This window comes from Jaculus jaculus, chromosome 7 (assembly GCF_020740685.1).
Source record: "Jaculus jaculus isolate mJacJac1 chromosome 7, mJacJac1.mat.Y.cur, whole genome shotgun sequence".
NCBI classification, from domain to species: Eukaryota; Metazoa; Chordata; class Mammalia; order Rodentia; family Dipodidae; genus Jaculus; species Jaculus jaculus.
In genome coordinates, this window is record NC_059108.1 from 85,629,823 (window position 1) to 85,774,001 (window position 144,179).

A 144,179-nucleotide genomic window follows, 5' to 3' on the forward strand; every position below is an offset into this window, starting at 1 on the left:
TCACAGGAGCAAGATGTTAGATGGCTCCCTTTGTACAAGGATGATTTGAGAAGTTGTAATAAGATCTTAGCTGTTACCTAGGAAGCCTGTTCAAGAATCTCTCCATATCAACCAGGCAGTCGGTAAAGTGTGACTCGAGAGACAGAGTGAACGTGCATCAGGTAAAGACCCAGCCACCAGCAGTTGGCACAGATCATTCCTCAATTCCTAGTGACTCTAAGTTAGAAGTCCCTGTGCTCAAAGACCTTGGCTGTGAAAGCAGATACCAAGACACCATATCAGGCTACAGGGGCAAAACCGTCTACTACTGACACCAGACTACGCTTTACAAAAGCATTGGACTGACTTTAAAGCCAACTAAAGAGTATTTCAAATTCCTTAAAGTGAACAAAGCTTAAAAAATTACGCTAGGTCAATATTAACCTTCTTATGTCACTAAGTAAATTTTGAATGGGCTACCACCAGTGGTAAACAGAATACTAGGTACTTGCTATGGAAAATAATAAATCAGGCTCCCCCCACCGACAGTACAATGTTTGTGTGTAAAGTGCTTGTTTTATTTACAAACTAGGTAGGTAAACGTTGAAGCCTGATTTGAGACTGTAAGGCTAGCATTTCAACTGCCCGTGGAAGTGACCACTCAGGGTAAAGCCCAGCCTTCCAGTGAATGCCAGGATGAAGTCAGGGGCAGCCAGAAGGCTTGCAAAAGACAACAAGGATACAGTCTTCTCCAAGAATCCGAGTAGCTTTTGTTTTAAATATGCCTTTTCTTTCCAGGTGACACCACCAGCATTAGTGAACAGGATTGGTTGAGGTAGCTACACGGTTTTACAGATGCCGTTAATCAACTTTAATGACAATGCATAGTGTAGTTGGATTAACTGATTGTTCATAACAAGGGGAGATGTCAGGAAAAAATACAGAGCCCATCTCCAGTCAGTTCACTTAGAAATCAGCATCCAAGGTATAATACTTCTTTGTTGGGCTTGACATCACTCCTGACCTCTCATACTCACCTGCTCTCTTCTCAAAGAAGTTAGTCTTGCTTTTCAAAGTCAAATCGGTTTTCTACTCTGAAAATTATTAAACCCAGCTCCAATATAAGCCCGTCTACCGCGTTTTCAATGTACTGCTTCATTAACGTGCAATTCACCCCTGTGAGCTTCACAGGCAGGCTTCTGTGAGGAAGTCCTGTTCCCTCCTGACAGCATTGATAATTATTTCCTTAACTCGGTGCTCTGATGGTCTGTGTACCAGGTGCTCGAACCCCAGATGGGCAAAATCACAGTGTTGACCTTCATCTCCTCTAATAAGCTCCTTGGAAAATGTGAGGCCAGCAACAGTCCCTGTTACTTGAGGCCACAAAAGATTCCTTCCACAGTAGTAAGAGCTGTAACACGTTCTGCAAAAGTAGCGCTTTTGTCCCCAATCCAATGAAAGGTCCTCGGACTTCTTCAAACAGGCATTGAAAAAGAATTCCATTTATGGGCTGGAGAGATGGCTTAGTGGTTAAGCGCTTGCCTGTGAAGCCTAAGGACCCCGGTTCGAGGCTCGGTTCCCCAGGTCCCACGTTAGCCAGATGCACAAGGGGGTGCACGTGTCTGGAGTTCGTTTGCAGAGGCTGGAAGCCCTGGCGCGCCCATTCTCTCTCTCTCCCTCTATCTGTCTTTCTCTCTGTGTCTGTCGCTCTCTCAAATAAATAAAAATTAAAAAAAAAAAAGAATTCCATTTCTTTGGAATCTTCAATATAAGTGTCAACAAGGAGCCTGTATATCTCAGAATGTATGTTTTCCATAGCAATGTGGAACCCAGAGAAAGAGCGGGCTTCTGTAATTTGAACTCCTTGGCTAAATCGGTCTACCAAGTTTCCTTTTACATGCCGTCATTGGCCGCAAAGAAAGCCAGATGATGAGATATAAAATATCTGTCCTCAGGAATGAGGGCTTCCACTGCTGAATATCCTTGGAAAGATGCACCGGCTCAGTGGTCCAGAGGTAGGCCTCAGCTTTCTAGCACATCTTCCTCATAACCTGGCACTGGAGACCCTGGAGGGGAGCAGAGCAGAGGGATGCAGGGGACCAGGGCGGGAGGGCGGGACCAGATCTTCCCATTGGACGAGCCTGGCCCCGCCCCCCGGCACTGCCCGGCGTTCGCGCGTGGGTGGGGACTTCCGGAAGCTCCAGAAGCCGCGGCCCTCCGCTGCGAGGTCTCAGGCTCACGGGGCAGGATAGCCAGGCCCTCTCCGCGGACACGACTCCGGACCCGTCCGCCGCCCCGGCCACCGAGGGGGTGAAGCCCGAGGAACGCTGCGGGCGGCGTCGCTGTCCCCGGTACGCGGGAGAGCAGTGTTCGCGACCTCCGCGACAGTGACCTCTGGAGACCGAGCCCCGCAGCGCCCTGTGGCTTGGCCGGTGACCTGGTCTCCTCAAGGTTCCGCGTTCACGGATAACATGAATCTTGTAACCACACTTCCCCAGCATCTTCTTTGGGCGCCAGGTTTGCCTTGGGGTCCGACACCTCGCTAACCCCTCAGACCATTGACGAAAGCCAAGCCTACAAGTTGGGGCTCTCTGGAGGCAGGCCTATCATTTCTTTCATACCTTTGATAGTTTGCAGTGTATGCTTCCACAGCTTAGCCTCATTCTATTGTCAACGGTTTTAAAGGTTTTGATGCTATTGTAAATCATATGGTATTCCTGATTTCATATTCAGTCATAAGTATTGTTTTTGCATGTTCATAAGGTATCCTACAAACTTTATTATTTCAATGTTTCTGCCATTCCTGTGTAATGAACACACTGAATTGTGGTTAATTTTAAATGTCACTAACACTGATCATTTTGCAGAGCCTAGGATCATAAGTTTCTAAGAATATACATACCAAATTACAATGAACTAATAACAAATTAGAGTAACTACAACAAAGCCATAAATAACAAATGTCAGGGAAAATGGAGGCTATGAATCCTCATCAATACCAGTTAAAACTTTAAAACACTGAGCCATCTTATAAATGATTTAGAGATTCCTATGCCTGTTACTCATAGACTCACAGTGGGTCCAAAAGTTTATGTCAGTATGCTAAGTGGTAGACAACACTGGGTGCCCAGAGCATCAAGAGGGCACTCATAAACATTCCCTTGGAGAGCAGATGGTCCTGAGCTCTCCTGCTACAGGCAGTTGGCCTCAAGCCCAGGTTGCAAGAGAAGCCAGCTCATCAAGCTAGCAGTAGCCCAGGAAGCATTCACTTGGAGAGCTGAAAGCCCTGAGCCTCACTGTGCAGGAGGGCTGCTCCCTCTATCCATCCCCCACCCCAAGGTGCAGAGGAACTCCACATCTGGAGCTACCACAGTGGGCTCCAGCACTGGGCATGACTCTGCATCCTTCCAGCCCACGTTTAGTCTGACCAATGGAAAGCCCAGATCTGAGATCTGTAAGAAAAAAGGATTTTCTTTTTCTGTTTTTGTCTCCTAAATAGGAGGGTCTCAGTATACCTCGGGCTATCCTGGAACATAGTCTGCAGTCAAGGTGAGTTTTGAGCTTAGCCAACCACCTACTCCTGCCTCCAGAATGCTGCGTTAGTAGCAATGTGTCATGTATCACCACGTCCAGTCAAGTCCATCACAGAACTTGCTCTTTCCTCAAACACAAAAAGAGAATCAAACTGGCTGACATGGGGTGCCACTATTACAAACTGAAACCTAAGTGGAGAATGAAAGGATATATATATATATATATATAATCTGGTACCCCAGCCTTTTTCCTTTTCTGTAGATAAGAAGGCCTTTATTGTATTTTAAATTTGTGTTGTAGAAAATTCTTCTCATACTACTTCTCCTCTACCCCTTTCCTCTGAGGCCTTCCTCTGTAGGGTTATTGGTATTTGAGGGGGAAACCCCCTGATTCTGGGAGTTATGTGGGCAAGAAACTTAGAAACTGTATGGCTAATATATTTAGATAAAAAACAATTTATTTATTTATTTGAGAGAGAAAAAGAGTAAGCCAGAGAGAGGAAGAGACAGATATATAGAGAGAATGGGTGCCCCTGGGCCACTAGCCACTGCAAACAAACTCCAGATACAGGTGTCATCTTGTGCTTCTGGTGTAGGTGGGTATTAGGGAATTGAAAATGGGTCCTTAGGCTACACAGGCACGTGCCTTAATTGCTACGCCATCTCTCCATCCCTATATGGCTGCCTTTAAATGGATACAGTTGATTGAGAATGAGTGAGGAGGTTCTGACACTCCAGGACTCTAGGAGATCCACCAAAATGTTGGGGTCACCTAGGGCAGTTAACCACTGCTTGTGAGATAAACCCACCCTACTTTTTCTTCTATCTTCAACAACAAAGATTATATTATGAATTATTCAGTTTATTTAGGGAAAAATCTTGAGGTACATTTTAGAGATTTACAATCCTTGAGAAGTCTGGGCAGAGGTTTGGCAGTGCATTAATAATCATAATTACACCTGATTATGGCTTCTTCCCAGGGATCAATGATTGTGCCAGAAATATCAGTAGAGAAAGAGGCAGGGGTCAAGGGAGTCATCACTTCCTCAATATTGGTGCCTCATGCTGAAGATGGCAGGTCCAATTCATGGGCTTGAGATCCCATTGATGCTCAAAGCCCACAAAAGCTCTTATTATCTCTCTCACTTTCAGTCCTTTATAGACATATCTGTCAGATCATTGAAGTTATATTATGCTTTCCTAGAATACAGGCTTTTACTAGAGAATAAGATAAAATGGGTAAACTGAGTCTTAAAATATTTATTCAGGTTTCAAACTCCTTAGAGAACATAGGCATGCATTAGAGAGATTGCTTAGTGGTTAAGGCACTTGACAGGGATGCCTAAAGACCCATGTTCAACTCTGCTGATCCCACGTATACCAAATAACCAATAGGGAGGCAAGTGCAATCTCCCACATGGCCACTAGGTGGCAAAAGCGTCTAGAGATCAATGGTAGTGGATGAGGCCCTGTGTGGCAATTATGTCTTTCCCTCTCCTCCTCTCTAAAACAATATGGAGAAAAAAAAAAAAAAACTTAAAAGGAAAATAGGCTTCAGGGGTTATATCAAATAGTAAGGGGTTACATTAAATTGTTACAGAATGTGGACGCAGTCCGATTGATTCATCCCGGCCTGGCGGTGGGTGTGGGTGGTGGTGGGAGGGGGATTGTGGGGGAATGAGGGATGGTGTCCTCAAGAGAATTGACCCAGAATCCCCGGAAGAAGATCTGGTTGCCCTACAGCAACAGCCAGCCGGCTCTGCACGCCTGCCAACCAACATGGTGTTTGCATGACCAACTGCCCGACACTCATCTCCATGGTGGGCCTGCCTGCCATGGTCAATACCTACATTTATGAGATGCTGACCCACTACCTGAACTGGATTGGTGTGCACACTCGGGAATTCAACGTTGGCCAGTATCACCGGGACATGGTCAAGACGTATAAATCTTTTGAGTTTTTCCTCCCAGACGATGAAGAGAGCCTGAAAATCCAGAAGCAGTGTGCTCCAGCAGCTCTCTGTGACATCCGGGGTTTTCTCAGTGAGGATGGGGGACATGTGTCGGTTTTTGATGCAACTAATACCACCAGAGAACGGAGAGCAACCATCTTTAATTTTGGGGAGCAGAATGGCTACAAGACCTTCTTCATTGAGTCTATCTGTGTGGATCCTGAGGTCATAGCTGCCAACATCGTGTAAGTGAACCTGGCCAGCTCTGATTATGTTAGCCACAGAGGATTACATGAGGCACATGGAGTGCTATGAGAACTCCTATGAGCCACTGGATGAGGACCTGGACAGGGATCTGTCCTATATCAAGATCATGGACGTAGGGCAGAGCTACATGGTGAACTGTGTAGCTGACCACATCCAGAGCCGAATCGTATATTACCTCATGAACATCCATGTGACTCCCCGCTCCATCTACCTGTGCCGGCATGGGGAGAGCGAGCTCAACCTCAAGGGCCAGATTGGCGGGGACCAAGGACTATCTCCCTGGGGCAGGGAGTTTGCCAAGAGTCTGGCTCAGTTCATCAGCCACCAGAACATCAAGGATCTGAAGGTCTGGACCAGCCAGATGAAAAGAACCATCCAGACCACAGAGGTATTGGGTGTGCCCTATGGGCATTGGCAGGTCCTCAACGAGATAGATGCGGGTGTCTGTGAGGAAATGACCTACGAGGAAATTCAGGCCCATTATCCACTGGAGTTCGCCCTACACGACCAGGAGAAGTACCGTTACCGGTATCCGAAGGGTGAGTCCTATGAGGACCTGGTCCAGCGACTGGAGCCTGTCATCTTGGAATTGGAGAGACAGGAGAACATGCTGGTCATCTGCCACCAGGCTGTGATGCGAGGCCACCTGGCACACTTCAAAGACAAGGCAGCAGAACAGCTGGCCTACCTCAAGTGTCCCCTTCACACGGTCCTGAAGCTGACCCTTGTGGCTTACGGTTGTAAAGTGAAGTCCATATTCTTGAATGTGGCAGCTGTGAATACACACTGAGACAGGCTGCAGAATGTAGACATCTCCAGGCCTCCAGAGGAAGCCCTTGTCACAGTCTCTGCTCACCAGTGACCACATGCCATCCACTGAGGCCCCTGTGCAGGAGTTGGTTGAGTCTCCACACGAGGTCATTCCAGGTTCCTCTCGTGTTTACATTACGGGCATTGTCACCATGCAGGAGCACCGTCGAAGCTGTGCCTGGCTGGCAGTGCCCAGAGCCCTCAGCCTAGCCCAGGGTCTCCTTGTTGACAGCCAGCGACAGGGTTGGATGTGGCTGCTGATATGCTCAGAATCCCCAGGCTATTTGCTGTGCAGCTGGTTGAGCTCCTCCTTTGCCCCACTTTCTGGCCCCTTTGCTGTTGCAGCCATAAATGTGAAAGGGAACATCTCACGGAGAAGTCCTCACTGTGGCTCAGCTGCCTGGGTGCACAAGGCAACCCCTGGCCGGGCTCTTCCCGTCCTCTTCATAGCCAGGTCTTCCTGGGGTGCTGAGTATCTCCTACTCAAGACGAGGCCAACTCTCCCCATCCCTCCCTTCCAGGAATGGAAGCGCTGCAGCCGCTGGCCAGGCCTATTGGGCAGTCGCCCACATTCGGCATTCCTCGAACAGCATGCTTGTTTTGGCACATTGTGACACTGAAGGGAAAGGGAACATTGGAGGTGCCCTTTCCTGACTTCTACCAAGGCCTATGCCGAAATATGCCCAGCTGTTCTCAAGAACTTAACTGGGCGACCATGGAAAGATGGGCCAGCTGTCCTAGTTACCTTCACAGTGCACACACCAAAGTGCTCAAGGAGCCTGGGCTCTCCTTGCCTGGTCATTGTCACCTCTGTCCACACAGGAGTATGCATTGCTGGCAAGGATGTTCTTTGCTGTGAGTGGCTCAGAGCTACCCTTTGTCCTGTTAGCTCCTCCCTGGTGTTTGTTACTGTCCACATGTTGTACTGAGGAAGGAGGAAAACAGGCCTTGGAGGCAGCCACTGGCCCAAGGAGAAGTCCTCAGCCCGTCAGCTTTGTCTCATGTCATGGGAGTCTGATAAAAACAACCTTGTGGAGCCTCTGAGTTCTTGTAGGTTTATGCAGCCAATTATGGCTCAGTTTCTCAGCTAGCCAACAGACTGACATGCAGGGCTGGAACCCATACCAGTGGCTGGTGCTCTGCTGCCCACAAACGGGACCTTGGTAAGCCAGTTCCCTGCATCCAAGAGCCTTTCCAAGTCTGGGCCTTTTCAGCCTTGCCACTCCCATTGTCTGTCTGTAGCCTGCAGAGTCCACCAGGCCCTAAGAGAAGTCAGTGTCCCTGGTCCTGACAAGTGGCCTCCCTCTCCCTCCGTCCTTCCCTCCCTCCCTTTTCTCCCTCTCTCTCTCTCTCTCAATCTCTCTCTCTCTCTCTCTCTTCAAAGCTGTAGACAAACAGGAATAAATGTCTGGAATGAGCCTGACCCTCTTTGGCTCGATTCCTGTCAGAGCCCTAAGCCCCATCTTTGGTCCAGAAGACCATACTGTTGCCTTTGGGACATGGGGAGTGTAACCTTTGCTTTTGTGTCTCTCCAAGTTTGGGTGACTTTTGTCATCTGGACATACTTGTTAGCCATAGAGAATCCCTTTGGTCGGCAGCTGTGAATCTACCTGATGTCACCTGCAAAAAGACCACCGAGGCCTTTTATCTCTGCACGGAGGGGGAGGCGGGAGCCACGTTACAAGAGGGACTGCATGGGGCAGAGGTGTGTCTGGGAGTTAGGGCATGCATGGGAACAGCCCCTCCCTCAGCTGCCTTGGAGTGGCTACAAGGTGCATGGGCCGCAGGCATCATCCTGCTCTCCCTAGAATGGATGGCGTTGGATTTCAACCATGCATTGCACTGTGTCCAGCATTCTTTGCAATAAATACTTTTTAAAACATGAAAAAAAAAATTGTTACAGAATGTTGTGGAATCCCAGTCGATGGAGTTTAGCTAGCAGGTGATGTGGGAGGGAAAGGGACAGCATGTATTGTGAATCTAAGAGTGGCTTGTTTAATTTGAGGAAGCACCTTTCCATGTAACCCAAGCTCCCCGGGATTTCATGATCCTTCTAGGGTCACAATTTGAAATTTTAGAGGTGTACAGGAGATTCCCAGGACCCTCAAGTTTCACATTACTTTAAATGAGTTTCACTCAAAGACTGCTTTCCGCAGGGCCTAAACAGAGTTTGACTAGAACCCTTGTCCAAGTCTTGTCTATGTTTGACATCTCATGGGAATTCTAGTCAACCATCATTGGAGAGGATAGGCTGGAGGATGTGGCTCAGTAGTCACTGGTCCTGAGGCATGCTGGCACCTGCCCACTTTGTCACAATGGATTCACAATGTTGCTAGGCAACCAGATGCTGCTGCCCCTTCTTGTCTGAGTGTTCCACAGATGGTAAGGCAGAGCATCTTTCAGTGGCGTGTTCTGATGGTGCTTGAGACTAGCATAGCTTAGTGTGAGCACTAACACTGGGGGCTTGGGTTACTAATATTCTTATTGGAAGGGCTGCGGGGGGACTATAGACAGACAGTGGGGTGGGGAGGGAGGGTGAATACAAGCTGAACTGGGATAAAGGAGGGGGATAGAGTCTTGCACGAAAGAAGCGGCCAGCAAGGCCATAAACTCTGCCATGAAGCGATTCCTGTCCTTTGGGTACTGGGCCTCCAAACCAGAGCAGGCTGGTTTCCTGCCAGGGTTCAAGTCCTTGGGAAAGATCCCCAAAGATGCTTGCCTGGTGGATGTTGACAAGATACGCAATCTCGTCATGCTTAGGATGTATCACGTTTCCCAAACGACAAGAAAACAAGGTAAGAGAGACCACAGGTGTGACAGCCAGGAAGGGTGATTGGCAGCAGGGCCTGAGGTGGAGAAGTGACACCCTTCTGGGCTTGGCCCATGGGAGAAGAGAGAAGGGAGCCCCAAGAACTGCTGTCATGGAGGATGCTGGGTCTTATTCCCATCACAGGCTCCTCAGCATCTTGTCTTGTACACCGAGGATGAGTCTAGGTACCAGAGCTTCATTTAGGAGAGCAAAACCCAACTCTTAGCTGGTTCCCAAATCCCCTATTAGTACCTCCCCGCTTAGTAGCAGTCTATTGGCAACTAAATAGTGAGTTGTCTACCAAAATAGAGAATGAATATATCGAGTATATAATGGGGTTTCTGTACTTATTTTTTTCACTCTGACATTCCTTTAGCTGAATGTTTCTTGTATATCAAAGGAAGGATTACTTTGTTTGGAGTGGGTTTTTTGGAGCCACTTTGTTATTCAAACGCTTTAAAGAACCTATACTTCTTTAGAAAAATAAAACGTACTGAAATGCTGCTAGTGAGTTGACTAAAACTGCCACAGACATGGTGAATATTGTGGAAGGTTACTTGGATGCTGTCTTTATGTTGTGTATTAAGAGAAAAGTTTAAATCATGCCAATTACAGATGAAAACATCCAGAATTATAAGTGTCATTTCCATGAGAGAGGGGGTGAAGTGTGTGATCAACAGCAGTTTAGCCAAGCATGGAGGTGCTGCCCACAAGCATACCTAGTGGGATGTTGGGCTGGAAATATAGCAAAATTAAGGTCACCACAGCTTTTTGAGATTAATGTTGAAAAACACACCTTAGACTCATTGTAATACATAACCTTTACATCATATCTCAAAATCGAGTATCATTTTATTATTTTACTTAAATGTTTGTTAATAGCAGTAAGAGCACTGATTATAATATCTGATGAAGATTGAGCTGGTATGTGTTTTAAACAGCTCTCAGGATGTCTATCTATTCCTACTGAAGCATCACAATGGTTTTCTGTAATGTCACTAGGATTTTCAACCCCCATTTCATGGATGAGAGGACTGAGTTATCAAGTACACAAGACCTGCATAATAGGAGGAAAGATGACATCAAAATAATGAAGAGACCAATTCAGAGAATACATGATGGAGAGTGGAGTTGGGAAAAGGAAATAGAGGGGTTAGGAAATTATGGCTTGCCTATAATTATACAGTTTATCAGTGGAGCACTATGTTAAGGTATGGAGAGTTGGCTTAGTAATTAAGGTCCTTGCCTGTAAAGCCTATGACCCATCTCCAACTCTTCAGATCCAATCTTAGCAAGACACATGGAGGAGAGGCAAGCACAAGGTCACACATGCCTACTAGTTGGCACAAGCCTCTGGAGTTTGATTACAGTGGCTGAGGTCCTGGCATGCCATTTTTCTCACTCTCTCTTGCTCTTCCTAATGTAAAATAAAAAAGTATATTCAAAAAGAGAAATGCTGCTTGGCATTGTGGCACACTCCTTTAATCCCAGCACTTGGAAGGCAGATCTAGGACGATCATGATGATCAAGATTTCAAAAGAATGATTGTAAATATGTTCAAAGAGGTCAAAGAACAAATCAAAAGAATCAAAGAAGAAATCAAAGAGGAAATCAAAAGAATCAAAGAGGAAATCAAAGAAGACGCAGGACACCAATTTAATGAAATAAAGAAGGCAATACAAGACATAAATAAGGAAATAGAAATAATAAAGAAAAACCAGTCAGAATTACTAGCAATGAAGAACACAGTTAATGAAATTAAAACATTCTGTAGAAAATGCATATACTATGCTTATCAAACTGCCCAGTAAGCTCTTCTCTTCATGTTCATACCCTTATATTAATGCTACTCTCACTTGTGGTAGAGAATCTTCTCTTTTCAGATGGCAGTGACTTTGGGATGACTCTGAAAGCATCATTGTGCTGGAAAGATTGACGAGTGTGTTCAGTACTGCAATATCTCTATCACACCTTCCAGGGCTCAGAATTTATTGTGGAAGAGGTGGCAGAAAGAATGTAAAAGACAATGAAGGGTAGAACTACTTACAACATGCTCCCCACCAGAAACAAAATGGCTTGGATATCCATGACCTCACAGTGCCTGACACTACCAACACAAGACCATCAAAGTTAGGCGGAGAAGATTGGGACATCAAAATAAATGAGAGACTGATTGAGATGGGGTGTATGGAGTTTCAAAGTGGAAAGTGGGGGGAGGGAGGGTATTTACATGGGATAATCTTATAATGATGGAAGTTGTTAACTTAAAAATTGAAAAAGAAAAAGAATGGCTAGGACTTCCAGTTAAGATGGTGGCTTAGGAACCAAACCAAAGCAGCCGAGTGGAGGAAAAGGCAAAGAATACCCAGCAAAATACACACTTTTACTAAAAAGTGAGGTGTATAAGAAATTAAAAAGGCAGCAGACATGTTAGGTGTCATGGTCGAAGGCTGATGAGCAGCTCTGTCCCCTGTCCGTGGTCTTCACTGCAAGGAGACCAGGTGAGCCTCCCACTGTGGAACGTGAACGGCTGGCAGTGTGGTTTCCTTTGGCATCTGGAGCTTTCCAAAGAAGAAAGCGTACAATCTTCTGTTTGGAGTACGGAAGACCCCTGGCCCAAGACCTCCATATTTATATATATACACACATACATATATATACACACAAACACACATATATATATATGTATACATACATACATATGTCTCTAAAACAAACAACACACACAAACACACACACACACACACACACACACACACATATATACATATACATATATATGTTTTTATTTGCTTGTTTTGTTCAAGATAGAGTCTTGCTATAGCTCAGGCTTACCTAGAATTCACTATGTAGTCTCAGGGTGGCCTGAAAGTCACAGTGATCCTTCCTACCTCTCCCTCACGAGTGCTGGAATTAAAAGTAGGCCACCACTCCTGGCATAAAAGAATTTTTTTAAAGGCTGGAGAGATTTCTTAGTGGTTAGAGCACTTGTCTGCAAAGCCAAAGGACCCTGGTTCAATTCCCCAGGACCCACGTGAGCCAGATGCACAAGGTGGTGCATGTGTCTGGAGTTCGTTTGCAGTGGCTGGAGGCCCTGGCGTGCCCATTCTCCCTCTGCACTCTCTCCTTCATCTGCCTCTTTCTCTCTCTCAAATAAATAAAATATGCTTTTTTATTTTTTTAAATATATTTTTTTAATTTATTTATTTGAGAGTGACAGACAGAGAGAAAGACAGATAGAGGGAGAGAGAGAGAATGGCCGCGCCAGGGCTTCCAGCCTCTGCAAACGAACTCCAGATGCGTGCGCCCCCTTGTGCATCTGGCTAACGTGGGACCTGGGGAACCGAGCCTCGAACCGGGGTTCTTAGGCTTCACAGGCAAGCGCTTAACCACTAAGCCATTTCTCCAGCCCAAAATATGCTTTTTTCATTGAAAAAAAAAATCAGCAGAGAAGTAGGAGAGATGCAGGGCATCTAGAGCCCACATAGGCAGACCTAAGAGGCTCTGGAAGCAGTGGCTCCAGCAGCGGCAGCCCCGACTCCATCTCCAGTACTGGCATCACCACCTCTGGCATTGGCATCACCGGCTCCAGCAGCAGCAGCGGCAGATCCAGCAGTGGCAGTGCCAGGTCTGTGGGGCCACAGCTGCCAAGCTTGGCTTGCCCCACAAGAAAAGCCAGTGCCCAGCTCCAGAAAACAGAACAGTGGTCCAGCGATCCAGCCAGCCTACTTGAACCCACAGGGAACCAAAGAGGGACGCATAACTGAGACCAAATTCATCCAAAAAGGTAACTAGGATTGTACCAGGGAAGGATGTTACTTGGTCACAAGCTGACTTGGAACCCTCAGCAGATCAGAAATCTTAACCTCTTTGTTGATAGATGATCTGATTGTTATAATGTCTACTCTTGCATAAATACTCGGTGCTGTCTTTCATCGAATGTGTACATTGTTTACTTATATTTTAGAATCTATCTGTATTTTGTTCCACTCAGCCTACTTGAATACTCCCATAGCAAGCAAACCCAACCCCTAGGAACACCTTTGTAGATACTCTGAGAGTCTTAAGAGCCACACCTAACACCTTAAGCTCCTACCCTGAAGATATATAACATCAAATCAATTAATACAACTAAGAATACCCAGCTAGCTAGTAAACCCGAGCATTAACATAATCAAAGATGCAAAAATATATAGATTATAACACAAGAAACATTAAAAATCAAGACAATATAAATCCACCAAAAAGTATTAATGCATCATAAATGACCTCCACTGAGAATGAGTTAGAGGAAATCCCTGAGAAAGATTTCAAAAGAATGATTGTAAAGATGTTCGAAGAAGTCAAAGAACAAATCAAAGGAATCAAAGAGGAAATAAAAGGAATCAAAGAAGATGCAGGACACCAGGAAAAAATAAACAGAGAGGCATCTGGACTAAATGAGGTCATAGAAAGAATAGACTTAACAGATATGTACAGGACATTCCATCCAAAGGCTGCAGAATACACATTCTTTTCAGCAGCACATGGAACATTCTCTAAAATAGACCATATATTAGGACACAAAGTAAATCTTAACAAATTCAGGAAAATTGAAATAAGTCCTTGTATTCTATCTGACCACAATGGAATTAACTACAAATCAGTAGCAAGAAAGGCTATACAGCATACACAAAATCATGGAAACTAAACAATACACTACTAAATGATGAATGGGTCAATGAAGAAATCAAAAAGGAAATCAAAACAGTTATAGACTCAAGTGATAATGAGAACACAACATACCAAAATCTCTGGGACACAATGAAGGCAGTTCTAAGAGGTAAATTTATAGCCTTAAGTGCCTATATTAAGAAATTAGAAAGGTCGCAAGTAAACGACCTAATGCTTCGCCTTAAAGCCTTGGAAAAAGAAGAACAAGGCAAACCAAAAATCAGTAGACGGGAAGAAATAATAAAGATTAGGGCAGAAATTAATGAAATAGAAACAAAAAGAACAATCCAAAGAATTAATGAAACCAAGAGTTGGTTCTTTGAAAGGATAAACAAGATTGATAAACCCTTAGCAAATCTGGCCAAAAGAAAGAGAGAAGAGACACAAATTAATAAAATCAGAGATGAACAAGGTAACATCACAACAGATTCCAGAGAAATTCAAAAAATCATAGGGACATACTATAAAAGCATATACTCCACAAAGTATGAAAATCTGAAAGAAATGGATGATTTCCTTGATCTATATGACCTACCTAAATTAAATCAAAATGAGATTAATCACTTAAATAGACCTATAACAAACATGGAGATCCAAACAGTTATCAATAATCTCCCAACTAAAGAAAGCCCAGGCCTGGATGGATTCATTGCTGAATTTTACCAGACTTTTAAGGAAGAGCTAACACCATTGCTTCTTAAGCATTTCCAGGAATTAGAAAAAGAAGGAATTCTACCAAACTCCTTCTATGAGGCCAGCATCACCTTGATACCAAAAGCAGCCAAACATAGAACAAAAAAAGAAAATTACAGACCAATCTCTCCTCATGAACATAGATGGAAAAATTCTCAACAAAATATTGGCAAACAGAATACAAGAGTATATCAAAAAGATCATTCACCCTGACCAAGTAGGCTTTATCCCAGAGATGCAGGGATGGTTCAATATACGCAAATCTATAAATGTAATACATTACATAAACGGGTTGAAGGACAAAAATCACATGATCATCTCATTAGACGCAGAGAAAGCATTTGACAAAATCCAACATCCTTCATGATAAAAGTCCTACAGAGACTGGGAATAGAAGGAACATATCTCAATATAATAATGGCTATTTATGACAAGCCTACAGCCAACATATTACTAAATGGGGAAAAACTGGAAGCTTTTCCACTAAAATCAGGAACAAGACAAGGGTGTCCACTGTCCCCACTTTTATTTAATACAGTTTTGGAAGTCTTAGCCATAGCAATAAGGCAAGAGACACACATAAAAGGGATACAAATTGGAAAGGAAGAGATCAAGTTATCATTATTTGCAGATGACATGATTCTATACATAAAGGACCCTAAAGACTACTAGCAAACTGTTAGAGCTGATCAAAACCTACAGCCATGTAGCAGGATACAAAATAAATACACAGAAATCAGTAGCCTTCATATATGCTAACAACAAACACACAGAGGATGAAATCAGAGAATCGCTCCCATTCACAATTTCATCAAAAAAAAAATAAAGTACCTTAGAATAAACCTAACCAAGGAAGTAAAGAATCTCTACAATGAGAACTTTAAAACACTCAAGCGAGAAATTGAAGAAGACACTAGAAAGTGGAGAAACATCCCTTGTTCCTGGATTGGAAGAATCAATATTGTGAAAATGGCAATCTTACCAAAAGCAATCTACACATTTAATGCAATCCCTATCAAAATTCCAAAGGCATTCTTCATGGAAATAGAAAAAACATAAATAGAAAATTCATTTGGAATCACAAAAATCCTCAGATATCTAAAATAATACTGAGCAACAAAAATGAGGCTGCTGGTATCACCATACCCGATTTTAACCTATACTACAGAGCCATCGTAACAAAAACAGCATGGTACTGGCACAAAAACAGACATGTGGATCAGTTGAACAGAATAGAGGACCCAGATGTAAGCCCAAGTAGCTATAGCCACCTGATATTCGATAAAAATGCCAAAAATACTCATTGGAGAAGAGACAGCCTCTTCAGCAAATGGTGTTTTGAAAATTGGATATATATCTGCAGAAGGATGAAAATAGATTCTTCTCTCTCACCATGCACAAGAATTATGTCCAAATGGATTAAAGACCTTAACATCAGACCTGAAACTCTGAAACTGCTAGAGGAAAAAGTAGGGGAAACCCTTCAACATATCAGCCTTGGCAAAGACTTTCTGAATACAACCCCAATTGCTCAGGCATTAAACCCACAGATTAATCACTGGGACCTCATGAAATTACAAAGATTTTGCACTGCAAAGGACACAGTGAAAAAAGCAAAGAGGCAACCTACAGAAAGGGAAAAAATCTTCGCCAGCTATATATCTGATAGAGGATTAATATCTAGGGTATACAAAGAAGTCAAAAAGTTAAATAATAAGGAATCAAACAAGCCAATCAAAAAATGGGCTATGGAGCTAAATAGAGAGTTCTCAAAGGAAGAAATACGAATGGCATATAAGCATCTAAAAAAATGTTCTACGTCACTAGTCATCAGGGAAATGCAGATTAAAACTACATTGAGATTCCATCTCACTCCTGTCAGATTGGCCACCATCATGAAAACAAATGATCATAAATGTTGGCGGGGATTTGGAAAAAAAGGAACTCTTCTGCAATGCTGGTGGGAATGCAATCTGGCCAGCCATTGTGGAAAACAGTGTGGAGGTTCCTAAATCAGCTAAAGATTGATCTACCATATGACCCAGCTGTAGCACTCCTAGGCATATATCCAAAGGACTCATCTCATTTCCTTAGAAGTACGTGCTCAACCATGTTTATTGCTGCTCAATTTATAATAGCTGGGAAATGGAACCAGCCTAGATGTCCCTCAACAGATGAGTGGATAATGAAGATGTGGCACATTTATACAATGGAGTTCTACTCAGCGGTAAAGAAAAATGAAGTTATGAAATTTGCAGAAAAATGGGTGGACCTGGAAAGTATTATCCTAAGCGAGGTAACCCAGGCCCAGATGTTCTCCCTCATATGTGGATCCTAGCTACAGATGATTGGGCTTCTGCGTGAGAAGGAAAATACTTAGTAGCAGAGGCCAGTAAGTTAAAAAGGAGACATAATGGGTAGAGAAAGGAAGGGAGGAGGATACTTAGTAGGTTGATATTGTATATATGTAATTACAATGATTGTAACAGGGAGGTAATATGATGGAGAATGGAATTTCAAATGGGAAAGTGTATGGGGGGGCGGGAGGGAATTACCATGTTATATATTTTATAATCATGGAAAATGTTAAAAATTTAAAAAAAGATGAAAAAAAAATTTAAAGAATATTACCAATTTAGAGACAATATGATATTATTTTTCCAAAAATATGAAATTGGGCTGGAGAGGTGGCTCAGCTGCCAAAGGGACATGCTTTCAAAACCTACTGGCTGGGGTTTTATACCCCAGTTCCCACATGGAAGGCAGATGCACAACATGATGCATGAATCTGGAGTTTGTTTGCCACAGCAACAGGCTCTCTCACACCCATTTATCCCACACACAAACGATCAATAAATCAACGAATAAATAAAATATTTGGGGCTGGAGAGATGGCTTAGCAGTTAAGCACTTGCCTGTGGAGCCTAAGGACTCCAGTTTGAGGCTCGATTCCCCAGGACCCACGTTAGCCAGATGCACAATGGGTGTGCATGCATCTGGAGTTCGTTTGCAGTGGCTGAAGGCTCTGGGGTATCCGTTCTCTCTTTCTCTATCTGCCTTTCTCTCTGTCTGTCGCTCTCAAATAAATAAATAAAAATAAAAATAAATAAAATATATGGGCTGGAGAAAATGCTTTGCAGTTTAAGCACTTGCCTGCAAAGCCAAAGGACCCAGGTTTGATTTCCCAGTACACAGGTAAAGCCAGACGCACCAGGTGGCAGAAGCGTCTGGAGTTTGTTTGCAGTGGCTGGAGGCCCTGGCACACCTATTTCTCTCTCTTTGGTCCCAACACTTGAGAGGCAGAATTAGGAAGATCACAGTGAATTCAAGGCCACCTTGAGAATGCACAGTCAATTCCTGGTAAGCCTGGGCTAGAGTGAGACCCTACCTCAAGAAACCAAAAAAAGCAGAGTGTGGAGGCACACGCCTTTAATCCCAGCACTCTGGAGGCAGAGGTAGGAGGATCACTGTGAGTTCAAGGCTACCCTGAGACTACATAGTGAATTCCAGGTCAGCCTGGACTAGAGTGTAACATTATCTTGAAAAACCAAAAACAAAAAAAACCTAAAGGTGTGCAGGGGAAACAACTGCTAGGGGAGGACTCTCTGATGGAGCTGCCTACACATGGTGGTGCAATGTGCTCGAGACTCTCCATCGAGCTGCCTGCTAGTGACGTCACGTGCTCCAGAGACACAGCTTCACTTTTGTAATCTAAATTTTTGTAAGTGAATTTGATGATTTTCAGAACTTTAGGGAAATACAAAAGCTTTGCAGGGCACAGTGGCACATGCTTTTAATCGCAGCACTCGGGAGGCTGAGGTAGGATCTTTGTGAGGTTGAGGCCACTGTGAGACTACATAGTGAATCCCAGGTCAGCGTAGGCTAGAGCAAGACCCTACTTTGAAAACCCAGAGCTGGATAGATGGCTCACCATTTAAGGAGCTTCCCTGCAAAGCCTAACAACCTGGGTTCAATTCCACTAAGCCATATCTCCAATCCAACATTTCTCTTTTTTTTTTATTATTTGAGAGAGAAAAAGAGGAAGTATGGGTGCCCCCAGAGCCTCCAGCTGCTGCAAACAAACTCCAGTTGCATGTGTTACCCTATGCTTTTACATGGGTCCTGGGGAATCAAACCTTGGTAATTTGACTTTGCAGGCAAGCACCTTACATGCATTGCTAAGCTATCTCTTCAGCCTCCAACAGTACTTTTTATTCTGTGTTTCTTTTGCTTTGTTTAGTATTTTATTTATTTATTTGAAAGAGACAAAGAGACAGGGATGGAGGGAAGGAGGAAGAGAGAGAGAGAATGGGCACTCCAGGGCATCCAGCCACTTCCAAGGAACTCCAGATGTATATGCCCCCTTGTGCATCTGGCTTGTCAGTCCCGGAAAATCGACCGTGAGTGTGAGGGGGTCGGGCAGCGTGGTGAGCGTGCATTGGGGCTGGACGACTCATACTTACCTGGCAGGGGAGATACCATGATCACGCAGGTGGTTTTCCAGGGCGAGGCTTCTCCATTGCACTCCGGATGTGCTGACCCCTGCGATTTCCCTGAATGCCGGAAACTCGACTGCATAATTTGTGGTAGTGGGGGACTACGTTCGCGCTCTTCCCTGGTCTTGGAGTTCAAAGTCAGAAGTCACTGACATACTTGTTATGACAAGAAGGGGCTTTTTTAGTATGTGAAAATAGGATTTGTCGTAGTATAGTCACATGATGATTGGGAATTAATTGCTAATGAATGAAGTCATTTTTTCTAGCTCCTCGAATACTGATCTATTATTGTTGTATTTATTTTTAGGGGTCTCTGTCATGTAGTTCTCTGTTACCATTTAAATGTTTTTGTTCTGCAGAGAATCAGTTCAGTGTTTGTTTTTTTTCTTTTCAAGGTAGGTCCTCACTCTAGCCCAGGCTGACCTGGAATTCATTATGTATTCTCAGGGTGGCCTCATCTCATGGAGATCTTCCAACCTTTGCCGCCAGAGTGCTGGGATTAAATGCATAGGCCAACACACCTGGCTCCTTACTTTTTTTTTAAACCCTATGCCTCAAAGTATTTCTGGTAGTTCAGTGGCTTTTTTTTTTTTTTTTTAACTGATTCATGAACTGGTAAAGCAGCAATGCTACAAAGTGCAGCTGAATGGGAGATAAATTCATCCTTCATCCTCTGACTAGTTTGATCAATTATGCCAGATATTTCATAGCATAACTGTAGTTTCCAATCTGGATTGGGGCTTTTCAAATCCAATTTGAGAGAAACTGTAATAGCCAACTTATTTATTTGAGTTACTTAATATTTATATTATTTGAGAAAGAGGTAGAGAGACTGGACATGCTAGGGCCTCTAGCCCCTACAAATGAACTCCATATGCATTCACCCCTTATCTGGTTTACATCGGTCCTGGGGGAACAAACCAGGGTCCTTTGGCTTTGCAGGCAAGTGTCGTAACCGCTAAGCCATCTTCTCCAGTCCAAGGAACTTGTTTTTAGCTCCAAACACTTGAGCCACATTCTGAACACAGGAACAGTTGCTTTCTCTTCTTCCCTCATTCCCTACATCCCATCCACTACTACTGTATTCTAGCTATGCACATCTGCATTTTAGAAGAGCCTTGTCCATTTGTGTTTCTGCTTAATAATAAAGAATTGCTGACATACTGTGAATAGAATGTAAAATTTGAAACAATGCAGATTTTAAAGGAATAATAGGTGTCTTGTGCTTTAATACTCTCTTGTAAGACTATTCTTTAAGCAGATGAATCAAACAACTATGTAAATTACTAACACTGAAAATGAACCAAACTGAAAAGGAAAACTTCCAGTCAAAATCTTTCTACTGTATCCTGTCATTGAAGAGGATAAACAGTGTCGCTGACTGGCAAAGCCAGGACCACCAGTCTGAGGGAAAACAGGGCCTTGGGAGGTGGGCAAGTGCCGCGGACTGACTCTCGGGGAGATCAGGACCGAGGGAGAACAAGGGCGAAGGCTCAAGGAGAACTCGGGATTCAGCGAGGAAATGACAGACAGACACACTCTAAGTTGAATATGCTGCTGTAATTTACTGAAGGTTTCATGAAGATTTTTTTTTTAATTTAATTTATTAGTTTTCTTTTCAGTAAATACAGGCAGTTTGGTACCATTATTTAGGCTCATCTGTGATCTACCCCCTCCCATTGGACCCTCCTTGTTATTGAAAATGGGTCGTGCATTGTGGAGTTAGCCCCCAGTTATTAGTATGATAAATGTCTCTGAAAATCATGACCCAACATGTAACTCTGACATTCTTTCCGCCCCCTCTTCCGCAAGATTTCCCTGAGCCATGTTGGGTTCATTTTTGGTCTGCTTCAGTGCTGAGGTGTTGGGGGCCTCTGAGGCTCTGGCTCTCTGATTTGGTAGGAGTTGATTTTTCTCTGCATTGATCTCCTTCCCCTTTGTGCTGGTATCCAGTTCACAGGAAAACATCACCCTTGCTTATTTCGCCAGTTGTCCTTAGTTTCAGTTGGGCCCCTTCTGAGGTATGTTGGGGCAGCTCTCTTCTTAGGATCTGCATCTATCTGGAAAAGAGAAGCAGATTCTCCAATGGAGAGTAAGTTAGCACCCAGAAAATTGAGATAACACTTACTTTTTTGATAGACAGTTTGATAGGTGTAGGCCCTCTTATACCCCGTGATTGATGGTAGCTTGATATTGGAGAGTGGGCTTGTGTTTGGGTTGGAAATGACAGACAGACACACTCTAAGTTGAATATGCTGCTGTAATTTACTGAAGGTTTCATGAAGATTTTATACAGATTGAACAGGGAAACTTAGCAAGCCAACAAGTGATCCCAGAAATCATTAATCTAAACAATCTTAAGTATTGTAAGCATACATGTAATATTTATCAGGCAGGAATGTACCCATTTTCTGAGAAGGACGCCTTGTATCATTGACCATAGCTTTACATGAATAGAAGCTTGGGGTAAGGGATGTAAGGTGAACAATAGGTTATTTATTTTTTATAACCGAGCAAAGAGCCATCTCTTTTCACTTATTAGATTATTTATATAATCCTCATATTCATTATAAAAGTGTTTCTATCCAAAAGACCACCAATCTTTTAAGGCTGGTTTAATGTTTTCCAGGAATTCTTTTCTTATTTGTCTAGAGTATAAGCACCAAGGCTTACATGTCTTTGCTAAGCATTTCATAAATGGAAGAGAATGCCATAGCCTCCTTTTTCCTTTATAATTTATTTATCTATTACCGAATTTATCATATCCTCCCTCATAGGGGAGTGGATCTAGGTAGATTCCAGCTCTAGGAGTCCACCATCTGTCCTTGATCAAGTACTGAACATACCCCCCAGGAAGTTTCCTAGTGGGAATGCCTAAGTTTTACAACTCCTTATCTGTAGAACTGTCATACTTCTAATGAACATTACCGATTAACATTTCTACTTTCACTTTCTCAGGATCAGTATTGTTCTAAAACATCATAAGCTGTTTCTACTCTACACCATCTAAAAACTGTTTTAGAGTTAATTTTTTATTCCTAGTAGAGTTATACATTTTGTCCATTGCCCTAATCATAGGAGGGGCACATTCAATACTCAAATTGTTACTTTGATTGTGTGTATGATTAATAGTAAGCGTAGCGTAGAAACTAGCTGTTCTTTGACAAACAACTAGAAGGGAGCAGGAAAGAAACAGAGCGCAGAACACAGCTCATTGGCACCACAATTAGGTCGTCGTGACTTCATGGGCAGCAGGAACCTTTACAGTAACCGACTGCCAAGGGGTCACCGGGGGCATCCCTCCGAGGAGTGCTGGCCCTCTGTCCTCAGCTCTCATCCAGTACAGAAGCATCTCTGCTTGCTACACAGGCAAGGTCGCCGTGGACGTAGCAGGCAAGGAGTCAGCGAAGTGACAGACACACACACAAGGTTAATGTATCTGAGTGTGTTTTACTGAAGTAGAGCATCAGGTTATATACAATTCCAGCTGCATAAGCTTAGCCTTTGTTTATTCATGCGGTACAATTTTTATGAACAGCCTGCTTCAAGCATCAAGTTTTTTTTTTTCTGTTTTGTTTTGTTTTTTCGAGGTAGGGTCTCACTCTGGTCCAGGCTGACCTGGAATTAACTCTGTCATCTCAGGGTGGCCTTGAACTCATGGTGATCCTCCTACCTCTGCCTCCTGAGTGCATCAAGTATTTTTAACAAAAGTTCTAACAGGGCGACTTCATAAATCTAGTATGTTTTCTTTCTTGAACCATGCCATAAAAATGGAGGTGTATCAAATCCTGCCTTTTCATAATTGGATCCCAGTTGTTTCCTAATGCTTTCTCTTTGTGCTTTCATAAGCAAGCATCAAGGTGGCCTCGACCTAGCAAGTCTGTCCACAAAAGTTAAAGATTATCAAGAAACAAGCTTCCCACCATTGTTTACTAGCATATCCCCATTACCATACACTCCTGTATAAGGTAATGGTTCATCGATTGGTTCTGGTCCTGGGATTTCTCACTGTGGCTTGGAAGAACAGCGGGGTAACCGGAGGAAGCATCACACCATCAGGTGACTCAATTTTGGAAACTGTTCCATATCTAATTTTTACTAAATTGTGAAAGAACATCATGCTGCTGTCATGTGTCAGGAACAGAACAGTAGTAATGAAGAAAACAGCTATTAGACAGCAGCAAAAGGCACTACAAACCTGGAAAATGCACATCCTTCCAGGAGGCTTTCTTCCTTGAAGCTTTTGCCTCAGCCTGGTGAACAGGTCACGCAGACTCCACTGTAGTTGACGTGGAAAAACAGGGCACAAAATTCAAACAAAAACCAACCAAACAATAACCACAACAGAAAAAAATACATATACATATATACACATACACACACACACACACACACACACACACACACACACACACATCAATTTATTTTCTGATCCCCAAAGTAGACTCTAAAGCCTGGTCCTCTTCAGTCCACCTCCCAAGTGTCACATGCTAGGTCTGTACCCCCGTACCTGGCATGACCCAGCTTTCTACAGCACAGACACAACCCCCTTACTAATACTGGGGCCTAAACCAGTCGTCGTTACTACTGTTAATTGTTTGCACTGTTAGAAATTATTCCGGTTTTATTTATAGGCTTCATCCTCCTTGCATTAAATCTTTTTTTTAATGTGTAGAATCCCAGCAATGGGGAGGCAGAGGTAGGTGGATCTCTGTGAGTTCCAGACCACCCCCTAGACTACATGGTGAATTTCAGGAGAGCCTGGGCTAGTCAGGGAGACCCTACCTTGAAGTCCCCTCCCCCCCCAAATTCAGACTACTCTGACCAAACCACAACTTGCCAAGTCAACTGCTAAAGCGTTTACTACACAAGGAAAACAGGAGTGTGGGAGTGGCTTGATCCAAGGACAGATGAGATGCCGCTACACATTTCCGTGGGGACACTAAAATGACATGAGCACACAGCCATTAAAACAAGTAGGTGCCCTGTTCTTTCTTTCTGTCTGTATTTCTTCATATTGACAACATCCATTATTGTAAACAATCCTATGGTGTTGGGAGCTGTAGCTGCTCTTTGACCATGTGAACTGCAGCTGGTCTTGGATCTCCGGGCACAGAGGCCTTATGCTACGGCCTTGGTGAACAGACTTCAGACACAGAGGCATTTGTGGAGCAGACTTTAGGCATGTAGGCATTGTTGAGAAAGTTTTGTTTTCTGTATATAAGCTTGTGCTTGCCTGAATAAATTTGAGACCTTGATCAGACTCTAGACTTGGTCTCGTTCTTTGTGTCTCTTGTCTCTCATCCAGGTTAATTTCCCCTCAGGCTCTTTTTAAACTCCCCGCTGGCCGAGTGGATGGCCATCCCCAACATTGGACCGCCACCTCACTGGTGAGTGAAGATCTGCCTGCAGATCACCACAGGAGTGCCAGCCTGTCATATGGATCTGGAAAGGTAAGAAAAGCGACGCGATTATGGGATAAGCATTAAGTAAGCATAAATTGTTGAAGGGCTTAAAACTTCTCTCAAGACACAAGAAACACAGGTTCAGAAAAAAGATTGAGGAAAGAGTAAAAAGGAGCTAATTGCCATAGTAAAAGATATTTTAAAAGCACAAGGAATTGAGATTGCTTCAAGTTCTTTAAGCAAATTTTTTTTTATTTTATCAGGAGGATTTGTTCTTTTTATATGTGGGTGTGTTGCAGTCCAGTTCGCATTTCTGGTAGAAATCACCCAACCAAGATCAGCTTCTGGGAAAGAGTTTTCTTTTGGCTTACAGGCTCGAGGGGAAGCTCCACGATGGCAGGGGAAAACAATGGCATGAGCAGAGGGTGGACATCAATCCTGGCCAAGATAAGGTGGACCACAGCAACAGGAGGGTGTGCCAAACACTGGCAAGGGGAAACTGGCTTTAATACCCATAAGCCCGCTCCCGACAATACACTCCCTCCAGGAGGCATTAGTTCCCAAATATCCATCAGCTGGGGAGCTAGCATTCACAACACCTAAGTTTATGGGGGACACCTGAATCAAACCACCATTCCAACCCTGGTCCCCATAAACTGATAATCATACATGATGTAAAATGCAATGCATTCATCTCATTTTAAAAGTCCCCATAGTTTTTTTTTATCAATCCCAATGATGTTTATACATCCCCATAGCCCAAGATATTTTAACTGAGCCATAATACCAAAAAAAAAAAAAAACAAAAACCATAATGGCACAGAATAAATATTCACACTGCAAAAGATGGCATTGGGCATAGCAAAGAAACATTCAACCAATACAACATTTAAAATAGCGAGGGCAAATATCAAACTGTAGCTTCAAGTCCAGCAACTCTAGCCAGTGACAAATCTCCAAGTCCAATAATTCTGACCAGCAACAAGTCTCTGGCATTCCAATTCCGCCCCTCCTGCTAGGCTACTCACAGTCCTGGAAAACTTCATCAGGGCCGGAAGCTCTCCTTGGCAGCCATCTCATGGTCCTGGCATCTCCATTGGGTCTCCACTGCAATCCAGGGTTCATCCTCATGGCCCCATGGGGTCTCTATGCAGGCAACTAGCAAACCAGCTTCACACTGCCCATGGACATTTCCGAAACACAAGACCGTGTTGCAAACTCAATGACCCTCTTTCCTGCATTTCTTATACTCCACGATACTAGGTAGGGTGCCAATTTGTTAATCCAGGGGGGAATAAAGCAGACTTTGAAGAACAGGACACTCCTTGAGCACTCAGGCCCCTTCAAAAGAGTCTACATTCTTCCTTTTACCCCAGCGCAGGTCAGCTAGCCCAGTCTCAAAGGTTGTAATCTTTCAGTTGCAGCTGAACAGGCAACAGTTCACCTAAAGGTTTTTCTTTCTGTGCCATATCCCTCTGCTCATACCAGTTCATGTCTATGCAAAGCAACCCTGCACAACTTCTCAGAACATGGGCACAAGAGCAAGATTCTCACACCAACTGCTAGCCCAGTCCAAGCAAAGCTTTCTCACCCTCATAAGCCAAACCTCACAGTCCATAGTTTTTATTGCATTCAGGTCTTGCAGCTCAGACCAGAATAGTCCATCAAGCTGTAGTTACAGCACTGCAAGGCATCTCTTAGGCCAAGGTTTCAAATCCTCCCACAGTTCTCTTGAAAATCAGCTCCAAAAGGCCAAAGCCACACAGTCAGGTGTCTAGCAGCAACCCCACACCTTGGTACCACTTTACTGTTGCAGTCCAGTTCGCATTGCTGGTAGAAATCACCCAACCAATATCACCTTCTGGGAAAAAGAGACTTATTTTGGCTTACAGGCTCAAGGGGAAGCTCCACGATGGCAGGGGAAAACAATGGCATGAGCAGAGGGTGGACATCACCCCCTGGCCAAGATAAGGTGGACCACAGCAACAGGAGGGTGTGTCAAACACTGGCAAGGGGAAACTGGCATTAATACCCATAAGCCCGCCCCCAACAATACACTCCCTCCAGGAGGCATTAATTCCCAAATATCCATCAGCTGGGGAGCTAGCATTCACAACACCTAAGTTTATGGGGGACACCAGAATCAAACTACCACAGGGTGTATGTGTCTATGTGTGCTCATTGTGCCTGCTAGTAGTCATGTTTGTGACTGTTAACTAAAGAGATGAGATGGATGCAGGTGACATCCCTTTCTCTTCTAGAGAACCATTTCAAGGAAATCAAAGACCTAAGCATAGAAATTAAAAAGGAAAAGTTAAATGTCTTTTGCAGGAGTGTATTTGCCATATTTGTTCTAGATCAACTTCACCGTATATAGAGGATTGATAAAAACAACACAGGGCTGGAGAGATGGCTTAGCAGTAAAGCACTTGCCTGTGAAGCCTAAAGACCCCAGTTCAAGGCTCGATTCTCCGGGACCCATGTTAGCCAGATGCACAAGGTACAAGGTGGCGCACACGTCTGGAGTTCGTTTGCAGTGGCTGGAAGCCCTGGTGTGCCCATTCTCCCTCTCCCTCTCTCTCTCTCTCTCTCTCTCTCTCTCTCCATATATATATATATATATATATATATATATATATATATATATATATATATATATATGCCTCTTTCTGTCTCTGTCACTCTCAAATAAATAAATAAAAGTGAACACAAAAATTTAAATAAGTAAATAAAAACAACACAACTCCCTCTGAAGAGGTAACTTATAACTTGTCAGATATTTTTAAAACGACTGTAATGTCCTGTTACCTAGAAGGAGGAGGCAACTGATCTGAATTCTAAGCCAGCCTGCTTCAAGATAACAATACAATTTGCCTTAGTTACTCCTAATAAAATCATTTCCAAGTGTGTTATTGGTGTTAATGACATAAAATTGTATTAAGACTACTTTCTTTTTAGTAATAGGATTAGTCAATTTGCTGTAATTTTTTAATAGCCTTATAAGAATGATGGTTAATGATGGGGTGAGATTAATTAATTGAAGGAACTCAGAAGGAATTTTTCAATGCTGGGACATAGAATGCTTGTTAAAAATGCCTTTTGAGTGGTACTTAGATCAGAATGTTAAAGTATGTAAATAAAGGTGTGCAGATGTAAAAAGAAAAAAAAAAGAAATTTTCAGGCTAAAATATATTGGGATAGCTTGCTTAATCTTTATCAAATTTAAGTCATGAGTAAAACACAAAATTGTTTTATGTTAATAAAAATTTCGGTGATACATGAAATAAATAGCTATCAAGTTTAAGATAAAATCATTGGTTGTCAAACAATGTTTTTTCTTTCAAAAAGATTTATCAGGGGCTGGAGAGATGGCTTAGCAGTTAAGCGCTTGCCTGTGAAGCCTAAGGACCCCGGTTCGAGGCTCGGTTCCCCAGGTCCCACGTTAGCCAGATGCACAAGGGGGCGCACGCATCTGGGGTTCGTTTGCAGAGGCTGGAAGCCCTGGCACGCCCATTCTCTCTCTCTCCCTCTATCTGTCATTCTCTCTGTGTCTGTCGCTCTCAAAATAAATAAATAAATAAATAATTAACAAAAAATAAAGTCACTTGCTGCTTCTAATGGAACAATTCCAACCAATTCCCTAAATTGGTTGCATTTAAAAAAAAAAAAAGATTTATCAGGGTTATATTAATATTTAGCTAGCTGTTTTGGCTCAGAAAAGACCAGATTCTACTCTATTGTATGTAAAGTAACTGTCTCAATTTTTAGCATGTTAACTCCAGTGCTTATAAGAAAATCAACCCTTAAGACATATTCCCTACTTTAGGGTACAGCCTCATGCTCAAACAATGGTCCTCATCTAAAAAAAAAAAAAAAAAAAAAAAAAATTCAAGCTCCATGGTTCTGTTTCCAATGTTCTCTGGTAATTTGTACCCACACAGGTATCTGAACTAATCAAAGATATTTTCACACAGGTGCTAAAACTTTATACTGTCTTACTTGTCCTTTTCTGATAGTTTCTCGATCAAATTAGTTAAGTGTATAAATCAACTGGTACTGTTTTCAAGACTGGTAACGGGTTCTGCCTATATTTATAAATGTTAGATATTTTAAATGTGAGATGCGCCTACTCTCTATACCTCAGATATGTGGCTTATGCTGCCACAGTACAACAAAAATTTTAAAGATAGGACAGAATGATTTTAGAAGCCCTTATGCCATTCTTTAACTATGTCTATTTCAGTAATTAAATGTGCTGTATATGTACATACATCCAGGCTGGTGTAACTTCCATTCTAAGTGTGTTAATCACCTATGTAGAAGCCAAAGCCAATTGGAATCGTCAGAGTAAAAAGTGTCAATGTTTTGGCCTGTGATCACATGTCATGAGGCCACTGGAGATGATGGGACACTTCTACACTGGCCCCCTGGTAAGTCACCTGTCTTCCTGAGCAGGGAGGATATGGAGACCCAAACAAAACTGGTGTACAATGTGAAACAGGAGAGTCACAATTGAGAAGCAGTCAGTCCTCCTGACTTCCCAAAGAAGGGAAAACTACTTGGCCAGCATGGCCCTGACTCATCCTAACAGGCAAAAGACACCAATAAGCTATGGGGCTACTCCTGTGTCCCTAAAGTCTGTTTGGAGAGCCATTAATGACCTCCAAAATTAACCCTTAATTAACTTTTGGCTATCTGCATGGTCTTAAACATTCAGAGAGAAATGTATAACCAAAGATAAAAAATACCTTAAATATATGAATGGCCTACTAAGTAACACAAGAGCTTTTCAAGAGGGGAAACAAACAAACATTAAGACATCTTTTCCCCATAGTTCTAATTCTATAATAAAGAAAAACAACTATAGATATTCAAAGGGTTATTTTCAAATCTAAAATATATAAATAAGTTCTGAGACCAAAAAATATATTTGTATAGCCTTTAATAACACCCAATAACTCTTTATTATCAAGATTAAATGTTGTGTATATGTTTCTGATAATGCTGCTAACATCTCATCTGTTTTACAAGCCATGTTAAATACTACTGTGCCATTTAATGAACAGTTCTGAAAGAAAATCTCAGCCAGCTCATCCTCAGCTGGTCCTGAGATGATCCAAGCCTGTCTACCTGGATTCCCTTGACCTCCAAAAAGACCAGTTTGCTGTGTGCTCACTTCTCATTAACTCCTTACTTTCATACTTTCTTTCCACTGTTCTCTTACAAGACTATCTGCCTACACTCTGCGGTCCATTAAAGTAGTTCCCCTCTCTGAGAGAGACTCTCTAACTGCAACAAGTCCTCACTTTGTGTCCCGTTCAGCAGGAAATAGTAAATGATCTATCTGATGTCTTCGACCCAGTCCCCTAAAGCAGTTAGAGTGTCTTCTCATGAGAGGGAGAAATACAGGGGGAATAGACTGTCTACACCATGTGTTCTGTAGTCATAAAGTTTGCTTAAAATAAATTTGTTTAAAGTTCCTCAAATAAAATTACAGAGCTTGATTGGAATGCCATACAGATTACCAATGGATCTGCATCACCTCTAAAACTTACAATGCTAGTTATGAAAATTGGGTAAAGGTCAAAATGCACTTGGAAGAAATTTGTCATCATGATAACATTTCGTTAGATTTGGTTAGTTTACATTCAGAAATTCTAGCTATACAGAACAGTCATCTTGATTTTGATGCCACCAAGGCTGCTAATGATTTACTTGCTGGAATTAAGTCTGTGTTGCCTGGTTGGAACTCTTTTAGTTCATAGATAGGCAGCTTTGCAGCTGTGGGAGTTTGTCTTCTGCTTCTCTTATGCCTATTGCCTATTTTCTTCAAATGTCTAATGAAGTCTATTGTGAATGTTCGCCTAGAGGTCAGAGGTATGCAATATAGAGCACGTCGCCGGGCGTGGTGGCGCACACCTTTAATCCCAGCACTCGGGAGGCAGAGGTAGGAGTATCTCTGAGAGTTCGAGGCGACCCTGAGACTACATAGTGAATTCCATTCAGCCTGAGCCAAAATGAGACCCTACCTCGAAAAACCAAAAAAAAAAAAAAAAAATATATATATATATATATATATATGGAGAGAGAGAGAGAGAGAGAGAGAGAGAGAGAGAGAGGGAATGAGCACGTCCTTGGCACCCTCAGACTTCATCCTATTTCTCCCTGAATTTTGTCTGGCTGGTAGCCAGAAATCGGTAAGATGGGGGGAGGAGGTATCCAACCTCAGAGCACATATTGAAGGATAATATGTTTGTCCAATGAAAGGTAAGGATGTTCTTCTGCCTTTGACAACCTAAGACAGGCACAGTCGCTTCTTTTAATAAATAAAGATGGGGGAGATGTCGGGAGCTGTAGCTGCTCTTTGACCGTGTGAACTGCAGCTGGTCTTGGATCTCCGGGCACAGACGCCTTATCATACGGCCTTGGTGAACAGACTTCAGATACAGAGGCATTTGTGGAGCAGACTTTAGGCACATAGGCATTGTTGAGAAAGTTTTGTTTCCTGTATATAAGCTTGTGCTTGCCTGAATAAATTTGAGACTTGGATCAGACTCTAGACTTGGTCTCCTTCTTTGTGTCTCTTGTCTCTCATCCAGGTTAATTTCCCCTCGGGTCCTTGTTTAACTCCCTGCTGGCTGGGGCACTATGGTAAGCCCCTCCCTCCCCCCACTTTCCCCCTTCAAACTCCACTCTCCATCATATCCCTTCCCCCTCTCAGTCTCTTTTATTTTGATGTCATGATCTTTTCTTCCTGTTATGATAGTCTTGTGCAAGTAGTGTCAGGCACTGTGAGGTCATGGATATCTAGGCCATTTTGTGTCTGGAGGAGCACGCTGTAAGGAGTCCTGCCCTTCCTTTGGCTCTTACATTCTTTCCGACACCTCTTCCACAATGGACCCTGAACCATGGAAGGTGTGATTGAGATATTTCAGTGCTGAGCACTCCCCTGTCACTTCTCTGCGTCATGGTGTCTCCTGAGTCATCCCAAGGTCACTACCATCTAAACTCAACTGCATAATTTGTGGTAGTGGAGGATTGCGTTTTCACCCTGCCCTGGTCTGCTAATGAACAGAAGTATTTAGCTACTGGTAGTTGTATTATCTTAAGGCTCTATTTCCTTGTTTCCTTCCTGTTGAGTTACATTTTGTTACCTTTGGGGTCCAGCCTTAGCAGCAGTGGGAAGATTTTCTAACAAGATCCACGTTGAAACCAACAGCTCTGCAGGTATTCGGCTGTGTCGGTTTACCTCTGGGGAGACTTTCCTTAGTCGGAGATTCAATCATAGTTTCAGATGGACGTGGTGCGCACCCCTTTAATCCCAAATTCTGGGAATAAAGGCATGTACAACCATGCCAGGCCTTAGTTTTATTTTATTTATTTTTGATTTTTCGAGGGAAGGTCTCACTGTAGCCAAGGCTGACCTGCAATTCACAATGTAGTCTCAGGGTGGCCTTGAACTCACTGCGATCCTTCTACCTCTGCCTCCCAAGTGCTGGGATTGAAGGTGTGCACCACCACACCTGGCCCACAGTCACTTCTTTTCAGGACTTTACCGTGTTTTGAGTCTCCCCACTAATTGTTGCCAACTACAAAAAGAAACTGACCAGAGCTGGAAGCAGCACTAATATGTGATATATAATAAAAAATGAATATTTAGAAAGCAGTTTGGGGCTGAAGAGATGGCTTAGCAGTTAAAAGTGCTTGCCTGCAAAGCCTAAGGACCGAGGTTCAATTCCCATGCACAAGGCGGTTTATGTGTCTGGAGTTTGCTTGCAGTGGCTAAGAGGCCCTGGCATGCCCATTAATTCTCTGTCTCTGTCAATCTCTCTGAAATGAATGAATAAATAAATAAAACACTAGAGAAAGCAGTTTGATAGGCATACCGTATCCATTCAGCCAAACATCCATTATAGCTTCTTTTCTAGAGTCTATGGCTTCCCAGCCACACAAAGGCTTTTTTTTTTTTTTTTTTTTGTCTTGAGGTAGGATCTCACTCCAGCCCAGCCTGGTCTGGAACTCACTCTGTAGCCCAGGGTGGTCCTGAACTCACTGTACGCCTTGTTAGATCTGAGTTGATCAGAACCAACTAGGGTGACATGAATGAGACATGAAACCACACTGCAAATGGCTACAGACTGCTTTATTGGGGTCAAGCAGTGAAGAGATTGCAAGGCCCTTTCAGGCTTGAGACTGAAGTGGTGAATTTGCCCCTCAGCATACTTTTATGCAAAATGAGGGACAAGGCCAGGTATGGTGGTGCATGCCTTTAATCCCAGTAGTTGGGAGGCAGAGGTAGAAGGATTGCCATAAATTCGAAAACATCCTTAGCCTACATAGTGAATTCCAGGTCAGCCTGGGCTAGAGTGAGACCTTATCTCGAAATAACAAAACAAACAATAAAAAAAATAATAATAAGGGACAAGAAGAGTGCAAGCAACGAAAAGATTAAACAAACAAAGTAATGCTTGAAGCCTGGTGGGGTAGCACAGGCCTTTAGTCTGTGTCATCACTCTGGAGGCAGGGGTGCTTTCGAGTTCAGCCTGAGACTACATACTGAATTTCAGGTCAGCCTAGGGTAGAGTGAGACCCTACATCAGGGAAAAAGAAAAAAAAAAAAAAGAGGTCTGGAGAAATGGCTCAGGTATTAAAGGCCAATGTCTGCCTGCGTTCAATTTTCCACTGCTCACTTAAAAGCCTGATACAGAAAGTGGCTTTGTCATGCCCGTTCTCTCTTTATCTGTGTTTGGTTATGTATACATAGGTTATAAATTGAGATCTTAATAAAATAAAAATAAAAATAGGCGACTTACTACCCCGACCACAGCACAACTGTTAAAAGTGTTCATTAGTACACAAGGGTAACTGATGAACACGGGGAACACAGAGAAGAAAACGGAGAAATTCCTGCAACCCACTAACCCTAACCCTTTGAGTTACTACATAATCGTCCTAACCTAAAATAGACTTTGTCTTCAAACAGCTAAACCAGGAAAGAGCGCAAACCTGACCTGAAATTCACTGTTTTGTTTTTGTCGAGGTGGGAACTCACTCTAACCCAGGCTGACCTGAAGCTCATTATGTCATCTCAGGGGTCCTCCAACTCAAGGTGACTCCGTCTCTGCCTCAGGAGTGTTGGGACTAAAGCGTGCGCCACTTTAACATTTATATATTTTATTTATTTATTTATTTATTTATTTATTTATTTATTTATTTATTTATTTGAGATGGAATGGGCGTGCTAGGGCCTGTAGACAATGCAAACTCCAAATGAATGCACTACCTTGGGCATCTGGTTTACATGGGTCGTGGGGAACTGAACCTGGGTCCTTACGTTTTACGGCCTTAACTGATCTCTCCAACACATTATAACAATTTAAAATAAAACAATGAGCTGGAGTGATGACCTATAGAGGTTCAGCATGAGTTCTTTTGCACTAGGTAGGAGCCATACTTTTCAGTTTTTCCCAAGTAACAATAACAACAACGGCCATCACAAGGCATAGCACATCTGCTTTTCTCCAGCCTCAACCCTGTGCAGCTCCTCATATGTAAGACCAACCTGCCTATGCACATGACCTGAGCACGAAAACAGTACCCCAGTGGCATAAATTATACAGCCCAGTTTCCTGTATCCAGGGAAATCGCAAGGGTCAGCATAACCTGAATGCAACGCATAAGCCTCACATTGGGAAGACGATCTTCGAGGTCATGAAATCTCCCCTGCCTAGTAAGCGTGGCTTGCTCTTCCCGCACGCACGCTCACCACGCCAGCCGCGGCCCTCCAAATTCACGGTCCACCCGTCCGGTCGTCCGCACGCCACTTCTCACCGCACACTCCCGAGCTCTGGTCTCACTCTACACCCACCAAAGCCCTCGTTCCGCCTCATCTCGTCCAGGCAGGACGCGGAGGCCCGCGACCACGGAGACCTGCATCCTCCGCGCCCTTCCTAATCTGCATACACCACGCCCCTCCAAGAAAACCCGCCCACCCGACAAGGCTCTGGCGGGCTTTTGTGGATCCACAGACAAGGATCTGATTTGTTTTCAGAAAAAAAAAAAAATGCAGGGCGTGGTGGCGCCCCACAACGATGACCCTTCCGATTAGCCAAGTATCTCATGCTGTTCTTAGGACTTTCTCTTTTCTTTTGAGCAGTAGAGTCTCACTGTCACCCAGGCTGATCTGGAATTCAATCTGTCGTCTCAGGCTGGCCTCCAACTCATGGTGACCTCCTACCTCTGCCTCCTCCGATTCCTTAACTCCTTACCATGGCTTCCTGCTTGCTAAAACCATGCTGTACCAGCTGTACCCCAAGACATTTGGCATTCGGTTTGAAAAAAGAATTTCTTTTGTCTCCATATACGATCAACATGCAGTTACACTTTCTTTCGAGGTAGGATCTCGCTCTAGCCCAGGCTGACCTGGAGTTCACCATGTAGTCTAAGGCTGGCCTTGAACTCACAGCGATCCTCCTATCTCTTGCCTGGGATTAAAGCGCCACCACGCATGCTAGGGGCTCTTGTCAGTGCAAATGAACTTGACACGTATGCACAGCTTGGTGCATCTGGCTTGGGTACTGGAGAATTGAACTGGGGCCGACTTTGCAAGCAAGTGCCTTTAAGCACTAAGCCATCTCTCCAGCTTTGCTTTAAAATTGGTGTTTGTCGTTCCACACTACCTATGGGGAAGTGAGTGGAAAACTTTGGAATGTTGTAACTCTGAGATAGACAGGGTCTCTTGTTTAAAGCTATGAAGGCCAGACTAGCTGGCCCACAAGCTTTGAGGTTCTCCTGACTCTCCCTCCCATTGTTGTAGGTACATTGGGATTTTGAATGACTGTGTCCGGCTTTACAGGAGTGCCAGGGGCCTGAACTCCGCGAGCAAGCTTGTGGTGTGCCTTTCACCACTGAGCCATCTCTCCAAGCCCAGAGCATTTTTTTTTTTTTTTTTTTTTTTTAGGTAGGATCTCACTCTAGCCCAGGCTGACCTGGAATTTAGTATGTAGTCTCACCATGGCCTTGAACTCAAGTGATCCTACTTCTACCTCCCAAGTAGTGGGATTAAAGGCATATGGCACCATGCCTGGTTTACAGCAGCTATTTCTATCAGGGACTATTCAATAGCAGTGAGCTAGAGGCAGACCGTGCTTGACAGAGCAGCACATTATCTGCTGTCTTTGTTAGGGTTAAGGCCATGTGTAGTGAGTGCACTTAGTAATGTATACATCAGGCCAGGTGTAGCAGCACACGCCTTTAATCCCAGCATATGGGAGGCAGAGGTAGGAACATCACTATGAGTTTGAGGCCACCCTGAGAAAACATAATAAATTCTAGGTCAGCCTGGGCTAGAGTGAGACCCTACCTCGGGGGGGGGAAAAAAAAAAGTATACATGAAGCACCTGCCAGTCTCTGATGTGCTGCCTCCAAAAGTTTCTCATGAAATTTATGATACATCCCACCTCCTTCCCGAGAAGATGGTATCTTGTAAAAACACGACAGTGGAGAAATCCAGCTTTTGGCTCTGGACTTGCTGTTTCTTAGCACTTACACAGACCTTCACATTTCCAAAGCACAGTACCAACATTTATTAATCCTCACAACACCCCTGTGAGGTAGGTCAACATGTCCTTTAGAGTAGAGAACTGAGGCAGAAGTCCAGAAAGTCTGCCCAAACCTGCTTGAGGCCACAAGGGCAGCTGGTGAGGGCTGGACCTGAATCTGGAAGCAAGGGCTCTTGGTCCTGCACTCACCCACTGGTGGACGCTGCATGGGCGCACTTGTAATGATGAAGGTTACACACACAAAGGACAAACACACAGATGTCAGCCAACAACAGAAAAATGAACATTTAGGCAGCATGAGGAGCATGTCAGTTTGAGAGACAGAACGCTGACCAAGCCCATTAGGCAGGAAGAGAACATGCAGCTGAGAAAGGCTGGAGTCATGATGAATGGAAACTAGACAGAGCAGGCAATCTGCAGAATGGTTTGGAAAAATGTGAACAAACCAGGAACCCATCCAAGGGGTGACCAGCCCATGTCCCTGTGATTTCTAAACACAGCAGAGTTAGAAAAAGACACCGGAGGAGCGCAACCATTCAATCTCACTTTAAACTAGGAATGACGATGACGCTCATTCACATTAGAAAGACCAGTCATATCTGTAACAGAACTCCTGGCAGTCAGTCTACTATTTGCATATCAACTTTCATCTCAAATATTCTACTTTTGTCCTACAGACAAGAGCTGTCCTTCTAGCAGACCTCTTTCACTCCACACACACTGCCGTGGCTTCCAAGAGGCTCAGGGACACGCATCTCCCAGTTAACTGGCTGAGCCAGGGACGGAATCCAGAAGCAATGCCGCTCCTTTATTTCACAAATACCTGTCACTGGTCTCTGCCCAACTGCACTTTCTATGAAGTGCACAGTGGCCCAGCTCATTCTGTTTTGAAGGGATTGGTGAACTTGGTTCAACAGGCCATTTTTTTTAAAGGAATAAAAAAAAAATATAAACCTAAGACCTATGCTGTAAAGCATAATGTTGGAGTAGATTTCTTAAAACTACTCCAAATTTTAGTGTGATACAATGACCACAGAGTTAAAAACTACCACTGTTATCACTGGTTATTTTACAATAATTGGTTTAGTCTACAAGTTTAAGGCAAACATACTAATGCATTTTTCCCCCCAAAATCAAACTTACAAAGATGACATAAATTCTGACCCAAAACGTCTTGGTTAATTAGTTAACAATAAGTCTAAGATGCTTTACAAGGCTACATGACAGAACAAAAGGTATACAAGGCTTTTAAAAAAAAAATTTAAAAATCAAGGCAATCTTTATCATGTTTGAACAATGTATTCTGAAAGGTTAAATTTCAGAAGTAACTTAAAGGTAAATAAGAGTGGCAGCCAGAATTACTATTTATAAAATGAACACAGAGAGACTACTTTAACAAAAAGTTTGACTTTGGGCTTCTTGGTAGGACCCGTGCTCGATGACAGCCCGCTGCCCAGTGAACAGTCCAGCGTTTCACCCTACGGTCTGGCTGGCCCTGCCTGCGCACAGCACGGCCCACTGTTTTCGGAGGAGAGGAGACGCACTGTCAGCTGCTTGGTTATTGATTCCAGTGAGCAGAAATGCTTAACATCAGTAAGAAAACAGAAAGAAGATTTGAAGGAAGGCAGCCCTTTGTAACAGTAACGTGGAGCATGGCTTATGTGTCTCCATTTAAAACCGCAAGGCAGTTCTGCAGCAACTGAAGGTTACCCTAAAGAAGAAAAAACATTTATGAATTTATCTTAAACAGTTTGAGTTTTACCTCAAATATACAGTATTACTTGGACCCAAAAGTACAGGCCTATAACCCCAGCTACTTGGGAGGCTGGGGCCAGAGATTGTAAAGATAGAGGTCTGCTAGGCTACAGAGCAAGTACAAGGTCAACCTTGGAAGCTCAGTGAGACCCTGTTTAAAAATAAAAAGCAAAATATTAAAATAAAAAAAAAAAGTTTTAAGTTTGTAGGTTAGTCAATATTTTTTTTCTTTTCTTTCTTTAATTTTGGCTTTTCAAGGTAGGGTCTCACTCTTGCCCAGGCTGGCCCGGGATTCACTATGTTGTCTCAGGCTGGCCTTGAACTTACAGCGATCCTCCTACCTATGTGCTGGGATTAAAAGCATGCACCATAGGGCTGGAGAGATGGTTTAGTGGTTAAGGCATTTGCCTGAAAAGTCAGAGAATCCTGGTTCAATTCTGCAGGACCCATGTAAGCCAGATGCACATGGGGGCACATACATCTAGAGTTCGTTTACAGTGGCTGGAGGCCCTGGCATGCCCATTCTCTCTCTCTCTCTCCCCCTCTCTGCATTTATATTTGTTAGTGTGTATGTGACAGAGAGACACATAGGGTCTTACTCTGTAGCCCAGGCTGGCCTCAATCTCAGGCAGTCGTCTTGCCTTAGCTTCCTATTCTAGGCATGGGCCACTCACTTCACACCATCATTAGTCAGTGCCAAAGTGTTTCTTTTCCTAGCTCTTGGCCAAAGCACTTTCAAATGATCATCTTCTTTACCTTTCTTGAAAAATTTATGTGAATTCTAAATTTCCAGGTCATGGGCTGGAGAGATGGCTTCACTATTAAGGTACTTGCCTGCAAAGCATAAGGACCCAGGTTTGATTCTCCAGGTCCCACGTAAGCCAGATGCACAAGGTGGTACATGCCTCTGGAGTTCGTTTGCAGGGCCTAGAAGCCCTGGTGCACCCATTCTCTCTCTCTAGCTCTCTCTCGCTCCCTTTCTCCCTGTCTCAAATAAAAATAAATAAATAAAAGTTAAAATTCCAGTTCAGCCTGGGCTAGAGTGAGACCCTACCTTGAAAAATCAAAAATAAAATAAAAATGGGACCTTTCAACTGGGAAGAACAAGAGAGAAGGGGACAGAAAGTTCAACAAACAGCGTTGGATGTGTGAATTCACATCTGTAATTCCAGCACGTGGGAGGAAGCCTGATGAAAGGGTCTCTAGTTCTAGATCAGTCTGGCTGCTACACAGTGAGATCCTGTCCCAAAGCAAAACACTATCTTCCAAACACAAAATGGGCTGGATATCTATGACCTCACAGTGTCTGGCACTACATACACAAGACCTCCATATAGGAAGAAATGATGATGACATCAAAATAAAAAAGAGCTTGATTGAGAGGGGGAAGGAATAACATGGGGAGTGGAGTTGCAAAGAGGAAAGTGTGTGTGGTGAATCACCATGGTTTATTGTCTATAATTATGGACATTGTCAATAAAAAATAACAATAGAAACAACAAAAACCCACTAGGGCTGGAAAGATGGCTCAAGTTTAAGGCACTTGCTTGCAATGGATAATGACCTGGGTTTGATTCCCCAGTACCGACATAAAGCCAGATGCACAAAGTGGTGCATGCATCTGGAGTTCATTTGCAGTGGCTTGAGGTCCTGGAGTGCCCATTCTCCCCTCTCTCTCCTTGGAATAACTTAAATGCATACAATTTTTTTTTAAATTAAAAATGGCTGGAGAGAGGACTTAGTTAAGATGCTCCAGGTCCCATACAGCCAAATGCACAGTGATGCAAGCATGCAATATCGCACATGTACACAGGGGGGCACACACATCAGGTGTTCACAGCTGCTAAAAGGTGAAAGAAAGGCCAGGTGTGCCCATTCTCTCTCTCTCTCAAAAAACAAAAACAAAAATCTAGGTGTGGTTACATACACCCTTTAATCCCAGGAGTAGAGAGGCACAGGTGGCAGGCTTGCCTTGAATTCAAAGCAACCCTGGGACCACATAGTGATTTTCAGGTCAGCCTGAACTAGAGTGAAACCCTAACTCAAAAAAACCAATACCACTCTGACCACCCAGGAACGGATTCCAGCTGTGGGTGAGTTTTTCCCTCAGCTGGGCCCAGGCCCAGTTAACTCTCCACATGGACTCCTTTATTCTCTTCAGCTTCCCACAAGGCAGGAGCTCCTTGAACTTTCCTTTTCCTTTCCACACTATTTTCCCCCAGGCCCTCCACACGTAAGGTCTTTAGCCATGTGGGTGCCTTTCCTTGGCTCTGTTCTTCCCTCAATAAATACAGTAATTAAGAAAAAAAAAAAAGGGGCTGGAGAGATGGTTTAGCGGTTAAGCGCTTGCCTGTGAAGCCTAAGGACCCCGGTTCAAGGCTCGGTTCCCCAGGTCCCATGTTGGCCAGATGCACAAGGGGGCGCACGCGTCTGGAGTTCGTTTATAGTGGCTGGAAGCCCTGGCTCACCCATTCTCTCTCTCCCTCTATCTGTCTTTCTCTCTGTGTCTGTCACTCTCAAATAAATAAATAAAAAATGAACAAAAAAAAGAAAAAAAAATATCAGCCGGGTGATGTGGTGCATGCCTTTAATTCCAGAAGAGAGGTAGAGGTAGGAGGATCTGTTTAAGGCCAGCCTGGGACTACACAGTGAGTTCCAGGTTAGCCTGGGCTAGAGAGAGACCCTATCTCAAAACAGAAACAGGGCTGGAGAGATGGCTTAGCAGTTAAGGTGCTTGCCGGTGAAGCCAAAGGACCCAGGTTCGATTCCCCAGTACCCACATAAAGCCAGATGCACAAAGTGGTGCATGCAGTTCATTTGTAGCAGTTAAAGGCCCTCCTGTGCCCATTCTCTATCTATCTGCCTTTCTCTCTCAAATAAATAAATAAATAAAACAAAAGACAAAAACAGGGCTGGCAAAAAAAAAATATATATATAGAAGCCTGGTGTGGCCACACGTCTTTAATCCCAGCCTTGGGAGGCAGGGGTAGGAGGATTGGCTTGAGTTTGAGGCCACCCTGAGGCTACATAGTGAATTCCGGGTCAGCCTGGACTAGAGTGAAACCCTACCTTGAAAAATCAAAATATAAAAAATAAAGAAAGTAAACATACAGGGCTGGAGAGATGGCTTAGTAGATAAGGCACTTGCCTGCAAACCCTTGTTCAACTCTCTAGGTCCCACATAAACCAGATGTACAACATAACACAAGTGCAAGGTCACATATGTGCACAAGGTGGCACATGTGTCTGAAGTTCAATTCCCATGGCTGGAGGCCCTAGTGCGCCAATTCTCTCTCTCTCTCTCTCTCTCCCTTTCATTAAAAAAAGGGGCAGTCTGTTGGGCTTGCCTCAAAAAAGAAAGCAAACAACAACAACAAGAAAAACAGTTTTGCCAATATCCTTGTCATTAAAAAATAATTTTATATATGACTCAATTTAATGTCACTTGTTATAAAGCTTTTTTCCCTTTTATTTATTTTTGTTTTGTTTTTCCAAGGTAGGGTCTCACACTACCCCAGGCTGATGTGGAATTCGCTATTCAGTCTCAGGGTGGCCTCAAACTCATGGCGCTCCTCCTACCTCTGGGATTAAAGGCGTGAATTACCATGCCCTACTTTCTTTCGTTTTTTTCCCAAGGTAAGGTCTCACTGTAGTCCAGGCTGACCAGGAGCTCACTCTGCAGTCCCAGGCTGGCCTTGAGCTCACAGGGATTCTCCACCTCTGCCTCGGCTGGGATTAAAGGCATGCACCACCACGCCTGGCTTTGTTATTAAATCTTTAGTACAATACTACCTTTGCATGCTTCAGTTCTAATTCTGCGAGTTCCACTAAATTTTTTCTGAATGCAGCAACTCTTCTTGTCTTAAAATCTATAAGTTCTGTGAACAAAAAGAAGAAAAAAAAAGTTAGAATTAATTCCTAATAATTACAAAGAATCTCTTGTAAAGGCAGCTGTGATGTTAGCATGAAGGGGAAGGAGAGAGCTAGCTTCTTTTAGGCAGTTTAGTTAAGGACAGAAGCCCAAAGAAAAACAGATGTCACTTCACCTGTTTTAGGAAAACTGGAACTCATGTCTGTCTGACATGAGTCTCATCCACAATAGCCGCAGCACCCCCTGCTGTCTCCATAGTCTAGGAATCTGCAAACCAATCAAATCTTCACTCTACGTACCTGAGTCTAACAACAAAATCCATTTTTTTAAAAAAAAAATTTTATTTACCTATTTGACAGAGAAAGGGGGGGCGGAGAGGTTGAGAGAGAGAATGGGCACACGAGGGCCTCCAGCCACTGCAAATGAACTCTAGACATGTGCACCCCTTGTGCATCTGGCTAATGTGGGTCCTGGGGAATAGGTCCTTTGGCTTTACGGCAAGTGTCTTAACTGTTATGCCATCCTTCAGCCCAACAAAATTCTTTCTTTATTTTTTTATTTTTTTTGTCTTTTGAGGTAGGGTCTTGCTCTAGCCTAGGCTGACCTGGAATTTACTATGTAGTCTCAGGGTACCCTTGAACTCATGGTGATCTTCCTACTTCTGCCTCCCAGGTGCTGGGATTAAAGGAATGTGCTCCCATACCTGGAGAAATCCATATTTAATTGCCTATAAAGGCTTGTCCCTGCTGATCTCTGCCAGCTCATCTCATTTGTCTGGACACATGTAAATCTGCCTCTATACCTGGGTATTTTTCTAAGATAGTTTAAATTTAATATTTTCTTTATTTATTTGAGAGACTGAGGAAAAGAGAGAGAAAGAGACAGATACAGAGAAAGAATGGGTGCTCTAGTGCCTCCAGTCACTGCAAACGAACTCCAGATGCATGTGCCACCTTGTTCATCTGGCTTATGTGGGTACTGGGGAATCAAACCTGAGTCTTTAGGTTTCACAGGCAAGCGTTTTAACCACTAAGCCACCTCTCCAGCCCTCAACCTGGGTAATTTTTATTATTTATTTATTTGAGAGAAAGAGGGAGGAGAGAGGGAGAGAGAGAGAGAGTGAGAGAATGGGCATGCCACGGCCTGCAGCCCATTGTAAATGAACTCCAGATGCATGTGCCATCTTGTGCAGATATCTGGCTTACATGGGTCCTGGAGAATCAAACCTGAGCCCTTTGGCTTTGCAGGCAAATGCGTTAACTGCTAAGCCATCTCTCCAGCCCCAACCTGGGTATTTTTCTGCCTGCCTTCTATCTGTGTCATGCTTTGGGGGGTACCTTCTCACTTTTGACATTTTTCTTTGATCTCTGAGTCTACCACATGGGTATTTCCTCTAAACTCTGGGTCTACCATGTATATAACTCTCTAGGCTTTATAACTCAATTCTTTGGCATCTGAATCTTCCTATCTCTGCTCTGGTACTTTCTCTGTTATTTTTCTTCAAGCCACACCACTTAATCTTCTAACTTTTTCTCACGTGAAGGTACAGGGCTGATGCTTTTCATATATACATGTGTGTGAATGTTTTTTCTAATATTTTCTTTCCTTTTGTTTTTTTCTGAGGTAGGGTCTCACTGTAGTCCAGGCTAACCAGGAATTCACTATGCTTAGTCTCAGGCTGGCCTTGAACTCATGACGATCCTCTTACCTCTACCTCCCAAGTGCTGTGACTAAAGGCATGCCCCACCACACCTGGTCATTTTCTAAATCTTTTTTTTTTTTTTTTTTGGTTTTACAAGGTAGGGTCTCACTCTAGCCCACACTGACCTGGAATTCACTATGCAGTCTCAGGGTGGCCTCGAACTCATGGGGATCCTCCCATCCCACCTGAGTGCTGGGATTAAAGGTGTGCGCCACCATGCCTGGCTTCTAAATCTTTTTGTATGGGTTTCTAGGTCCTGTCTTTCATATGTGTGGAACGGCTCCAGCCTCTTCCTGGATACCGATTTCCTCTAAATAAACTTTACAAATTATGACTCTCCCTAAATAAACTCAGTAATTCATAATTTCTCCTTCTATCATTATGTAATCTCAAGGTGGCCTCAAACTCACAGCACTCTTCTTACCTCTGCCTCCTGGTGTGCACCACCACACCTAATTTGAGTCTGTTTTTATCAGTTCTTTGTTAAAGTAAGATAAGGACCCAAAGACTAAGATTCACAAGTTAGGGAGACCCCTCCCAAACTCCAAAATCCTGCATCAACAGTACCTTGTTTTGCAGATTCAGATATTTTTTCAAACTTCTGACAGCACAGTTGTTGGGATGTTTCCGCCTGCAGAACATCTTTGTTTTTTGCTCTTGCCTTATCCAACGCTTTATTAGCATTTTCATAATCCACTAGGGACCTCGATCGTCTGTAGAGGAGATCCTAGAAAACAGAATGCTTCCAAGTACACAATACGTCTCTCCAGTAGTTACATTCAACTACCACTACCTTTAGATACAGTGATCTCACATGCCAGTGACCTTCAGAAATGTTGATCCCTCTGCAGGTTCTGGGAGCTGAATCCAGAGCATCACAGTTTATGCCTCAGTCTCTTGATGTTTTTATTTATTCATTTATTTATTTTTGATTTTCAAGGTCTCAGTCTAGCCCAGGCTGACCTGGAATTCACTATGTAGTCTCAGTCTGGCCTTGAACTCATAGTAATTCTACCTCTGCTGGGATTAAAGATGTACGCCACCACGCCCAATTTTGCTTTATTTTCTTTTAACCTATATACGTAACCACGCCTGGCATAAATGTATAGTCCCGGATGGCCTCGAACTTCTGATCCTTCTGCCTCCACCTTTTCAGAAATTTCCTACTGGTGTGCATCATCACAACCAGCTACATTTTTGTTTTAGACAAGGTATCAATGTGTTGAATAAGCTGGCTTTGAACACCTGATCCCCCTGCCTCAGCTATCTAGGGAGCAAGATCAAGGTGTATGTGCTACCATGCCTGGCTCTATTCCTGAGTATGTTTCGAGTGGATTCCTGATTCATTTGTAATGCTGAGGTTGAAGCCAGTGCATTGCGCATGCTAGTGTTCAGCGCCTGTCCCACACTCCTACTCTAATTTCAGATCCATCTTGTTGCTTTGTGTATCTATAGCTCATTCCTTGCTATTGAGTTGTATTCTGTTGTTTCCTGTTGGTGGACATTTGGGTTATTGGCAATCTTCAGCCATTACAAATAAAGCTGCTGTGACACCTATGTAGATACATGATACAGGCAGTCATTTCCCTTGGGTAAATACCTGAGAGTAACATGACTAGACCACTGGGCAGATGTGTGCTTCACTTTTGAAAGAGCTGTGAAACTGGGCTGAAGGGATGGCTTTGTGGTTAAGGCAAAGCTGAAGGACCCAGGTTCAATTTCCCAGGACCCACGTTAGCCAGGTGCACAAGAGGGTGGGCATACACGTCTGGAGTTCGTTTAGTGGCTGGAGGCCCTGGCATGCCCATTCTCTCTCTCTCTCTCTTTTTCTGTCAAATAAATAAATATTTTAAAAACCTTTTATAAAAAGAAAAAGCTGTGAAACTTTGCCTTCTAAGGAACTATGCTTGTGCCCATAGATCACTGCTGCTGTCAGCTTTCGCTATATACACACATACATATGTGTGTGTGTGTGTGTCTGTGTGTGTATGTATGCATGTATGTAGAGGGCAGGGGAGAGAGGGAAATATCCTGAAGAGGTGATGGAAACAATGAAGAGCTATAGGAAGGTGACTTGTGGGCAGGAGACGGCTGTCGCGCTCTTGAGCTCCCAGCAGCTGTGTTGCCCATACGAGATCTGCACAAGACTGCGCCCGGCAACATACTGTCATAGAGGGAAGAAGGGCTCACGAGGCTCTACACTGATTTTAGAGGATTTCTTTTTAATTTAATTTTTTATTTATTTATTTGGCAGGGAGAATGGGTATGCCAAGGGCCTCCGGCTGCCGCAAATAAACTCCAGATACATGTGCCACCTTGTGCATTCACCTTACATGGGTACTGGGGAACCAAACCTGGGTCCTTTGGCTTTGCTGACAAGCATCTTAACTGCTAAGCCATCTCTCCAGCCCAGGAATTTCTTAAAAATTTATTTTTCACTGACAACTTCCATGATTGTAAACAATATCCCATGGTAATGCCCTTCCTCCCCCACTTTCCCGTTTGAAATTTCACTCTCCATCATATCCCCTCCCCCTCTCAATCTCTCTGTTTTATTTTGATGTCATGATCTTTTCCACCTATTATGAGGGTCTTGTGTAGGTAGTGGCAGGTACTGTGAGGTCATGGATATCCAGGCCATTTTGTGTCTGGAGGATCACGTTGTAAGCAGTCCTACCCTTCCTTCGGCTCTTACATGCTTTCTCCCACCTCTTCCGCAATGGACCCTGAGTGTTGGAAGGTGTGATAGAGATACTGCAGTGCTGAACACTCCTTTGTCACTTCTTCTCAGCACCATGGTGCCTTCTGAGTCACCTCAAGGTCCAGGACTTTTTTTTTTTTTAATATTTTTTATTGAGCCATGTGTGGTGGCACATGCCTTTAATCCCAAAACTTGGGAGGCAGCGGTAGGTGGACTGCCATGAGTTCAAGGCCACCCTGAGACTACAGAGTAAATTTCAGGTCAGCCTCGGCTAGAGCAAGGCCTTACCTCGAAAAAACAAAAAACAAAAACAAAATCTAAGAAGAGAAAGAAAGGGAGGGGAGACAGAAAAATAAAGGGAGGAGAGATTATAGAAAATGGCGCTTCTTACCAGTGCACACAAACTGCAGACATACACCACTTTGTGCATCTGGCTTTTGGCTTTATGTGGGTACTGGGGAGTGGAACCTGGATCAACAGGCTTTGCAAGCAAGTGCCTTTAACTGCTGTGCCATTTCTCCAGCCCCTTTCTGAGGATTTACATGCAATAAATTGGCTGATGGGAAAGGAGCCATTTGATTTTCTTCAGTGGTGTAGCTGCTGGTAAAGTGCCCATGCTCCTGTATACAAAGCTCACCTAAGCTCTGATAAGTAACAGTCTTAAATGCGGTGATTGCTAAAGGAATGAACAAGGAGTTACCTTGGCGGCTTGAGATTCTCTTAAGTAATATTTTAACAGGTCCGAGAGTTTAAGGTCCTCATCAGCAGATACCCGTGCTTCTATCTTCTATAAAAAGGGAAGAGCTTGGTTCTTAAATCAGCATTACATTCTGCTCTGAGCAGTTTTCTCAACATATACAAACATTAGTTACAGCTACAGTGTCTTGGTGTCTTACACTCCATGCCTGTTTTATCAAAGTTTCTTTCACTTTTTCCTACTAGCATTTTACTTTCCCTTAAAACTCTAGCAAAAAAACCCACAAAAAAACAATGTAGATAAATGACTTTAGTGAATTTATGGCATGTCTTTTAGTTATGTTATTAATACTATTCACTTTTTTAAAAAAATTTATTTATTTATTTGAGAGCAACAGACACAGAGAGAAAGACAGATAGAGGGAGAGAGAATGGGCGCGCCAGGGCTTCCAGCCTCTGCAAACGAACTCCAGACGTGTGCGCCCCCTTGTGCATCTGGCTAACGTGGGACCTGGGGAACCGAGCCTCGAACTGAGGTCCTTAGGCTTCACAGGCAAGCGCTTAACCACTAAGCCATCTCTCCAGCCCACTATTCACTTTTTTGGGGGTGGTTTCTGGTGGTGCTGAGATCAAATCCACTGTGCTTGGCCACTGAGCTATATATACCTTTAAAGCTGATGATATTAATTTTTTTGGTTTATGTGTATTGAGACAGTATTTCTCTCCACCCCCCCCCCCTTCCTTTTTTTTTGAGTTAGGGTCTTGCTCTAGCCCAGGCCAACCTGGATTTCACAATGCAGTTTCAGACTGGCCTCAAACTCACAGCAATGCCCCACCACACTTTTTTTTTTTTTTTTTCAAGACATTATCATGTCTTTTTTTTTTTTTGGTTTTTCAAGGTAGGATCTCACTAGCCCAGCTGATCTGGAATTCACTATTTATTCTCAGGGTGGTCTGGAACTCACAGTGATCTTCTGCCTCCCACAAAATGACTATGATTAAAGTTGTGCACCACCATGCCCATATTTTTTTGTTGTTTTCCTTTTTTTAGGTAGGGTCTCACTCGAGCCCAGGCTGACCTGTTCAGACAGGCCTCAAACTCACAATGGCCCTTCCACCTCTGTCTCCACAGAGTGCTGAGATTAAAGGCATGAGCCTCCATGATCAGCCTGCCTGGCTTTAAGAACGAACTTTTTTTTTTTTTGAGGTAGGGTCTCACTCTAGCCCAGGCTCACCTGGAATTCACTATGGAGTCTCAGAGTGGCCTCGAACTCATGGCAATCTTCCTACCTCTGCCTCCTGAATGCTGAGATTAAAGGTGTGTGCCACCATGCCCGGCTCAAGAATGAACTTTTGGGGCTGGAGAGATGGCTTAGTGGTTAAGCACTTGCCTGTCAGGCCTAAGGCCCCTGGTTAGAGGCTCGATTCCCCAGGACCCACGTTAGCCAGATGCACAAGGGGTGCACACGTCTGGAGTTCTTTTGCACTGGCCAGAGGCCCTGGCGTGCCCATTCTTTATCGGTCTATCTGCCTCTTTCTCTCTCTGTCTGTCACTCTCAAATAAATAAATAAAAAACAGGGCTGCAGAGATGGCTTAGCGGTGAAGCGCTTGCCTGCCAAGCCTAAGGACCCTGGTTCGAGGCTCGGTTCCCCAGGTCCCACGTTAGCCAGATGCACAAGGAGGCGCACGTGTCTGGAGTTCGTTTGCAGAGGCTGGAAGCCCTGGCGCGCCCATTCTCTCTCTCTCCCTCTATCTGTCTTTCTCTCTATGTCTGTCGCTCTCAAATAAATTAAAAAAAAAAAAATTTTAATGAAAAAAATAAATAAATAAAAAACAAAATGTAACCCTGGAGCTGGGAAGATCTCAACGGAGTGCTTGTAACACAAACCTCAGGAGCGTGGGCAGAGCCTTCCTATACAACAGTTTAGTCTACAGTCTAGCCTTGAACTCTCTGGGTAGCTCAAGCTGGCCTCAAGTTCATATTCTCCTGCCTCAGCCTACTGAGTGCTGACACTACAGGTATGTACCACACCTGGCATTTTAAACAGATTCTCAAGTGTCTGTACAGGACTGTTAGTATAACCCTACCCAGTAGGTCTCAAGAATTGAGTACTTAAGCCGAGCGTGGTGGCGTGCGCCTTTAATCCCAGCACTCGGGAGGCAGAGGTAGGAGGACTGCCATGAGTTCGAGGCCACCCTGAGACTCCATAGTGAATTCCAGGTCAGCCTGGGCTAGAGTGAGATCCTACCTCAAAAAACCAAAAAAAAAAAAAAAAAAAAAAAAAAAGAATTTAGTACTTACTCTTGTTTTATCAAACAGTTCTGAAACTTTGAGGAAAAACCTAGAAGGGAAAAAATATTTTCATCAGAAACATTTGAAATGATTTTCTGCTTTAACTATTTAGAGAACATGTCCCCAAACTGTATCACTAATGAGAATTCTTGCTTCATTATGTGAAACATTCAACAGTCATAACTAAGACTTCTCTTAGTTAATAAAAACTTCCTGATTGTTCCACTGTTGCAGAAAATCCTCTTATTTCAATGACTTCATGATAGTCTTCAGTCATAAATTAAACTTAGAAAGGTAAGAGAATTGCTGTGAGTTCAAGGCTACCCCGAGACTACATGTTGAGTTCCAGGCCAGCCTGGGATAGAGCAAAAACCTACTTTGGAAAACCAAAACCAACCAACCAAACAAAAGCAAAAAAAAAAAAAAAAGGAGGGCATGGTGGCACATGCCTTTAATCCCAGCACCTGGGAGGCTAAGAGAGGATCCTGTGAGTTAAAGCCCAGGTTGAGAATAATTCCAGGTCAGCCTGGATTACAGCAAGAACTTACCTTGAAAACCCAAATAAATAAAGTATAATAAATAAAAAAATTCATTGGCATGGGGACTAGTGTTTCAGTTCAGTTGCAGGGGCTGAGTGCTCAGGACTACTGTAAGATACTGCATTAACTCCTTAGCACTACCAAAAGCCAAAGACAAAACACAATACCAGGGCTGGAGGGATGGCCCAGTGGTTAACCCAGTGGTTAAAGATGGTTGCTTGCAATACATGACAGCCAGGGGTTTGATACCCCAGTGCCCACATAAACTCAGATGCACAAAGTGGCACATGCATCTGGGGTTCACTTGCAATGGCAAAAGACTCTGGATGTGTCTATTCTCTTTCCCTCCCTTCATCCTTCCTTCTTCTACTTGCAAAAACAAAACAAAACAAAACAAAACAACAAGAAAAACCTGGGTTGGGCTGGGACAGGCATGGTGGCACACACCTTTGATCCTAGCACTTGGGAGGCAGAGGTAGAAGGATCACTGTGAGTCTGAGGCTACCCTGAGATTACATCGTGAATCCCAGGTCAGCCTGGGCTAGAATGAGACCCTATAACAAGACCCCCCCCAACCGCAAAAAAAAAAAATCACTGGGCTGGGGCTGGAAACATGGCTTAATGGTTAAGTTGCTTGCCTGTTCTGTGTTTAGAACACGAGGGCTTGCTAGCTACTTAAGTGCAGCCAAACTGCTGAGCTCCAGGTTAATGTGCTGTTTCAAAAAACAAGGTGACAGGGCTAGAAAGATGGCTCAGCACCTTAAAGGCACTTCCTTCCAAGCCTGCTTGCTGAATTCCATCTTTCTTGGCACCCATATAAAGCCATTTGCAAAGAAGGTCAAGTGCTTGTGCACTTACACACACAAATAAATGTTTTGACAAAAATATTTTAAAATGCCTATCTAGAGCCGGGCAGGGCACATGCCTTTAATCCCAGAACTGGCAGGGGGGAAGGGGGTAGAAGAGGCAAAGGTAGCAGGATCATTGTAAGTTTAAGGGCAACTTGAGACTACACAGTGAATTCCAGGTCAGCCTGGGCTAGAGTGAGATCCTACCTCAAAAAAAAAAGGGGGGGAAAGAAAACGCCTATCTAGATTACAAGTATTGTGTTTCCAAGAATGCTAACAATGCTGTTTCTTTATTTCATGTTCTTAATTAAAATCCTTACTTGCATATATCTGTAGAATCCTGAGTTCCTAAAGCATATAATGAAGAACCAATTCTATTGTAATCATCTGCAGCACCTATGGAGAAAAGAGTTAAGAATTAAAAAGTAGTTCATGTAATAGAAGATACTGAAAGTCTAGAAAAGGAAAGGATATATACAACAATATGACAGACATTGTTAAACTTATGTTGAAGGACTCAGGAAGCCATAATAAGCCTCAGAATCATCAGTAGGCCTAGGTTTCTGCTTCCCAGCAAGGTCAGTTTCCTGATAAGGGGGAACAGACTGCCTGCACCATGCGTTCCTGTGGTCATAGATAAAGTTTGCTTAAAGTTCCTCAAATACACATAGCCAGTCACAATAAAGGTTACCTAATCTGCTTTGAATCCCCTTAGCACCCTGACCACCAGTATCCTAAGCCTATCAGAAAAATACAAGTGCAGTTACTGCTTAAATCAACCAGTCATGTAACCATTCTCCCTACTTCTTTGTTCAAATCCCTATAAAAACCCTGCCCCAGCTGGCGTGGTGGTGCACGCCTTTAATCCCAGCACTCGGGAGGCAGAGGTGGGAGGATTGCCATGAATTCAAGGCCACCCTGAGATGACAGAGCTAATTCCAGGTCAGCCTGGACCACAGTGAGACCCTACCTCAAAAAACAAAAAACAAAACAAAACAAAAAAAACCTGCCCCCCTGCTGCTCAGGGTTCTTGTATGGATCCACTACCTTGGTGAAGTCAAGGGTCTCAGCTTAACCCCGAAATAAAGCTCTTTGCTGCTGCATAGGTGTCTGACTCTCTTGGTGGTCTTTGGGGACTTTGCAATCTGGGCATAACAATGTCAAAACTGCTTTTGGAGCAGAAGAAATACAGGAATCTACCTAAGTTAGAGAATTTATGGAACCTACTGAATGAGTTGATTTTTGTAGCATGAGCAGATTTTTAGATGAAGGGAACAACAAAGGGCAGAGGGCATAGAAAATGATGACATATTCAGAAGTTCTGTGGGAGTTAGCACTACTAGAAACAGAGGGGAATGGATGGAGTTGAAGATAGAAAACCTAGAAGTATTTTCAGGGAAAAGGTCATGAAAATCATGACAGCTTGAATTGAATCTTGTGAAGATAGGTGTTCTGAATCAATTCTAAGTCATATGGTAATAAAATCAATCTGAGGGGTCTGGAGGCCCCTCCCCAACTGCTGGCTAAAGTTAGAGAGAGAAAGAAAAGTGGAGACAGAAGCCAGCTGTGGTGGCACATGCCTTTAATCCCAGCACTCGGGAGGCAGAGGTAGGAGGATCCCTGTGAGTTCAAGGCCAGCCTGGAACTACAGAATAAGTTCCAGTTCAGCCTGGGCTGAGGGGAAGGCAGAGATGTGAATCTATTCATAGGTCACAGTGTGAAAACCACTGCTCTATATCCAGATGTAGGATCTCACTCTGGCCCAGGCTGACGTGGAATTCACTATGTAGTCTCAGGGTGGCCTTGGAACTCACAGCGATCCTCCTACCTCTGCCTCCCGAGTGCTGGGATTAAAGGCGTGCACCACCACTCCCGGTTCTGTATCCAGATGTTTACAAACTATAATATGTCAACTTTATAATTATTTCATTAAAAAGCTTAATCTGGGCAGTAGATAGCTTAGCAGTTAAGGTGCTTGCCTGCAAATCCTAGGGACCTAGGTTCGATTCCCCAGGACCCACGTAAGCCAGATTTACAAGGTAGCACATCCATCTGGAGTTCCTTTGCAGAGGCTGGAGGTCCTGGCATGCCCATTCTGCCTCTTTCTCCCTCTCTCTCCAATAAATAAATAAAATACTTTAAAAAAAGAAAAAGCAGGCTGGGAGTGGTGGCTCACGCCTTTAATCCCAGCACTGGGGAGGCAGAGGTAGGAGGATCACCATGAGTTCCAAGGCCACCCTGAGTCTACATAGTGAATTCCTGGTCAGCATCAGCTAGAGTGAGAGCCTACCTAGAAAAACAAACAAACAAACAAACAGAAATACAAACTTAAACCACTTAACAGTCTTACTTTTGTGAGATCTTGTCATCCTATCAGATTTAGCAGATGCATCCTTAACTCGGTTATGATATTCCAAAAGGAATGTCCGCTCGTGCTCAAAGAAGTCATCTACATCCTGGAGAATCAAAAGGAAAAAAGATCATTTTTCATTTATTTGTATAATCATTCTGTCATAATTATAAATATAAAATTATCATGAGGAAAATAATACAACTACCCTATAAAAATCAAGTATTCTACTCATTTTATTAACACGTTAAGACTTTAAAGCAGAGCATGGTGGCTCATTCCACCATACCAGCAGCACTTAGGAGGTAGAGGTAAGAGGACTTCCATGAGTTCAAGGCCAGCCTGAGACTACACAGTGAATTCCAGGTCAGCCTGGAGAAAAAAAAAAAACAAAAACCCACAGATTCCCCCCATAGGGTCTTGCTCTAGCCCAGATTGACCTATGCAGTCACAGGATGGCATTGAACTCACAGGGATCCTATTTCTGCCTCCGGAGTGCTAGAATTGAAGGCATGAGCCTCCATGCCCAGCCTCACCCCTCAAAGAGAAAGTATTCTTTTTTTTTTTTTTTTTAATTTTTATTAACATTTTCCATGATTATAAAATATATCCCATGGTAATTCCCTCCCTCCCCACCCCCACACTCTTTTTTTTTTAATAGTTATAATACTAATAATTTTTATTGTTGTTATTGGTTTTTCAAGGTAGTTCTAGCCCAGGCTGTCCTACAATTCACTACATAATCTCAAGGTAGCCTGGAACTCGGCAATTCTCCTACCTCTGCTTCCCAAGTACTGGAATTAAAGGCATGCACTACCACGCCCGGCAAATGGTGACAAATCTAACTTGCTGGGTTATAGTGGAGATTAAGTAAACAAGGGCTAAAAATCAATACAAGCTTAAAATTTTCTCAGATTACCAAAATCATCATCAATAAACACACTCAAATTTCATTTCCTTCCCTCTTAAAAGTATATTCTCAACAAATAATGCTACTTATCAAATATAAATCTTACCTTTACTCCTGAAACAATTACTCCATCTGCTGATTTAACCATGTTTTTAAAGAAATCTTCAAGTTTTTCCTTTTTATTTTTTCCTCTCACACTCAACTGAAAGAAAGTAACTTAGGTTAGCATTTTTTTTTTGAAAGTTACAAATAGTAGCGTCTACTTACTTACTTACTTACTTTCTTTCTTTCTTTCTTTCTTTTTTTTTTTTTTTTTTTTTTGAGGCAAGCTCAACAGACTGGGTATGCCAGAGCCTCTAGTCACTGCAATCAAACTCCAGATGCATGTACCACCCTGTGCATCTGGCTTACGTGGACCCTGGAGAATTGAACCTGGGGTCCTTTGGCTACGCAGGCAAGTGCCTTAACCACCAAGCCATGTCTTTAGCCATAAAATCTTGTGTCTTCTAATATTATTAATACTAAAACCAAACCAGAAAAGTAAGCTTAAGTATACAAAATTCTTTGGTGTTAATATTAACTTGGAAGCAAGTAAGTAGGACTTTTGCTAATTTGTTTTCCACTGAAATTATTAATTAACCTTGTTATCCAAATATAGGTACTAAGAGCTATATCATTAATTCATTAAAAACTTTTTTTGGATTGTAATGGGGAGGTAATATGATGGAGAATGGAATTTCAAATGGGAAAGTGTGGGGGTGGGGAGGGAGGGAATTACCATGGGATATATTTTATAATCATGGAAAATGTTAATAGAAATTAAAAAAAATAAATAAATAAAATATTTTTTTAAAAAAAACTTTTTTGGCGGGTTAGGGTCTCACTCTAGACCAGGTTGGCCTTGAACTCACAGCAATCCTCCTACATCTGCCTCCTGAGTGCTGGGACTAAAGGTGTGCACCACCACACTTGGCTAAAAAACTTTATTCATTTATTTATTTACTTTTTGTCAACACTATGAAGAATTCCTTAAAGCTGACCCATTTCATTCTTTCTTTGTTTTTTCTTTTTTTTTTCAGCAGGGAGTGAGGAGGGGGAAGAAGGAAATCAGAGCAGTCAGAACTAAAGAGGTAAGTTCTGCAGATCAAGAGTCAATGATTTACCCTAAGATTCTGGAATTCCTGTGCTCAAGCACCTCCCTGTAATAAATCTTTACTAGGCTTCAGAAAATATCAAATTCAAATTCAAATGCCAAGGTAGGCATTGAGATTCCAGGTACTCCCCACTTAGGACAGGAAAGGAAGGTCAAATCAAGTACTTTCCTGGAATAACTCTTGGTAGGCTTCAGATACCTTCAAATTCCATTAAAAAAAAAAAAACATTAATCAAGCCAGGCATGGTGGTGCACACCTTTAATCCCAGCAGTTGGAAGGCCAAGGTAGGAGGATTGCTATGAGTTCTAGGCCACCTGAAACTACACAGTGAATTCCAGGTCAGCCTGGGCTACAGTGAGACTATCCGTTGAAAAAAAAAAAAAAAACAACAAAAAAGCCACATTAATCAAGCTGTGTTGATGCACTGATGCATACATGTAATCCCAGCTACTTGGGAAGCTAGGATGGGAAAATCATGAGTTCAAGGCAAGCCTGACCTACAGGGTAAAATCAGTCTCAATAAATAAATAAATAAGTAAATAAATAAATAAATAAATAAAATAAACATTTAGCTCACCTCTTCCTCCCCCCAAACAATCAGGATAAGTGTTGGTGCATGCCTATAATCCCAGCTGTCTGGGTAACCAGGACAGTAAAATCATGAGTTTGAGGCCATCTTGGGTTACAAAGCAGTATCCTATCTCAGGAAAAAAACAAAACAAAACAAAACAAAAAAAAAAAAAAAAAAATGGAAGACAAACTGACTAATCTGATAATTTTATTCCTTAGGTTCAGTATTGAAACATTGAAAAATCAATGTGCCATGCAAAACAAGGTTGGATTCCCATATTCAAAATGCTTGGTCTTCCTTTCTCTCCCTAATGAGTAAAATATTTAAAAAAGATATTAAAATGGGGAGGGGCTGGAGAGATGGCTTAGTAGCAAAGGCACTTGCCTATGAAGGCTAAGAACCCAAGTTTGATCCCCAGTACCCATGTAATTCAGATGTACAAGGTGATGCATGTGTCTGGAGTTTGTCTGCAGTGGCTAGAGGCCCTGGCGTGCCCATTCTTTCTATCTGCCCCTCTCTCTAATAAACAAATAAAATAAAATATTTAAAATAAATATTTAGGGCTGTAGAGATGACTTAGTGGTTAAGGTGCTTGCCTGCAAATCCAAAGGACTCAGTTTAGGTTCCCCAGGATCCACGTAAACCAAATACATAATAAGGTGGTGCATGTATCTGGAGTTCATCTGCAGAGGCTGAAGGCCCTGACATGCCCAATCTTTCTATCTATCTGTTTCTTTCTCAAATAAACAAGTGTTTCTAAAAAAATATTTTTAAATGTATTTTTTAAAAAATGCTTGGGACTGAGCAACTTGAATCCAAATCATCTAAAAATCTGAAACTTCCAGCAACTGAAATCTTACTCCAGATGCATGTGCCACTTTGTTTGCATGTACAACCTTGCATGGTTGTATCACCTTTTGTGATAGGCTTATGTGGGATCTGAAGAGTCAAACACAGGTCCTTAGGCTTTGCAGGCTGTGCTTTAATGAGTAAGTCATCTCTCCAGCCTTGAACCTTTAAAACTGCTACAAATTCTAGATTCATGCACTTCTCTGTGCATCTGGCTTTATTTGGGAACTGGGGAATCAAGCCTTAGGCTTTCCAGGCAAGTGCCTTATCTATGAGGCTATCTCTCTAGCCCTGAAACTTTTAATCTATTTTTATTTATTTATTTATTTATGTTTTTTCAAGGTAGTGTCTTGCTCTAGCCCAGGCTCACCTGGAATTCACTATACAGTCTCAGTGTGGCCTCAAACTCACAGCAATCTTACCTCTGCCTCCTGAGTGCTAGGATCAAAGGCGTGCTGCCACCACACCTGGCTGAAAATATGCTTTTAACTGCCTTGAAATATCAAAACATTCTAGAGCAAACCTGTTGTTTTTCTATTTCCTGACTTTTACTACCCACAACCTTGAATATACTAGACTACTGTTTTACTACTGTGTTGCATCCCCAACCCCTCCAATGGCTCTTAGAACAATAATAAACTAATAAATAAATAATCGATCGGTGCTTTCATCAATTTCGTACTTACATCTTGATTATATTCCAAGAAGACATGGAAATTTAAATCTTTTCTCAAAATGGGATGTGCTGCTACACGACACAGGAACACCTCGTGCATCGCCACTGTCTTCTTGAATATGGCTAGATATTCCCTGGAAACAACCACGAAACTGAGAGTGAAAAAATGATCAACAAAGAAGTCATTGCATTTTTTCTGTTTTTAGCAAACACTGGGATATTTTAAGTCCAAAATTAGGAGCACACAGATATAATTCATGTAAAGCTGAGCACAGTGGTGCACGCTTTTAATCCCAGCACTCAGGAGGCAGAGGTAGGAGGATCACAGTGAATTCGAGTCCACCCTGAGACTACCTAGTGAATTCCAGGTCAGCCTGGTCTAGAGTGAAACCAAAACCAAAAAAATAAATAAAGATATAATTAATGTAAACAAGGGTTTTAGCTGAAATTTTAAGTAAATATATAAAATTCACTTCCTAAGAAGACTTCATGCTAGTTTACTATCTATTCTATCTAAATGTTAACATCTTTAAGTCTTACAGATTTTTCTTACTATACAAGCTGATGTTAAACATCATTCTTGGGATGTGTCTTTCAGCTTGAGAAAGAATTTGATACTTTTAAATAATTTTATTTATTTGAGACAGTGGGCGGGGGGAGGAGAGAATGGGTGCATCAGGGCCTCTAGCCACTACAAACTATAAACACATGCACCACCTTGTGCATCTGTCTTACATGGGAACCTGAAGAATCAAAGCTAGGTTCTTAGGTTTCACAGGCAAGCACTGTAACCACTAAGACATCTCTCCAGCTCAATACAACCTTAATAAATGTTTCTGTTGGGACTGGAGAGATGGCTCAGTGATTAAGGTGCTTGCCTGCAAAGCCTAATGACCCAGGTTCAATTCCTCAGTACCTGATCAAGCCAGATGCACAAAGTAGCCCATGCATCTGGACTTTGCAACTAGAGGCCTTGGCGCACCCATTCTGTTTGTCTCTCTTCTCTATATCTCTCTCTACTTGCAAATGAATAAATATCTTAAAATTTTTTGTATAGTTAGTTGTTGTATACCTTACTACAAAAAATACTGAACCTCAAAACTCATTAAACATATTTTTAGTTAATTATTTTCATATAATAACCTAAATATGCAAGAAGGGACACCAGAGAGAGACTGTTTATGGCATTATACTGAATAAATGTGTTTAAGATATACGTATTTTGCTATTGTTTTGTTTGTTGGTGATTTATTTTTTTGAAGTATGGTCTCCCATATGGGAGTATGGCTGACCTAGAACTCACTCTGTAGCTCCAGGCTGGCCTTCAACTCACAGTGATCCTCTTACCTCTGCCTCCCTAATGCTAGAATTAAAGGTGTGCGCCACCACACCTAGCACTTTAAGATATTTTATTTTTTGGTTTTTCAAGGTAGGCTCTCACTCTAGCCCAGGCTGACCTGAAATTCACTCTGTAGTCTCAGGGTAACCTTGAACTCATGGCAATCCTCCTACTTCTGCCTCCCAAGCACTGGGACTACAGGTATGCACCACCATGCCCAGCAGTTTAAGATATTTTTAATCATCAATGAATCCTAGCAACCACATAGTAATATTTCTATTTGGGGGGAAGAGCCAGTCAAGGAAAAAACTTGATAGTCTTGCTTCAACTCCATGTAAGAACGGTAAATTCTACATACCAGCATACCAAGCAGGACCAATGTTGGGAGAAGCTTCATCTCTGTGAGGTAGTCATTCAGTGAAGACAAGAATGATGGATGAAGAGGATGGAGGGAGCAGTAGAATTAAACCTAGGCTCTCTTACCTAACCCTAACCAGACCACAAAAAAAAACCACAGTCAGGCTTTCCGTCTCTGGCCGCCATTGCTCAGCGAGGAGCCGCCACCATGTCTGCATCTGCAATGGATGGGGCTGTGGAAGTGCTCCCGTTTCCTGATCACGCGGAACAAGCAGACCTACAGCACCGAGCCCAATACTCTGAAGGCCGCAACTCCTTCTGCTACAATGGGCCGATTCACGGCAAGATGGCCGGAGTGAGCCTGCCAATGGCCAAGGGGAGCGGTGAGCCACCCTCAGCAGTGGGCGAAACACGATCTATGGCAAGAACAAGTACTGCTCTAACCTGTGCCTGGCAGCCACCCAAAGAGCCAGTGTCATCCTGCGCAGCCAGAAGCCCGTGGTGGTGAAGAGGAAGCAGACCGTCCCACTAAAGCTCCCGAGCCCCATGCCCCAAGAAGCAACAGAGGCCACTGACTTTCTCAGGAAAACAAACAACACCATGGTCAGGGCCACTGGAAAGGCAGACTCTTCAATAGTAATGTGTTCTGTGAGTTTCCAGTTTTCAGTTGTTTTTTTTTTTCTCTTTTTTGAGGTAGGGTCTCACTCTAGCCCAGGCTGACCTGGAATTCACTATGGTGGCTCAGGGTGGCCTCGAACTCACGGCGATCCTCCTACCTCTGCCTCCCAAGTGCTGGGATTAAAGGCGTGCGCCACCAAGCCCGGCCAGTTTTCAGTCTTTTTTTTTATTTTATTTTTTATCCATTATTTATTTATTTATTTGACAGTGACAGACACAGAGAGAAAGACAGATAGAGGGAGAGAGAGAGAATGGGCGCGCCAGGGCTTCCAGCCACTGCAAACGAACTCCAGACGCGTGCGCCCCCTTGTGCATCTGGCTAACGTGGGACCTGAGGAACCGAGCCTCGAACCGGGGTCCTTAGGCTTCAAAGGCAAGTGCTTAACCGCTAAGCCATCTCTCCAGCCCCAGTTTTCAGTCTTATAGACTCTTAAGGGTGTATCTGATGGCTATTAGACAATTTCTTGTACACTGATGGAATTCTTACAACATCTGTCACTAGACACTTTGACAAAAAAGACCTGTTTTCTCAGAGTATACTTAGCATTCTAAAGAGAGGTAGAGGAGCAGTGTGAGTATATACTTGAAAACCACTTAAGTGCAAGAGTAAGGAAATGCAAGCCTTATATTTGGCCAGCCAAGCCAAATGAGCCAATGGGTGCAACAGTGGTACGTCTGTCATGGTAGAAACCAACCGCCCTCTAATTGGACTGGAGGCCCGCTCCATGGTAGGGAATACATCACTGATACTGGAAACCCACAACAGGGGTAGTCATGAGCCCTAGGGGTGTAACATCTGCTGCTGTCTGCTTAAATGCAGATACTATGCTCACCAAACTGCCCAGTAAGCACTTCTCTTAATGTTCATACCCACATAGTAATGCTACTCTCACTTTTGGTTACAGAACCTTCTCTTATCAGGTGGCAGGGATCTTGTGATGACTAGGAAACCACCATGGTGCTGAGAAGTGACAGAGGAGTGCTCAGCACTGCAATATCTCTATGACACCTTCCAAGGCTCAGGGTCCATTGCAGAAGAGGTGGCAGAAACAATGTAAGAGCCACAGGAAGGGTAGGGCTCCTTACAGCATGCTCCTCCAGACACAAAATGGCCTGGATATCCATGACCTCACAGTGTCTGACACTATCTACATAAGACCATCATAACAGGAGGAAAAGATCATGACAGCAAAATAAAAGAGATTGATTGAGAGGGGGAGGGGATATGATGGAGAGTGGAGTTTCAAAGGGGAAAGTGGGGGGGGGGGGAGGGAATTACCATGCGATATTGTTTACAAATATTGAAGTTGTCAATAAAAAAAATTTAAAAGCATAAGAAAATACATGAAAGAGAGAAATGATAAGAGATGGAGGTGGCAATAATGCAACGAAAATTGTTTCCTTGTAAAACTCTCAAAACTTGTAAAAAATATCTTGAAAATAGAAAGTTCAAATGTTATTAAAAAAGGGGAAGTGGGCTGGAGAGATGGCTTAGCGGTTAAGTGCTTGCCTGTGAAGCCGAAGGACCCCGGTTCGAGGCTCAGTTCCCCAGGTCTCACGTCAGCCAGATGCACAAGGGGGCACACGCATCTGGAGTTCATTTGCAGAGGCTGGAAGCCCTAGTGCGCCCATTCTCTCTCTCCCTCTATCTGTCTTTCTCTCTGTGTCTGTCACTCTCAAATAAATAAATTAAAAAAATTATTAAAAAGGGGAAGATTATTTTCAGCAACATGTTAAAAATGGACTATAGCCAGGCACGGTGGTGCACGCCTTCAATCCCAGCACTTGGGAGGCAGATGTAGGAGGGTCGCTGAGAGTTTGAGGCCACCCTGAGACTGCATAATAAATTTCAGGTCAGTCTGAGCTATAGTGAGATACTGCCTAAAAGTACCAAAAAAAAAAAAAAAAAGACTATAGGGAGCCGGGCATGGTGGCGCCCACCTTTAATCCCAGCATTCGGGAGGCCGAGGTAGGAGTACTGCTGTGAGTTAGAGGCCACCCTAGGAGTACATAGTGAGCTCCATGAGTTCCTGGTCAGTCTGGGCCAGAGTGAGACCCTACAATGAAAAACCAAAAAAAAAAAAAAAAAAAAAAAGAAAGAAAAGAAAAAAATTATTTGCACATGTATGTGTGTGCTAGGGCCTCTCTCCATTGTTGGATGTCTGTCGGGCTTTATGTGAGTAGTTGAGAAATTAAATCAGGATGGAAGGCTTTGCAAAAAAGTGCCTTTAACCACTGAGCAGTCTCACCAGGACCACACTTATGTTTTGTTGTTTTGCCCTTCCTCCTTCCCTTCTTCCCTCCCTCCCTCTCTTTCTTCTCCTTCTTCTTTTTTAATTTTTTTATTTTTTGAGGCAGGGTCTTCCTTCTAGCCCAGTCTGACCTGGAATTCACTATGCAGTCTCAGGGTGGCCTCAAATTCACAGTGATCCTCCTACCTCCCTGTGCCCAGCTAAATATTTTATTTGTTAGTTTTATTTAGGAAGTTTGAGGCCAGCCTGGGACTACAGAATTCCAGGTCAGTCTGAACTACAGTAAGACCCTACACTTTTTAGAAAAAGAAACAGAACGCCAGGTGTGGTGGCGCACGCCTTTAATCACAGCACTCAGGAGGCAGAGGTAGGAGGATCGCCATGAGTTCAAGACCACCATGAGACTACATAGTGAATTTCAGCTCAGCTTGGGCCAGAATGAGACCCTACCTCAAAAAATAAAATAAAATAAAAAAGAGAGAGAGAGAGAGAAGAAAGAGGTAGACACAGAAAGTGAGTATCTACCTCCCAAGTGCTGTGATTACAGGTGGGTACCATCATACTGGACTCTGCAGTGGTAGGAGGAGCACTGTGAGTTTGAGGTCAGCCTGAGGTATAGAATTTCACATCAGCCTTGGGCTACAGTGAGACCCTACACCTCAAGACAAGAAAATTAAAAAAAAAAAAAAAAAGCTAGGCTAATAACAACTGAGGCCTAACAAATAATAAAAATAAAACCTCGGGCTGCAGAATGGCTTAGAGGTTAAGGCACTTGCCTGCAAACCTAAAGCACCCAGGTTCAATTCTCCATACCCATGTAAGCCAGATGCACAAGATTGCACATGCATCTGGAATTTGTTTGCAGCAGCTAAAAGTCTGGAGCACTCATTCTTTTTGTCTCTCTCTCTCAAATAAATAAAAATAAATTAAAAAGCAACAAGGGCTGGAGAGATGGCTAAGCAGTAAGGCGCTTGCCTATGAAGCCTAAGAACCCTTATTCAACTTTCCAGATCCCATGTAAGCCAGATGCACAGAGGTGAGGCAAGCACAAGGTCACATGTGCCCACTAGGTGGCATAAGTGTCTGACATTCCAATGCAGTGGCTGAGGCTCTGGTGCACAAGTTCTCTCTGTCTCTCTCTTGAAAAAAACAAAAAGGGTTGGAGAGATGGCTTAGCGGTTAAGTGCTTGCCTGTGAATTCTAACGACCCCGGTTTGAGGCTCAATTCCCCAGGACCCACATTAGCCAGATGCACAAGAGGGTACACACATCTGGAATTTGTTTGCAGTGGCTGGAGGTGCTGGCGCGCCCATTCTCTCTCTCTCTCTGTCTGCCTCTTTCTCTGTCTGTCGCTCTCAAATAAATAAATAAAAATAAATATTAAAAAAAAAAAAAAGGTCTGGAGTGATGGCTCAGTGATTAAGGCACTTGTCTGCAAAGCCAAAGGACCCAGGTTTGATTTTCTAGGACCCATGTAAGCCAGATACACAAGATGAACAAAGGAGTTCATTTGTAGTGGCTGGAGGCCCTAGCACACCCAATATCTATCTATCTATCTCTCTCTCCCTCTCTCTCTCTCTCTCAAATTAATAAAAATATTTTAAAAAAACAACAACAAAACAAAACCTTTACATCTAGCTTAGGTTGATCTGGAATTTACTATGTAGTCTTAGGTACATCTTTTCCTTGTTGTTGTACAAGTGCCTTCCCAACTGGGCATGGTGATGCACACTTTTAATCCCAGCAGTAGAAAGGCAGAAGGAGGAGGATCACAATGAGTCCAAGGCCACCCTGAGACTACATAGTGAATTCCAGGTCAGCCTGAGCTAGAGTGAAACCCTACCTCAAAAGAAAAAAAAAAAAAAAGTCCTTTCCCTTCCTACTTTTTTTTTCTTTTTTGGAATCTCAATTTTTAGTCTATTTAAATGGTTTAAGAACGTGACATTGGAGACAATTCTATAATTTCCCTGTAGGCTCTGATCATGACCTTTAACACTAGCTGTGATGACTTAAGCCTATATCTTTCAGGGAGAGTCACTATGATAAAATGGTTAAAAGAGTGGGATATCAGAGAGCATACAAAGGCATTAAAACAAGAACAATTAACAAAAGCAACCACAAGAGCCATCACATACGCTTCCAGTTCCTGCTTCATCTTTGTGAATTCCTCCTTTGTCATCGACCCTTCTCCTTCTCCAAGCTTCTGTAGTTTTTCCCGTGAAGCATCAAAATCAGGTCTTGGTGGTGCGGGAGGGATCTATAACAAAACCAAGCACCAAATTTTTATGAACCCCAGATGCATGTGCAACTTTGTTCCTCTGACTTTACACGGGCCCTGTGGAATTATCTTGGGTCATTAAGCTTTGCAGGCAAATGCCTTAACTGCTGAGCTATCTCTCCAGTCCCTAAGTCACCAATTTTAAGGACTACTTCATTTCATTCTTTTAAGTAGATTAAAAAAGAACTACTTATTTGAGAAAAAGAGAAGAAAATATAGGCACATCAAGGCACTGCAAATGAACTCTAGCTGCATGTACTTTTTTACATGTGGCTTTCTGTGGGTACTGGAAAATTGGACCCTGGCCATCAGGCTTTGTAGGCAAGCACCTTTAGCTACTGAGTTGATCTTTCTCATCCCTTTTTAGTAGGCTAAAAAAAATTTTATTTTCTTTTTGGTTTTTCAAGATAGGGTCTCACTCTACCCAGATTGACCTGGAATTCACTACGTAGTCTCAGGCTGGCCTTGAACTCACGACAATCCTCCTATCTCTCCTGAGTGCTGGGATTAAAGGCATGCAACACTATACTTGCCTTAAATTTATTTATTTATTTGAGAGAGAAATCAACATGGTGAGGGGAGGGATATATTGAGAGAATGGGTACATCAGGGCCTCTAGCTACTGCAAACAAACTCCAGACACATGTACCACCTTGTGCATCTTGCTTATGTAGGTCCTGGGGAATTGAACCTAGGTCGTTTGGCTTTCAGGCAAGCACCTTAACTGCCAGGCCATCCCTCCAGCCCACCCACCCCCCTTTTTTTTTCCAAGGTAGTGTTTCACTCTAGCCCAGGCTGACCTGGAATTCACTATGTAGTCTCAGGATGGCCTTGAACTCATGGAGATCCTCCTACCTCTGCCTCCCGATTGCTGGGATTAAAGGCATGCACCACCATGCCTGGCCCAATTTTTTTTTTTATTTCATTTTTCATTTCAGAGTCAGAAAGTGTATGTATGGGCACACCAGGGCTACAAACAAAATCCAGACACATGTGCCACTTTGTGTGTAATCTGGCTTTACCTGGGTACTGGGGAGTCAAACCTACGGCCGTCAAGCTTTCCAAGCAAGTGTCTTTAACCGCTGAGCCTTCTCTGCAGCCCCAATTATTTCATTTCTCTCAATGTTTGCAATATAGTCTACCAGAAAGACTATATGCGCCAGTGTGGTGATACATTTCTTTAACCCTAGCACTGAAGATGCTGAGGAACACCAGGTTTTTGAGACCAACCTAGGCTACAGAGTGAGTTCCAGATCAGTCTGTGTTAGCAAGACTCCATTTCAAAATAAAATAGCAAGATATGGTAGTGCACATTTTTAATCCCAGCACTCAGGAGGGCTATGTAGGAGAATCACTGTAAGTTCAAGGCCAGCCTGAAACTACATGGTAAATTAATGTGGGCTACCGTGAGACTCTACCTTGAAAAACAAACAAACAAAACAAAACAAAAACTGTCTGAGAGGGCTGGAGAGATGGCTTAGCGGTTAAGCGCTTGCCTGTGAAGCCTAAGGACTGTGGTTCGAGGCTCGGTTCCCCAGGTCCCACGTTAGCCAGATGCACAAGGGGGCGCACGCGTCTGGAGTTCATTTGCAGAGGCTGGAGGCCCTGGCGCACCCATTCTCTCTCTCTCCCTCTATCTATCTTTCTCTCTGTGTCTGTCGCTCTCAAATAAATAAATAAATAATTAAAAAAAAAACTGTCTGAGAAAGCTAAATAAATGAACTGAGGATCACAAACTCACAAACTGAGATAGAAAATTTTACTAGTTCTAGGAATTAAGGCCCTTAATTTGTACCAAGGAAGAAACACTGCATAGCACTTTTTTCTTTTTGGTATAGGGTTTGGCTAACCAGAGTTTTCAAAAACTTGGGGCAAGCATCCTGCCTCAGCCTACAGAACTGTCCACCCTTACAATGGTTTTTTGGGGGCACTAAGGTAGTTCTCATGGCCTTAGAAGATAACTCAATTGGAGAAGTCTTGCTTTATAAGTATGATGATCTAATTTTGAACTCTAATTTCCACATCAATGCCAGGTGTGGTGGTGTGCACCTGTATCCCAGCACTGGGGAAGGTGGAGAAAGGCAGACCCCTGGAGCTGAATGAGCAGTTCAGCTTACTGAATGAGTGAATGGGCAATGAGAGATCTTTTCTCCAAGCATGGTGGATGGCATATCAGAGGATGACGCCAGAGATTGTCCTCTGGCCTCCACCATACATGCCGCACACACACACATGCATATAAAAGATAGTAGCTATTTAGGAGACTGAGGCAAGAGGATCCAATGTTGGAGGCAAGCCTGGGCAACTTAGCAAGACCCTGTCTCAAAATAAAAAATAGACTGAAGTATTCAGGAGGCTTAGATAGAGGGATTGGTGTTAGTTTGAGGCCACCTGGAGCTACTGAGTGAGTTTCAGGTCAGCCTGAGTAAGACACTACCAGTAAGACACTACCTCAGGAAAAAAAAAAAAAAAAAAAAAAAGCCTAGATGAAGTAGGAGCTGGAGAGAGGGCTGAATGGCTAAAGATGCTTGCTTGCAAAGCCTTGTGTAATGCAGCCTTTCCCCCAGTACCCATGTAAAGCCAAATGCACAAATGGCACATACACCTAGAGTTCATTTGCAGAGACAAGAGGCCCTAGTGAGCCCAAGGTCCCAAACTCTGGTGTCACAGGCAGAAAGATTTTATTTAAAAATTACTTAAGGGGGGGGGGGATGGGACTGGAGAGATGGCTTAGTGGTTAAGCACTTGCCTGTGAAGCCTAAGGACCCTGGTTTGAGGCTCTATTTCCCAGGACCCATGTAAGCCAGATGCACAAGGGGGCGCACGCATCTGCAGTTTGTTTGCAGTGGCTGGAGGTCCTAATGCACCCATTCTCTGTCTACCACTCTCAAATAAATATAAAAATAAAATAAATGAAAATATATTTTAAGAAATTAGTTAAGGAGGCTGGAGAGATGGTTCTATGGTTAAGACACTGGCCTGCAAAGCCTAACAACCCAGGTTCCATTCCCCAGTACCCATGTGAAGCCAGATGCACAAAGTGGTACATGTACTAAGTTCATTTGCAATGGCTAGAGGCCCTAGCATGCCCATTTTCTCTGTCTGTCTGTCTCTCTTCTCTCTCTTCCTCTCTCAGCTTGCAAATAAATAAATGAATAAAGAGAGTATTTTTAAAAACTGGGGTTGAAGCTAGAAAGGAGATATAAAGGGAATAGAAAGGGAGGGAGGGGGGACTTAATAGGATGGTATTTATTGTATATATGTAAGTTGAAGAACAGATTAATGGGGGTGAAAAGGCCTAAGTGAGGTCAGGGGAAGAGATTGAGTAAAGGAAAGGTGGGGAGAGGGCTAATCAAAATCTAAGAGGGTATGAATAAGTCATATGTAAACCTACATTTTTGGACAATGGAACACACAGGAGCCACAGATTGTTACTAGGAAATTTTCAGTGCCAGGGAGGTCCCTGATGCCCCAAAACATTACAGGCCATGGCCGAGGCCCCTTGATTTCCCACCAGGAATAGATGGTAAAACCCTATTGCTGAAGACACCACATACTTGGGCTGCAAGGCCACTGAGAAATCCTGCTGGAGCTGAGCTGAAAACCTCCTCCATGTGGAGCAGCTGACCGAAAGCTGGAAGAAGCCATTTTGCATGCAGTTCAATGGAAGAGAGAGAAATCACCACTGAAGATGCTCAACGGTGGACACTGCAAGCTTTATATTTGGCCAGCCAGGCCAAATGAGCCAACAGGTGCAATAGTGGCACATCTGTCATGGCAGAAACCAGCTGCCCTCTAACTGGACTGGAGGCCTGCTCCATGGGAGGGAATACATCCCTGATACTGAAAACCTGTAACAGGGGCAGTCATGAGCCCTAGGAGTGTAACATCTGCTGCTGTCTAGCTAAATGTATATACTATGCTCATCGAACTGCCCAGTAAGCACTTCTCTTAATGTTCATACCCATATATTAATGCTACTTTTACTTTTGGTAGAGCATTTTCTCTTTCTAGATGGCAGTAACCTTGAGATGACTCAGAAGGCATCATGGTGCTGGGAAGAAGTGACTGCAGTGCTTAGCACTACTTATCTCTATCACACCTTCTAAGGCTCAGGGTCTAATGTGGAAGAGGTGGCAGAAGCAATGTAAAAGCCAAAGGAAGGGTAGGACTCCTTACAACATGCTCCCCCTAGACACAAAATGGCCTGGATATCCTTGACCTCACATGCTTGCCACTACGTACACAAGACCGTCATAATAGGAGGAAAAGATCATGATATCAAAATAAAAGAGAGGGCTGGGGATATGGCTTAGTGGTTAAGGCGGCATGCCTGTGAAACCTATGGACCCAGGTTCAATTCTCCAGGTCCCACATAAGCCAGATGCACATGGTGGCACATGCATCTGGAGTTTGTTTGCAATGGCTAGAGGCCCTGGTGTGCCCATGCTCTCTTTCTCCTCCCCTCTGTCTCAAATAAATAAATAAAAATGCAATCTATTTAAAAAATAAATAAACAAATAAATAAAATAAAAGAGAGACTGGTTGAGAGAGGGAGGAGATATGATGGAGAATGGAGTTTCAAAGGGAAAGTAGGGGAAGGGATAGCATTACCATAAAATATTGTTTACAATTATGGAAGTTGTTAATAAAAATAAACTGGGGTTGGAGGCTGGAGGGATGGCTTAGCGGTTAAGGAGCTTGCCTGCAAAATTAAAGGAACCAGGTTTAACTCCCCAGGACCCATGTAAGCCAGATGCACAGGTGATTCATGTTTCTGGAGTCCGTTTGCAGCAGTTGGAGGCCCTGGTGCACCTATTCCCAACTGCTCCCCCTCTGCCTGCCTCTTTCTGTCAAATAAATAAGATTATTTATTTATTTATTTATTTGAGAGAGGGAGAGGCAGAGAGAATGGGTGTGCCAGGGCCTCCAGCCACTGCAAACCAACTCCAGATCAAGTGCACCCTTGTGTATCTGGCTTACATGGGTCCTGGGGAATCAAACTGGGGTTCTTAGGATTCAAAGACAAATGTCTTAACCACTAAGCCATTTCCCCAGCCCAAATAAATAAGATTTTTTTTTTTTTATCAGGCTGGGAAGCTGAGCATGGTGACACACACCTTTAATCCCAGCACTCAGAAGGCAGAAGTAGGAGGATTGCCATGAGTTCAAGGCCACCCTGAGACTACAGAGTATTTTTCCAGGTCAGCCTGGGCTAAAATGAGACCATACCTCAAAAAAAAAAAAAAAAAAGAAAAAAAAGCCAGGCGTGGTGGCGCACGCCTTTAATCCCAGCATTCTGGGAGTCAGAGGTAGGAGGATCGCCATGAGTTCAAGGCCACCCTGAGACTACAGAGTGAATTCCAGGTCAACCTGAGCTAGAGTGAGACCCTAGCTCAAAAGAAGAAGAAGAAGAAAAAACTAGTTAACAAGTTGGGTGAGCTGGTGAACAGCACTAAGGAGGCAGAGGTAGGAGGCTCACGATGAGATTGAGGCCACTGGGACTGCACAGTGAATCCTGGTCTGCCTGGGCTAGAGAAACACTACCTTGAAAAACCAAAAAGAGCCGGGTGTGGTGGCGCACGCCTTTAATCCCAATACTCGGGAGGCAGAGGTAGGAGGATCACTGTGAGTTTGAGGCCACCCTGAGACTATATAGTGAATTTCAGGTCAGGCTGGGCTACAGTGAAACCCTACCTCAAAAAAAGAAAAAGAAAAAAGAAAAACCAAAAATAAAATAAAATAAAAATTAAATTAAATTTCACAAATCAGATTGCAGCTAACAGCTGTGGAACAGTATCTATTTTTGATTACATCAACTTAAGGAGGCTTCTGTTCTCTAAGGCTACATTTTGTAACACTTCCTTCAACTCCATTAGTACCCTGGAAAAACACGTTGCAGCCCGTGTGGTGGCGCACACCTTTAATCCCAGCACTAGGGAGGCAGAGATAGGAGGATCATTGTGATTTCAAGGCCACCCTGAGACTACATTGTGAATTCCAGGCCAGCCTGGGCTAGAATGAGACTCTACCTCAAAAAAAATGGAGTTCTACTCAGCGGTAAAGAAAAATGAAGTTATGAAATTTTCAGAAAAATGGATGGATCTGGAAATGATTATTCTAAGTGAGGTAACCCAGGCCCAGAAAGCCAAGCGCCACATGTTCTCTCTCATATGTGGATCCTAGCTACAGATGATTGGGCTTCTGTGTGAGAATGAAAATACTTAGTAGCAGAGGCCAGTAAGTTAAAAAGGAGACATAAAGGGTAGAGAAAGGAAGGGAGGAGGATACTTAATAGGTTGATATTGTACATATGTAATTACAATGAAGGTAATGGGGAGGTAATATGATGGAGAATGGAATTTCAAATGGGAAAATGTGGGGGTGGGGAGGGAGGGAATTACCATGGGATATATTTTATAATCATGGAAAATGTTAATAAAAATAAAAATAAAATTTAAAAAAAAAAACCCAACAAAAAAGTCAATCCAAAAAAAAAACAACCACATTGCAGGGGCCGGAGAAATGGCTTAGCGGTTAAGTGCTTGCCTCTGAAGCCTAAGGATCCCAGTTCAAGGCTCGATTCCCCAGTACCCATGTAAGCCAGATGCACAAGGTGGCACATGCATCTGGAGTTCCTTTGCAGTGGCTGGAGGCCCTGATGTGCCCATTCTCTCTCTCTGCCTCTTTCTCAATCTGTGGCTTCACATAGATAAAAACAAACAAACAAACAAAAAAAGCAAGGCACTGGAGAGGCAGAAATAGAAGGATCACTGAGAGTTCAAGGCCACTCTGAGACTAGACTACAGAGTGAATTCCAGGTCAGCCTGAGCTAGAGTGAGACCCTACCTTGAAAGACGAAAAATAAATAAATAAATAAATAAATAAATAAAATAATAATAATAATAATGAAAAATTTTAAATGTTTCCATTTATTTTTTATTGATTTATCTGAAAGAGAGAGAGGCAGACAAACAGGGAGAAAGAGAGAATGAATGCATCAGGGCCTCCAGCCACTGCAAAAGAACTCCAGACACATGCGTCACCTTGTGTATCTGGCTTACATGGGTCCTAGGGAATTGAACCGAGGTCCTTTGGCTTAGCAGGCAAAAGCCTTAACTACTAAACCATCTCTCCAGCGACCCCCTCCCCACAAATTTAATTAAAAACAAAAACAAAAACAAAAAAACTGCAATCCTGACAGTAAGTAAGAATGCAGGCTTAGCTGGGAATGGTGGCTGGTGCCTATAATCTCAGTACTCTGAGACACAGACAGGAAGACTGTGTAGTCTACACCCAGAGTTCCAAGCCAGCCAAGGGCTAGGCTGTATACATAGTGAGACCCTAAAAAGAATAAAAACAGCTAGGCATGGTGGCACATGCCTTTAATCTCAGCACTCGGAAGCAGAGGTAGGAGGACTGCCATGAGTTTGAGGCCACCCTGAGACTACATAGTGAATTCCGGGTCAGCCTGGACTAAAGTGAGACCCTACTTTGAAAAAGCAAAAAAAGGAAAGAACAAAAACAGAGGCCGGGCATACTAGCACATAGCACATGCCTTTAATCCCAGCATTCATGAGGCAGAAATAGGAAGATCGCTGTGAAATCAATCCCAGCCTGAGACTACATAGTGAATTCTAGGTCTGCCTGGGTTAGAGTAAGACCAAATTAGAACGGTCCCCCCAAAAAACAACAACAAAGAATTCAAGCTTAAGTGAGAAAGCATAACATTCTCCAAGCTACAAACAAGTTAGCTCAGGATAAAAGGCCAATATCTTACAAATTACATCAGTTAAGAAAAGGCTAAACAAGGGCTGGCGAGATGACTTAGCGGTTAAGGTGCATGCTTGTGCAGCAAAGGACTCAAGTTCAATTCTCCAGATCCCACGTTAGCCAGATGCACACGGGAGCATATGCGTCTAGAGTTCGTTTGCAGTGCCTAGAGGCCCTGGCATGCCCATTCTCACTCACTCTGTCTCTAATAAATAAGTTTTTAAAAATCTTGCCGGGCGTGGTGGCGCACGCCTTTAATCCCAGCACTAGGGAGGCAGAGGTAGGAGGATCGCGGTGAGTTCAAGGCCACCCTGAGACTACATAGTGAATTCTAGGTCAGCCTGAGCCAGAGTGAGACCCTACCTCAAAAAACCAAAATAAATAAATAAATAAATAAAATAAAAATCTTTAAAAGGCTAAACAAGACTGTAACTTCTATCTATAATACTCTCAGAAAATGAAACCTCAGTACTTACAATATAACCCGCATAGTCTTCATTTTCAACAAAGGAATCATGAAGCCAAATGAATTCCTCATGTTGTCGGACAACAGAAAACTCATTCTGTTTAAAGTTTGGCAATGAACTCTGCAAAGACAACAATTCTCTTGAATCAAAGTAAAAGTTACCATGAAGCTCTTAATAAACATTTTACATATTAGTCTTTAAAAATTAAGCCCTGGGATGGCAAGATGACTTAGTGGTTAAGGTGCTTGCCTGTGAAGGCTAAAGATCCAGGTTTGATTACCCAATACCCATGTAAGCCAGATGCACAGTGGTGCATGTGTCTGGTGTTTGTTTTCAGTGGCTGGAAGTCTTGGTGTGCCCATTCTCTCTCTCTATATATATATATCTGCTTCCCCTTTCTAATAAATAAAATATTAAAAAATTAAGTCTTAGGGAATGGGAAGATGATTCAGTAATTAAAGGCACAAACCACCCATATAAGCTGGATACAAAAAGTGGTATAAAGGGCTGGAGAGATGGCTTAGCGGTTAAGCGCTTGCCTGTGAAGCCTAAGGACCCCGGTTCGAGGCTCGCTTTCCCCAGGTCCCACGTTAGCCAGATGCACAAGGGGGTGCACGCGTCTGGAGTTCGTTTGCAGAGGCTGGAAGCCCTGGCGCGCCCATTCTCTCTCTCTCCCTCTATCTGTCTTTCTCTCTGTGTCTGTTGCTCTCAAATAAATAAATAAGTTAATTAAAAACATATATATATATTTATAAAAAATAAAAAAAAAAAGTGGTATAAAGCCGGGCATGGAGGTGCATGCCTTTAATCCCAGCACTTGGGAGGCAGAGGTAGGAAAACCACCAAGTTTGAAGCCACTAAGACTACATAGTGAATTCCAGGTCAGCCTGGACCAAAGACCCTACCTTGAAAAACCAAATTAAAAAAAAATAAAGTTGGGGGGGCTGGAGAAATGGCTTAGAGGTTAAGTACTTGCCTGTAAAACCTAAGGACCCCGGTTCGAGGCTCAATTCCCCAGTACCCATGTAAGCCAGACACACAAGGTGGCGCATGTGTCTGGAGTTCATTTGCAATGGCTGGAGACCCTGGCACATTCTTACATTCATTCTTTCTCTCTCTCTCTCTCTCTCTCTCTCTCTCTCTCTCTCTCTCTCTCTCTCTCTCTCTCTCCCCCCCTCTTTCTCTCTTTGTCTGTGGCTCTCAAATAAATAAATAAAAATAAACAAAAAAATTAAAATAAATAAAGTGGTACAAGTGGGTGCTGTTCATTCACAGCACAGCAAGAGGCCCTTGTGCATGCGTACAAGACACACATGCACACACACAGAAATTAATTTTAAAAATTAGTCCTAAACTGGGCATGGTGGCTCATGCCTTTAATCCCAGCACATTGAAGGCAGAGGTAGGAGGATCACTGAGACCCTACCTCAAAATAAATTAGTCCTATGTGAAAAACAGTGACTTTAAACTTTGGTATGAAAACTGTAAGATCATCAGACAAAATTATCCTTGGACCTGGTATGGTGGCACAGCCTTTAATCACAGCACTCAGGAGCAGAGGCAGAAGGATCACTGTTAGTTCAAGGCAATCCTGGGGCTACATAGTGAATTCTAGGTCAGCTTGGGCCAAAGGGAGACCCCACTTTGAAAGTACAAAACAAATTAAAAAAACCTTGGATCTTTGGAAAACAAGTTGACAGGCACTTACAAAATTGAGAATAGGGTTGGAGAGATAGCTCAGCAGTTAAGGTGCTTGCCTGCAAAGTCTAACAATCTGGATTCAATTCCCCAGTAACCACATAAAGCCAGTTGCACAAGGTGGCACATGTGTTTGGAGTTTATATGCAGTGACTAGAGGCCCTAGAGCACCCATTCTCACTCCATCTGCCACTTTCTCTTCTCACTTTCTCATAATTTTTTTTTTTTTAAAAAGAGTGGGGCTGGGCATGGTGGTGCACACTTTTAATCCCAGCACTTGGGAGGCAGAGGTAGAAGGATTGCTATGAGTTTGAGGCCACCTTGAAAATACAGAGTGAATTCCAGGCCAGCTTGTGCTAGAGTGAGACCCTACCATGAAAAAAAAAAAAAAAAAATGTGAGGGATGGAGAGATGACTGTGCTTGCCTGGGAAGGCAAAAGACCCATGTTTGATTTCCAGTACCCATGTAAGCCAGATGCGCAAGGTGGCGCATCATCTTGAGTTCATTTGCAGTGGCTATAAACCCTGGTGTGTCCATTCTTTATCTGCCTCTTCCTCTCCCTCTCTCTCCCCCTCCCTCTTTCAAATAAATAAAAATTTAAAAAGCAAATAAAAGGCTGGAGAGATGGCTTAGTGGTTAAGGTGCTTGCCTGTGAAGCCTAAGGACCAGGTTTGATTCTCCAGGTCTCACGTAAACCAGATGCACATGGTGGCACATGTGTCGAGTTCGTTTGCAATGGCTAGAGGCCCTGGCATGCCCATTTTCACTCTCTTTTTCTCTCTAATAAAAATAAATCTTTAAAATAGTTATCTTTCTGGGCTGGAGACATGGCTTAGCAGTTAAGCGCTTGCCTGTGAAGCCTAAGGACCCCGGTTCGAGGCTCGGTTCCCCAGGTCCCACGTTAGCCAGATGCACAAGGGGGCGCACGCGTCTGGAGTTCATTTGCAGAGGCTGGAAGCCCTGGCGCGCCCATTCTCTCTCTCCCCCTCTATCTGTCTTTTTCTCTGCGTCTGTCGCTCTCAAATAAATAAATAAATAATTTAAAAAAAAAGTTATCTTTCTTTCCAATTTATGTTCAAAACCCAAGTTCTGGTAATGTATAATACATGCACATGTAAAGTCACACAAAACATGAAACCCACTTACCTTTGTATGAACAGTGAACTTCACTTTGTCTCTCTCACTGAGTGCATCAGAAATGTCCACTTGCAGAGCAGCATCATTGTGAAGATCTACAGTTATTGCTTTAAGCTAAAGAACAAAACAAATCATAGCTTACAGAACATTCTCTATTATTTTTATTTTATGAGAGAAAGAATTGGTGTACCAGGGCCTCTATCCACTGCATTTCAATTCCAGGTGCATGTACCACCTTGTGCACACGTGTGGCTTTGAGTTGGCAGTCATGGGACCTAGAGAGTCAAATATGGGTCCTTAGGCTTTGCAGGCAAGTGCCTTAACCGCTAAGCCATCTTTCCAACCCAGGAAATTCTTTTAAAAAGGCTGACTGGGCGTCTTTAATCCCAGCACTCGGGAGGCAGTGGTAGGAGGATCGTCATGAGTTCCAGGCCAGCCTTAGACCACATAGTGGATTCCAGGTCACCCTGGGCTAGAGTAAGACCCTACCTCAAAAATAAATAAATAAATAAATAAATAAATAAATAAAATGTAGGATGTATATATACACACACACACATCACACACATACACACGTATGTGTATGTGTATATATATAATGAGTTTACACATACATGTATGCATATCAAACCAAACTGACATAGGGAAAGTTTCTACTTCCCTCAGTGAATTCCTTTATGCCCCTTTAGCCCTTTACTTTTTGTTGTTGTTTTGTTTTTTGGTTTTTCAAGGTCGGGTCTCACTCTAGTCCAGGATTACCTGGAATTCACTATGTAGTCTCAGGGTGGCCTTGAACTCATGGTGATCCTCCTACTTCTGCCTCCCTAGTGCTGATATTAAAGGCATGGCCCAGCTACCCTTTATTTATTTTTTTTTAAAAAATTATTTTTACACTACTTATTTTTAGAGAGATAAAGAGAGAATGAGTATACCAGGGCCGCTAGCCAATGCAAATAAACTCCAGACACATGTGTCACCATGTACATCTGGCTTACATGGGCATTGGGGAATCAAACCTGGGTCCTTAGGCTTCACAGGCAAGTGCCTTAACTCTTTTTAATTATTTTAAAATTATTGACAACTTCCATAATTACAGACAATAAACCATAATTCCCTTCACCCACTTTCCCCTTCACAACTCCACTCTCCATCATATACCCTCCCCCTCTCAATCAGACTCTTATTTTGATGTCATCATTTTTTCCTATTGTACTGGTCTTGTGTAGGTAGTGCCAGGCACTGGAGGTCATGCACATCCTAGCATAATTCTTTTTTTAAATATTTTATCTATTTATTTGCAAGGTGGGGCAGGGAATGGGCATGCCAGGGCTTCTAGCAGCTGCAAACGAACTCCAGACACATGTGCCCCTTTGTGCATCTGGCTTTATACAGGTACTGAGGAATTGAACCCGGGTTGTTAGGCTTTGCAGACAAGTCAGGCATAACTCTTAAGCCATCTCTCCAGCCCTACTTTTTTTTTTTTCAAGGTAGGGTCTCACTCTAACTCAGGCTGACCTGGAATTCACTCTGTAGTCTCAGGTTGGCCTCAAACTCACCGTGTTCCTCCTTCCTCTGCCTCCCGAGTGCTGGGATTAAAGGTGTGCATCACCACATCTGGCACTTTTCTAAAAATATTTTTATTTTTATTTATTTATTGGGGGGGGGAGATACAGAAATAGGCAGGTAGAGAGAGAGAGACAAAGAAAGGGCGTGCCAGGGCCTCCAGCCACTGCAAACAAACTCCAGATGCATGTGCCCCCTTGTGCATCTGGCTTACATGGGTCCTGAGGAGTCAAACCTAGGTCCTTTGGCTTTGTAGGCAAATGCCTTAACCACTAAGCCATCTCTCCAGCCCACTTTATTTTTTTTTAATTTTTATTAACATTTTCCATGATTATAAAAAAATATCCCACGGTAATTCCCTCCCACTTTATTTTTAAAAACACTTTATTTATTTGAAAGAGAGAAGGAGATAAAGAGCGAATGGGTGCACCAGAGCCTTTAGCCACTACTGCAAATGAACTCCAGATGCATGTGCCCACCACTCTGTACATCTGGCTTTGTGTGGGTGCTGGGGCAAAGAACCACTGAGCCATCTCTCCAGCTCTTTATTAAAGCGTATTATACATTCACATATTGCCTTAATAGCTATTAATTCATCCATTTGTCTTTTTTGTTCTTTTAAAAACTGAGTTCTAGAGTTATCTCAGAAAAGTATACACGAATCACAAATACAGAAAGTTCTTCTGAATTCTGCATGATGCAAGGTGATGGCAAGTGAAACTGACTTGTTTATATTTCACAATAGAAAATAGCAGCCAAAGTACTCACTCTGATGCTCCATCTTCCTTTAGTCAGCTACTGTATACACTTTACACTCTAATGATTCTTTTCTAGTCCTTAGCACACAGACAAGTTGACATACAGGGACATTTTGTTTGATGGACAGATCTGTTTCACATACATAAGACTTCTATTTTCTCAATGTCTTTTTTTGTTAAATTTTGTTGTTTTTTAAGACAGGTTTTTTTTTTTCAAAAAATATTTATTTATTTGAGAGAGAGCAAGAGCTGCTACAAATGAATTCCAGATACATGTGCCATTTTGTGCATCTGGTTTACGTGGGCCCTGGGGAACTGAACCTGGATTCTTCAGCTTTGCAGGCAAGCGCCTTAATGGTTAAGCCATCTCTCTAGCCTCCCTGCCCGCACCCCCATTTTTTCTTTTTCTTTTCTTTTTTTTTTTTTTTTGAGGTAAGGTTTCACTCTAGCCCAGGCTGACCTGGAATTCACTATGTAGTCTCAGGGTGGCCTCGTACTCGTGACAATCCCCCTACCTCTGACTCCAGGGTGCTGGGATTAAAAGCATGCACCGCCATGTCCAGCTAGGGCTTTTTTTGCTTGTTTGTTTTTAATGCATTTTATTTATTTGAAGGGGGGGCCAATATAGAGATAGACAGAATGGGTGCATTATGGCCTGAAGCCACTGCAAATGAACTCCAGCTACATGCGCCACCTTGAATATTTGGCTTACATGGGTCCTGGGGAATTGAATCTGGGTCTTTAGGCTTTGCAGGACAGCACTCAAATTCTGTTTCTAATAACCAAGATGTTTAATGGAAAAAATCAGCCCCTGCAATGGAATCAACCTGCTTCATCAGCTTCGTAGGCAGCCCAGCAATCTTGTAAACTGAAAATTCCTCCCACATCCCTCAAATCTTACTGAAAATTAATTTGCTATATGGCTTCAATACTACATATGTTTTTAGAGTTTAAACATATTTGAGCCAGGCATGGTGCCACCATACCCAGCTAACTTTTTTCTTTTTTTTAGTTTTTCGAGGTAGGGTCTTACGCTAGACCAGGCTGTTCTGGAATTCACTATGCAGTCTCAGATTTGTCTCAAACTCACAGCAATCCTCCTACCTCTGCTTCCTCCCGAGTGATGGGATCAAAGGTGTGTGCCACCACACCTGGCCTAATTTTTGTTTCTAAATATGAAACACAGGCTGAAGGGATGGCTTAATGGTTAAGTCATTTGCCTGTAAAGCCACAGGACCCAGGTTCGATTCCCCAGGACCCACATTAGCCAGATGCACAAGGGGGCACATTTGTCTGGAGTTTGTTTGCAGTGGCTGGAGGCCCTGGCGTGCCCATTCATTCTCTCTCCCTCCCTCTTTCTCTGTCAAATAAATAAATAAAATGAAATATTAAATATGCAATGCGTCATGACTTGGCATGTACAGGGCCATGCTCATCTTCTCTACTGTTCCAACAGTGTATGTAAACTGTAATGCTAATGGCATAAAATGTACATATTTTCCAGGAAGGCTTTCTTCTATTTAGAGAAAAATTAATTAATTTTAGAGGGCTTTATTAAGGAAAAGACTCAATACAAAGAACGTGTGATTTACCAACATTTAATTAACTTTCTGAAACTAATGAGTTCAACTTGAGAAAATTTCTAATTAGAGTATATTTAGTCTAACTTGATTTTTATGTGTGTCAATACACTTTGTACTTTTGTTAGAGAATAAGTTAAACATTTGTTGCACTGATCAAAAGAAAAACCAAAGGAGACAAGAGGTAGACTAAACAACAAAATCCATTATCATTAGAAGAATAACTTAGCTGGGTGCAGTGGTGACACCTTTAATCCCAGAACCTGGGAGGCTGAGGTAGGAGGACAGCCATGAGTTCAAGGCCATCATGAGACTACATAGTGAATTCCAAGTCAGCCTGGACTAGAGTAAGACCTTACCTGGGGGTGAGGGAGGCAGGAGAGCAGAGCATGGTGACACCCATCTTTAATCCCAGCACCTGACAGCCTGGGTTTGATTCCCTGTACCCATGTAAAGTCTATACTCACTCTCTGTTTACCTTCCTGCCTCCTTCTCTCAAATAACTAAATATATATTTTAAAAATCTAGTAACCATAGAACTATGAAATCATTAAACTAGAAACTATTCTGGTACTCAAAATACAAGGGGTTGCCACATGATAAAAAGGTCAAAATCCTTAAAGTGGTCTACTAGACACTATAACATCTCCATGTAACAACTAGTCCTCTGACTAATCTACTTAAGCCTCCAGCTCACTGAAGTCCTGCATATGGTCTCATTATTCATGAACACACATGCATGCTGCCAACTCAGGATCCTTTTTAAAAAATATGTGTTTGTTTATTTGAAACAGAAAGAGAATGGGCATGCCAAGGCATACCACTGCAAATGAACTACAGATGCATGTGACACTTTGTGCATCTGGTTTCTCACGGGTACTAGGGAGTTGAACCCAGGCCATAAGGCTTTGCAAACAAGTACCTGTAACTGTTGAGCCATCTCTCCAGATCCCATTTCAGGATTCCTTGCACTTAACCCGGTGTGGTGGCACACACCTTTAATCCCAGCATTTGGGAGGAGAGGTAGGAGGATCATCATGAGTTCAAGGCCACCCTGAGACTACACAGTGAATTCCAGGTCAGTCTGGGCTAGAGTGAGACTATACCTTGAAAAAACAAAAAGATTTCTTTGCACTTACTGTTGCTCTGGTGGAATATCCAGCCTGCAGATAGTTGCCTACATGGCTCACTTCCTTCAAGTCTTAAAGACTTTCTCAGGAAGGACTTTCCTTGCCACTCTATTTAAACCTATAGCCCATTGTACCTCCAACCCACTCAACAATCCCTAGCCTTCCTTCTCTTTTCCCATAGCACTTGTCCACTACCTAACACCGCCCCCCCAAAAAAACAAGAAAGTCACGTAATATTTCATATCCATTACTAATGTGCCACCTGCACAACTAGAAGTCAAATCAATGGTTGATTACACATATATTTTCTGGAAACTGATATTTGCAACCAGATTTCCTCTCACATACCATACCAGAAACAAATGAACAAAACATTACTAGTAATGCTATTGACCTATTCATTTCATAGATGTCACTATTGGTAGAACAAATAAAAACAGTTGATTCAAGGCAATATAACAATATGCATTTAACAAACTTAAAAAATACAGTATTTATTTATTTGAGAGAGAAGCAGATAGAGGGAATGAGAGCACCAAGGCCTCTAGCCACTGCAAACGAAACCCAGACACATGCACCAACCACCTTGTGCATCTGGCTTTACTGGGTACTTGGGGGGAATCAAACCTGGATTCTTAGGCTTCACAGGCAAGTGCCTTAACTGCTAGGCTCTCTCTCCAGCCCATAACAAACGTTTTACATATTATTTGTGAAGTTGTTTTGCACCCATTGCATGTACATACAGAGGCCAGAGGAGAACATCAGATGGCCCTCTTCCACCACTCATTGCTTTGCTTCCTTGAGACAGTCTCTAACTGATTCAAGAGCTTGTCATTTTTCCATGAGCCCTAGCGATTCTCTGATTTCTGCTCCCCATTGGACTGGGGCTACAAAACATCTGTGACCATGACCAACTGTTTATTTGGGTTCTGGGGTATGAAACTCAGGAGGTCCTCCTTTGGGCCTCATGCTTGTACAGGAAGCACTCTTAACCACTGAGCCATCTCCCCAGCTCCTATTTTTTTGGGTGGAGGGGCGTGGTAGGGTTTTGTTCTAGTCCAGGCTGACCTTTACGTGGGGTCTGGGAATAGAACCTGGGTCCTTAGGCTTCACAGGCAAGTGCCTTAACTGCTAAACCATCTCTCCAGCCCGTACTTTTGTTAATCTAGCACTCAGGAGGCTGGACAGGAGGATCGCAAATTTACCACTCAAAGTTTACTGTTAAAACTGCCTGTTCTAGGGACAGGCATGGTGGCGCACACCTTTAATCCCAGCACTTGGAGTGAATTCCAGGTCTGCCTGAACTACAAAAATACAAAACAAAACAAAACACAACACAACAAACAAACAAAAAGCCTGCTTTTGTGAGTTCTAGCTCAAAAGGGGTAACTTTTCCATTTCCTTCTCTCTTCTTCTTTGTGTATTAGCCAAAATCCTTAACATGTGTGCCAACACCCTGGACTATCTCAGTTTTCTTTTTTTCTTTTTTTCTTCACTAGGGAGTCTCAGGGTGGCCCTGAACTCATAGCAATCCTCCTACCTCTGCCTCCCAGATGCTGGGATTAAAGGCGTGTGCCACCATGTTCTATCCCAGTTTCCTGAAGACACTGCCCACTACCAATGCAACTACATTCAAACCTCCATTTCCTAAGCCTGCATCTTTCTTGGACCCTGGTCCAAAAGGCATAACTTTCTTCCAGTTATCCATTTCTCTCCACCTAGCAGCTGCCCAGATTCACAGCTTATTTACTTCACTGTTTTTCTCTCAAACTCTAAAACTGTCCCTATGTTTATAAAAAGCCAAGGCTAAATTAATGAATATCGACTATTTCATGATTAAAATTTTCTTATGTTTCTTACGTATTAATGTGACCATAATTTTCCTATACATTGTTTTACATATCTGAGTTTAGGCATTTTTTGTTTTTGTTTTTTCAAGGTAGGGTCTCACTCTAACCCAGGCTAACATGTAACTTACTCTGCAGTCCCAAGCTGGCCTCAACTCAGGGTGATCCTCCTACATCTGCCTCTCAAGTGCTGGGATTAAAAGTGCATGCTTTATTTTTGAGGCAGGGTCTCTCTGCGCCTCTCTCTCTCTCTCTCTCTCTCTCTCTCTAGTAAATAAATAAAAAAGTTTTTAAGAAATTTTAGTTTTGTGGGCTGGAGAGATGGCTTAGTGGTTAAGTTGCCTGTGAAGCCTAAGGACCCATGTTCAACTCTCCATGTAAGCAAAGGCAAGTGTGTAAGGTTGCACATGCACACAAAGTAGTGTATGCGTCTGGAGTTTGATTACAGTGGCTAGAGACCCTGGTGTGACAATTCTCTCACTCTTGCTTCCACTCTTGCTGTCTTGCATTAAAAAAAAAAAAATTAATTCACTCTGTATTCTCAGGGTGGCCTCAAACTCATGGTGATTCTCCTACCTCTGCCTCCTGAGTGATGGGATTAAAGGCATGTGCCACTAAACGCAGCAAAAATTTAGTTTTGTATGTTTAATTTTCACTAAAATAAAGCATTTAGGGTTGAAGAGATGGCTTAGTAGTTAAAGCACTAGCTAGCAAAGCCAAAGGCCCCAAGTTGGATTCCCTAGTACCCACATAAAGCTGGATACACAAGGTGGCACATGTGTTTGGAGTTCATTTGCAGTGGCCAGACACCCTGGCGTACATTCTCTCTCTCTCTCTAAATAAAATAAAGCATTTTAAAAGTAAGCAACTCACCAGGCATGGCGGCGCACACCTTTAGTCCCATCACTTGGGAGGACTGCTTTGAGTTCAAGGCCAACCTGGGACTACAGAGTGAGTTCCAGGTCAGCCTGGGCTAGAGTGAGACCCTTCCTTGAAAAAAGCAAAACATCTCTTTATTATGTGCCTCCTTCATGTGCTTTTACTGCCTCAGTTGCACCCCAATTACCTCCCATGAGGCACACTGCCAGCAGCGCTGGCTGCCTTCTTTCCTTTTCTAAAAGAAGTATCAACTCCCTCCCCCATTTCAGAATGAGCTACAATCCTATCTTCATCTGAATATTTGTATTTCCTAGCTTGAAACCTCTCATCACTTCCCACTGCCTGGAGTTTTTGTCATTTATGCAATCCAGATTCAATTTTCTAAGCCCAGGGCATGGTGGCTTACACCTATTGTCCCAGGCCATCATAGTGTATGGGGGTACAGAACAAGTTCCACGCCAGACCCTATCTCAAAAAAAACCACCACCACCAGATACAAAATGGCCTGGATATCCATGACCTCACAGTGCCTGACACTACCTACACAAGACCATCATAAGAGGAGGAAAAGATCATGACATCAAAATAAAAGAGAGACTGATTGAGAGGGGGAGGGGATATGATGGAGAATGGAATTTCAAAGGGGAAAGTAGGGGGAGGGAGGGTATTACCATGGATATTTTTTATAATCATGGAAAATGTTAATAAAAATTGAGAAAAAGCTGGGCGTGGTGGTGCACGCCTTTAATCCTAGCACTCGGGAGGCAGAGGTAGGAGAATCATCATGAGTTTGAGGCCACCCTGAGACTCCATAGTGAATTCCAGGTCAGCCTACGCTAGAGTGAGACCCTACCTCGAAAAACCAAAAAAAAAATTTGAGAAAAAAAATAAAGCCAAAAAAACCAAAATAATAATAATATAATTTAGCATACTTTAATATGAGAAAATAAAAAATTATATATATGTTGCATTTACAAAATGTTGAGGTATATAAGATATTTGTAAGGCAATGTTTTGATTACTATGGTAAAACTTTTTAAGTTGGCAGGTTTTCAAGTCATTGTTCTTATTATAGTGTGAAAATAAAATGTATATTTTTTAATTATTATTATTATTCTGATGACCATAAAAAGCACATGACTGATTTTACAATACAAAAAAAAAAAAAAAAAGATTCTATCTTCTAGCCATATCTACTATTCCAACTCCTGCCTCAGGAATGTCAGGCACACCAAGGACAACCAAATCACCACACATATCTGTCCTTTCTGCTGACAGACCCTCCCCTTGTCCTCAGTATGGAAAATTCCAGATCAGTACTTAGCAGTTAACTCATTTTAGTGGTTAAGGGCCTAGGGCTCGGGCCAGGAGTGGTGGCTCATGCCTTTAATCCCAGCACTCAGGAGGCTAAGGTAGGATACATAGTGAACCCCATGTCAGCCTGGGCCAGAGTGAGACCCTACCTCAAAAAAACAAACAAACAAAAGAGCCTAGGGCTCAATTGCCTGTGTCTGACTGCAGCTCCTACTTGCTATGCATGACCTCAGTCAGTTATTTAATCTTTCTAAATCTCTGTATATGTGTAAATGCTATCTATATAGGTACAAAAGAAGTACAAATATGTATGCCAAGTTTTAAAAGATAAGTTAAACTTCTAATAAAAGAAAAGGTGGTCAGCAAGCTAGAAAAGATATATAAAGGGAAGAGAAAGGAAGGGAGGGGGAGTAATTAATAGGATGGTATTGTATATATATAAGTAGAAGAATGGATTAATGGGGGCAAAAAGGCCCAAGTGAGGTCAGGGGAAGAGATTAAGTAAAGGAAAGGTGGAGGAAACCTGTGTTTTTTGAACAACGGAATACTCAGGAGCTGTAGATTGTTACTAGAAAGTTTTCAGTGCCAGGGTTGGGATACCTTCCAGTGAGTTGTTGGCCAGGGAGGTCCCTGAAGTCCCCAAAACGTTACAGGCCATTGCTGAGGCCCTTGGTTTCCCACCAGGAATAGATGGTAAAGACCCTATTGCTGAAGACTCCACATACTTGGGCTGAAAGGCCACTGAAAAAATTCTGCTGGAACTGAGCTGATAACCTCCTCCATGTGGACCATATTACAGAAAGCTGGAAGAAGCCATTCTGCATGCAGTTCAATGGGGAAGAGAGAAATCACCAGTGAAGATACTCAACAGTGGAAAGTGCAAGCCTTATATTTAGCCTGTCCAGGCCAAATGAGCCAACAGGTGCAATAGTGGCACGTCTGTCATGGTGGAAACCAACTGCCTGGAGGTTCGCTCCATGGGAGGGAATATATCCCTGATACTGAAAACCTACAACAGGGGTAGTCATGAGCCCTAGGGGTGTAATGTCTGTTGCTGACTGGCTAAATGTATACACTATGCTCATCAAACTTCCCAGTAAGCACTTCTCTTAATGTTGATACCCATATATTAATGCTACTCTCACTTTTGGTAGAGAACCTTCTCTTTTCAGATGGCAGTGACCTTGGGATCACTCAAAAGGCATCATGGTGCTGGGAAGAAGTGACAGGAGTGCTCAGCACTGCAATATCTCTATCACACCTTCCAAGGCTCAGGGTCATTGCAGAAGAGGTAGCAGAAACAATGTAAGAACCAAAGGAAGGGTAGGACTCCTTACAACGTGCTTCCCCCAGAAACAAAATGACCTGGATATCCATACCTCACAGTGCCTGAAACTACCTATATAAGACCATCACAATAGGATGAAAAGATCCTGACATCAAAATAAAAGAGAGACTGATTGAGAGGGGGAGGAGATATGATGGAGAATGGAAGTTTCAAAGGGAACGTGGGGGGAGGGAGGGCGGGCATTACCATGGGATATTGGTTACAATCATGGAAGTTGTTAATAAATAAATAAAAGAAAGAAAAATAAATAAATAAATAAATAAAAGGTGGAGAACATTCCACAAGACTGAAGCAAACAAACTTCAGAGGTGTTTCGGCAATGACAAGCCAACTAGAGTATAGTATGGGATGGGGGTGGACAGTAAAGCCAGTCAGAAGGGGTTGTGAACAGTAAGGAATGCTAGCCTAAAAACCTTACTCCAAAAAGAATTGGGTCCAAGGAAGTACCTGGAAGAGTTAAATGTCCAATCATCTCAATTATCAAATTGAAAGTAATGTGAAGACTAGATTAGAAAATAGAAATATTTAGCTGGGTGTGGTAGTGCATGCCTTTAATCACAGCACTTGGGAGACAGAGGTAGAAGGATCAGCATGAGTTTGAGGCCAGTAAAAACATAGTAAATTCCAGGTCAGTCTAGGTTAAAGTGAACCCTACCTTAAAAAGAGAGAGAGAGAGAAGAAAGAGAAAGGAATAAAAGAGAAAAATCAAAAGATCTAGGCTAGCCACACACAAAGTGGCCTTAATATTCATGACCTCACAGTGGCTGACATTACTTATGTAAGACCTGCATAATAGGAGGGGAAAATGATGGTAGCCAGGCAGGGTGGTGCATGCCTTTAATTCTAGCACTTGGGAGGCAGAGGTAGGAAGATCTCCATGAGTTCAAGCCTGAGACTACACAGTGATGTCCAGGTCAGCCTGAGCTAGAGCAAGACCCTACCTCGGAAAAAAAAATGATGGCATAAAAATGGAAGACACTAGTTGGAAAAAAGGAATTCACTGGGAGGTGGTAAAAGGAGATTGGTAAGACAGGACTATGATCATGGTATATTGTCTGTAATTATCAAAGTTGTCAATAAATACTTTAAAAAAAAAAAGCTGGTCATGGTGGTGCATGCCTTTAATCTCAGCATTTGGGAGGCAGAGGTAGGAGGATCACTGTGAGTTCTATGCTAGACTAGGCTAAAGTGAGACCTTACCTTGGAAAAAAAGAAAACAGATCTGACAGACTAGTGCTGGATACTGTTACAATACAGGCAAGTCATGGAAAAAATGAGCAGGGCATGGTGGCACACGCCTTTAATCCCAGCACTGGGGAGGCAAAGGGAGAAGTTGAGGCCAGCCTGGAGCTGTAGAGTGAGACCCTGCTTCAGGGGAAAGAAAAACACAACAGGGTGGGGCACACATCTCCAAGGTGAAATTAAACTGGCCTCAGTGACTGTTCAGTCTTTTATTTATTTTGATGTCATCATCTTTTCCTCCTGTTATGATGGTCTTGTGTAGGTAGTGGTAGTCAGGCACTGTGGGGTCATGGATATCCAGGCCATTTTGTGTCTGGAGGAGCACGTTGGAAGGAATCCTACCCTCCCTTTGACTCTTACATTCTTTCCACCACCTCTTCCACAACGGACCCTGAGCCTTGGAAAGTGTGATGGAGATATTTCAGTGTTGAGCACCCCTCTGTCACATCTTCTTGGCACCATGGTGCCTTCTGAGTCATCCAAGGTCACTGCCATCTGAACAAGGCTAGGAGCCCACAAGATAGCTACTCTACCTGAAGTCCTTCCTGAAAACAATCAACAACCATTTGGAATGGAAAACATATGCTAAGAGAATTATGTCATCACTCTGGAGTATACGGCTCTTATCTAACAAGCTCATCAAAGCAAGTTATTTGTTTATTAAATAACATGCAACTTCCCTTCAGTTGAGGAGGTACTTAAGAAGAGCTCAAACTAGGGCTAATCACACTGAATTTGGGCAGCAGGGTTCAGACAGGGTCTCACAATGTTCCTGGGCTGGCCTCAAACTAGCAATCCTCCTACCTCTTTGTTTTACAGGTATGCACCACCACATCCAGTTAATATTGTACACTCTTTGTGTGTGGGGGGAGGGGTGTTTCGAGATAGGGTCTTGCTCTAACCCAGGCTGACTAAGAATACACTATGTAGCCTCAGGGTGGCCTTGAACTCACAGTGATCCTCCTACCTCTGCCTTCCAAGTGCTGGGAATAAAGGTGTGTGCCACCATGACCAACTTTTTAAACATTTTTAATTTTACTTATTTATGGGGGGGAGGGAGAGAATGGGCACACCAGGGCCTATAGCCACTGCAAACAAACTCCAGATGCATGTGCCACCTTGTGTATCTGCTCTATGTGAGTACTGGGGAATCAAACTGGAGTCCTTAGTCTTTGCAGGCAAGCATCTCAACCACTGAGCCATCTCTCCAGCCCCTAATAGTGTATATTCTTTAAGCCTCCTTTAGCTTCTCACAAAACAGTGTTTTTGTTTGTTTGTTTTTTACATGTGAGCCACCACATCCAGCTCAGCTTTTTTTTTTTAAAATATATTTTATTTATTTATTCATTTGAAAGAAAGGTTGGGTTGGGGAAGAGAGAGAATGGGCATGCCAGGGCCTCTAGCCACTGCAAATGAAGTCCAGATGCATGTGCCCCCTTGTGCATCTGGCTTACATATGTCCTGGAGACTCAAACTGGGATCCTTTGACTTTGGAGTCAAACTCCTTAACCACTAAGCCATCTCTCCAGCCCACAAAACAGTGTTTTCGTAATGCTGTAAGATTCTGTTCTAAGCCAGTTGTGGTTGCGCATGCCTTTAATTCTAGCACTTGGGAGGCAGAGGTAGGAGGATCACTAGACTAGACTACATAGTGAATTCCAGGTCAGCCTTGGCTAGCTAGAGTGAGACCCTACCTCGAAAGACCAAAAAAAAAAAAAAGCTTCTGTTCTGATGCAGATATCTTGATAAAAATTTAAGTCTGCTTAAAAGGTTTATTTTAAAAGACTGACTTTGATTTTTTTTTTTTTTTTACCTACTTACTGCTCTGTATGTGTGTTATTTCTGAATCTGTGATGTCTCTTTTGCAACTTAGATCAAATATGCACTTTATTCTTTTTTCCATCAAGACTCCCTGATGGTGGTGCTTTATGCCTGCAGGAGGATCAGAAATTCAAGGTGATCCTCAGCTACACAGCAAATTCAAAGCCAGCCTGGACTACGTATTCCCTTTAGGAAAAAATCTGGGGGCTGAAGGAATGGCTTAGCAGTTACGGTGCTTGCCTACAAAGCCAAAGGACCCAGGTTTGATTCTCCTGGACCCACGTAAGCCAGATGCACAAGGTGGCGCATGTGTCTGGAGTTCATTTGCAGTGGCTGGAGACCCTAGAGCACCCATTCTCTCCCTCTCTGTCTCCTTCTCTGTCTCTCTCAAATAAGTAAGAAAAAAAAAAAAAATCTGGCATACAGGGTATGGTAGCACACACCTTTTAATCCCAGCATTCCAGAGGCAGTGGTAAGTAGGAGGATCACTGTGAGTTCACCCTGACACTATTTAGTAAATTCCATTCAGGTCAGCCTGGGCTACAGCAAGACCCTACCTCAAAAAAACAATACAACAATAAAAAAGTCAGACATGGCAGCTCATGTCTCCAATCCCAGCACCCAGAATACAGAGGTAGGAGGAGTGCCATAAGTTTGTGTGAGTTCCAGGTCAGTCACAGATAGAGTGAGACCTTACCTAGAAACAAAACAAAACAAAACAAAACAAAAGAAACACTCCCTTTTTTAAAAAGCTGAACAAGATAATCTAAAGAAAAACTGCAAAGCCTTTAAATTCTAATTATGGCCATCTATTTCTATCAGGACTGACATGATACAGGGAAACTTAAGCAGGCCACATACTTCTGTTGCTGAACCAAGGAACTAGCAGAGTGACTGCAGCAGTAACCACACTTCAGTGCACAGTGGAAACTTCTTGGTGAGGGTTAAGCAGTAGTCCTTTGCCAGGACGCCTGGGGATACCTCGGAAAAAAAAAAAAGGCAGTACTTTGCCCCATTCCAAGAGATTTAGTAAGAGCAAGGGCCCCAAAGTTTTGTTTTGCTTTTCCAATAATTGTTCTGGTTTGGGTGGGGCTTTTGCTTTGCTTTTTTGAGGATGTGCTATGTAGCCCAGGCTGTCCTTGTACTGGAGATTCTTCTGCTAGACCTTCCAAAAGACGGGACTACAGAATATGCCACTGAAGACCAGCATCCACAGTGATTCTTATGCGAGTACTATTCTGTTGGCAGTGGGTCTTGCTACATAATCAAGGATAGCCTGGAATTTGCTCTGCAGCACAGGTTGGCCTAAAAAGCATTCCTTGGGCTGGAGAAATGGCTCAGCAGTTAAGGTGCTTGCCTGCAAAGTCTAACAATCTGAGTTCAATCTCCCAGTTCCTATGTTAGGCAGATGCACAGAACGGTGCATGCATCTGGAGCTTGTTTGCAATGGCTAGAAGCCCTGGTGTGCCCAGAAACTCTCTCTCTGCTCTCTATGTTTGTATCTCTCTGCTTGCAAATAAACAAAATATTTTTTAAAAAGTATTCCTCCTACCAAAGACTGGGATCACAAACATGCACCATCACAACCAGCCTGATGCATATATTTGAAGAACACTGAGATACATGGAGACTAGCTCTGGCAGAAGCAAGGTTTCAAGTCCAGCTCTTTCACTCACTGCTGTGTGACCTTAACAACCTAAGATCCTCTGAGGTTCGGATTTCTCATCTGTAAAGGAAGCATAGTAAAGGCTTCAAAGGGATAATGAGAAGACACTAATCAGACATGGCTTACACAGTGCCCAACTGTAATTATTACTATAATTCATCCAGTTCCACAGCACCAAAACAAGGAAGAACTGGACATTTGCACATACCCATCATGACACTCTAAACAATTTCTAACATACATTTTTTCACTTTGAGGGGCTCTAACCCAGACCCTTTGCCTAAACTGACAATCACTCCAGCAACAGGCAATACTCCTAGCCTGTTCTTTCCTTTTCACATTACTATTTCAAGCATAACATCCTATAACAACTTCTTGGTCAGTCATGGTCTTTGTCTCCCCACCTTCTAATTTTGTAATATCTGAAAAAACTTTCTGGACATACTACTTACATAATTTGGGGGGGGGGATGGTCTCTGAGGTAGGGTCTCACGCTAGCTCAGGCTGACCTGAAACTTACTATGCAGTCTCAGCATGGCCTCGAACTATCGACAATCCTCCTACCTCTGCCTCTCAAGTGCTGGGATTAAAGGCATAAACCACTATGCCCAGTTACTTACTCAAATTTTTTAAAAATGTTTTATTTATTGGGCTTCAGAGATGGCTTAGCAGTTAAGGCAATTGCCTGTGAAGCCAAAGAACCCACGTTCGACTCTCCAGGTCCTACAAAAGCCAGATGCACAATGTGATGCAAGCATGCAAAGTCGCACATGCACACAAGGGGGCACACGCACCTGGAGTTCTATTACAGTGGCTGAAGGCCCTGGCACTAAAATTCTTTCATTCTCTCTTGCTCTTTCTTTCTCAGCAAAGCCAAAAGATCCAGGTTCAATTCCCCAGAACCCATGCAAGCCAGATGCACAAGGTGGCACATGCATCTGGAGTTCATTTGCAGTGGTTGGAGGCCTTGGCATGCCTACTATCTCCCTCTCTGTGTCAAATAAATAAATAAAATATTTTAAATATATAATTTGAAGCTGGACATGGTGGCATATGCCTTTAATCCCAGCACTTGGGAGGCAGAAGTAGGAGAATCACCATGAGTCTGAGGCCACCCTGAGACTACATAGTAAATTTCAGGTTAGCCTGGGCTAGAGCGAGACCCTACCTTGAAAAACAAACAAAAAGAAATTAGAAGTTGTATGATGTTTTTGTGTAAAGTGAGAAAGTAAATTTGTCATTTATAAAAGCATAGAACATCGGGCTGGAGAGATGTCTTAGTGGTTAAGATGCTTGCTTGTGAAACCTAAGGATCCAGGTTCAGTTCTCCAGGTCCCAATGTAAGCCATATGCACATGATGATGCATGCATCTGGAGTTCATCTGCAGTGGCTAGAGTCCCTGGTGTGCCCATCCTCACTCACTCTTCCTCTCTATGTCTCAAACAAATAACCAGGTGTGATGGTGCATACCTTTAATCCCAGCACTCAGGAGGCAGAGGTAAGAGGATCACTGAGAGTTCAAGGCCACCCTGAGACTATATAGTGAATTCCAAGTCAGCCTGAGCTAGAGTGAGACCCTATCTTGAAAAACAAACAAATAAAAAAAGCATAGACTACCCTCTGTGTCTTTCTACTTGAAAGTTTGCTAACTCATTAGTAAATACTCATCTCTTCTGACAAGCAGTAAGAATCCTCATCTTATCACCTACCTAAAGTCCAACAGTGTCTCTCATTATGGAAGAGGGACAAGTAAACACCAAAATGGAAAACAAAAGTACAAGCCAGGCATGCTAGGGGCCACCTGTAATCTCAGTACTTGGGAGGTAGAGCCAGGATGATTGCCCAGAGTTTGAGGCCAGCTTAAACAAGGATACCTCATCTCCAAAAAAAGGCAAGCAAGCAAGCATGCAAGGTACAGGCTGTCAAATGTTTCAATGTACAGAAACACTGTAACTCTGCTGAGCAGCAATTATCATATGTCAATATTTCTCAAGTAATCACTTGTACGAGGTACTATATATGCACCACCCTTCAACCAAGACAAATGGGAGCTAGGGCATGGGATGGGAAGAAATCAGTGTTGAAACAGAGACAGAGGCAGAGAAAAGGGGTCTGGTCAAAGGATACAGACTTTGATTTAAGAGTAAGTTCTGCAGGCTGGAGAGATGGCTTAGCGGTTAAGTGCTTGCCTGTGAAGCCTAAGGACCCCGGTTTGAGGCTCAATTCCCCAGGACCCATGTTAGCCACATGCACAAGGGGGCGCACGCATCTGGAGTTCGTTTGCAGTGGCTGGAAGCCCTGGCGCATCCTCTTTCTCTCTCTCTCTGTCACTCTCAAATAAATAAATAAACAAAAAAAAATTTAAAAAGAGTAAGTTCTGGGGCTGGAGAAACGGCTCAGTGGTTAAAGGTACTTGCTTGCAAAGCCTGACAGCCCAGTTTTAATTCCCCAATACCCATGTTAAGCCAGACACACACAACAGTGCATGTGATTGGAGCTCATGTGCAGTGGCAGGGGGTCCTGGTAGTCCATTCTCTCTTCCTTCTCTCTCTACTTGCAAAAAGGCAATAAATAATTTTGTTTTAAGAAAGGGGGGGAAATGTTAATAAAAATTGTGAAAAGAAAAATAAATAAATTAAAATTGGAAAAAAAAATTTTTAAAGGGGGTCCCCGAAGAAATGGCTTAGCGGTTAAGGACCTTGCCTGTGAAGCCCTTAAGAATGCTTGTTGGAATCTCCAGGTCCCACATACAACCAGCCGCAAGTGTCGCAGACATGCAATGTCGCACATGCACACAAGGGGACACACGGGTCAGCAGTGCGTTCACAGTGGCTGAGAAGCCCTGGCACGCCCATTCTCTCTCTCTTTCTGCCTTTCTCCTTCTCTCTCAAAAATAAAAGGAGTAAGATCTTGGGGCTGGAGAAATGGCTCAGTGGTTAAGGTGCTTGTCTGCAAAGCCTAACAACCTGGGTTTGTATCCACTTAAAGCCAGACACAAAAAGTGGAACATGAGTCTGAAGTTCATTTGCAGCAGCTAGAGGCCCTAGTGCGCCCCTTCTCTCTCTCTCTATACTTGCAAATAAGATAAAATTTTAAAAGAGTAAAATCTTGTCGGGCGTGGTAGCACACGCTTTTAATCCCAGCACTCAGGAGGCAGAGGCAGGAGGATCACCTTGAGTTCCGAGGCCACCTTGAGATTACATAGTGAATTCCAGGTCAGCCTGAGCTAGAGTAAGACCCTACTTCGGGGGGGGGGGGGGAGTAAGTTTTTAATGTACAGCGTGGTTACTATATTTAGGAATAACTAAACTTAAAACTTGCTGAGAGTAGATGTCAGGTGTCCTCACCATTAAGGTAACTTAAGACTGAGGCATACACTAATTAGCCTAACAGTGGTAATCATCTCACAATGTATACAAATCAAAATATGTTATACATTTTAAATATATACAATTAATGTGTCAGCCATACGTCAACAAAGCTGGAAGGGGAAGCCTACAAAAATATAGTGTAGAGGGGATACGAGTAAAAGTGGATGGTGTGGACTCCCAGTACTTGACAAAATCTGTTAGGTCACTGAAGTACAGTTGAGATTTGCTGGCTGTAAAAAATCTTTGCTAAAGGGTAAATTTAAACTACACCCATACCATTTCTGCTTTTGAGAGAGAGAGAAGTAGGGAGCATGGTTCAAGACATGTACAAAGGAGAGATTTAAGGATGCCACCCGGAAGGTCCGAGAACCGGTCTTCTCCGCCCAGAGAGGCGGGGGAGAGGGGGTTCCAGCCCGGCCGCCACCCTCACCCACCTCCCCGCACCCTGCCCGGGAAAGAGCAGGTTCACCGGAGGGTCGGATCCCGGGCCGGGGCCAAGAAAGAGGACCGGACAGCCCCGGGGGAGGAAGGGCTGCGGGAGGGCGGGCCCGCTGCTGCGGGGAGCGCGGCAGGAGGGCCGGGCGGGGGCCGCGGCGCGCCGGGAGCCCCCTCCTCTCGCCACGGCCGGAGCCCCGCAGCCACCGAGGCTCCTGCGCGAGACAAGGCAGAACTTACTCCGCGGTCTTCCTCCGAGAGGAAGTCGGGGCCGTCATCCAGGCCTTCCTGCGGGGTCGGCGGGCGCGGTCCAGCGGGAGAGGATGGGATGGGGGGTAGACACAAAGCGAGACATGAGTGCCAGACCCGCGAGGTCCCCGCGCCCGCCCGCCCGGCCGCAGCCGCCGCCCCCACCGCGCGCCCCGGGCTCGGCGCCGCCGAGAACACCCACCATCATGGCTGCTCCGAGACCAGGGCCAGCGCAGGCGCACACACCGCCCGAGAACGGAGTCGGCAGCCGGGAGGGGCGGGGCCCAATGAGGGGGCGGGGCCATGATAGGCTCCGCCCCTGCCCGCCGCGGTGAGGGGTTCTGTGGAGGATGAACTTGGGCACCTAAGTGAGAGCGGAGCCAGCCCCACAGGGCGGATGACAGCTCGCAGCTGAGCAGCCGGGACCCCGGGAGGAGGGACGAGAGCCACCTGGGGGAGCTGTCCAGTTCTCTTACATCTAGAGGGCTCCAGGAGAAAACCTCGCAGGCACCGTCGGGAAACCGCAGTAAATATTCTTGTCTTTGTACTGGGCTACATGATAATTAATCAATGAATATCATGTTGCCTGTGGCAGTTTCAGGAACCAAAGGCCTCCACATAGTAATTGGTCAGGGGCTATAACAAAGTTTTTACTGCTGGCCACGTAATAACTACCTGGGTTTGGGCTACTGGTTGAGCACTATAAAAATGACTTGTTTTCATGACAAGAGGATTCCGTTATTCGAAGAATATCGCCAGACCTACTCTAATTGTCCAGATGGAACACCAACTGCATAGCCACAGGCACTTCAAAACAAGAGAAACCATTCCTGTCTCTGGTGCACCCCACCTCTACAAAGGAACACACACAATCCCCGCACTTCTGTTCAGTTATTGACGTGTGCGCCTTCTAAAGTTCAGGCCAGAAACCTCAGTCCTAATCAAACCCTTCCTTTCCCACACTACTCACATCCAGAGTACCAAAATATAATTATTTATATAGGTTCTTTTCAGACAGGGTCTCTTTGTATAGCTCTGGCTAGCCTGGAACCTAATTACTGATTCTCCTGCCTCTGTCTCCCAAATGCTGAGATTAAAACTGTACACTACCATACTTGGCTTTTGTTTATTGAGGGGTGTGGTGGTTTGATTTAGGTGTCCCCTATAACCTTAGGTGTTCTAAATGCCATGTCCCCAGCTGTTGGCAATTTGGGAATTAAACCCTCCTAGAGGCAGTGTGTTGTTGGGGGCAGGCCTATGGGTGTTATAGTCAGCTTCCACTTGCCAATATTTGGCACAGTCTCCTGTTCCTGCTGTTCATCTGATGTTGGCCAGGAAGTGATGTCCACCCTCTGCTCATGCCATCATTTTCCCCTGCCATCATTTTCCCCTGCCATCATTTTCCCCTGCCATCATTTTCCCCTGCCATCATGGAGCTTCCCCTCAAGTCTGTAAGCCAAAATAAACCCTTCCCCCCCCCCCCATAAGTTGCTCTTGGTTAGGTGTTTTCTACCAGAAGAGTGGAATTGCTGCTAGACACCTGACTGTGTGACTTTTGGCCTTGTGGAACTGCTTTGCAGGAGGAATGTGGACAAACTTGAAACTTTGACCTAAGTGATGCCTTGCAGTGCTGTGAGTACAGCTTGATGGACTATTCTGGTCAGAGTTCAAAGACCTGAATGCATTAAGAACTATGGACTGTGAGGTTTGGCTTATGAGGGTGAGAAAGAGCTTTGCTTGGACTGGGCTAGAAGCAGTTTGTGTGAGAGGCTGCTGTTACACCTGTGTCCTGAGAACTTGTGCAGGGTTGCATTGTGTAGAAATGGACTAGTGTGAGCAGAGGGATATAGCACAGAAATGAAATATTTGGGCCAAAACTTCTGCCTGTTCAGCTGCAATTGTTTGAGAGATTTCAACCATTGAGATTGGGCCAGCTGAACTATATTGGGACAACAGAAAGAATATGGACTCTTTTGAAAAAGGGGCCTGAATACTGAAGGAATGTCCTGTTCTTCAAAGTCTGCTTTATTCCCCCCTGGATTAACAAATTGGTAGCCCACCTGGTATTATGGAGTACAACAAATGCAGGAAAGAGATGGTCATTGAATTTGCAACATGGTTTTATCAATCCTAATGATGTTCAAACATTCCCACAGTCCAAGTCTAGGTTAGCCTGGGCTAGAGTGAAATCCTACCTCAGAAAGCCAAAAAAATAAAAAATAAATAAAAAGTAGGGCTGGACACATAGCTCAGTTTTAGTGTTTTCCTGGTATGTGCAAAGCCTTGGGTTTGATTTTCAGCACCATTTTATTAGGCATGGTGGTGTTCACCTGTAATCCTAGTACTTTGAAGGTGGAGGCAGGTGGATTAGAAATTCAAGGTCATCTTCAGTTGCATACAGAGTTCTAGGCTGGCCTGAGCTAATTGAGACCCTGCCTCAAAATACCAAAACTAAAATAAAAGGAGTGAGGGAGGAAAAAAAATGTTCTAATGATTTGTTCCTAATAAAAACTACCAGTATTTCCTAATGATTTGTTTTTGAATTGAAGATAACACCTGAAAAGAGTAGGTTGGGAAAGAGGATTGGAGCTACAATTATTGAGCAGGATTTTTTTTACATCTGATAGGAGAGTCAAGTCTGCTCTTATGGGCACAGGTTGCATCAGTTCCAACATCTCAATCATTACCAAGGAGTTTTAAATGTCAACAAGAAAAACAGATTGGCCTCTTTTTCTTTTGTTTATTTTGTTTTGTTTTTCGAGGTAGGGTCTCACTCTGGCCCAAGCTGACCTGGATTTCACTGTGTAGTCTCAGGGTGGCCTTGAACTCACAATGATCCTCCTACCTCTGCCTCCTGAGTGCTGGCATTAAATGCATGTGCCACCACACCTAGCTTTTTTTTTTTTTTTTTAATGGGAGACAGTGAGCAAGAAAGAGAGAGAGAATTGGTGTGCTGGGGCCTCCAGCCACTGCAATCAAATTCCACACATGCGTGCTATCTTGTGCATTTGTGCGCATGTGTGACCTTACATTCTTGCATCACCTTATGTGTCTGGCTACATGGGACCTGGAAAGTTGAACATGAGTCCTTATGCTTCACAGGCAAACACCTTAACCATTAAGCCATCTCTCCAGCCCAAATGTCAACATTTAAGCAAAGCCCAGAAACAGTGTAATTTTGAAAACTTTAGAATTATTAGTTATGAAAAATATAGAGGGGCTGGAGATAAGCTTAGCAGTTAACATACTTGCCTGTGAAACCTAAGGACCCAGGTTCAATACCCCAGTACCCATATAAGCCAGATGCAGAAGGTAGAACATGCTTTTGGAGTTCATTTACAGTGGCTAGAGGCTCTGGCATGCCCATTCTCTCACTCTCTCAAATAAATAAATAAAATAAAAAATACACAGGACAGTAACATGACTAAAATTACCAACCAAGTAGGGCTGAGTATGGTGGTACACACCTTTAATCCCAGCACTTGAGAGGCAAAGGTTGGAGGATCATTATGAGTTCAAGGCCAGCCTGGGACCACATAGTGAATTCTTTGTCAACCTGAGCTAGAGCGAGGCCCTACCTTAGAGAAAGAAAAAAAGAAAGAAAGAAGAAGAAAAAGAAAAGATCAACAAAGACATATGGTAATTACTGCAGTGGTAGTCCACAACAGAAACCATATATGCATGAAAATCTCATCCTTCAAACCACAGTTGTCAGCTTGAAATTGGGAAGATGGCTCATTGGTTAAAAGTACTTGCTCACAAAGCCTGTGGGCCCGGGATTCAATTTCCCACTACCCATATAAAGCCAGATATACAAAGCAGTGCATGCATCTAGAGTTCATTTACCATGGCAGGAGGCCCTATTGTGTCCATTCCCTCTCTCCCTCTGCTCCCAAATAAATACATAAAAGTATTTTTTAAAGCTGTCAGCTAATACCTGAACTTTCTTTTCTGAGTAAAGGTTACAACATTAGATGATAGATAGATAGATGATAATTTTTTGTTGCTGTTGATCATTTGTTTTTGAGGTAGGGTCTCACTCTAGCCCAGGCTGACCTAGAATTCACTATGTAGTCTCAGGGTAGCCTCGAACTCACAGTGATCCTCCTACCTCTGACTCCTCCCAAGCACTGGGATTAAAGATGTGTGCCACCATGCCCTGAAATGCACCTTAAAAACACAAAAGATTTTTTTTTTAATTGTATTTATTTAGCCAGGCGTGGTGGCGCACACCTTTAATCCCAGCACTTGGGAGACAGAGGTAGGAGAATCGCCATGAGTTCAAGGCCACCCTGAGACTACATAGTAAATTCCAGCTCAGCCTGAGCTAGAGTGAGACCCTACCTCGAAAAACAAAACAAAAAATAATAGTAATAAATTGTATTTATTTATTGAGAGACAGAGAAAGAGGGAGAGAGAATGGGTGGGCTAGGGCCTCCAGCCACTTCGAACAAACTCCAGACTCATGTACCACCTTGTATAGCTGGCTTACATGGGTGCTGGGAAATTGAACCTGATTCCTTAAGGCTTCACAGGCAAATTCCTTAACTGCTGAACCATCTCTCCAGCCCTCTTTCTCTTAAATAAATAAAAATAATAAATACTTAAAAACAAAGTGTAGGGCCAGTTATGGTGGCACATGCCTTTAATCCCAGCCCTCAGGAGGCAAAGGTAGGAAGATTGCCCTGAGCTTGAGGCCAGCCTGAGACTACATAGTGAATTCCAGATCAGCCTGGGCTAGAGCAAGACCCTACCTCAGAAAAAATTTTTAAAAATTTTAAAAAAAGCTTATATAAAGAAGGGGTTTAGGAAAAGGAGGACAAAGGACAGAGGAGGGTGGTAAGACTATGATCAATGTACATTGTGTATACGTATGGAGGTTGTCAATAGAGACATTTAAAAAAATGGGGGTGGCTGGAAAAATGGCTTAGTGGTTAAGGTGCTTGCCTGCAAAGCCAAAAGACTCAGATTTGATTACCCAGTACCCATGTAAACCAGATGCACAAAGTGGCACATGTGCCTGGAGTTCATTTGCAGCAGCTAAAGTCCCTGGTGCATCCATTCTCTCTAAATCTGTTCTCTCTCTCTCTCTCTCTTTCTCTCTCTCTCTGAAATAAATAAAATTTTAAAAATTATTTATTGCAGGACATAGTGGTGCATGCCTTTAATCCCAGCATTTCAGAGGCAGAGCTAGGAGGATCACTGTGAGTTCAAGGCCAGTCTGGGACTACAGAGTGTGTTCCAAGTCACCCTGGGCTAGAGTGAGACCCTACCTCAAAAAACATTGACGGTGTGGTGGCAAACTTTAATCTCAGCACTTGGGAGGCAGAGGGAAGTAGATCACCGTGAGTTTGAGGCCACCCTGAGACTAGACTACATAGTGAACTCCAGGTCAGCCTGGGCTAGAGCAAGACCCTACCTTGAAAAACCAAAAAAATAAAATTTATTTTTTTACCTGTGTGTGTGTGTGTGTGTGTGTGTGTGTGTGTGTGTCCCTCAATAAAGAAATTTGGGGTGGGGAAAGAAACAAGTTGTTAAAGTTAAGGAATTTCTCATATTTTTCTTTTATTGTTTGTTTTTTTTTTTATTTTGGTTTTGGTTTTTTGAGGTAGGGTCTCACTCTAGCCCAGGCTAACCTGGAAATCACTTTGGAGTCTCAGGGTGGCCTCGAACTCACAGAGATCCTCCTACCTCTACCTCCCAAGTGCTGGGATTAAAGGTGTATACCATCACGCCCAGCTATATTTTTCTTTTAAAAATATTTTATTTATTTATTTATCGATTTATTTAAGAGAGGAACAGAGAGAGAAGCAGATATATAGAGAGAATGGGCACACAAGGGCCTCTAGCCATTCCAAACAAACTCCAGATGCATTTTCCACCTTGTGCATCTGGCTTACATGTGTCCTGGAGAATTGAACCTAGGTCCTTTGGTTATGCAGGCTAGCACCTTAACCACTAAACCATCTCTCTAGCCCTCTTTTTCTTTTTATGGCTTGTTTTATTTTTTAATTTGTATTTATTTATTTGATAGAAAGAGAAAGGACTGGAGAGTTGGCTTAGTGGTTGAGGCGCTTGCCTGTGAAGCCTAAGGACCTATATTCGACTCTCCAGGTCACATATAAGCCAGATGCACAAGGTGACACAAGTGTGCAAGGTTGCAAGAGCTCACAAGATGGCATATACATCTGGAGTTCTGTTATAGTGACTGGAGGCCCTGGCATGCCAATTCTCTCTCCCTCTTTTTTTTTATTTTTATTTTTTCCTTTTGGTTTTTTGAGGTAGGGTGTCACTCTGGCCCAGGCTGACCTGGAATTAACTATGTAGTCTCAGGGTGGCCTCGAACTCACAGTGATCCTCCTACCTCTGCCTCCCAAGTGCTGGGATTAAAGGCGTGCGCCACCACACCCAGCTTCTCCCTCTCTCTCGCTTTCACTTTCTCTCACATAAAAAAAAAAGGCCAATCTATTGGGCTTGTCTAAAAATAAAGCAAGAAAAAGAGACACATAGAGAGAGAGAGAGAGAATGGGCACACTGGGGTCTCCAGCTGCTGCAAATGAACTCTATACACATGTGCCAACTTCTGCATCTGGCTTTTTGGGAATTGAACCTAAGTCTTTTGGCTTTGAAGGCAAGTGCCTTAACTGCTGAGCCATCTTTCCAGTCCTTGGTATGGTTTTTTAAAAATATTTATTGAACAAGACTCTCATAATAGGAGGAAAAGATGATGACATCAAAATAAAAGAAAGACTAATTGAGAGAAGGAGGGGATGTGATGAAGAATGGATTTGTAAAGGGAAAAGTGGGGGAAGGGAGAGAACTATCGTGGTTTATAGTCTATAATTATAGAAGTTGTCAATAAAAAACATTTAAAAAAATTTAAAAAATATATTTATTGAGGGGATGGAGAAATGGTTCAGAGGTTGAGATGCTTGCCTACAAACCCTAATGACCCAGGTTGGATTCCCCAGTACTCACATAAAGCCAGGTGCACAAAGTGGCAAATGCACTTGGAGTTTGTAGTGGCAAGAAGCCCTGGTGTGCCTATTCTCCCTCCCTCTCCACCCCTGTCTCTTTTGCTCTCTCTTTGCAAAATAAATAAAATATTTAAAAATATATTTACTGAGCCAGGTGTGGTGGTGCATGCCTTTAATCCCAGCACTCAGTAGGGTAGAGCTAGGAGGTAGAGGCCAGCCTAAGATTACAGAGGGAATTCCACGTCAGCCTGGGCTACAGTGAGACCTAACCTCTAAAAATTAAAAAACAAAAATTACAAAATCATTTTATTTTGTGCAGCAATAAGCCATTATTTCCCTAGCTAAGAATTTAAGAACTTCTATTTTCCGAATAAAAACATGCAACTTTCCCAAAATAAGACCTTCCACTATATTGACAGCCATTTCCTCTCCTCCCTTTTCCTTTTTCGCACACACAGTGTTCGTGTGTGTGTGTGTGTGTGTGTGTGTGTGTGTGTATGTGTGTGTGTGAAAACATTTTTACTATTTCCTGTATCTTGGAATGGAATATCTTTAAAAGTCTTTGTCAACAATGTTGGGGACTTCACACATGTCTGACAACCTAACAACCAAACATTTAGCAACATCAAATGGGCCTCCAGTCACTGCAAACGAACTCCAGATGCATGTGCCCCTTGTACATCTGGCTTACTTGGGTCCTGGAAAATTGATCCAGGATTCTTTGGCTTTGCAGGCAAATGCCTTAACTGCTAAGCGATCTCTCCAGCCCACTGAAATATTTTTTTTTGCTTATTTTAATTTATTAAAATGCATGCACCATCACATGTACCAAAGGGCAGACCTTTATGCTATATGAATTGAATCTCATTTTAAAGAATGAAATGGGGCCAGGCATGGTGTGGTGGCACATGTCTAGAGTGAGACCTTATCTTGAAAACAACCAAAAAAAAACAAAAACAAAAACAGAATAAAATGACTTTGGGAATTTATTAAGGAATTTAGCATAAACTTTTTTTTTTTTCTTTTTGGTTTTTCAAGGTAGGGCCTCAATCTAGCTCAGGCTGACCTGGAATTCACTGTGTAGCCTCAGGGTAGCCTCAAATTCAAAAAACCAAAAAACAAAAAACAAAACAAAACAAAACAAAAAAAAAACAATGACAATGTTTTAAGCAATAGTTTTTTCTTTTGTAAAAATGCTATGTAGGCAAGACATTATAAAAAGTGCTTTAAGAACCAAGAGAATATTTAAATTTGGCACCATGTTCAAATCTGTATCTAGTAAAAATGGTGTCTAAAGTTTACCAAGAAAAGAACCATCACAGCCTAGTAAACACTCTGCTCTGGACATTTGAGGTCAGAGTTGAAGATGGAAGTAACATCATTGTAAGGCACTAGAAGCAGATCAGAAAAAGCATACACTGTGAAGAGGGAAAGGAGAGAATAGAAATAAAGTCAATATTGTGCAGATTTATGCCTTATTTTCTAGCATTTTTTTAAATGTTGGGTCTTTCAGGCTGATTTTACTTTTTATTAGATCTGTATAGATTGGTTAGATAACTAGTAATTCAGTTTTGTAAGTAAGCTACAATTAATCTTTTTTCTTTGGTGATATTTATTTCTTTGGTTTTTTTTTTTTGTTTTTGGTTTTTGTTTTTCTCACTTTCAACTTTTAGGTGTTTTTGTTGAATCTACTTAGAGCTTCGTCACCATGGCAATATGTATTTCCCTTAACACATTATAAACAAGTATACTAGTAGTGCACCCTTTAATCTTTACTAGTTATTGTGAGATTGATATGTAAGTTGTTAAACACACTTGTAAATACATTATTTGCAAAGGAAACAAATTCTGAGTTGTGGCTCAGGAAAAAGCCTGCTGAATTTATGTTGTAAGCATTACTTAACACACAATAAAGCTGAAAAGGCAACAAAAATAACTTCATACTTCCTCATCTCCTTATTGCAACAAATCCTTAACTGGGAAAACCTTACTCCCCTCTCCTCCTTCCTCCTCCACTTCTCACTTATTGTCACCTTGTAATATTCAGAGAGCACTTGGTTTTATGGATCTGAATAGAGACATGTTTTCGGATAATCATTCACCCACATATCCTGTAACTTATACTCAAGGCATGGAGTTATAAAGTGCTTTTATAATACAATATTATTGTTAAAAGCAAGGAATAACTTTTATTTTATTTTGACATGGCATGTCCTGAAATAAATATCAATTCAATATGGCAAAAAAATTATTTATTTGAGAAAGAGGCAGGGCGGGGGGTTCACCAAGGCCTCCAGCCACTGCAAACAAAGAAACTCCAGACACATGTTCCACTTTGTGCATCTGGCTAATGTGGGTCCTGGGGAATAAAACCTTGGTCCTTTGGCTTTGTAGGCAAATGCTTTAACTGCTAAGCAATCTCTCTAGCCCTAGACTTTTATTATTATTATTATTATTAATTAATTTATTTATTTATTTATTTATGTAAAGACAGACTCTCCCTATGCAGCCCAGGCTGGCTTTGAACTTCAAATACTCCTGCTTTAGCCTCACTAGTGCTGAGATTACAGACATGTACCCCTACGCTAAATTAGGTCTAGAATTTGTAAGAAAATTATGCCAATGAATCTTATATTGCTGTCTGAAAAAATTTCTTCATGTTGGCCTAAGGTAAAATGAGTAACTTATATAAAAAAAATCGATGCCTTATCTGAAAAACCTGCTGCCTTCCCCAGCTGTTTTTATCTCTCTACGAGTACTTTGTCCTGGTGTTTAAGAGCACAGATTCCTGGAATCAAAACCAACTTCTGGGGCTGGACAGATGGCAATTAAAGCAGTTAAAGGCACTTGCTTGCAAAGTTTGCTGATCTGGATTCAATTATCCAGCACCCATACAGAGCCAGATGCACAGAGTGACACACATATCTGGAGTTCATTTTCTTTTTTTTTTTTACTTAATTTTTTTGTTTATTTATTTATTTAAGAGCGACAGACAAAGAAAGTGACAGATAGAGACAGACAGAGAAGGAGCACGCCAGGGCTTCCAGCCACTGCAAACGAACTCCAGATGCGTGCGCTCCCTTGTGCATCTGGCTAATGTGGGTCCTGTGGAATTGAGCCTTGAACCGGGGTTCTTGGGCTTCACAGGCAAGCACTTAACCTCTAAGCCATCTCTCCAGCCCTGGAGTTCATTTTCAGTTAAGCCTTGGCACACCATTCTCTCTCTCACTCTCTCTCTCTATGTCTCTCTCTCTCTCTCTCTCTCTCTCTCTCTGTGCTCATAAATAAAAATTTTGGGGAGGCTAGATAGATGGCTTAGAGGTTAAAGTGTTTTCCTGCAAAGCCTAAGGACTCAGGTTTGATTCTCCAGAACCCAAATAAAGCCAGATTAGATACACAAGGTAGTGCACGCATCTGGGGTTTGTTTGTAGTGGCTAGAGGCCCTAGCACACCCATTCTCTCTTCTCTCTCTGCTGGCAATTTTTTTTTACAAAAAGATCAGCCAAGCATGGTGGTACATGCCTTTAATCCCAGCACTCAGGAGGCAGACATAAAAGAATTGGAGAATTGTTGTGAGTTGAAGGTGAACTTGGGACTACAGAGTGAGTTCCGGGTCAGTTCAGGCTAGAGTGAGACCCCACCTGAAAAAAAAAAAAAATCAAATAAATAAATACAATAAGGCCAGCCTAGGACTACAGAGTGAGTGCCTGATCAGCCAGAGCTAGAGTGAGACCCTACTTCAAAAATAAATAGTGCTGAAAATGAAGTTATGAAATTTGCAGGAAAATGGATGGATCTGGAAAGAATTATACCCAGGCCCAGAAAGCCAAGCGCCACATGTTTTCCCTCATATGTGGATCCTAGCTACAGATGATTGGGCTTCTGTGTGAGAAGGAAAAAACACAGTAGCAGAGGCCAGTAAGTTAAAAAGGAGATATAAAGGGAAGAGAAAGGAAGGGAGGAGGGTACTTAATAGGTTGGTATTATATATATGTAAGTAGAAGAATAGATTAACAGGGGTGAAAAGGCCCAAAGTGAGGTCAGGGGAAGAGACTGAGTAAAGGAAAGGTGAAAGGAGAGATGCAAATAAATCATATGGAATCCTCTGGTTTCGGACAATGGAATACTCAGGAGCCATAGATCGTTGCTAGAAAATTTTCAGTGCCAGGGATGCGATACCTCCAGTGAGTTGTTGGCCAGGGAGGTCCCTGATGCCCCCGAAACATTCTGGACCATTGCCGAGGCCCTTGGCTTCCCACCAGGAATAGATGGTAAGACCCTATTGCTGAAGACTCCACATACTTGGGCTGTAAGGCCACTGAAAAATCCTGCTGGAACTGAGCTGATAACCTCCTCCATGTAGACCAGCTGACAGAAAGCTGGAAGAAGCCATTCTACATGTAGTTCAATGGGAGAAAGAGATGCCACCAGTGAAGATACTCAACAGTGGACACTGCAAGCCTTATAATTGGCCAGCCAGGCCAAAGGAGCCAACGGGTGCAACAGTGGCACGTCTGTCATGGTGGAAACCAACTGCGCTCCAATTGGACTGGAGGCCCACTCCATGGGAGGGAATACATCTCTAATACTGAAAACTTAAAACAGGGGTAGTCATGAGCCCTAGGGGTGTAACATCTGCTGAAGTCTGGAAAAATGTATATACTATGATTATCAAACTGCCCAGTAAGCACTTCTTCTAATATTTATACCCTTATATTAACACTACTCTCACTTTGGGTAGAGAATGTTCTCTTTTCAGATGGCAGTGACCTTGGGATGACTCAGAAGGTATCATAGTGCTGGAAAGAAGTGACTGGAGTACTGGAGTAACATCTCGATCACACCTTCCAAGGCTCAGGGTCTAATGCGGAAGAGGTGGCGGAAAGAATGTAAGAGCCAAAGGAAGGGTAGGACACCTTACAACATGCTCCCTCCAGACATAAAATGGCCTGGATATCCATGACCTCATAGTTCCTGACACTACATACACAAGACCATCATAAGAGGAGGAAAAGACCATGACATCAAAATAAAAGAAAGACTGATTGAGATGGGGAGGGGATATGATGGAGAATGGAATTTCAAAGGGGAAAGTGGGGTGGGGGGAGGGAGGGTATTGCCATGGGATATTTTTTATAATCATGGAAAATGTTAAAAAAAATTGAGAAAAAGTAAAATTAAATTAAAATAAATAAATAAATAGGGCTGGAGATATGGCTTAGTGGTTAAGACACTTGCCTGCAAAGTCTAAGAACCCAGGTTCTATTCCCCAGTACTCATGTAAGCCAGATGTACAAGGTGGTGCATGTGTCTGGCGCACCCATTCTCTATCTGCTTATTTCTCTCTCTCCAAGAAGTAAATAAATAATATACTAATAAATAAATAAATTGGTCTGGAGATATGGCTTAGTAGTTAAGGTGTTTGCCTGAAAAGCCAATGGACCCAAGTTTAATTCCCCAGTACCCACATAAATCCAGATGCACAAGGTGGCACAACTGTCTGGAGTTCGTTTGCAGTGGCTAGAGGTTCTGACACACCCATTCTCTCTCTCAAATAAACAATTAAATATGATTAATAAGCAAAACAAATTCAGATATGGCCCCATTCTCTGGAGTGGAAGTAGGATTAGGAGTACAGGGTCCTTACTTACTAAAGCAACTTTGAGGCCACCTCAGCTTGCATGAGAACCTGTCCCTGGCCCCACTTCAAATCTCAGCCTTGCTTACTGGGGAGCCTTTAGCATTTTTGTTGTTGTTGTTTTTGAGGTAAAGTATTGCTCTGGCATGTGCCACCACACCTGTTTTTTTTTTTTTTTCTCTTATTTATTTATTTGCAAGCAGAGAGAGAGAGAAGAAAGACAGAGAGAATAGATGCCTCAGGGCCTTGAGTTACTGCAAACAAACTCCAGATGCATGCACCCCTTTGTGCATCTCGCTTTACCTGAGTACCAGGGAATCAAGCCTGGGGTTGTCAGGCTTTGCAGGCAAGTGCCTAAGCCACTGAGCCCTCTATCCATCCCTGAGAATTTTTTCTTCTTTTTTGATTAAAATAAAGGCTATTTATTGAGAAAACTATGAGAAATCCAGTGTGTCAGGCAGAGCAAGCATGTTTAGATTTTGGCAGGCATCCAAATTGGAGATAGAAAGAGGACAGGTGAGATGGGCATGGTGGCACACGCCTTTAATCCCAGCACTTGGGAGGCAGAGGTAGCAAGATCGCCATGAGTTCAAAGCCACCCTGAGACTACATAGCCCAGTGAATTCCAGGTCAGCCTGGGCTAGAGTGAAACCCTACCTCGCCCTTGCAAAACCAAAAATAAATAAATAAATAAATAAATAAATAAATAAATAAATAAATAAATAAATAAATAAATGGAAGAGGACAGGTACCACTTTTTGAGTTTGAAAAGCAGGAGGCTTAGCAGGGAAGATCTCAACTGTCCCTTGAATACTTTTCAGTTAGACATGGGAGCCCCAGAGCCCCAGATGTCTCCACCCCTCAGCACTGGGGTTACAGGTGTGGGCCGCAATGCCTGGCTTTTTATGTAGATGCTGGGAATTGAACTAAGACCCTTATGTCTTTATTTTCACACAGCAAGCCCTCTCACCTGCTGAACTATTTTCCCAGGCCTCCTTAAAGATTTATTTTTATTGGGTTGGAGAGCAGTTAAGGAGCTTGCCTGCAAAGTCAAAAGACCTAGGTTTGGTTCCTCCATACCCACGTAAAGCCCAGTGCACAAGATGGCACATGTGTCTGGAGTTCGTTTGTAATGTCTGGAGGCCCTAGCCAACCCATTCTCTCTCTCTCTCTCTTAAATAAGTAAATAAACCATTAGACAAAGGTTTATTTTTACATATTTTTTCACATGTACATGTGTGCATGTGTATATATGGGCGTATGAGGGCCTCTTGCCACTGCAAAGGAATACCAGATGCTTCTGCCTCTTTTTCCATTCAGTTTATGTGGGTGGCTGGGAAATTCAACCTGGGCCTACAGACTTTGCAAGCAAGTGCCTTTAACTGCTAAGCCATCTTCCCAGCACCCCCATTTTATTATTTATTATTATTATTTTGGTTTATATATATATTGAGGTAGGGTCTCTCTCTAGCCCAGGCTGACCTGGAATTCACTATGTAGTCTCAGGATGGCTTCAAACTCACGGCCATCCTCCTATCTCTTCTTTCCAATTGTTGGAATTAAAAGATTGTGTCAAGGGGCTAGAGGGATGGCTTAGCAGTTAAGGTGTTTGTCTGCAAAGCCAAAGGACATAGGTTCAATTCCCAGGACCCACATGAGCCAGATGCACAAGGGGGCGTATATATCTGGAGTTCATTTGCAGTGGCTGGAGCCGTGGCCTGCCCATTCTCTCTCTCCCTTTCTTTCTCCCTCTTTCTAACAAATAAATAAGTATATATATAATGCTCCTGTAAAAAAAAAAAAAATAGCGGCCGGGCATGTTGGTGCATACCTTTAATCCCAACACTCAGGAGGCAGAGGTAGGAGGATCGCCATGAGTTTGAGGTCACCCTGAGACTGCATAGTGAATTCCAGGTCAGCCTGGGCTAGAGTGAGACCCTACCTCAAAAAAAAAAAAAAAAAAAAAAAAAAAAAAAACAAGAAAAAGAAAAAGGAAAAGAGAAAAATAAAAGATTGTGGAAAGTATAAAAATATATTTTTTAAAAACACATAAAGGGCTGGGTATGGTGGCACATACCTTTAATCCCGGCATTTGGGAGGGAGAAGTAGGAGGATAACTGTGAATTCAAGGCCACCCTGTGACTACATAGTGAATTCCACATCAGTCTGAGCTAGAGTGAGACCCTACCTCGAAAAACAAAACAAACAACCACCCCCCCCAAAAAAAGCACATAGGGACTGGAGAGATTATTCAATACTTAAGGTACTTACTTAGGCCTGGTTTTGATTCCCCAGTACCCACCATAATGCTAGCTGCACAAAGTCGCACATGCATCTGGAGTTTGTTTATAGTGGCTAGAGGCCCTGGCACACCCATTCTCTGTTTGTGTGTCTCTGTTTCTCTCTCTTTGCTTGCAAATAAATAAATAAAAACTTTTTAAAGCATATGAGGGGCTGGAGAGATGGCTTAGTGGTTAAGGTACTTGCCTGCAAAACCTAAGGACCTACGTTTGATTCCCTAGTACACTCGTAAACCAGATGTGCAAGGTGGTACAAGCATCTGGAGTTCCTTTGCAGTAGCTAGAGATCCTGGCGTGCCTATTCTTCCCAACCCCTCTCTCTGCCTCTTCCTCTCCCTCTTTCTCTTAAATAAGTAAATTTATACACACACACACACATATTTTTACAAAAAGCACTTAGGGGGCTGGAGAGATGGTTCAATGGTTAAAGGCTTTTGTTTGCAAAGCCTGACAACCTGGCTTCAATTTCCTGGTACCCATGTAAATCCAGATGTACAAAGTAGTACATGCATCTGGAGTTTGTTTGCAGTGGCAGGAGTCATGCTCATTCTCCCTCTCAGCTTGCAAGTAAATAATAAAATATTTTGTAAAAAGGCACATAGGGGCCGGGCATGGGGGTGTATGCCTTTAATCCTAGCACTAGGGAGGCAGAGGCAGGAGGATCTCCGTGAGTTCGAGACAACCCTGAGACTACATAGTGAATTCCAGGTCAGCCTAAACTACAGTGAAACCCTACTTCGCAAAACAAAAATCAAAAAACAAACAAAGCACATAGGGGCTGAAGAGATGATTTAGCAGGTAAGGCACTTGCTTGCAAAACCTAAGAACTCAGGTTCAACTTCCTAGAACCCACATAAAGCCAGCTGTACATGGTGGGACAGTGCAACTCTCTCTCTCTCTTTGTTTCTTCTCTCTCTCTCTGCCTCTTTTTCTCTCCCTCTCTCTCAAATAAGTAAATAAGTAAATAATCACGGAGAAGGGGCTGGAGAGATGGCTCAGTGATTAAGGAGCTTCCTTGCAAAACCTAAGGATGAAGTTTGATTCTCAAGGACCCACATAAGCCAGATGCACAATGATGAGATGAGAGAGAAAAAGAGGGAGAGAGAGAGAGGAAGAATGGGTGTGCCAGGTACTCTAGCCACTGCAAATAAGCTCCAGACACATATACCACCTTGTGCATCTGGCTTTATATGGGTCCTGGGAAAATGTACCTGGGTCCTTCGGCTTTGGAGGCAAGCACCTTAACTGCTAAGCCGTCTCTCCAGCCCAGAAAATAATATTTTTTAAAGCACTTCGAAGGAGTTGGATGTGGTGGCTCACGTCTGTAATCTTAACATTTGAGAGGCTGGGGCAAGAGGATTACTAAGAGTTCAAGGACAGGGCTGGAGAGATACCTTAATGGTTAAGGCAAGTGCCTTCAATGTCAAAGGACCAGGTTTGATTTCCCAGAACCCACGTAAGTCAGATGCACAAGGGCCCTGGCATGCCCATTCTCTCTCGCTCTCTGCCTCTTTCTCTCCCCCTAATAAATAAATAAATAAATAAATAAAATAAAGAGTTCAAGGACAGCCTGAGCTACAGAGCAAGAGGCTGTCTCAAAATAAATAAAAATAAAAAGCTGGGTATGGTGGCACACTCCTTTAATCCCAGCATTTGGGAGGGAGGGGAAGGAGGATCACAGTGAGTTCAAGGGCCAGCCTGAGACTACATAGTGAATTCTAGGACAGCCTGGGCTTGAGAGAGACCATACGTGGAAAAAAAAAAAAGAAAAAGAAAAAGAAAAAAGGAGGACCCAGGTTTGAGTCCCCACTACCCACATAAGACAGATGCAAAAGGTGGCAGATGGTGTCTGGCATTCCTTTGCAGTGTCTGGAGGTCCATTCTCTCTTTCTATCTCTCAACTAAGTAAGTAAATAAATAGGAAAAGGACTTTTCAGTTAACATAAGTATTTATCTTTTGTATTCTTAGCTATTGCATGTGCATGTAGATGTATGTACATTCATATATACATATAGATATAATAGACCTTCTTCCTGTCTCCAACCCTCACCACTTCTTTCCAAACCTCATCCTTACCCCATCTGGGATGATCTTAGCCTGGGGCTTTTCAGAAGCAGAGTCAGCCAAATGATCTCTGGAGGCTTGCTTCTTCCTGCTTTGTGAGCCTAAAAGTGTATTGAATTATTTACTCATATTCTACAACCAGATTTTTCAGTCATTTTCCTGACTTTGCTATTTACACGATTTTCTTTGCCCAGCAGTTTCTAAAAAGGAAAGTCAGCCAGACATGTATATCCTCATTTTCAAGGCATATTGGCAACATAAACTGAATTCTAAATTATTCAGAATAGTTTTTTTTTTTCTGTCTCTTACGTTTAACTGTATAGGTACCTTATATACATATGGTATGGGAGGGTTTCAGAAATTCCAGAGCAGGAGCTGGATGGCATTAAAGGTTAAGGCACTTGTCTGAGAAACCTAAGGATCCAGTTTTGGCTCCCCAGTACCCACATAAGCCAGATGCACAAGGTGGCACATGGGTCTAGAGTCCCTTTGCAGTAGCTGAAGGCCCTGGTGCACCCATTTTCTCTCTCTGTCTCTTTGTCTGTCTGTCTGTCTCTCTCTCTCAAATAAGTAAATAAATAAAATACTCTAAAAATAAAAACAGTTTGGCATGATGGCATACGCCTTTAATCCCAGCATTTGGGAGGCAGAGGTAGGAGGATCAACATGAATTCAAGGCCACCATGAAACTACAGAATGAATTCCAGGTCAGCCTGGGCTAGAGGCGAGATCATACCTCGAAAAACCAATAAAATAAAAATGAAAATAAAAGAAGGCCGGTTATGATGGTGCACGCCTTTAATCCCAGCACCTGGCAGGCAGAGGTAGGAGGATCACCTTGAGTTCGAGGCCACCCTGAGACTACACAGTGAATTCCAGGTAAGCCTGGGCTAGAGTGAACCCTACTTACCTAAAAAATAAATAGATAAATAAAAGAAATGCCAGTGCAAACCATTCTCTGCTATTGAAAGGCAGGATGGAAAATTTTAAAGTAAACTTGGTAAAGAAATATCTGGTTGCTACAGGTAGGGGACAGCCTGAACTGTATATTCAGAAGTAAATCAAAAATAGGCTAAAAGATAGGCTGCGAATGGCCCAAGATATGGGTTGGTCGGGTCAACCTAAACTTTATGTCCCGGGAAGGGGAAAAACAAAAATACAGTTTTGAGAAAAACCAAAATAATAAAATAGTTAAACTTAAACTCTGGTTATGGACAAATAAGATATGTAGACATAACTGTACAAGCTTGGCAAATACCCTTGTGAAGCCCCCCCCCTTTCCCTTCCTTGCTAAAAACCCTATAAAAAGAAACACCCAATAGGGCTCAGGGTCGACTCCTGTGTCTCCTGCATAAGATACGTGTCGACCCCAGAGCTCTGGTTTCCCGAGTAAAGCCTCATGCTTTTGCAGCAAGTTTGGTCTCCCGTGTGTCTTTGGGTGCATGCTATCTTGAGACTTGAGTGAAGGTCTCCCTCTGGGGGTCTTTCACTATAATTCACTAAATTGTTGAGACTGTAGAGATGACAAAAACCTGGTGTGCAGCTTTTATCAAAGTCAAATATGCATTTGTGTTTGTTTTACTTTTTTAAATTTTTTTAATTTTTTTTATTTTTCAAGGTAGGGTCTCACTCTAGCCGAGGCTGACCTTGAATTCACTCTGTATTCTCAGGGCAGGCTCGAACTCACAGTGATCCTCCTCCCTCTGCCTCCCAAGTGCTGGGATTAAAGGCATGTGACACCACACCTGGCTACTCTTTTTTAAAAATTATTTATTTATTTATTTATTGAGGTAGGGTTTCACTCTAGCCCAGGCCGACCTGGAATTCACTCTGTAGTCTCAGGGTGGCCTCAAACTCATGGCGATTCTCTTACCTTTGCCTCCCAAGTGCTGGAATTAAAGGCGTGTGCCACCACACCCAGCTAAATTTTTTGATTAACTAATTAATTTGCAAGCCAAGAGAGACAGGGATAAGAGATATGGGGGGTTGGGGTGGAGAATGGCTGCACTAGGGCCTCTAGTCACTGCAAACTCCAGATGCATGTGTCATTTTGTGTATCCAGCTCTACATGGGTACTGGGGAATTGAAACCTGGTCATTAGGTTTTGCAGGGAAGCTCCTTAACAACTGAGCCATCTCTTCAGCCCTGTGGTTTGATTCAGGTGGCCCCCATAAACTTAGGTGTTCTGAATGCTAGGTTCCCAGCTGAGGGAGATTTGGGAACTAACGTTTCCTAGAGGCAGTGTATTGTTGGCAGTGGGCTTATGGGTATTATAGCCAGTTTCCCCTTGCCAGTGTTTGGCACACTCTCCCATTACTGTTCTCCATCTGATGCTGGCCAGGGGTGATGCCCACCCTCTGCTCATGCCATCATTTTCTCCTGCTGACATAGAGTTTCCCCTCGAGTCTGAAAGCCAAAATAAGGCTTGTTTTTCCACACACTGCTATTGGTTGGGTGATTTCTGCCAGCAATGTGAACCTGATTGCAATAAGCCCTTAAATATTTTCATTGATTATCTATTTGCAAAGGGAGAGAGAGAGAGCAAATGAGTATTCCATGACCTCCTGCCAGTGCAAATGAAATCCGGACGCATTCACCACTTGGTGCATCTGGCTTTATGTGGGTATTGGGGAATGGAACCTAGACCATCAGGCTTTGCAACCAAGCACCTTTAACTACTGACCCATCTCTCCAGCTTCTGGAAAGATCCACCTCTCTTAGTGAAGAAACAGAAATTGCACAGTGAAAGTGAAGCAGTTTATTTTTGATTTTGCAGGGTTGGGTGCCTACTCCAAAACAAAAGGCAGTTACACCCTCTGAACACAATTTCCTAAGCCCAACCCCTTTTACATTTTCTCCATTGGCTAGGTACTCTTCCCAGTTTTCTAATGCAGTTCCCTCCCTGAATCTCTAGTTTCTTTGTTTAGCTTGACTTAGCTTTGATTCCCCATTCTAAGAACATGAGTTTATATCTTCTGGTGTAAGGGTTACAGACCTTTCATGCACTTGCTCACCTATGCCTGTCAATGATTTTTCTACTCTAAATCTTTTTTTTTTTTTAATTTTTATTTATTTATTTATTTGAGAGTGTCAGACACAGACAGAAAGACAGAGGGGGAGAGAGAGAGAATGGGCGCGCCAGGGATTCCAGCCTCTTCCAGACGCGTGCGCCCCCTTGTGCATCTGGCTAAGGTGGGACCTGGGGAACCTAGCTTCACAGGCAAGAGCTTAACCGCTAAGCCATCTCTCCAGCCCTCTACTCTAAATCTTTTTTTAAAAGTTTATTTACTTAAGAGCCGGGCGTGATGGTGCACACCTTCAATCCCAGCGCGCAGGAGGCAGAGGTAGGAGGATCGCCACGAGTTCAAGGCCACCCAAAGACTACACAGTGAATTCCAGGTCAGCCTGAGCTAGAGTGAGACCCTATCTCCAAAAACAAACAAACAAAAAGTTTATTTACATAGTTGCAAGGAGAGAGACAGAGTGGGAGAGAACGGGCATGCCAGGGCCTCTAGCTGCTGCAAATGAATTCCAGATGCATGCACCACTTAGTGCATCTGGCTTTATGTGGCTACTAGGGAATCAAACCTGGGTCCTTAGGCTTCAAAGGCAAGTGCCTTAACAGCTAAGCCATCTCTCCAGGCCTACTCTAAATCTTTAGTTTGGGAGGAGGGAGTAATTATGAGGCCCTGACAAGCAGGTGTGGGCAGGGGCTCAATGTCTCCTGCTTCTGTGTAACTGAGCCTAAGCCAATTTAAGATACTTTTGTATTGAGGAGGAGAGTAGGGGTGGGAGGAGAGTTAATAAAGATTTAAGATGTGGGCTGGAGAGATGGCTTAGCGGTTAAGCGCTTGCCTGTGAAGCCTAAGGACCCCGGTTCAAGGCTCGGTTCCCCAGGTCCCACGTTAGCCAGATGCACAAGGGGGCGCACGCGTCTGGAGTTCGTTTGCAGAGGCTGGAAGCCCTGGCGCGCCCATTCTCTCTCTCTCCTTCTATCTTTCTCCGTGTGTCTGTCGCTCTCAAATAAATAAATAAAAAATTTAAAAAAAAAGATTTAAGATGTATGGGCTGGAAAGATTGCTCAGTGGTTAACATGTTTGCCTAAGAAAGCCTAAGGTCACAGGTTCGATTCCACAGCACCCACATAAAGCTAGATGCACAAGGTGGCACATGTGTCTGGAGTTCGTTTGTAGTGGCTGGAGACCCTGGCGCACCCATTCTCTCTCTCTCTCTCTCTCTCTCTCTCTCTCTCTCTCTCTTTCTCTCTCTCTGCCTCTTTCTCTGTCTGTCACTCTCAAATAAATAAATAAAAATTTAAAAATAATAATAATAAAACTACAAGGCCTTCTGGTAACATGTCTGTAATTCCAGCAGTTGGGAGATGGAAGCAGAAGGCTCAGGACTCAAGTTTATCCTGTGCTATAGGAGACTCTGTCTCAAAAAACAAATCAAGAGGCTGGAGAGATGGCTTAGTGGTTAAGGCACCTGCCTGCAAAGCCTAAGGACCAAAGTTTGATGCCCCAGCACTCATGTAAGCCAGATGTACAAGGTGGCACATGCATCTGGAGTTGGTTTGCAGTGGTTGGAAGCCCTGGCAGGCCTATTCTCTCTCTCTCTCACTCTGCCTCTTTCCCTCTCTCAAATAAATAAAATATATATATATATATATATATATATATATATATATATATATATTAAAATTCTACAGAGGTAGAATTGTAATGAGTTTGAGGCCACCCTGAGACGACATAGTGAATTCCAGGTCAGCCTGGACCAGAGTGAGACCCTACATCAAACAAACAAACAACAACAACAAAAAAAACACCTCACACACCTGGGCCTGCGGTGAGGTAGCGCTGCATGCCTGTTTTCTGACTCCCTACTCCCACTCGGGAGGCAGAGGTAGGAGGATTGTTGTGAGTCTGAGGCGAGCTTGGGACTACAGAGTGAGTTCCAGGTCAGCCTAGGCTGGAGTAAGACCCTATCTTGAGCCCCCACCCCACCCCGCAAAACAATCCCACACAAAATCATTTATATATTTTTTTCTTCTTTTTGCCTTAACTTCCTTAGAGTGAGTATTGCAGGTGTGAGTCACCACGCTTGGCTGAATGACTGTAGTTTGAAGACAATACATTTCAGAGTGATTTACTCAGTAGTAATTACTGACTAATATAAGCACTGAGTTTTTGTCTTTTTTCTTTTCTTTTTTATTTATTTATTATTATTTTTTGTTTTGTTTTTAGAGGTAGGGTCTCACTCTGGTCCAGGCTGACCTGGAATTAACTCTGTAGTCTCAGGGTGGCTTTGAACTCGTGGCGATCCTCCTACCTCTGCCTCCCTAGCACTGGGATTAAAGGCGTGCACCACCACACCCAGCTCTTTTCTTTTTTTTTAAAGCAGGGTCTTGCTGACCTGGAATTCACTACGTAGTCTCAAACTGCCCTCAAATTCAGGGTGATCTCCTATCTTTGCCTCTCAAATGCAGGGATTAAAGACCTGTGTCACCACGCCCCTAGCATTGTTGTTTTTGAGACAATGTCTCATTATATATCTTAGATTATTAGATGGGATTAGATGGTTTTTTGTTTTTTTTTTTTTTGTAGGGTCTTGCTCTAGCCCAGGCTGACCTGGAATTAGTTTTATACTGGTCTCTAAATCACAGCAATTCTCCTACCTCTGCCTCCCAAGTGCTGGGATTAAAGGCATGTGCCACCACACCCAGTTTACATGATTTAAAAAATTTATTTATTTACTTACGTGTGTGTGTGTGTGTGTGTGTGTGTGTGTGTGTGTGTGTATGGGTACATCAGGGTCTCCCGTCACTGCACATGAACTTCAGGGGTATGTGGTGTTTTATGTCCAGCTTTATGTGGTTGTTGAGGAATTGAACCCAGGCTGGCAGGCTTTGCAAGAAAACACCTTTGACCATTGAGCCATCTCCCCAAACCAAAATGCGATTTTTATTTATTTATTTTTGCTTTTAAAAAATTTTATTTAGGGCTGGAGAGATGGCTTAGCGGTTAAGCGCTTGCCTGTGAAGCCTAAGGACCCCGGTTCGAGGCTCGGTTCCCCAGGTCCCACGTTAGCCAGATGCACAAGGGGGCGCACGCGTCTGGAGTTCGTTTGCAGAGGCTGGAAGCCCTGGCGCGCCCATTCTCTGTCTCTCCCTCTATCTGTCTTTCTCTCTGTGTCTGTCGCTCTCAAATAAATAAATAAAAAATGAACAAAAAAAATATATTTAAAAAAATTTTATTTATTTATTGTTGGTTTTTTGAGGTAAGGTCTTGCTTTAGCCCAGGCTGATCTGGAATTCACTATGTAGTGTCAAGATGGCCTCGAACTCACAGTGATCTTCCTTCCAAGTTATCTCAAGGTATATCAAGGTATCTGTCTCCCAAATTCTGGGATTAAAGATTTGCCACCACACCCAGCTAACATTTTATTTATCTGTTTGCATGTGTTTGTGCATGCCCAGGCCCCTTGCTGCTGCAAACACAGATCAGACACTTGAGCTACTTTTTGAGTCTGGGGCAGCTTCAGAATTGAACCTGGGCTGTGCAAGCAAGTGCCTGTAACTGCTGAGCCATCTTCCCAGCCCCCACAGTGATATTTCTAATGTTTGGTACAGCAATTATACTAAAACAGGGGCTGGAACTATGTCTGAGTGAGAATGCTGGGAAAATGGAATGCTCTGGCCAGAGAGTGGACACTGGGAGTCTGTTATTCCAGTGGCTAGCAGATCTCAGTGACAGCAAGATTGAATGCAATGGAGGGAGTGGCTAAAGTTGGTGGAAGCAGAGATCACGGGCAGATCTAAGATGATGACAGAACTTGAGATGGAATGGAAGACCCCTGGCAGCCAAATGCCTAAGCCATCCCTGAGTTCAAGACCACAGGTCTTGAGACCAGAAAACTAAAATTCAGATAATTTGGGAAAGAAAAACAACTAGAATTGTTGAATGACCTGTGAACTGAAGTGGCCAGAAAAAGCCACTCTGGTGTCGAAGATTCTGCACACTGATTAGACCTTCAGGATTGTGGAGAGCTGGACTGTGGCAGACCTACAGCCAAGATTATCTTGGGGATTTATCACCCAGCTCTGCATCTGTCCTAACGTCCTTTCAATTCTCTAGGAAGATCTTTCAAATTTATTAACTGAGCTGACCACCAGCTGCCATTGACCTAAAAACTAAGAATGTCATCAGCCAGCCTCTGAGATCAGTACAAGAACCCCGGCCCCTTGTAGCCTACATATCTGTTGTCCCTACCAATGTATTTGAATAGATATATTGATTTAAGACTTTATTTTGTTCTGTGCCCACAACAACTTCTTGCAATTGCTTCTACAGGGGAATATGCCACTAGGGACAACATGGATCCATGTTCTTAGACACACAGAATAATTGATCTATTTCTGCAGAGTAAGAGCTGTGCTTGTCTGCATACTTCTTGAGTAGTAATTGGAGCAGGAGACCTCCCTTTAATTCCTGAGGCATGACAAGGGTGGGGCAATAATTGGGAGATAATTTTTAAAAATGCTTTGTTTGCACTCTGTGTGTGTATGTGTATGTATATGCATGTGCATACCAGCGTCTCTTGCTGTTGCAATTGAATGCCTGGCTTTCTGTGGGTGGCTGTGGAACTGAACTGGGGCCAGCAGGCTTTGCTAGCAAACACCTTGAACCACTGAGCCATGTCCCCAAGCCTGGGAGATTTTTAAAATTTAATCAACTTATTTTTTTTTTAATATTTTATTCAGGCCAGGCTTGGTGGCACACACCTTTAATCCCAGCACTTGGGAGGCAGAGGTAGGAGGATTTCCATGAGTCCAAGGCCACCCTGAGACTACAGAGTGAATTCCAGGTCAACCTGGGCTAGAGTGAGAGCCTACCTCAAAAAAAAAAAAAATTATATATATATTCATTCATTTTGGTGGGGGGAGAGGCAGATAGAGGAGAGAGAACACGGATGCACCAGGGCCTCTAGTCACTGCAAACTATCTCCAGATGCATGCGCCACCTTGTGCATTTGGCTTACATGGGTACTGGGGAATCGAACCTGAGTTCTTAGGCTTTGAAGGTAAGTGCCTTAACTGCTAAGCCATCTCTCCAGCCAGAATTTTTCTTTTTTTGAGGTATAGTCTTACTTTAGCCCAGGCTGAACTGGAACTCTGTAGCTCCAGGCTGGTCTTAAACTTACAGCAATCCTCCTACCTCAGCATCCCAAGTGTTGGGATCAAAGGAGTGTGCCACCACTCCCAGCTTCAATTGAGTGTGTGTGTGTGTGTGTGTGTGTGTGTTTCACTCTAGCCCAGGTTACCCTGGAACACACTATGTTACCTAGGCTGGCCTTAGCCTCTTGTGTGAAGAGATTATAAATATAAGCCACTATGTCTGGCTTTTTTTTTTTTTTTAATGTGACCCAAGCTGACTCCAAACTTGAGATCTTCCTTCTGCAACTTCACAAGTGCTGGAATTACACGCACCACCACTATACCTGGCTTTCCAATTATTTTTCTGGTTTGTTTTTTTTTTTAGTAGATTTTTTTTTTTTGTACTTTATTTATTAGAGAGAGAAGGAAAGAGAGAAAGAGGGAGAGAGAGAATGGGCAAGCTAGGGTCTCAAGCCACTGCAAATGAACGCCAGATACATGTGCCACCATGTGCATCTGGCTTATGTGGGATCTGGAGAATCGAACCTAGGTCCTTAGGCTTCACAGGCAAGCACCTTAACTGCTAAGTCATCTCTCCAGCCCCCAACTATTTTTTTTGCTTTAAGATCAAGAAGAATAGGGCTGGGGAAATGGCTTAGCAGTTAAAGCACTTGCCTGCAAAGCCAAATGACCTAGGTTCGATTCCCCAGGATGCATGTAAGCCAGATACACAAGGAGGTGCATGCATCTGGAGTTTGTTTTCAGTGGTTGGAGGACCTGGTGCACCCATTCTCTCTATCACTGCTTCTCTTTCTCTCAAATAAATAAAAAGTTAAAAAATACATTTAAAGAATCAAGAAGAATAGAAGAAGGTTTAGGTAGATATTAAACCATGGCTTCTGTGAGACTACACAGGAACCTCTGCTTGTGGCATTGGCCAGATTCAAAGCAAATGCAAAACTGTTTTCAACTAGCCCATTTAATGGATAAATGCTTTTGTGTCATGGCTTATTATCTCAGTCTCATGACTTATAAAAGGAGAAGAAAAAGCATGAGAAGACCGGCATAGTGTTGCATGTCTGGAATCCCAGTGCTTGGGTGGTGGCGGCAGGAGGGTCAGAAGTTCAAGGTTATCCTCAGCTACATAGCCAGTTTGAGGCCGGCCTGGAATACCTGAGACCCCATCTCAAAACACAACCAAAAGCAAACAAACAAAACAACTTTCCTAGTTTCTTAGGGTATAATTTAGGGTTTAGTTTCTTTCTTTTTATAAAAATTTTATTTATTCATTTGAGAAAGAGAGCGAATGTGTGTGCCAGGGCCTCTAGCCACTGCAAAGGTACTCCAGATGTCTGCGTTACCTTGTGCATCTGGCTTACATGGGTACTGAGTTATTGAACTTGGGTTCTTAGGCTTTGTAAGCAAGCACCTTAACCACTAAGCAATCATTCCAGCCCACGTTTTGTTTCTTGGTGCCCCATCGTTCAGGTTCTTTCCTCTTTTCCCAACCTCATTTTCTTTTCTTCAACTGCATTTTCTTTTTCTCTTATTTATTTCTTTTTTTTAAAGTAGGGTCTCACTCTAGCCCAGGCTGACTTAAAATTCACTATGTAGTCTCAGGGTAGCCTCGAACTCATGGCTATCCTCCTACCTCTGCTTCCCGAGTGCTAGGATTAAAGGCGTATACCACCACACCCAGCTGGACCTCATTTTCTTAAAGAATTTTTATAGCTGAGTGTGGTAGTGCATGCCTTTAATCCCAGCACTCGGGAGGCAGAGGTAGGAGGATGGCCATGAGTTCAAGGCCACCTTAAGACTACATAGTGAATTCCAGGTCAATCTGAGCTAGAGTGAGACCCTACCTTGAAAAATCAAAAAAAAAAAAAAAAAAAAAGTAGGTACTGCAAACGAACTCCAGATGCATGCGCCACCATGTGCATCTCTGTCTTACATGGGACCTAGAGAATAGGACTGGGGTCCTTAGGCTTCGTCCTAAGGCATGCACCTTAATTGCTAAACCATGTCTCTAGCCCTGGACCTTAGTTTCCAAGACTGCCCCAGTTGCTACTCTCTTCAGCGGCACTCATCCACACTGTATGTGAGCAGATTTTTATTTATTTTTAAAAAGATTTTTATTTTTATTTACTTATTTACTTGACAGAGAAAGAGGGAGAGAGAGAAAGAGAGAATGTGTGCGCCAGGGGCTCCGGCCACTGCAAACGAACTCCAGATGCATGTGCCCCCTGGTGCATCTGGCTAACGTGGGTCCTGGGGAATCGAACCTGGGTCCTTGGGCTTTGTAGGCAAATGCCTTAACAGCTAAGCCATCCCTCCAGCCCAAACATATTTTTATTTATTCAAGAGAGAGAAAGTGTGTGTGTGTGTGTGTGTGTGTGTGTGTGTTGCAGTCAGCTTCGTGTTGCTGGACGAACACTAGACCAAAAGCAGACTATAAGAGGAAAGGGTTTATTTCAGGCTTACAAATGTCAGGGGAACACCATCAATGGTGGAAGAAGCTGGCTTATTTCCATAGACCCAAGAAGAGAGATATCACCATATAGCCAGCAAACACCAACACCAGCAAGCAGAAACTTCCAGAGCTCCAACTGCTCTCCATACATCTTAGGGCTGGACCCCAAGATTACCCCCAGTGACATCCCTCTTCCCCAGTAGGGCTCCACCCACTAGAGACTCAAGATTCAAGCCTGAGTCTATGGGGCCATACATTAAAATTATTACAGTGTGTGTGTATGGGCCCACTAGGGCCTCTTGCTGATGCAAATGAACTCCAGATGCATATGCCACTTTGTGCAACTAGCTTACGTGAGTACTGGGGAATTGAACCTGGGCAAGCAGGCTTTGCAAGCAAGTACTTTTAACCACTGTGCCATCACCCCACCCGCAAGTAAGTATTATTGAAAGAAGGAAGCCAGGGAGCAATGACTTCTAGAGCTGACTAATCCGAATTGGATTTTTTTTCTTTGGGGCAGGTTCTCAACATAGCCCAGACTGATCTGAAACTCACTATATAGTAGGCTGGCCTCAAACCCATAGCAATCCTCCTACCTGGGCTTCCCAAGTGCTGGGATTATAGGTGTAAGCCACTGTGTTCAGCCCCAGATTGGGTTTTAGCACTTCCAAGCTTCAAAAGCTCTCATCCATTCTCTCTCATGGAGAAGCCATCCTATGTCCCTTCCTTTCAAGCTGTAGCCACTAGACACTGTGCTAGGTCCCTCTCAAGCTCCCCACTGGACCATGGAGTGCCTTCGTGTCCATTTAAGAAAAGGCATCGCACCTTCTAGAGACTGCACAATTCAAAGCTTGGTAGCTGAAAGTGGGTCACCTGGTGCCCTTCACCTTGCCAACTTTCGACCTGGGCCGGTTCACCCCTCCTTAGGCAACCTGGTGGTCCCCCGCTCCCGGGAGGTCACCATATTGATGCCGAACTTAGTGCGGACACCCGATCGGCATAGCGCACTACAGCCCAGAACTCCTGGACTCAAGCGATCCTCCTGTCTCAGCCTCCCGAGTAGCTGGGACTACAGGCACGCGCCACCGCGCCCGGCACCTTGCCAACTTTCTTGTCTTTTAATTCCTCAAATTCTGACTCGTTGCTCCAAGCTATCCAACTTACTCCCAAAGGGCTTTAATTTATGAGTAGTTGTAAAATAAGACTCCCCAATATTAACAATTCTGAGACTGGGGTGAGTTTGGAATCTCCCTCCCCTATATGTACCCCATGACGATGGTAAGGAGGATAACAGCTGTTCTTAAGTAAACATGGTTAAGGCTTATTCTTTTGGTTGTTTGTTTATTTGTTTAGAGACAGAGCCTCAGGTAGCCCAGGTTGCCTCTTTTTTTTTAGGTACGGTAAGGCTCTAGCCCAGGCTGGCCTAGAATTTACTAAGTAGTCTCAGGGTGGCCTTAAACTCACAGCAATCCTCCTACTTCTGCCTCCCAAGTGCTGGTATTAAAGGCCAGGTTGCCTCTTCTAATTCACTTTGTAGCCAGGAATGACCTTGAACTCTTGATCCTCCTATCCCCTTCTCCTTGGTGCTGAGATTATAGGCCTAAACCACCTTGTTTCATTTACATGGTATTGAGGATCAATCTCAGGGCTGTATTCATGCTAGGCAAGGACTCTACCGATTGAGCCACATCCCCAACACCTGTCTTAAAATTTTATATGAAGAAAATTGGCCATTTAAAAATTTATATGGCCTTTCAGTCTACGTGTGAGAGACCATATATTATACTTAGAATAGAAACTAGTGTCACTAAGGCACTTAAGCTTTTAACATGAAAACTGCTTACTTCTGCAGATACATCTTGTAAGGCAGGAAGCCAGCAAGTTCCTGAAAGGCAGCAGGATGCAAGCCCAGCTTTGTGAAGCACAGATATTACCAGAGTCATCAATCCTCCAACCAGCCAAGAGGAAGCAAAAGACATGTGCAATGTTTGACAAAATGTATTTCTACAATTTTAAGAAGACTGGCAGGGTCTGAGGAAAACAAAAGGCATATTAAGAGGTCACCCAGGCCCAGAAAGCCAAACATAGCATATTCTCTCTCATATGTGGATCCCAGCTACAAATGTGTAGACTTGTATGTGTGAGCTGGAAGCATAAATTGGTAGCAGAGGCCAGTAAGATAGACAAAGGCTACAAGGGAGAGAGGAGAGGGGAGGACTTAAGGGGATGGTAGGGGGCAGGTAGAAGAACAGAGTACAGGGATTAGAATGGCCTAAGCAAGGCCAGGGGAAGAGATTAAGTAAAAGAAGGATGGGGGGAGGGGTCAAAACAATTCAAGATATTCTGAATAAGACATGTGAAAACTACTCTTTTAGGTAATGACACATCCAGAAGCCATAGATTGTTATTAAAAAATTTTTAGTGCCAGGGATGGAATACCTTCCAGTGAGTTGTTGGCCAGGGAGGTCCCTATTGCCTCCAAAACATTACAGACTATTGCCAAGGCGTTTCCCATGAGAAAGAGATGGTAAGACCCTATTGCTGAAGACTTCACATGCCTGGGCTTTAAGGTCACTGAGAGATCAAGCTGGGGCTGAGCAGAAAACCTCCTCCCTGTAGCCCAGCCAACTGAAAGCTGGAAAAAGCTGTACCACATGCAGCATTTTGGCAGACAGAAGTCATCAGTGGTGAAAGCAGTGGACACTGGAAGCCTCAACTTTGACCAGACAGGTCAAAAGACCCAACAGGTTCAATAGTGGCATGTCTGCTCTGGGGGAAACTAACTGCTCTCTAATTGGACTGGAGGCACGCTCTATGGAAGGGAGTACATTCCTGTACTGAAAACCTAATAAAAAGCCTATGGCAGAAAGGACCCCGTTTCATTCCCCAGGACCCATGTAAGCCAGATGTCATATATATATATATATATATATATATATATATATATATATATATATATATACACACACACACACATATATATATATATATATATACACACATATATATATATAGTTTATTTTTTTTTATTTATTTGAGAGCAGCAGGCAGAGAGAGAGAGAGAGAAAGAGAGAGAGAGAGAGAGAGAGAGAATGGGCATGCCAGGGCCTCCAGCCACTGCAAACGAACTCCAGATGCGTGCACCCCCTTGTGCATCTGGCTAACATGGGTCCTGGGGAATGGAGCCTCGAACCCGGGGTCCTTCAGCTTCACAGGCAAGCGCTTAACCGCTAAGCCATCTCTCCAGCCCCAAACATATATATATTTTTTCTTTTTTTCTTTTTTTTTTTTGGTGTTTCGAGGTAGGGTCTCACTCTAGCCCAGACTGACCTGGAATTCACTATGGTGTCTCAGGGTGGCCTCGAACTCACAGTGATCCTCCTACCTCTGCCTCGCAAGGGCTGGGATTAAAGGCATGCGCCACCACGCCTGGCCCAAACATATATTTTTTAAAAAAGCCTATGGAGCCGAGTGTGGTAGCACACACCTTTAATCCCAGCCCTTGCGAGGCAGAGGTAGGAGGATTGCTGTCAGTTCGAGGCCACCCTGAGGTTCCAGGTCAGCCTGAGCTGTAGTGAGACCCTACCTTGAAACAAACAAACAAACAAAAAAAGCCTATGGCAGAGGAGGTCATGAGCTCTAGGGGTATAAAGCCTGCTCTTGTCTGGTTATATGCATATATTATGCTCACCAAACTGCCCAATAAGCACTACACTTAATGTTTATATTCATATATTAATGCTACTCTCACTTCTAGTTAGAGAAGCTTCTCTTTTCAGATGGCAGTGACCACCGGGATGACCCAAAAGACAACATAGTGCTGAGAAGAGGTGATGGAGGAGTGTCAAGCACTGAAACATCTCTAATCACACCCTCCAAGGCTCAGGATCCATTGCGGAAGAGGTGGTGGAAAGAACATAAGAGCAAAAGGAAGGATACCACTCCTTATAGTGCAACTGTCCAGACAGAAATTGGCCTTGATATCTACGATCTTGCAGTACCTAGCACTACCTTCAGAAGACCCTCCTAATAGGAGAAGACGATGAGACAATGACATCAAGGAGAGAGGCAGGGTACATGATGGAGAGTGGAGTTGTGAAGGGGAAAGTGGGGGAGGAAAGGGAAATATCATGATTTATTGCTATAAGTATAGAAGTTGTAAATAATAAAATTATATATTTAGAAGTCAGGCATGGTAGTGCATGCCTTTAATCCCAGCACTTGGGAAGCAGAAGTAGGAGGATCACCATGAGTTCAAGGCCACCCTGACAATACAGAGTGAATTCCAGGTCAGCCTGTGCTAGAGTGAGTCCCTACCTCAACAAACCAAAAAAAAAATATCTATCTATCTATCTATCTATCTATCTATATCTATATAGATATATAGATATAGATATAGATAGATAGATATAGCTATAGATATACATATGTATATACATATATACATGTATATATATACATATGTATATACATATATATATACATATATATATGTATATACACATACATACACACATATTTTTTAAAAAGCATATTAAATGTCCACATTAACCATAAGCTACACCCCAATTTAAAATTTGAAATGAGATCAGTGAAAGTATACTTTAGCAGCTGGGATAGTAGTTCAGTTGGTACAGTGCTTGCCTAGCATGCACAAAGCCCTGGGTTCAATCCCCAGAACTATATAAATTAGGTGTTTTGGTGCATACCAATAATCCTAGCACTTGGGAGGTGGATTCAAGAGGATCAGGATCAAGGTTATCCTATATAGTGAGTTTGAAACCAGCCTGGAATATGTGAGACCCTGTCCCAAAACAAAATATGTCTTACAACCAGAGAATGTAGGACTTTCTTTTGATACTCTACACCATCTTCCTATATATTCCTTTTTTTTTTTTTTTTTTTGACATAGGGTCTCACTCTGGCTGACCTGGAATTCACTCTGTATTCTCAGGGTGGCATTGAATTCACATGGATCCTCCTACCTCTGCCTTCTGAGTGCTGGGATTAAAGGCATGTGCCACCATGTCTAGCTAAATACATTTCTTTTACTTTTTTTGTCTTGTTTTGTTTTGATTTTTGATTTTCAAGGTAGGGTCTCACTCTAGTTCAGGCTAACCTGGAATTCAGTATGTGGTCTCAGGATGGCCTTGAACTCACGGTGATCCTCCTACCTCTGCCCCCTAAGTGCTGGGATTAAAGGCACATGCCACCATGCCTGACTTTATTTTACTTTTTAAAAAACTTTTTTTTAATTGACAACTTGTATAATTATAGATAATAAACCATAATAATTCCCTCCCCCACTTTCCCCTTCACAAATCCATTCTCAATTAGAATCTTTTCCTCCTATTATGAAGGTCTTGAGTAAGTGGTACTAGATACTCCAAGGTCATGGATATCCAGGCCATTTTGTGTCTGGAATATTGCACTATAAGGAGTCCTAGCCTTCGTATGGCTCTTACATTCTTTCTGCCATCTCTTCTGTGAGGGACCCTGAGCCTTGGATGGTGTGATAGAGACATTTCAGTGCTGAGCACTCCACTGTCACTTCTCATCACTATGTTGCCTTTTGAGTCATCCCAGAGGTCACCACTCTGAAAAGAGAAAACTTCTCTAATCACAAGTGAGAGCAGCATTAATATATGGGTATGAATGTTAAAAGAAGTGCTTACCAGGCAGTTTGGTGGGCATAATGTATGCATCTAGCCAAACACCAGCAGGCGTTAACACCCCTAGGGCTTATGATCTTCCCCATCATAGGCTTTGGACTAGGTTTTCAGTACTAGGCACATATTCCCTCCAGTCCAAGTAGAGAGCTGTTGGTTTTCCCGATAACAGACACGCCACTATTGCACCTGTTGGCTCATTTGACCTGACTGGCCAAATCTCCACTGATGACTTATCTCTTCCACAGGGCTGCATGCAACATAGTGTTTTACAGCTTTCTGTCAGCTGGTCTATAGGGAGAAGGTTTTCAGCTCACCTCCAGCAAGATTTCTCAGTGATCTTGCAGCCCAAGCATGTAGGGTCTTCAGCAATAGGGTCTTACCATCTGTGATGGTTTAAGTGTCCCTGATAAACTTAGGTGTTCTGAATGCTAGGTTCCCAGCTGATGGAGATTTGGGAAATAACACCTCCTGGAGGCAGTGTATTGTTGGGTGTGGGCTTATGAGTATTGTAGCCAGTGTTGCAGTCAGGTTCGCATTGCTGGTAGAAATCACCCAACCAAGAGAAGCTCCTGGGAAAAAGAGGTTCATTTTGTCTTATAGCTCAAAGGGAAGCTCCACGATGGCAGGGGAAAATGATGGCATAGCAGAGGGTAGACATCACCCCCTGGTCAACATAAGGTAGACAATAGCAACAGGAGAGTGTGCCAAACACTGGCATGGGAAAACTGGTTCTAACACCCATAAACCTGCCCCCAACAATACACTCCCTCCAGGAGACATTAATTCCCAAATCTCCATCAGCTGGGAACCTAGCATTCAGAACACCTAAGTGTATGGGGGACACCTGAATCAAACCATCACAGCCAGTTTCCCCTTGCCAGTGTTTGGCACACTCTTCTGTTGTTGTTGTCCACCTGATGTTGGCAAGGAGGTGATGTCCACCCTCTGCTCATGCCATCATTTTTCCCTGCCACCATGGAGTTTCCCCTAGAGTCTATAAGCCAAAATAAAACTTTATGTTCCCACAAGCTGATCTTGGTTGGGTGATTTCTGCCAGCAATGCGAACCTGACTGCAACACCATCTGTTCTGGTGGGAAACAAAGAGCCTTGGCAATGGCCTGCAATGTTTGGGGGGAACAGGGACCTCCCTGGCCAACAACTCACTGGAAGGTATCCCATTCCTGGCACTAAAATTTTTCTAGTAATAAGTCTATGGCTTCAGGGTGTTCCAAAAAGTAGATTTACATATGGTTTATTCATAACATCTTGACTTTTGATTAATCCTCCCCCTAACCTTCATTTACTCAATCTCTTCCCTTGACCTCACTTAGGCCTTTCCACCCCGAGCAATCTGTTCATCTACTTACACCTATACAATACCATCTCCTTAAGTCCTCCCCTCTCCTCCCTCCCTTATAACCCCTTTCTAGCTAACTAGCCTCTGCTATTGATTTTTACTCCAATTTACATACAGGTCTAAACATTTGTAACTAGGATCCACATATGAGAGAGGACATGCAGCATTTGACTTTCTGGGCCTGGGTTACCTCACTTAGTATAATCCTGTCCAGATCCATTCATTTCTCTGAAAATTTCATAATTTCATTTTTCTTTACCACTGAGTAGAACTCCACTGCATAAATGTACCACATCCCCATAACCCATTCAGCTGTTGAGGGACATCTAGGCTGGTTCTGTTTCCTAGCTATTATGAATAGAGCAGCAATAAATATGGATGAGCAAGTATCTTTAAGATAGTGGGACAAGCACCGGGCATGTGGTGCACACCTTTAATCCCAGCACTCGGGAGGCAGAGGTAGGAGGATTGCCATGAGTTCAAGGCCACCCTGAGACTCCATAGTGAATTCCAGGTCAGCCTGGGCTAGAATGAGACCCTACCTCAAAAAAAAAAAAAAAAAAAAAGATAGTGGGACAAGTCCTTAGGATATATACCTAGGAGTGCTATAACTGGGTCACATGGTAAATCTATTTTTAGCTGTCTAAGTAACCTCCACACTGATTTCTACAATGGCTGTAGCAGATTATATTCCCATCAAAAGTGTAGAAGGAATCCTCTTTGCCTGCATCCTCATCAGCATTTATTGTCATTTGCTTCTAGAAGGCAGCCATTCTGACAGGAGTGAGATGGAATCTCAAAGTAGTTTTAATTTGCATTTCCCTGATGGCTTAGGATGTAGAACACTATTTAGATGCTTATATGCCACCTGTATTTCTTCTGACGAGAACTCTCTATTTAAATCCACAGCCCACTTTTTGATTGGGTTGTTTGATTTCTTATTGTTCTATTTTTGGAGTTCTTTGTATATTCTGGATAGTAATCCTCTGTCAGATGTGTAGCTGGCAAAGATTTTCTCCCACTCTGTAGGTTGTCTTTTTGCTGTATTCACAGTGTCCTTTGCTTTACAAAAGTTGTGTAATTTCATGAGATCCCAGTAGTTGGTTAGTGCTTTTCTTTTCTTCCCTTTTATTTTCATTTTAGTGCTTTTATTTTCTGAGCAATTGGGGTTATATTCAGAAAGTCATTATCTGTGTCAATATGTTGAAGGGTTTCCCCTACCTTTTCCTCTAGCAATTTCAGAGTTTCCTGTCTGATATTAAAGTCCCTGATCCACTTGGATTTGATTATTTTACATGGAGAAAGACAAGGATCTATTTTCATCTTTCTACATGTAGATATCCAGTTTTCCCAGCACCACTTGTTGAAGAGGCTGTCTTTCCTCCAATGAATATTTTTGGCATTTTTGTCAAAAATCAGACGGCTGTAGCTACCTGGATTAACATCTGGGTCCTCTGTTCCATTCCACTGATCTACATGTCCGTCTACATGTTAGGCAAGAGCCTTAACAGCTAAGCAATCTCTCCAGCCTCCATAGCCCATTTTTTAATTGGGTGCTGTTGCGTCAGATTCGCATTGCTGTAGAAATCACCCAACCAAGAGCACCTTGTGGAAAAAAAAAAAAGGGTTTATTTTGGCTTATAGACTCAAAGGGAAGCTCCATGATGGCAGGGGAAAACGATGGCATGAGCAGAGGGTGGACATTACCCCCTGGCCAACATAAGGCGGACAATAGCAACAGGAGAGTGTGCCAAACACTGGCAATGGGAAACTGGCTATAATACCCATAAGCCCACCCTCAACAATACACTGCCTCCAGAAGGCTTTAATTTCCAATTGCTATCAGCTGGGAACATAATATCCAGAACACCTAAGTTTATGGGGGACACCTGAATCAAGCCACCACATTCTGTCCCTGGCCCCCATAAACTGATATCCATGCATAATGAAAAATACAATGCATTCAGTCCAACTTAAAAGTCCCCATAGTTTTTATCAATCCCAGTGATGTATAAACATCCCCATAGTCCAAGATCTTTTAACTGAGCCATAATACCAAAAAATTCCCATTAAAACCATGATGGCACAGCATAAACATTCACAATGCAAAAGATGGCATTGGGCATAGCAAAGAAATATATAACCAATACAAGATGTAAAACAACCAGACCAAGGGTCAAATTCTGTAGCTTCAAGTCCAACAACTCTAGCCAGTGACAAATCTCCATGTACGATAATTCTGACCAGCAATAAGTCTCTAGCATTCCAATTCCGCCTTTCCAGCTAGGCTACTCACAGTCCTGGAAAACTTCATCAGGGCCGGCAGCTTTCCTCAGCAGCCGTCTGTGGTCCTGGCATCTCCACTGCAATCCAGGGTTCATCCTCACAGTTTTTTTGAGTTCCTGGGTATTAATCCTATGTCAGATGTATAGCTGGAAAATATTTTCTCCCTTTCTACAGGCTGTCTCTTTGCTCTATTCAGTGTCCTTTGCTGTACAAAAGCTTTTTAATTTCCTGAGGTCCCAGTGGTAGATGAGTGGATTTTTAAATTTTTATTTATTCAAGAGCGACAGACAGAGAAAGAGGCAGAGAGAGACGGAGAATGGACACGCCAGGGCTTCCAGCCACTGCAAACGAACTCCAGACACGTGTGCCCCCTTTGCATCTGGCTAATGTGGGTCCTAGGGAATCGAGCCTCGAACCAGGGTCCTTAGGCTTCACAGGCAAGTGCTTAACCACTAAGCCATCTCTCCAGCCCGGATGAGTGGTTTTATTTCCTGAGGAACTAGGGTTATATTCAGAAAGTCGTTGCTTATGCCAATATGTTGAAGTGTTTCCCCTGGTTTTTCCTTTGGAAGTTTTAGGTCTGATATTGAGGTCTTTGATCTATTTGGACTTGATTCTTATGCATGGAGAGAGATAAAGATCTATTCTCATCCTCCTATGCATAGATAATCAGTTTTCCCAGCCCCATTGCTTAAAGAGGCTGACTTTTTTTTTCTCGATTTTTATTAACATTTTCCACGATTATAAAAAATATCCCATGGTAATACCCTCCCTCCCACCCCCCACTTTCCTCTTTGAAATTCCATTCTCCATCATATCCCCTCACCATCTCAGTCTCTCTTTTATTTTGATGTCATGATCTTTTCCTCCTCTTATGATGGTCTTATGTAGGTAGTATCAGGCATGGTGAGGTCATAGATATGCAGACCATTTTGTGTCTGGAGGAACATGTTGTAAGGTGTCCTACCCTTCCTTTGGCTCTTACATTCTTTCTGCCACCTCTTCCACATTAGACCCTGAGCCTTGGAAGGTGTGATTGACATGTTACTCAGTACTCCAGTCACTTCTTTCCAGAGCTATGATACCTTCTGAGTCATCCCAAGGTCACTGCCATCTGAAAAGAGAACATTCTCTACCAAAAGTGAGAGTAGCATTAATATAAGGGTATAAATATTAGAAGAAGTGCTTACTGGGCAGTTTGATAAGCATAGTATATACACTTATCCAGACATCAGCAGATGTTACACCCTTAGGGCTCATGACTACCCCTGTTTTAAGTTTTCAGTATCAGGGATGTATTCCCTCCCATGGAGTGGGCCTCCAGTGCAATTGGAGGGCAATTTGTTTCCACCATGACAGACGTGCCACTATTGCACCCGTTGGCTCCTTTGGCCTGGCTGGCCAATTATAAGGATTGTAGTGTCCACTGTTGAGTATCTTCACTGGTGATTTCTCTCTCTCCCATTGAACTGCATGCACAATGGCTTCTTCTAGCTTTCTGTTAGCTGGTCTACATGGAGGAGGTTTTCAGCTTAGTTCCAGCAGGATTTTTCAGTGGCCTTGCAGCCCAAGTATGTGGAGTCTTCAGCAATCAGGTCTTACCATCAATTCCTGGTGGGAAACCAAGGGCCTCGGCAATGGTCCAGAATGTTTCGGGGGCATCAGGGACCTCCATGGCCAACAACTGGTATCCCATCCCTGGCACTGAAAATTTTCTAACAACGATCTATGGCTCCTGAGTGTTCCATTGTCCGAAACCAGAGGATTCCATATGATTTATTTGCATCCTCTTAGATTTTGATTAGCCCTCCCTCCACCTTTCCTTTACTCAATCTCTTGAGGCCAAATTTTTTTCCAATGAGTATTTTTGGCATTTTTTTCCAAAATCAAATAGCTGTGTAGCTGCCTGGATTTGTATCTGGGTCCTCTATTCTGTTCTATCGATCTACATAGCTGTTTTGTGCCAAAACCATGCTGTTTTTGTTACTGTCTCTGTAATATAGCTGAAAATTATGTATGGTGATAGCACCAGGATTATTTTTGTTGCTCAAAATTGTTTGGGTATTTGAGGTTTCTTTTGCTTCCAAATGAATTTTAAGATTTTTCTCTATTTCTGTGAAGAATGCTATTGGAATTCTCCCCTTCCCCCCTTGGGAAACAGCTTTATTTACAAAACAGGTCTAAAATAAGAACATGAAATTATAAGCTTAGGGAAGTCCAGGACTGGCTCTTGGGGACCCATGTATGAAGCCTAGGCATCCCAACAAAGGGGCCTACAGAATTTTGATGGGAATTGCATTAAATGTATAGATTGCTTTTGGTAAGATAGACATTTTCACAATATTGTCTTCCAATCCAAGAACATGGAATGTTTTTCCATTTCCCAGTGTCTTCTGCAATTTCCATCTTGAGTGTTTTAAAGTTTTCATTGTAGAGATCCTTCACTTCCTTGGTTAGGTTCATTCAAGGTACTTTTTTTTTTTTTTTTTTTTTTTTTTTGAGGCAATTGTGAATGGGAGTAATTCCCTGATTTCATTTTCAGCATGTTTGTTGTTAGTATATAGGAAGGCTACTGGTTCTGTGTATTTATTTTATTTTATTTTTTATTTATTTTTGTTGGTTTTTTCAAAGTAGGGTCTCGCTCCAGCTCTGGCTGACCTGGAGTTAACTCTGTATTCTCAGGGTGACCTTGAACTCATGGCAATCCTCCTACCTCTGCCTCCTGAGTGCTGGGATTAAAGGCATATGCCATGTGTATTTATTTTGTATCCTGCTATATTGTGTATTCATTTTGTATGTGGCTCTAACAGTTTGCTAGTAGAGTCTTTAGGGTCCTTTATGTATAAAATCATATTTACAAATAGTGATAATACAAATTTCCAATTTGTATCCTTTTTATGTGTGTCTCTTGCCTTATTGCTATAGCTAAGACTTCCAGTACTATATTAAATAAAAGTGGGGGGCTGAAGAAATGGCTTAGTGGTTAAGTGCTTGACCTGATTCGAGGCTCGATACCCTAGGACCCACGTTAGCCAGATGCACAAGGGGGCACACACATCTGGAGTTTGTTTGCAGTGGCTGGAGGCCCTGGCACACCCATTCTCTCTTCCTCTCTCTCTGTCTTTCTCAAATGAATAAATAAAAATTGAATAAAATTTAAAAATATCCTAAATAAAAGTGGGGACAAAATATAAGTGGGGACAGTGGACACTCTTGTCATACTCCTGATCTTCATGGAAAAGCTTCAAGTTTTTTCCCATTTAGTATTATTTTGGCTGTAGGCTTGTCATAAATAGCCTGCATTATCTCTGACCCCTTGGGAACTTTCAGCAGTGGGTAAGTGTTTCCCTTGGCTGGGCCTATACTGGCTCAGTCCAGCTGGGTTGAGCCAAGGGGAGAGCCCCCTAGCCCTTACTCTCCATATGGGTTCTTTATCCCTCCAGCTCCCCACATGATAGGAGCTCCTTGAACTTTCTTTTCTCTCTTTTCTTTTTTATTTCTTTATTTATTTTTCTATTTTATTTATTTGAGAGTGACAGAGAGAGAGAGAAAGAGGCAGAGAGAGAGAGAGAATGGGTGCACCAGGGCTTCCAGCCTCTGCAGACGAACTCCAGATGTGAGTGCACCCTTGTGCATCTGGCTAACGTGGGTCCTGGGGAATTGAGCCTTGAACCAGGGTCCTTAGGCTTCACAGGCAAGTGATTAACTGCTAAGCCATCTCTCCAGCCATTTTCTCTCTTTTCTATCTGTAGCTTTTAGCCACATGGGTGCCTTTCCTTGGCTCTGTACTTTAATAAGTTGTTTTTTTTTTAATTTTTATTAACATTTTCCATGATTATAAAATATATCCCATGGTAATTCCCTCCCTCCCCACCCCCACACTTTCCCGTTTGAAATTCCATTCTCAATCATATTACCTCCCCATTACAATCATTGTAATTACATATATACAATATCAACCTATTAAGTATCCTCCTCCCTTCCTATCTCCACCCTTTATGTCTCCTTTTCAACTTACTGGCCTCTGCTACTAAGTATTTTCATTCTCACGCAGAAGCCCAGTCATCTGTAGCTAGGATCCCCATATGAGAGAGAACATGTGGCACTTGGCTTTCTGGGCCTGGGTTACCTGACTTAGTATAATACTTTCCAGGTCCATCCATTTTTCTGCAAATTTCATAACTTCATTTTTCTTTACCGCTGAGTAGAACTCCATTGTATAAATGTACCACATCTTCATTATCCACTCAGCTGTTGAGGGACATCTAGGCTGGTTCCATTTCCCAGCTATTATAAATTGAGCAGCAATAAACATGGTTGAGCATGTACTTCTAAGGAAATGAGATGAGTCCTTTGGATATATGCCTAGGAGCGCTATAGCTGGGTCATATGGTAGATCAATCTCTAGCTGCTTTAGGAACCTCCACACTGTTTTCCACAATGGCTGGACCAGATTGCATTCCAACCAGCAGTGCAGAAGGGTTCCTTTTTTTCCACATCCCCGCCAACATTTATGATCATTTGTTTTCATGATGGTGGCCAATCTGACAGGAGTGAGATGGAATCTCAATGTAGTTTTAATCTGCATTTCCCTGATGACTAGTGACGTAGAACATTTTTTTAGGTGCTTATATGCCATTCATATTTCTTCCTTTGAGAATGCTCTATTTAGCTCCATAGCCCATTTTTTGATTGGCTTGTTTGATTCCTTATTAGTTAACTTTTTGAGTTCTTTGTATATCCTAGATATTAATCCTCTATCAGACATATAGCTGGCAAAGATTTTTTCCCATTCTGTAGGTTGCCTCTTTGTTTTTTTCACTGTGTCCTTTGCGGTGCAAAATCTTTGTAATTTCATTAGGTCCCAGTGGTTAATCTGTGGTTTTATTGCCTGAGCAATTGGGGTTGTATTCAGAAAGTCTTTGCCAAGACCAATATGTTGAAGGGTTTCCCATACTTTTTCCTCTAGCAGTTTCAAAGTTTCTGGTCTGATGTTAAGGTCTTTAATCCATTTGGACTTAATTCTTGTGCATGGCGAGAGAGAAGAATCTATTTTCATCCTTCTGCAGATATTTATCCAGTTTTCAAAACACCATTTGCTGAAGAGGTTGTCTCTTCTCCAATGAGTATTTTTGGCATTTTTATCGAATATCAGGTGGCTATAGCTACTTGGGCTTACATCTGGGTCCTCTATTCTGTTCCACTGATCTACATGTCTGTTTATGTGCCAGTACCATGCTGTTTTTGTTACTATGGCTCTGTAGTATAGGTTAAAATCAGGTATGGTGATACCACCAGCCTCTTTTTTGTTGCCTCAGTATTATTTTAGATATTCGAGGTTTTTTGTGATTCCAAATGAATTTTTGGATTGTTTTTTCTATTTCCATGAAGAAAGCCTTTGGAATTTTGATAGGGATTGCATTAAATGTGTAGATTGCTTTAGGTAAGATTGCCATTTTCACAATATTGATTCTTCCAATCCAGGAACAAGGGATGTTTCTCCACTTTCTAGTGTCTTCTGCAATTTCTCGCTTGAGTGTTTTAAAGTTCTCATTGTAGAGATTCTTTACTTCCTTGGTTAGGTTTATTCCAAGGTATTTTATTTTTTTTTGATGCAATTGTGAATGGGAGTGATTCTCTGATTTCATCCTCTGTGTGTTTGTTGTTAGCATATACGAAGGCTACTGACTTCTGTGTATTTATTTTGTATCCTGCTACATTGCTGTAGGTTTTGATCAGCTCTAACAGCTTGCTAGTAGAGTCTTTAGGGTCCTTTATGTATAGAATCATGTCATCTGCAAATAATAACTTGATTTCTTCCTTTCCAATTTGTATCCCTTTTATGTTTGTCTCTTGCCTTATTGCTATGGCTAAGACTTCCAAAATTATATTAAATAGAAGTGGAGACAGTGGACACCCTTGTCTTGTTCCTGATTTTAGTGGAAAAGCTTCCAGTTTTTCCCCATTTAGTAATATGTTGGCTGTAGGCTTGTCATAAATAGCCTTTATTATATTGAGATATGTTCCTTCTATTCCCAGTCTCTGTAGGACTTTTATCATGAAGGGATGTTGGATTTTGTCAAATGCTTTCTCTGCATCTAATGAGATGATCATGTGATCTTTGTCCTTCAACCCGTTTATGTAATGTATTACATTTATAGATTTGTGTATGTTGAACCATCCCTGCATCTCTGGGATAAAGCCTACTTGGTCAGGGTGAATGATCTTTTTGATATACTCTTGTATTCTGTTTGCCAATATTTTGTTGAGAATTTTTGCATCTATGTTCATGAGGGAGATTGGTCTGTAATTTTCTTTTTTTGTTCTATCTTTGCCTGGTTTTGGTATCAGGGTGATGCTGGCCTCATAGAAGGAGTTTGGTAGAATTCCTTCTTTTTCTATTTCCTGGAAAAGCTTAAGAAGCAATGGTGTTAGCTCTTCCTTAAAAGTCTGGTAAAATTCAGCAGTGAATCCATCTGGGCCTGGGCTTTTTTTAGTTGGGAGATTATTGATAACTGTTCGGATCTCCATGTTTGTTATAGGTCTATTTAAGTGATTAATCTCATTTTGGTTTAATTTAGGTAGGTCATATAGATCAAGGAAATCATCCATTTCTTTCAGATTTTCATATTTTGTGGAGTATATGCTTTTATAGTATGTCCCTATGATTTTTTGAATTTCTCTGGAATCTGTTGTGATGTTACCTTGTTCATCTCTGATTTTATTAATTTGTGTCTCTTCTCTCTTTCTTTTGCTCAGATTTGCTAAGGGTTTATCAATCTTGTTTATCCTTTCAAAGAACCAACTCTTGGTTTCATTAATTCTTTGGATTGTTCTTTTTGTTTCTATTTCATTAATTTCTGCCCTAATCTTTATTATTTCTTCCTGTCTACTGATTTTTGGTTTGCCTTGTTCTTCTTTTTCCAAGGCTTTAAGGCAAAGCATTAGGTCGTTTACTTGCGACCTTTCTAATTTCTTAATATAGGCACTTAAGGCTATAAATTTACCTCTTAGAACTGCCTTCATTGTGTCCCAGAGATTTTGGTATGTTGTGTTCTCATTATCATTTGACTCTATAAATTTTTTGATTTCCTTTTTGATTTCTTCATTGACGCACTCATCATTTAGTAGTGTATTGTTTAGTTTCCATGATTTTGTGTATGCTCTATAGCCTTTCTTGCTACTGATTTGTAGTTTAATTCCATTGTGGTCAGATAGAATGCAAGGAATTATTTCAATTTTCCTGAATTTGTTAAGATTTGCTTTGTGTCCTAATATATGGTCTATTTTAGAGAATGTTCCATGTGCTGCTGAAAAGAATGTATATTCTGCAGCCTTTGGATGAAATGTCCTGTATATATCTGTTAGGTCCATTCCTTCTATGACCTCATTTAGTCCAGATGCCTCTCTGTTTATTCTTTCCCTGGATGACCTGTCAATTGATGAGAGTGGGGTGTTAAAGTCACCCACCACCACTGTGTTTGGTGTTATCTGTGACCTTAGTTCTAATAGTGTTTGTTTGACGAATTTGGGAGCCCCCATGTTAGGTGCATATATGTTTAGGATTGTAATGTCCTCCTGCTGGAGTGTGCCCTTAATCAATATAAAGTGACCTTCCTTATCTTTCTTGACTAACATCTGACTAAAGTCTACCTTGTCTGATATTAGGATAGCAACCCCTGCTTGTTTTCTAGGCCCATTTGCTTGAAACACCGTCTTCCAACCTTTACCCTAAGATAATGTCTATCCTTTGTAGAAAGGTGAGTTTCTTGGAGACAACAAATTGTAGGATCCTCCTTGTTAACCCAGTCTGCAAATCTATGTCTTTTCATTGGGGCATTGAGACCGTTGATATTAAGAGATATTATTGAAAGGTGTGTATTTATGTTTGCCATTTTTGTGTGTGTGTGTGTGTGTTACTGGTTCTACCTGTGCTCTCTTCTGTTAACTGGTATTTGAGTGTAGCTGGTTTTTTCTAGGTTCCTTATATGTGTGCTTTTCCTTTTGTTCAGCATGGAGGATTCTATCAGGTATTTTCTGTAGAGCTGGTTTTGTCTTCAAATACTCCTTTAACCTGCTTTTGTCATGGAATGTCTTTATTTCTCCATCTATTTGAATGGATAACTTTGCAGGATAAAGTAACCTTGGTTGACAGTTGTTATCTTTCAGAACTTGGAATATATCACTCCAAGCCCTTCTGGCTTTAAAAGTTTGTGTTGAATAATCTGCTGTAATCCTGATGGGCTTGCTTTTGTAGGTAACTTGATTTTTCTCTCTAACTGCTTTCAATATTTTTTCTTTGGTGTGTGTGTTTGGAAGTTTGATTATAATATGGCGAGGAGAGGTTCTTTCCAGATTTTGTCTGGCTGGGGTTCTAAAGGCTTCCTGTATCTGTATTGGCACCTCTTTCCCAATTTGGGGGAAATTTTCCTCTATGATTTTGTTGAAGATGCCTACTATGCCTCTGGAGTGGAGTTCTTCTCCTTCTACTATGTCCTGAATTCTTATATTGGATCTTTTCATAGTGTCCCGAATATCTTGAAATTCCCACTCATACTTTTCTATAAGTTTGTCTTTCTCTTTGTTGGACTGCATTAGGTCTGCCACCTGATCTTCTAGCTTAGATATTCTGTCCTCTCACTCATCCATCCTACTGGTGAGATTTTCTACAGAGTTTTTTATTTCATTAACTGTGTTCTTCATTGCTAGTAATTCTGACTGGTTTTTCTTTATTATTTCTATTTCCCTATTTATGTCTTGTATTGCCTTCTTTATTTCATTAAATTGGTGTCCTGCCTCTTCTTTGATTCCTTTGATTTCCTCTTTGATTTCCTCTTTGATTTCTTCTTTGATTGTTTTCATGTGTTCTTTGACCTCTTTGAACATATTTATAATTATTCTTTTGAACTCTTTCTCAGGCATTTCCTCTAACTCTTTCTCACTGGAGGACATTTCTGATGCATTAATACTTTTAGGTGGATTTATATCATCTTGCTTTTTAGTGTTTCTTGTGTTATAATGTATATATTTTTGCATCTTGGATTAAGTTAATGCTTGGATTTTCTAGCTAGCTGTGTATTCTTAGCTGTATCAATTGATTTGATGTAATATATTTTCAGGGTAGGACCTTAAGGTATTAGGTATGGCTCTTAAGACTCTCAGAGTATCTACACAGATGTTCTTAGGGGTTGAGTTTCCCTGCTATAGGAGTATTCAAGCAGGCTGAGTGGAATAAAATACAGGTAGATTCTAAAACTTAACTAAACACTGTACACATTCAATCAAAAACAGCCCCGAGTATGTATGCAAGAGTAGTTATTATAATGACCAGATCCTCTATCAACAAAGAGGTTTAGATTTCTGGTCTGTTGAGGTATCCAAGTCAGCTTGTGACCAAGTGAGACCCTTCCCTGGTGCAATCCCAGTTACCTTGGGTGATTGTGGTCTCAGTCAAGTTGCTGCCTGGGTCGTCGGGCTGCTGTTCTGATTTCTGGAGCTGGGCACTTGCTTTTCCTACGGGGCAAACTGAGCCGCTGCTGCTGCCTCTGCTGCTGTTGTAGCTGCCACCACCGGAGCCACCACTGCTGCTGAAGCTGCCGCTGCCGTGTCCACCGCCGCTGCTCCCCCTGAAGCCGCTGCTGCGGGATCTGCCGCCGCTGCCGCTCCTGGGTCCGCTGCTGCTGGGGCCGCTGGTACCGGTGCTGGAGCCGCTGAAGTTGCTGCCGAACTCTGCTCCTGCTTGGGTCCTGCTGTCAGCCCAAGTTGGCGTGGCCGGTCCCGGGCCGCTGCTGTGTTCGCTGGAGCTGGGTTCAGGTGGTGGGGGAGGGGAGGGAGCCGCGGCTGCTCTGGTTGTTTCGCTGCTCCACGTGTGCTTCTACCTCGCGGTCTTCTCCTCCCTCCGTTGCTCGCTGCCGCTCTCCCCTCACGTTTCCCGAGTTGCGGAGAGCGCGGTGTGAGGGGAAAATCCCGCACCTGGCTTCTCCTGCGGCTCGAGCCGAGAGTCCGGCGGCTTTCTGCTGCGCCGCGGCTTCGGCGGTTGGCCGAGCTGCCCCGGAGCCGCTTTTCCCGCCTGTGCAGGCTCTGGATGCTCTATAACTCTTCCACTTCTCCACTGCCGCCTCAATTTCCTATACACCTCACTTTTTAGTAAAAGTGTGTATTTTGCTGAGTTTTTTTGGTCTTTTTCCCCCCTAGGCTGCTTTGGCGTGGTACCTACGCCGCCATCTTAACCGGAAGTCTGTACTTTAATAAGTTTTAAAAATAGCCTTTATTATGTTGAGATATATTCCTTCTATTCCCAGTTTTCTTTTTTTTTTTTTCTTTTTTTCTTTTTCTTTTTAGGTAGGATCTCACTCTACCTCAGGCTGACCTGGAATTCACTATGTAGTCTCAGGGTGGCCTTGAACTAATGGTAATCCTCCTACCACTGCCTCTCAAATGCTGGGATTAAAGGCGTGCACCACCATGTGCAGCTCTGTTCCCAGTTTCTCTGGGACTTTTACTATGAAAGGATGTTGGATTTTGTTAAATACCTTTTCTGTATATATTGAGATAATCATGTGATTTTTGTCCTTTAGTCCATTTATATAATGTATTATATTTATCAATTTGCATATGTTGCACCATCCCTACATCTCTGGAATAAAGCCTACTTGGTCTGGGTATCTTTCTGACACATTCTTATATTCTGTTTGCCAGTATTTTGTTGAGAATTTTTGCATCTATGTCCATGAGGGAGATTGGTCTTCTTTTTTTTTTTTTTGTTCTGTCTTTGTCTGGTTTTAGTATCAGGGTGATGCTGGCTTCCTAGAAGGAGTTTGGTAGGATTCCTTCCTTTTCTATTTTATGGAAAAGTTTGAGAAGCATTGGTGTTAGTTCTTCCATGAAGGTCTGGAAAAATTCACCTGTGGATCCATCTGGGCCTGGGATTTTTTTAGTTGGGAGATTTTTTTATTTTGTTTTGGGTTTTCAAGGTAGGGTCTCACTCTATCCCAGGCTGACCTGAAATTCACTATGGAGTCTTAGGGTGGCCTTGAACTCACAGTGATCCTACTTCTGCCTCCCCAGTGCTGGGATTAAAGATGTGCGCCACCATGCCTGGCAGTTGGGAGATTTTTCATAACTGCTTAGATCTCTGAGTTTGTTATAAGTCTGGTTAAATTGTTTATCTCAGCTGTGCATGGTGGCACATGACTTTAATCCTAGCACTGAGGAGGCAGAGATAGGAGGATCTTGGTGAGTTTGAGGCCACCCTGAGACTAGAGACTACATAGTGAATTCTAGGTCATCCTGGGCTAGAGTGAAACCCTACCTCCAAAAACCAAAGGTTTATCTCGTCTTTTTTTTTTTTTTTTTTCCTAAGGTAGGGTCTCACTCTAGCTCAGGATGACCTGGAATTCACTATGTATTCTCAGGGTGGCTTTGAACTCTCGGCAATCCTCCTACCTCTGCCTCCCAAGTGCTGGGACTAAAGGCGTGCGCCACCACGCCCGGCTTATCTCGTCTTTTTGTGTGTGTGGTGGTGTGGGGGGTAGGAGGAGAGCATACAAATCAAGGAAATCAGTTCTTTTAGATTTTCAAACTTAGTGGAGTATATGTTCTTAAAGTATGTCCTTATGATTTTCTGAATTTCATTGATATCTATTGTAATGATGCCTTTTGCATCTCTACTTTTATTGATTTGTATTTCTTCTCGCTTTTGGTCAGATTTGCTAAGTGTGGTGGTTTGATTCAGGTGTCCCCCATAAACTTAAGTGCTCTGAATACTAGATCCCCAGCTGCTGGAGTTTTAGAAATTAACACCTTCTGGAGGCAGTGTATTATTGGAGGTGGACTTATGGGTGCTATAGCACTTTCCCCATGCCGGTCTTTGGCACACTTTCCTGGTGCTATGGTCCACCTGATGTTGGCCAGGGGGTGATGTCCACCCTCTGCTCATGTCATTTTTCCCTGCTGTCATGGAGTTTCCCCCCTTGAGCCTGTAAGCTAAAATAAACCTCTTTTTCCCCACAAGGTACTCTTGGTTGGATAAGTTCTGACTGCAACACTAAGGGTTATCAATCTTTATCTTTTCAAAGAACCAGTTCTTTGTGTCATTGATTCTTTGTATTGTTTCTTTGGTTTCTATTTCATTAATTTTTGCCCTAATCTGTTTTGTTTCTTCCTGTCTACTTTTTCTTTTGTTGTTTGCTTTGTTAAGTCTAATAATGTTTGATGAAATTGGTAGCCCCCATGTTAGGTGCATATATGTTTAGAATTGTAATGTCTTCCTTTTGGAGTGTTCCTTTAGTCAATACAAAGTGACCTTTTATATCTTCCCTAACTAATGTTGGTTTGAAGTCTATCCTGTCAGATATTAGGATAACAACCCCTGCTTGTTTTCTAGGCCCATTTGCTTGAAATACCATGTTCCATCCTTTTACCCTAAGATTGTGTTTGTCTTACGTCTTCTTGGAGGCAACAAATAGAAAGATTCTGGTTTTTTATTATTATTTTAATTTGTATTTATTTATTTGACAAAGAAAGTGGGGGAGAGAGAGAATGGGCATGCCACAGCCTTCAGCCACAGTAGACAAATTCCAGACACATGTGCCCTCTTGTACATCTGGCTTATATGGGTTCTGGGGAATCAAACTGGGTCCTTTGGCTTTGCAGGCAAACATCTTAATCACTAAGCCATCCCTCCAGCCCCAGGATTCTGTTTATTTACCCAGTCTGCAAGCCTGTGTCTTTTTTCGGTTGGGGCATTGAGGCTGTTGATATTAAGAGTTATTATTGGAAGCCAGGCATGATGGCACACACCTTTAATCCCAGCACTCGAGAGGCAGATCACCATGAGTTTGATGCATTTTGAGACTACCAGTTGAATTCCAGGTCAGCTTAGTCCAGAGTGAGACTGCACCTCAAAAAACAAACAAAAAAAGTTATTATTGGGCTGGAGAGA

The 144,179-nt window shown here is 42.9% G+C and overlaps 1 protein-coding gene, 1 long non-coding RNA gene, 2 other non-coding genes and 3 pseudogenes across 5 annotated transcripts; 3 read left to right on the forward strand and 4 right to left on the reverse strand.

Moving 5' to 3' along the window:
* Positions 1-945: 945 nt before the first annotated feature.
* LOC123462331 lies at positions 946-2,480 on the reverse strand (annotated as a pseudogene).
* Positions 2,481-5,196: 2,716 nt separating this feature from the next.
* LOC101611619 lies at positions 5,197-8,416 on the forward strand (annotated as a pseudogene).
* Positions 8,417-19,211: 10,795 nt separating this feature from the next.
* LOC123462672 lies at positions 19,212-19,374 on the forward strand. Its single transcript, XR_006638453.1, has one exon. It is a non-coding gene; the product is annotated as a U1 spliceosomal RNA (small nuclear RNA).
* A 1,899-nt stretch (positions 19,375-21,273) lies between these two features.
* LOC123462078 lies at positions 21,274-34,582 on the reverse strand. The gene is made up of 3 exons (XR_006638079.1): positions 34,345-34,582; positions 23,451-23,531; positions 21,274-21,312 (listed from the first exon to the last, which is right to left on the reverse strand). It is a non-coding gene; the product is annotated as an uncharacterized LOC123462078 (long non-coding RNA).
* On the reverse strand, positions 34,236-34,395 carry LOC123462367. Its single transcript, XR_006638197.1, has one exon. It is a non-coding gene; the product is annotated as a U1 spliceosomal RNA (small nuclear RNA).
* Positions 34,583-36,218: 1,636 nt separating the features above from the next.
* Snx6 (sorting nexin 6) lies at positions 36,219-94,574 on the reverse strand. Of its 2 annotated transcripts, XM_045155035.1 has the most exons (14): positions 94,521-94,574; positions 94,310-94,357; positions 75,124-75,228; positions 72,288-72,398; positions 63,896-64,017; positions 57,145-57,268; positions 53,991-54,086; positions 52,975-53,080; positions 50,945-51,020; positions 49,247-49,286; positions 46,948-47,034; positions 44,114-44,273; positions 41,766-41,851; positions 36,219-37,929 (listed from the first exon to the last, which is right to left on the reverse strand). In XM_045155035.1, the coding sequence occupies exons 1-14, from the start codon at positions 94,524-94,526 to the stop codon at positions 37,876-37,878; spliced, it is 1,221 nt and encodes a 406-aa protein (XP_045010970.1). In that variant the 5' UTR covers positions 94,527-94,574; the 3' UTR covers positions 36,219-37,875. The 2 variants fall into 2 exon arrangements, with proteins under 2 accessions (XP_045010970.1, XP_004649172.2); XM_004649115.3 differs by lacking the exon at positions 72,288-72,398.
* Positions 58,852-60,447, forward strand: LOC123462133 (annotated as a pseudogene).
* Positions 94,575-144,179: the final 49,605 nt, after the last annotated feature.

Excerpts from the sequence above, each read along its gene's own strand:
- Snx6 (XM_045155035.1), bottom strand. Across the intron at positions 49,287-50,944 it reads GATTCTACAGATATATGCAA|GTTTTTCCTCAAAGTTTCAG; the intron begins GTAAGGATTTTA and ends TTTCCCTTCTAG. Across the intron at positions 47,035-49,246 it reads AACTGTTTGATAAAACAAGA|AAGATAGAAGCACGGGTATC; the intron begins GTAAGTACTAAA and ends CCCTTTTTATAG.